The 144,179-nt window shown below is 38.5% G+C and overlaps 2 protein-coding genes across 3 annotated transcripts; one reads left to right on the top strand and one right to left on the bottom strand.

The window, feature by feature from the left end:
• Positions 1-11,035: 11,035 nt before the first annotated feature.
• gprc5c (G protein-coupled receptor, class C, group 5, member C) lies at positions 11,036-28,176 on the bottom strand. Its single transcript, XM_055229359.1, has 6 exons — positions 27,954-28,176; positions 19,628-20,646; positions 15,640-15,740; positions 14,321-14,461; positions 13,086-13,114; positions 11,036-12,975 (listed from the first exon to the last, which is right to left on the bottom strand). Exons 2-6 carry the CDS (start codon positions 20,613-20,615, stop codon positions 12,903-12,905), a joined length of 1,332 nt encoding a protein of 443 aa, XP_055085334.1. The 5' UTR covers positions 20,616-20,646; positions 27,954-28,176; the 3' UTR covers positions 11,036-12,902.
• Positions 28,177-36,463: 8,287 nt separating this feature from the next.
• LOC117387497 (cGMP-dependent protein kinase 1) lies at positions 36,464-136,805 on the top strand. Of its 2 annotated transcripts, XM_033985011.2 has the most exons (18): positions 36,464-36,780; positions 55,270-55,436; positions 85,336-85,449; positions 105,573-105,678; positions 107,170-107,233; positions 108,066-108,143; positions 109,410-109,504; positions 118,814-118,879; positions 120,081-120,155; positions 127,194-127,290; positions 132,254-132,393; positions 132,484-132,573; positions 133,009-133,150; positions 133,386-133,549; positions 133,657-133,779; positions 133,859-133,921; positions 134,047-134,113; positions 134,812-136,805. In XM_033985011.2, exons 1-18 carry the CDS (start codon positions 36,464-36,466, stop codon positions 134,908-134,910), a joined length of 2,067 nt encoding a protein of 688 aa, XP_033840902.2. In that variant the 3' UTR covers positions 134,911-136,805. The 2 variants fall into 2 exon arrangements, with proteins under 2 accessions (XP_033840902.2, XP_055085310.1); XM_055229335.1 differs by lacking the exons at positions 36,464-36,780; positions 55,270-55,436; positions 85,336-85,449; ... (4 more) ...; positions 118,814-118,879; positions 120,081-120,155 and adding an exon at positions 125,227-126,148.
• The last annotated feature ends 7,374 nt before the right edge of the window (positions 136,806-144,179 follow it).

The raw sequence follows: 144,179 nt of genomic DNA, 5'->3' as shown, positions 1-144,179 counted from the left end.
GAGGTAAACGGCCCCAATACCTTAGAATAGAACAGATTTATTTTTAGTAGTTTAGTCTAGGAATGGGGACATTATAGAGTGATGGCTCATGTTAATTTCAGGCCAACTCCTGGGACTAGACCAGGACTAAACCAAGACTAAAACAGGACTATGAACCTTAAAGTGTATTTTAAAGTTTAGCTGGAGTCCTGCTAAGTACCCTTGTTGTTGTAGTTTAGTTTAATCCTAAATTGAACCTGCATTAGTCCTGCTTTATCTGTGGTAGACCTATAGAATTTCACATAAGCCGTATTTACCCCAACTCCAAAGGTTTTTGGGTTTTTTTAAGACCCTTTAATCAGTGATCCTTTACCTCCTCTTTGACCCCTTCTGTTTTGCATGTTGTTGTCAGATAAATCGTCCCAAGTGTTCAGTGGGAGACAGTTGGTCCCCATAGATTTCAAAGTTTGCAAGCCGTGTCCATGGAAACGGACCGTGGAAACAACAGCAGCTGCTCAACCTGGCATGAGGTGAATCACGACAGGTGTGTGATGGGGCATGTCTCACCAGGGGACAGATGTACAGGGAGCATTTAAAACTCCATGGAGCAGTGGGACTCAAAATGCTGCAGATTCCGCTGATGTTGTGTTTTTTTAAAGGTTCACCATGTAAATTTTCTGATAGAGGTTCTGCCATTTTTTTTTGTCTCCATAGAGATATTTTAGATTTACCTAGAGCGTTCCACACTACTGCATTAAACTTCTTTATGACCATATAGAATTAAGTTAGAGGTCAGATGGGGCTGCAACAAATCAATTATTGAAGTAATCATCAACTAATTAGCTGAGATGGTAGAATGTTTGTCCACTGATAAGAAGGTTGGTGGTTCGAATCCCGCTCTCGACATAAACATCATTGGTAGAGCAGTCTGATCCACTGACACATGAGCTGGTGGTGCGATCACAGTTACCACAGATGAATGCCGTCATCGTGTCCTTGGGCAAGACACTTTAACCCACCCAGTGTCTGTGTTCACTGGTGTATAAATCTGTGTGTGAATGGGTGAGTGGTTCCTTGAAGGTGGAAAAGCGCTGTATAAAAATGTGTCCATTCAGCATAATCGAATAATCATGAACTGTTCTGTACACAGACTTCAAACTTGCCATGAAACCTGCTGGAAAAAAAAAAAAAGCTTTAATGACTCAGGAAGCAGGAATTAAATCAACATGACACAGGAAATGTACAAATGTAGTGTTTTTGTTGAAAACACTTTTGTCTCTAAAAATACTGGACCAGGATGTTCTCACGTAGCTTCCCTTCAGCTTCATCTGGGTTGGACTGGGTAAAACTCTGATATCCCCAGGCCTTTTACTGTCTAAAAAAATCAACAGTTTAATGAAAGAAATTTTCACTAGTGTCAACCATCGTTAGTTGCAGCTGTAAGATCAGATCTGTGAAGAGGCAAACCGCAGTGTATCCTTAATATTTTATACTGTTAAAAGATGTTACATTTGCTAAATTGCTCTATAATATTTCTCTGGACACTGTGATCCAATTTTTCTCTCTTATATTGTCTCCAAACATACTTAAAGGTGAAAATCTTAAAGGGCCAATATTACACTATTTTCTGATCTGTTCTACTGTTGTTTCCTCATCACAATCAGACCTGGAGTTGTTGTTTTGTTTCATTCATACATGTTTAACACACAAACCCTGCATATTTAGGCTGAGTTCTTCTCTTAAACTGAAACTCTCTGTTCCACCTTGTGATGTCATTTGGTGATACAGGAAGTACCACTGTGTTCTTAAATTCCACACACCTTCATTAGAATCATTTGGATAATTTCAAGCCTTGAAATTGCCAATATCCACTGAACTAAATGTAAAATGTAGCTGTTAACTTGAAAACTACCACTACATGACATCACAAAGTGGAACAGAGCATTTTGAGCGTTGGTGGAGAGAGGCTTAAGTCCACAGATGTGATGTAAACAGAGCATAATGGAAAACTTGAGTAAGTAGTTTTAATACAGTGATGCAGCAGATTCAATTGCCTGGTCTATTTTGAGGCGAGAGACTAAAATAGATTATGTACACAGTGATATAACAGTGTGGATGTCCGCTTCTAAAAACACAGCTTGAGACGCAGTGGGAGAGAAGTTTGCGTAGTTGCCACACAGCCAGAAGGTCCGTGGTTCGATTCCTGAACTATGGATGCCTCTCTTGAGTGGAGTTTGTATTGTTCTTGGGGAAGACACTTCACCCACCTTGTCTATGTATAAATAAGGAATTAGTTATACTGGAGTTGAGAGTGGCAGTTGGTGCAAACTGGCAGCCATTTTCCCTCATTCAGCCCCAGGGCAGCTCTGGCAACAGAAAGAATTTATCACCAGTTTCGATGAAAAGTTTTGTTGTAAAATTATATATATATATTCTTATTTATACTATTACCTTTTCAAGCTACACGTGCATTATGAAAGTTATTTTGTGATTGTCATTGATGTGACTGCTTTGCCTGGAATGTTCCCCAGTACTGCATTAAATGTTCTGCAGTTATTTTATTACAGGTGTTTTTATTGCTCAAAAGTACCTTGAAAAACATACTTTCGCACCTTTCCGTAAATCCGACTTGTGACTTGACCTGGGTGTATCAGCTGCTCGTGCGCCAGGTTAGTTTAATGTCATACTGTGGAACATTACAAGCAATACAAGTACAGTAATAACATCTCCATGGCGACGAGCAGATTGCACAGTGGACTTTTGAAGCATATGGCTAATTTGATGTGGGTTAAATGCATAGGACACATTTGCCAACTTTCTTACGTCCTAATAAGAAGTGATGTTTAATTAAAGCTGCATTGATTTTTTAAATTTTTTAAGCCAGATGCCCATCCACGCACCCTGCCTTTTTCATTTCTAGTCTATCACCACCACAAACACTATACAATCCTTGTTCAAAACTGGGTCACATGACGTCCCGTGCAGGTTGAGGGAATTTGGAGTAAGTATTTGAGGTATGTGAGCGCAGACAGACCCCTCCTCAGACCCAGCCCACCCCCCAAACACCACAGACCAGACCAGGCCGGATTACATTTCTGCCCAGTTTCTGACCTGAAAATCCTGGTCTTAAAACTCTAGTGGGGCCCTGGTTAGACTGAAGGAAAAGCACTCAATTACTTTCACATGGGATTACGGTTTATATTTAGAAAGGAGCAAATTCACATGACCTGAAGTTTAGATTCTGCAGAGTAGATGCGACGCAAATATCCAGACTAGTCCTAAAAACAATAAAGTATGATTATATTAAAATTTATTATAAAATGCTATATTGTTCATGTTATAGTTCCATTATAAACTTGATATATATATGTATTTTTATGTGAATTTTAAATATGAAGTAAGTGTTTTCGGAAGAAGGTTGCATTCTGGGAGGGCATCAGGAGTAAAAACAAGAGACTGAATTATACTGCACACACAGAGGAAGTATATTTGGCATAGTGAAAAAACATACATAAATTTAATTGCAAATATAACATCGCATCACAAAGTACATTTCAAACAGCTTGCAGTGGTACAAAGTTATTCCCCACTGACCTAATGCAGTCAGAGCATCCTAATGATTCACAGAGATGAGTTTATAAGCGCTTTTCACAACTTTCAGAGACCAGTTTTGTCATCACTGTAAAGCTAACAGCAACTAACATGCTAACATTGCACATCCTGATTATCGGACGACACAAATCTTTATAATTAGTTCAGTGCAGCACACACTGGACTTATTTTGACCAAGACACAATTACTCAAATACATATACAAATAATGTGGTACAAGGTCTTTAAATAGTGAGGCATCTGTCACTAGAATGGGACATTTGTGGCTATTATACGAGTGTTAATTTCTGACCACTGCTCCCATTCAACATAGCTTTTAAACATTTTCCCAATGTAAACTTTTTCAGATAGCCGACAGCTGAGCCAACACTGTGGTCAAACAGGCGAAGCTGAATGTGTTTCATAATTGAAAACTGAACCCGCTTTGATATCAGTGTCATTATTATATGTTTATACATGGGTATCTTTCCAGGAACAGCTCAAAGAGAAACAGACAGAGAGGTAAAAGGCAGAGGAGGGGGCAGATGGTGTATTTTTTTTACATATACAATGGAGATATGCCATTTTAATTTTATTTCCACTATTAGATACATTAAAAAAATGTAATGCAAATAATAAGTACATACAAAAAACTACAGATTAACAGATTAACTAGCTAAATAAATATATTTCTGTCAAATATTATGACATCACATATTGCTACATTTACATTTAGTATTAAAGACGCTGTACGTGATTTTTACTCTCTTTAAAATGTGAAAAACAGAAGTAGATCACCGTAAACAGTTTGCAGTGGTTCAAAGTTATTCCCCACTTACCTTATGCATTCAGAACATACTAATGATTCACCATGATGAGTTTATAAGTGATTCTCACAACTTTTTACTACTACGACAACTACTACTACTACTACTACTCCTACTACTCCATCATGCCACTGATACTATTACAATTAGTACATCAACTCCATCTACTACTTCTTCAACTAGCCTACTTTCACTGCTACCATTATGCTGCTGCTGCTGCTGCTACTACTACTACTACCATTACTACCACTAGTACCACCACTACTACCACTGCTACCACATCATAAGCACTGCTACTATTATAGCTACTACTGCACCTGCATCTACTAGGCCTACTTCTACTAGGTTACGTCCATTACGATGCTGCTACTACTATTACTACTACTACTACTACTACTACTGCTACCACTACTACCACCAGTGTACCCGTCTTTCCTTGTGTGCTAAACCCAATGTAATGTAGTGTATTTGTGCTCAGGTGCCCTTCCTCAAGGTCCTCCTCACAGCGGCTGCTTTGTCCTGGGACACAAAGAGCTTCTGTTCATGAGACGCAAAATGACGAGTCAGTGACACTGCCCCAAATGGGAACCACCGCAGTCCTCCAACATGTTTACGTGAGCCACAGAATCAGGAGACAGGAACAGGACTGAGAAAAGCCAAGGTAATGCAGAGAGGCCGGGGTTAGATTAAAGTAAATTGGTTACTACGCCCAATATAGTGCAAACGAGGTGAAACAACACTGTGTAATACTACATAGAAGAACTACTGCTGCTACTTTTTTGAGCGGCTACTGTTATGATTTTATAAGTGATTTAGATTTTTTCACCACTTTTTACTATTACTACTATTACTACTACGACTGCTACTACTCCATTATAAGCACAGTTACTACTATAATTACTACTGTACTACTGATGTAAAGCGTGACTCGAAGGTGGAAAAGCGATATATAAAAATGTGATTGTTTACCATTTATTATAACTGCATTGACTGATTGATTCTTTTGAATGAAAAAAATATTACTACCACTACTTCTTCAAGACAACTTCTAGGCTTACTATGATTCCTACTACTACTACTACTGCTACTATTACTAAAAAAGCACCAAAACATTCATGTACAGTATTTATGGTAAAATGGTTATGGTCACATTTTTATACAGCGTTTTTCCACTTTCAAGTCACTCAAAACGTTTTACATCAAGGAACCACTCACCCATTCACACACACATTCACACACCAGAGTACACAGACACTGAGGGCGAGGTGGGTTAAGTGTCTTGCCCAAGGACACAACAACATTCATCTGTGTTCGCTAGAATCGCACCACCAACCTGTGAATCCTTGGATCTGACCGCTCTACCGATGATGTTTATGTCGAGAGTGGGATCTGAACCGGCAACCTTCCGATCAGTGAACAAACACTCACATTTATGGGTTTTTAGCCTGCTGTTAATTCACAACCTTTTGAGTACTTTTCAGCATTCCAAAACACAATATATTCGGTTTTAAATTGTTATTCACTGTGGCAATTGTCCTACTTTTTCATCATTCTGAAATCCATGAATAGATACTCGTGATACTATTTATTTATTTCCATTTTTTTTTCATTTCTTTCTCTTTTTCCCAGAGTCATATCCGCAGACATGATTCCCCAAAAAAACAAAAGCAAAAGGAAATACCTAAAAAATTGTTCAGCTGGATTTTTGTCCCAGTTTTAAACTTAAAAACAACCAAAAACTTGATCTCCAGGGGCACGCAGTAGCAGGGGAGTCGATAAGAGGGGGGCAAAGGGGTCTGTTGTCCCGGGCCCCAGAGTCTTAGGGGCCCAGAAGTGGACCCTCTTCTTATTAATTTATATTAGAGGGGGGCTTTGTCAGGTTTCTTACCATAAATTTCTATCTGCCCACTAGTGTTCAGTTGGGGTAATGCAATTAGATTACGTTTGTTGTTCAAGTTCACCAAAGTCTGCTCCAAACACATGCTTTTACTGGAAGACGATTGGCTAACAATGTTTATTAGAAATGACATCTCAATTAAAATGTGATTAATTGCATAGCGCTAGCACCAAATATTTATACTGTAGTGTTCTGGTGTAAGGAAACACGTGGAATTTCTTCTGGTTGTTTATTTTCTGAACACAAGGGCTACTGTAGACCATAACTCACGCCAAAACAACAGCAGTCTCAACTCACTAGAGCCAGATACAATATAGAACAAAAGTCATATAGGATTTTAGTCTCGTGTTTTAAGATTAAAAACAACTAAGTATTTGACTTCATGAAAGCATCCCCTTGTGTTCAGTTGTGGTACTGCAATCAGATTCAGCCATTTAATGTGTGTCACTGTCTGTGCTCCAGACGGCTCCTCTGAGGATGAACAGGAAGATGAAGAGTCCACGTGGGACAGACTAATGAGAAACAAACAGGAGGGTTCCAGGTACGAGCGGGGTCCAGGTCTAATGGGACAGACCCAGGTCCTCCAGGGGCTAAAGGGCTTAGTCATAGTGCAAGAGAGTTGAGTCAGTGAATGTCTATATCACCTGTGTCAAACTCAAGGCCTGCGAGCCAAACGTGGCCCTCCACATCACTTCAAGTGGCCCTCGACAGGGTAAATTAAAAGGTATGATGGTCTTAAGATGTCGTTTTATCAGGAGACAGACAGTTACACAGCCATATTTTTACATCTTTGCTAACACATATGCAATATTTGTAACTTGAATAAATACAGAAACAGTTAATTAACAAGTTTAAAAAGTAGTTATATTCTGGCCCTTTGATGGCAGCCATTTTGCTGGTGTGGCCCTCAGTGAAAATGTGTTTGACACCCCTGGTCTATATGCAGTGGTGGAAAAAGTACTCAGTTTTGTTGAGTAAAAGTACAGATACAGAGGTAAAAAGTTACTCAAGTAGAAGTAAAAGTATCACGTGGTTTAAAAATGTACTTAAAGAGTTAAAAACTAAAAGTATTTCACACAGATTATGAGGTCTAATAAAGCTTCAAATTTGGTGATTTTGATAAAGATTTGAGCTGAATTTAGTTCAACAGAAACAATTCAATCAACTGTTTTTTTTTTAGCTGTTTTTATTTATTTATTTTTGTGAACATGCAAGTGTAGTGTAGTGTAGTGAAGTAAAAGTAAAAAATACCCTATGTAAAGTATAAAATTTTGACTTAGGTACAGTACTTTACTTTACTACTTTTACTTTGTTACGTTCCACCACTGTCTATATGTGACTTCTGGAGGATGTTATAGAAAAAGTAGGTTAGCTTTGCATTAAGCTTATTAAAGTGTGTTGGTCACCTCTTAGTGTAGTAATGTTTTACTACAGCTATCCACTACTACTACTACTACTACTACTATCAGTACTACTACTACTACTGCTACTACTCCTCAAAACACTAAGCATTTAATATCAACCTGTTTTCTCACTTGAGTTAGTTTCTGCTGTAAATTATTCTCTTCAAAGGTCACCTGGAGGTCAAAAACACTTTACTATACACATCAGTACATACCCGTCATGTGACCAAAGCATCGTCCAATCAGCTGCTGTTCTCACCCGGGCCCATAAACAACACTGAAGTTTAGCAGTGCAATGCAAAGCTGTTAATGGACCACTAAAACAAACACACTCTCGCTTTTAATATTGCGTCAGAGTGGAGTCTGTGAAAAGGCTCTTGTTTATGGAGAGTTTGGCTCTGAAGTGTGAAGTTAAAGCCAGGTGTAATTTTAACTGGTTTACATAAACACAGTGAGGGATGTTGATGTTTTGGGAGCAGAATCTTGCCCAAAATGCCATGTTTAATGATTGGAAACGGAATTTTGGTGGCCTTGTAGAGCTGATAGTTTGTATAATGTAGCTGTGTGTAATGTGTTCAGCGTATGTATTTAGTATGGAGTAGTCAAAGTTTTACTCAAGTAAGGTTACACTTTATAATACCTACACCTGAATTAGCCTAAGTATAGCATATAGCATAGCATTACGTCATAGATTCATAATAGACTAGTCTAACAGGTGGTGCATTTAAAACCCATCACTGTTCACACTATGGAAAAGTAGATTCGCCATCACTATCTGTCAGAAGAGAACAACACTGAATATAATGTATTATTAAGAGACTACGACGATAGACTGACTCAATATCTCACTTTTGCTGAACATTTAATACAAGCTCTCATGATTATCTGCGTCTAAAAACTGGCCACACTTGTCACAGTTCTGCCGGTTTCCTTGTTTATCCTCAGTCCTGCTTCATTTCCCAGCCTGTTCTGGTCCTTCGTTTGCTGCCTCCCTGTTTTCCCCGCTCCTGACGTTCATTATTAATCACGGGTGTAGCCTATATGTTCTCCCTGTGTTCAGTTTGTGTTGCTGGATTGTCGTTTAATTTCATTTGTTTATCTAGAAGACGCAGGCTCTGTATTTCAAATAAACCTGATGTATTCAGTGAGACAAGGAGTTTGGCTGTGTTCTTTGTGTTGCTCGTGAGTCCAGTTCCCAGGCTAGTTTTTTTGTTTTGTTTGTATTGTTCTGTACTTTAACACTGCTGATTCTTCTGCTGGTTTGGAGTTAACCAGTGTAAAAATGCATAAAAAATAGTAAGAAAAAGATTTTGTTCTTTTAAAACATGAAATCTGGTGCCAACAGTTCACAATAAGGAACCGTTCAAAAGAGCTAATCTCCTATTGACCCTACTTTTCTTGTAAAGCTGCACTATGTAACTTTTCTGGTAGTGTCAGGCACATGCCATAAAGATGTTGCTTTGCCTGGAATGTTCCATTGTATAGCATTATCCCCCATTATTTTCCCCAGACTCGACTACTGTAACTCCCTCCTCTCTGGCATTGATTATACTATTGATAATATAAACTGGCTTCATGTGCAGTTTGGAATTGATTTGAACATTTTACTGATCACTTTTAAAGCTTGTTTCGGTCTTGCATCAAGTTACGTTTCAGAACATTTAACCACTATGAGCCCTTCCACAGCAAAATAAATAAATAAAATTAAAAAATTAAAAATTAAATAATAATAATATGTATATATATGTGTGTTATATATATATATATATATATATATATATATAAATATATATATATATATATATATATATATATATATAAATATAAATATAAATATAAATATAAATATAAATATAAATATAAATATAAAAATATAAAAATAAAAATAAAAGCTCCACAGTCGGATGTTCCAAAGTCCTTTATAATGACCTGCCTGAGGACTTAAGGCAGAAAAGCCTCATATTACACCTTTACGTTCTTTTGTCTTTGTCTCTACTTACGCATCGAGTTTTATATCTCAAAAAAACAGATCCTCTCTTAAATCCAACTAATTCCCTTATTTACCTTGACATAATCGTAAACACCAAAACACAACAGAAGAGTGGGCTTGTATCCTTTTCACGCTGTTTCTTTCGTGAGTATTACAGGATGTAGGATAAACCCAGTGTGGTACAAAGACAAAGACCCTGTTGTGATGGAAACCTGTTCAGGGCCTAAAATAGCACCAAAAGACAACTGGAGGTTATCACGAGGCTGCAGTGAGAGGGAGGGGTATAAATCACTTTAAGACCTTTGACATAGGCTTTTTATTACAGAGAGAGTAATGTGAGCCGCAGGAGTGGACTAAAGAACTGCTAGAAATAGATAAGTCTATTTTAGTAATGTGATATTTTAAAGGGTAAATGGAGGGCAGGTGGTTTGGCTTGGTTTGGTTTGGGTTTTCCATTTTAGGGGAGTACTGTGGCAGAGTGGTTGACTTTTGGTTTTTCCAAACAGTGGTGGAACGTAACGAAGTAAAAGTAGTAAAGTACTGCACTCAAGTAAAAAATGTAAGTGTCTGTATTTAAGCACATTTTGAAGTACTTTTACGTCATTTGAGCATGTATTTGTACCATTGAACAGGACTGAAAAGTAAAAGTAAAGTTTTTTTTTTTTATTGTTTGAGACTTGCTGAAAAGGCTGAGGGTTTATTTTTAACACGTTTATAGTTTGAGCAAAAAATATGCAAACATATAAAACAGCTATTTTTATTCAATTCAGCACAAATATTTATCAAAATCACAGCATTTAAACCCTCACAAGACCTTTGCCTGGTCAACGACGTCTCTGCATTTTAACGTGATTGTCCAATCAGATCTGTTCTTTTTCAGTGACACATTTCAAACGAAGGAGCTCATTGGTCACTTATGATTTACAAATTTGTGGTTATATATCTAGTTCAGATGGGCCTGATTGAAACCAACAGGCGCCTCATTGGTCTGCTATTAATATTCATATCTTGATTTATAAATGAAATAGTGAAATAAAAACTACATGATCATGTAGAGTGGGTTAATACGAAATTTTAAGACCAAAATGATAAGTTTGACATCTGCAGTTACAAAGAGAGGAGTGGTACTTTTTCAATAGAAAGTGAATTAGAGCCAGAGTCGATGTAGCCGGAATCCCATACTCACTTCCTATTTGTAAAGCGGTGGCTAGCACGTTAGCTATGTCCATTTATATATACCGTCTGTGACTAAAACAGGACCAAACCAGGTCTACATCAGGACAAAACATGAGCCCCCCCCCCAAAAAAAAACAAAAAAACAAAAAACCACAAATGACATGACTAGTTTTGCAATTGACAATTGTTTATTGTCTTTATTTTTTTGCATTTTCTCAAGTGCAATCATAAAAAGCCTCCTCCAGACACCAGACCCTAAACCTTAAATACTAAAAGTTGGTCTAGTTTGATTGGTAGATAGTCAATAACAATGGTGTTTAAATACATGCATTCAGGAAATATTTACAAGACAGTTCTGAAAAATATGTACAAATAAAAATATGTCAGAGGCCCGGGTCTACAGGGGGGCAAGAGGGTCTACAGGGGGACAAAGAGAGTCGACGGGGGACAAAAAGGGTCTACATGGGACAAAACAGTGCATTACAACCTCAAATATAAAAGTTTGCCCCTCGTTTGATAAATAATGACATTTAATGGGACAGTATAGACATTGCATCCCTTTGAAACTCAAATACAGCCTCAGTTTGATCTGAACCCACCGCTCATGTGTGTTTTGTTGTTTCAGTCTCTTTACAGTCTGTGTGGAGGCAGTTCCTTCTTCACAACATAATCCCATTGTCGTTATAATTATAATTTTAGCTCATCTTAACTTTTCTTTCAATGTTCACTCTTAAAGTAATCAGAAGGCGACTATAACATTACAAACAAAACACTAATATTGGCACAATTAGAGCATTAGATTTAAAGGTGCACTATGTAACTTTTCTGAAGGTCTGCTATACCTGCTTGTCTCCATGGAGATGCTGTTGCTTGGCATTTTTTTCTTGCATTTTTTTCCAATGACATGTGTTTTTACTGCTGAAAAAAGTTCAAGCTTTCTTACTGTGATCCAAGTCTCCACAGATCTGACCTGTAACTTTGCCTAGTAGCGTCACCTGCTTGTCCATGTCGATAGATGTTTAATGCCCTACTGTGACACAATATAGTGCAACAGTAGCTCAGTTGGTAGTGTTTGTCCACTGATCAAAAGATCCCACAGATAAATGCTGTTGTTGTGTCCTTGGGCAAGACACTTCATCCACCTCACCCCCAGTGTCTGTGTACACGTGTGTATGAATGTGTGTGTGAAAGGGTGACTGGTTCATGGGTGTCAAGCGCTTTGAGTGTCTTGAAGACGGAAAAGCACTATATAGATGTTTGACCGATTCTTGTAAAGTAAGAACATCTCCATGGAAACCAGCAGGTAGCCTCCAACACAATATTTACATACCTTTAAAATACTTTTAATAATGTGATTAGGGAAAGTCCTGGTTACATTTTTCCCTGTTCCTTGTCATTCAAAGTTTTTCCTTGTGTGTTCACTGGTTTAATAATTTAACTTTATACAATTTTGCGAACTATACAATTGGTTATTTTTACATGTTAATGATAATACAAGAAGCAAAAATGCCCCTAGAGCAGGTCTGTCCAAACTATGGCCCAGGGGCCAAATGCGGCCCTCAGACTAATTTTTGTTGGCCCTCATGCCTCCCCCTACACTTGTCCAATTGATCAGGAAGTATTTTTTATTCCAAACTGAAGACATTCTACCTCTATAACCTGAATAACATCACATTGCATTATGACAGATGTAAAAATAATCTTCCTTAAGTCTCATTAAAAGTACAATGTCTCTGTAAAACCTGTGTTAAATGCAGCATTTGACTCCATGTATCAACACTTGTATGTGTCCCTCCGCTTCAAATATGTTTCAGTTTGGACACCCCTGCCCTAGAGGATGCATACATTGAGACCATTGAAATCGAATGTATTATTTGCTGTACAAAACTGTGGTCTGCATGTTTTTTTGAATTTGTGGGAGTAAATTAGACTACGAGGGGCCACCGTAGTCTCCTATATTACAATTATAACAAAACAAATATTGACTTCTCTTCATGTAACAACCGTTTTCTTCAGCGTCGTCAACTTTTCATTTGTCCATCATTTTACCAACTTTCCATGTGGGAATGAATAATAAGTCTTAGCAGTAGTTTCACCTTCAGAGCTTAGAATCCTGTTAACAACATAAATATGTTGTATTCGGGCTGTCAGTTGTCCCAAAAAATTTGAAATATATAAATACATAAGTAAAAGGTAAAATAGGGTTTTAAGGTTGATCTTTACCACTGGGTCGTCCTGTGTAGACCATTTCCCTGTAAGAAAAACAAGTACATGTTATTATTTCAGTACTTTTCAAGACTAATTCAAAATACACTGCCTGGAAACAAGAGATATCAAGACCCAAATGACCCAGAAGCAAGAAGATAAAACATTTTAGTTGAAATTAGCAGGAAAATAGTTAACTAAGACAGCCTGGAGAGAAAAGTTCATAATTAAACAGCAAGAAACACCCAGAAAGATCCAGCTACGGCATAATTGTGTTAATAATAGTGGACCAAGAGATGAAGAGTTTACCACATGACATCACAAGGTGGAACAGAGTGTTTTCTGTTTGAGAGAAGAAGTCAGCTTAAATATGCAGGGTTTGTGTGTTAAACATGTATGAATGACAAAACACAACTCCAGGTCTGTTTGTGATGAGGAAACTGCATTGTAACATAGATCCGAAAATAGCATAATATGGGCCCTTTAAGGTTAATAAAGGGCTATTGATATATTTTCAGTGATATAATTATGCGTCTGCACTGTATTCTATTGGTCCATTAGTATCGTCAAGACCAGTGCTTCTAAAACTGTACCATCAAGGACTGTGCCATTAAATTTGGTTAAACATGGCTCTTTGCACAGCAGCGCCAGCAACATCACTGTTAGCGTCACTACTTCCTGTCTGTTTTTTGCCGAGTCACGCTAAAATGAATAAACATTTAAGGATAAGTGACTGACAACATGTTAAAAACTACAAAAATAAAATGAATACTTAAACAGAGGAGACTTCTGTGTTTAGAAAGAAAGATGTTTATGTCTCAATGCTAACGCTAATGCTAATTTTAAGGAATAATAAATATTAAAACAATGCCACAAACTGAAGTATTCTACAAATACAAATAATTGGGTAATCTTTATTTAAATTAAGTAGAATGTTAGGTTGTTTATTTTAAGTTTTCCCAGTTTAATAAAAGTGACTGTTAGCTTTGAGACACAATGAGCTAGCTATCATGCTACTGTACACAGAGCCTATTGAAAATACAATGAATGACCTTTTGTTCAGTCATATAATTTCCAGATTACCTGTTGGCTCAAACACGGTTCATTATATAATAAAAACAAATGTGCTTGTTGTGCACACTTTGAGAATCACTGGTCTGGTTTGTGTAGCTCGAGGGCAGTGGAAAAAGTAGAAACCGTGAGGTAGAAGAGAGTTAGAGTTAGTTAGAGTTAGTTGATCTGCTGTGACATACACTGGTGCCATTGGTGTGTGTATGGGCTGTGGTGGTCCCGTTGATATCCGCCCGAGTGGAGGGAGTGCTCTGTGCGCTGCTGCCTGCAGAGGGCACTGTGGCTCGGGGAATAGCGGAGTCATAAGGAACCTCTTGGGGGCGCTGTATGGAGTTTGTGAATACATTTGGTCATTTGTCAAAGCGCTCATGGATATGTGATGGCTCATAATGTGCACAGTACTGTAAACATGCCCCTGATATAGCTTCACTATAAGGTCCTATGCTTTATTCAGACTTTGGAAACTATTTCGGATGTCTCTGCCTCGCTATTTTGAGACGTATAGTTTAAAGTCATTTAAAAACTGCAAAACTGCACTTTTTCACTACAAACTGTGTACACAGTGTTTTTTTTTTCCTCGCAACTTTAGTGCAAACTAGGTAAAATTCTGGTCATTACTTGTCTTTATCTAAGTTTGTGCCATATTCAGTGGCCAAGTAGTTGGTGACATCACTCCACCCTGATTACAGCCAGATGTTCTCCCCACTCTCTTTTATAATCCTCCAGATACTGCCCAGTTTAGCAGCTCTATTTGAAATTATTTGAAATGTGGTTTTAGGTGGGGTTTAGGCATTTAGTCCCACTTTAAATAAAAAAAAAAAAATGTAAAAAGTTTTTCTGAAATGATCAATCAAGTATGATTTTAAAAACATAGAGAAGTCTCAAGGATTTTAACGGACATATACCAGTGAGGGGATGTGTTTTTAATGAGCATACAACATTAAAACATGGTTAAAAGCTATAAAAAGTTAATGTTGCACACAGGACCTTGTACTTCAAATGTACTTCTGTTGTGCATGTTTTGGATATAGTTAGCTTCGATCACAATATTCTATAGGTCAATATTACTTAACACGGACAAGAGCAGCTAAAATTAATATACGTTAATGCAGATTTTTTGAGTTAATACAGTGAGTTCTTGGGTCTAGTCAATAATAGAAATGATCAAGTTCCCCATTTGTGCTTTTAAATTTCGGATATTTCATGGTAAAATACAATATTATCAATAGGAAATCTGGCTCTTGGCTCTTTATGATGATTATTCATGTTTTGATTTGTTTGTATTGTGATTTTAATGTCTTTCTAATTCTGTAATGCACTTTGAATTACTTTGTGTGAGCATTGTGCTATTCACATATACTTCCCTTGCCTAACTTACTTTGCACCTTTTCCCACTTTCCCAATCGTATTATTTGCCTGTTCATATGAGCTTGTGCGTTTCCTGCTGCAGGTATATTCAAATATCTGTGTGTGTTTAACCAGATCGTGTAGCTGGACTCACGTTTGCTGATGACTTGGCGATGAGGGCCAGTTCTGTTGGCTGGTAGACCGAAGCCCGCAGCTGTCCTGTGTAGCCACTGTAAGGAGACACCGGTTTGGGCGCTAAAAAGACAAGAAAATAATGAATTCAAATGACTGAATATGAAATACATATACTGCTTAGTCTGTTGTTGTTTTTCTCTTTTAGATTTATGCCGATCATAGACTGTGTAAACAAGTGGACTAAGTGAGTGTGACGTCACCCACAGCTCCAGTCAAATGAAGCTCATCGAGGCTAGAAGTTATAGGAGCCAATTTAGAGCTGACTTTCATATTTAGAATTCCGACCACGACCGTATCATAGCAACCAAAGAGCCAATCTGGAGTGAGACTGTCGAAGGTAACGTCACGAAAAGAAGGTGCCTGATTTGTCTGTTATTAATGTTCATATATTAATTTTTGAACACAATAGCCAAATAAAAACACCAGGATCATGTAGAACAGGTTAATACGAACATTTTAAGACCAAAATAACGAGTCTGACAAAAGCAGTTATGCAGAGAAGGGTGACAATTTTTCAATAGAAAGTGAATTGGAGTTGATGGAGCTGTGTGCTCATGCTGCTAGCAGGTTAGCCATGTCCATTTATCTATAGAGTCTGTGGTGCCAATTGGACAATGCACATAGAAAATACTAAGTCAACTTGGATTAGCCACATGTAAGCTAAAATAAATAAGTCTGCAGCAAAAAAAAACTTTGCTGCAGCCTCCCTGTTTGTCCCGTTGAATATGTTATTACTTAGTTATATGTTATTACCAATCACAGTAAAAATGTGGGATATTCCAGGTATAGCAATAACATGTCCATGGAGACAAATAAAACCAGAAAAGTTACATAGTTCACCTTTAATTAACAAATAATATGAGTGAGTTAATCATTTACTGTTTACTCTGATTGAGGTGGGTACAAAGAATGGTGCTTGGTTGTAATTTGGAAGGGCATCTGATATAATCCAAGGAGAAATTTGTACCTTAAAGCAAAGATTTACATGAGAAATTATTAAATATAAAATCATATTCAGTGAGTTTAGTTCTGATGTAGTCCTGTTTAGTCCTTTTATTATCAAACGCATATGCAAAAATGACTTTTGGATTTACCTAAGTGTATTATGGCTTTTGTTTTTGTTCCAATCAGTCAATATCATATCTCATGTTCATTTCAGGGGCCCACTTTACTAAAAATAGAAACGCATTATTGATCCAGGTGTAACTCGAAGTCTGTTGTTTAAATAAGACACTTTGAACAGCGCACTTAAGCCTAGCACTGAGGTCGGCTCTTAACGGAGTGGTTATGGGTAAACGGTTCGCTGGCAAGACAAGAATTTCTATATGTTGTGTAAAGAGGAATCAGCGTTGTGGTGTTACTGGGGCCACACAGACAAAGAGAAAAACATCGGGAATAGATTTTGAGTTTAGAGTTTCATCACACACATGTAGTAGCTCAGTTGGTAGAGTGTTTGTCCACTTATCTGAAGGCTGGTAGTTCAAATCTTGCAATTCCAGCTCCCACAGATGAATGCTGTCTTGGTGTCCTTGGGCAAGACACTTAACCCACCTCGCCCCCAGTGTCTGCGTACATCGATGTATGAATGTGTGTGTGAATGGGTGGGGTGGTTCCTTGATCTAAAGTGCTTTGAGTGCCTTGAAGATGGAGAAGTGCTATATAAAAATATGACCATGACCATTTACCATTTAACAAATTTGCCAGAACAAAATGTACTAGATTTTAAACATACGCATTTTCCAGAAACAAATAGCAGATTCCCTTGTTTTTAAATCTTGTGAATTTGCATGTTTTTCCGTACCATTTTTATTTATTTTTTCTTTTTATCTAGTGAATTTGCAACTTCTTCCAGCTGGCGTCCATATTTTTCTAGCCACTTCAAATGGACTAAAAGCTAATTGGTTGAGGTCCATTATTATATTAAAAAAATGATCAAAAACAAGTTCACTTCTCCTTAAATTCTATAAAAACTGTCTCATAATTAACACCGTAGTCCAGTGATGTTGCAGTACTTGAGGTTTACAGTCCCTCCCACGCCTCATGTCTCTGCTCCTCTCATAAGCGTTACAGAGCTAACGAGCACCAGGAGCATCACTCACAGCTCTGTTGTTTCATTTGTCTCTATAGCAACAGGTGTGGCCACAGTCCCCATAGAAACAGGGATGTAGTGGTTGAAGATGAAATGAAATAGGGTCATTAATCGAATGGAAGATAATCATTATTTCTTTAGTTTTTGTTGTTTTTATTTACATTTATCATTATATTTAGTTTTATATGGCTAAAGTTGTTGGTATTGGTTTGTATTGTATAGTTTCAATCATTTCAGTGGTTTAAAAGTCCTCAAAATGTCGCCTATATACAGGAAGCTGAAACCCACAAATAGTAATTTTAGTTATGGGAACATGGTCACGGTCACATTTTTATAATTTTTTCCCACCTTTGAGCCATTAAAAGTGCTTTACATCAAGAAATCACTCACCCATTCACACACACATTCATACATCAGTGTACACACACACTGGGGGCAATGTGGGTTAAGTGTCTTGCCCAAGAACGCAAAAACAGTATTCATCTGTGAGAGCTGGAATCACCCCATCAACATGTGGGTTAGTGGATCGGACCACTCAACTAATAATGTTTAAGATGAGAGCGGGATTTGAACCGCCAACCTTCAGATCAGTGGACAAACATTCAACTAACTACGCTACTGTCGTTAAACTTCCAATTATGTTTTTTATGTTTTTGTCCTATTAGTAAAACCTAAGAGTCCCTTGAATAACTTCCAACATCACTCGTTTAAACTGAAGTCATTGTAAACGTCTGTATTTTGCAAAAGCAGCAGTAAATTCTGTGAAGTCAACATTATTATTCCTGCCTCCAAAGACGCAGTGGCGGACATTTTGAGTCAGTTACAAACGCTGATGTGGCTTCAGTATCTAATTTCTTCATTATACGAGACGCCTTACATAACAGTCAGATCAATACTTTAACATGAGCAGAAAAACGGTGGAGAAAGCGGTTTCCTATAAGGTGCATATAGTTGTTCTTTGAGTGTATGATGCAAAACCCAAGGTAAAAAACATAATGGCGGTCCTGTCCTTATGGGGCTTTACCATATACAAAATGTACTAGTCTCTACAAACATGTTCTGAAATTAATGGGACATGTATAGGGCTGGGTACATTTAAAGTTTTGGGGTTAGAACTGGAACTTGAACAATACTTGTTTTTCTGTACCCATTGCTGTATCAGCCATTATATAGAATGACAAAACAGAGTAAGTAGTAAAAGCCAAAAGTAAAATCTGTCAACTGGACAAAAAGTTGTAGGAGTGAAGATGTTTCGCTGCTCATCCAAGCCGCTTCTTCAGTTCTGGTCAGATATCTGGTGGACACTGCCTTATATCTATCTGAAGGAAGGAGCTAACTTCACTGAAACTGAAAACAGCTTTTGTTTACAGTTTCTGTTAGTGAGCTACACTAAATGTGCACTGTACCTGAGTCATACTTTGAATATTCATTCAACTCTTAATGGATGCCTCCACACCTATTGGCACCATGGCTAGCTCTATTGTTCTCTTTGTTTCCTTTGTTCGCTTTGAGTCTGAGGATGGAGTTATAGATGGGGGAAAGATGGCGTCTAAGGCCCCCATTCCTGTTCCTGTTCAAAGAAGGATTGTCTTTCCTAACAAAAATTGCTTCTTTAACTCCCGTCTCAAATCATTTCTTTTCTCTGACTGATCTGTTCTTCACTATCTCGATAGTGAGGTACATGAGGAAATGAGGCACTATGGATTAGTTCTGGATGACGGAGGTACAGAATATAATTTTTTTTCCCGATTCTGTACCAAATAATTTTTGTTCCAGTAGTACCTTAGTAGTAACACTGGAATTTAGTCATTGTGAGACAAATAAAGTGCCTCCAGTTGCACCCACATGTGTCACATACCATGACTGGGTTCATCCATGGAGAAGGCCTTGTTCTCCAGAAACAGATTTTGAGAGCTCTGTTCCTTCAGGATGGTCTCGTAACCCACTGCTCTGCTCGGATACAGCTCCTGTCCGAATCCTTGCTCCTCCTCCTCTTCATCGCTATAACAGCAAATTTCAGGGACGGTGTGGACTATCAAAAATACCCACGCATTAGCCACCAGCGCTATGGCTAAAGTTGGATCGTCCCAAGTCGGTCCTCCAGTTCTTTCATTGCCAAAAACGTACATAACGATCCATGCAATCCAAATGAACACTGATAGCAGGGTTGCAATCAGGATACTCGCACCTTCCAGCTTCCATTGGTTATGTTTACCGCACATTATCACCAAACTTGCCACAAAAGACGCCAACATTAGCGTCATAACGTAGATCAATGCCATCACAAAATCTTCGTTCGCAATGTTGCATGGCGTTGCAGTCGCTAGCCCAATTTCTGTTCCGTTTAGCGCCGCCAACGGGCTACGAACAATTGTGATTATTAGCCATTCTGTGTTGATGATAGCTTCGACTAGCCATAGACCTAGCATACCTAAACACAGCACCCAAGATGGCGGACCCGAATTGCGTCGTACAAGAAAATTCAACCTCACGCCCTGCATTAGCAAACAAGCGAAACATCCAGCGAAAAAGACGCCAAATAGGAACCTCCTTGACGCACAAGTCGCAAAGTCTTTCCCGACGATGAAAGCAAAAGTTAGACCAAATAGTCCTAATGTTGCCACCAAAAAGAAGCCTTGGAGCACTATGGAGCTACGCCGGTTCTTGTCTTGGATGAAAGGGATGCTAGCAAGAAGGGAAATAAACAAAACAATGGAAACAACGATCCCGGCAGCAGAGAAAGCTTCGACGACTATGCCCCAGACTGCGTTCAGGTTGCACAGATTGTAGTAGAGAGAGTCCACGTTGGAGCCACAGCCCCGCGGGACAGTGGAGTTGGTCGACATGGTTCAGATGGATGGATGGATGGAGATAGACCTAGAGGAGGGAGAAACGAAAAGAAATAAGGTAAAGAATATATATTTACATTTTTGGGTTACAAACAATGTTCCCTCTAATTTTTCACGAGTCTGAGCAAACACACAAACTCCCTGAGCGTCCCATGGACCAGTGTGAGCGACATCAGACGTGTGCACATCCATCCAAGTTAAATGGTTTATTAAAGAATCAAATTACCGCATTTACATTTCTGTTATAAGACTTTTAATTAAGTGCTTTAGCCACTTATACAATGAAAATGACAAAAATCTTGCTCATGACCTGTGTAGTATGTTAATGCTATTGGAAGTATAAATATTTAATTTTAACTATGGCAAAACATGAGCTTCCAACCAAACCAAGACAACTGTAAACTCCAATGTTGAAAACACACTTAACATTTTTATTATAAAGCTCTGACTTGTATTATGAGTATAGGCCATTGTGTGAAGCTTTGTGCACTGAGTGAGATTGTCCTACTGTGTCTGGGAGACAGTCCGTTAACTCTTTTTCAGTATATGACACCATCATTTGATTTTTACAACTCATAAACTAGTGACAGTCAATGACCAACACACACTGAGAGGAATCTGTATCTGCACATCCAGATGCTCTATTACTGTACATTTACATAACATATCAAAAGACAATATATAATGTGTATTTGTATAAAAATATATTCAAAACGAGTGGTATGGGTCAAAATATATATTTACAAACCACACACTGCAAACAGTGAACAAACACACACTTCAAAATATAAACAAACACACACTGCAAACTAAAAATACACTGTACATGTGACAGTCATTCTGCTACAGTGGCTCAGTGGTTAGAGGTTGGAAGATCGAGTCCCGCTCGGACCAACTTCTGTCATTGTGTCCTTGGTTTAACTTGTACAAACATCCACAGTGTCCTCGGTCGCGCACTTCCTTTGTTTTGTCCGTTTCGTCATGTTTAGAACGCAAAACTGCTACAAAACAGTGCGTGAAATTACGCAATTACGTCCGGATGCACGGATCTTTGCCCGAGGGCGGGCCGTTGGAACGTTAAGGGGTTAAACACTTAGAATAATTAGCGAGTCTTCACTCCACGTCGGCCAAAACACTGGGAGCGGCGCATGAGGAGCCTGTCAATGACGTGGATAAACTGCGCAAATACGTATGTGAATCACATAATTGTCTGGAGCAGCTCGTCCCCGGTCACACTCACTGACTCACACTGAAAAATAGCGCAGAATGAATTGTTGTGTGTTTATTTTATTTTCAACTCCGGTTCGATTTTTTTGTGCGCAGCACAGATTTTCTGTGCGCGGAGACCGTGTCAGCAGTGCGCAAATGCGCACGCGCGCAGCTTAGAGGGAACAGTGGTTACAAATGACAGGAAAACATTTGGAACATTTTGGTAACTGCACTTATGCCTTAATAAACCATGAGCAAATACTTAAAAGGAACTCTATGTACCCTGTGTTCTCGCTATTACAATGATTGCAAATGAACGTGGGTTGCCAGAGGGTGCAGCAGCATTGATTAATGATTGTCTGCAGGTGCTGGGGTTTAGGTCATGGCAATTCAGACCAAAGAGAGGCATTTTAGGTTTAAACCAACTGGATTTCAACATTGAAACTGGCAACCCAAACGAGAAACTCATTCTGCTTTCTGATTGGATAATTGTCCTCAGAACCAAAACACCAAATCAATGTGACGTCAAGCCAAATGTTTTTGTAATTCAGAATAAATCAGCGTTAGAATTGTTACAAGTAAAACCATATTTGATTTGAACATGTTTACCTCGTATCTGGGGACACAGATCAGTCAAGTTTATAAAATTGGTTCCTGAAATTGGGTTATGAAATCGGTTCCTTTAATTTATAATGAACAAATAGTGTAATAATTCAGGCTTAGTAACTACTTAAGTCTTAGTCATGCTCAGTCAGGTTTGGTGTTCAAAGCAAGATTTGTGATTTAAAGATGTGATATTGACTCTTGTGAGCTTTAAGTGATATTATAATGTTGTTACGCTCTCAAAAACATACCTGGAGTTGTGTTTTGTTTCATTCACACATGTTTGAGTAACTCTTTATTATTAGTCTGTCTACATATCCAAAGCTCAAAATGCTCTGTTCCACCTTGTGATGTCATTTAGTGATCATTTTCAAGTTAACAGCTCCTTTTTCCTTTAGTTCAGTAAATATTGTTAATTCTAAATGATTCTAGCGAAGGTGTGTGGAGTTTAAAAACACAGTGGAGCACTTCCTGTATCACCACATGACATCACAAGGTGGAACAGAGTGTTTTCAGTTTGGGAGAGGAATGTAAATATGCAGGTTTGTGCGTTAAACATGTGAATGAAACAAAACACAACTTCAGATCTGTTTGTGATGAGGAAACAACATTAGAACATAGATCAGAAAACAGTGTAATATGGGCCCTTTATGTCCACTATATTATGTTACTTATTAAGTTTCTACCGATACAAAAATGGAAGGTGCCAAATTCTTAAATGTGTAAAATAACATTCATAGTTTCCATGACGAACCCAAGGCCCTTCAGACTGGATGAGTGTTTGCGGAGTGTCAAAGTAAAACGCCAATGTCAAACAAAGGTCTTCAATGAGATGTTTAAAATGGTAGAGTCTGAGGTAAGAAGATAAACACACTCCACACTGATAGGTTTGTCTGCGATGGGCTCGTTTGAGATTCTAATGGTTTAAACTGGCAATCAGCGCACACACTTATCTTGATACATGCATTAGGGAAGGTACTTACAGCGGACCTATTCTGCAAAATGGACTTTTCAAAGCGTTTAACCGTGTTATAGTTGTTTCCTTCTCATTTACCCTCTCGAAGTTGTATTTGGAGTGATTCACGTTTGAGCAATCTTTAATCGCTTATTTTCAAGAAGCCATATCGCCAATCAATCCCCGTTTTCACCTCCACCTGTACACGCCCACTGTCACGTACTTAGTTCTTTCTCCAATTTTAATTTCCTTATCGCTGATACATGTAGGACTCAGCAGCGTCAATATCTATCTCAATATCTATCTCATAAAAAAAAACTTCTGAGCTCAAACCCAAAGTTTTGAGAGAGTCGGGTGGATGTTTTTGTGCAGAACTGAAAAACATTAACTCAGAGTTTACTTATTACTAGGATTTGGGACATACATTGAGATGCCTGAGATGCCAGGGAACAGTGGATCAAGTCAAATATGTAACTATTTACTCTAATAACAGAACCTATGTATATATTGCTTTGTTTTCTCAATTTTGTTACTTAAGTAAAAGTACAGATACTGGTGCAAACAAAATACTCAAGTAAAAGTATCACATGTCTACAAATCTACTAAAAGTATTAAAGTATTTCATGCAGATGAGGTCTTATAAGGGTTTAAATGTAGTGATTTTGATAAAGATTTGAGTGGTATTCTGTTCAGTACAAACAATTGAATCAATTATTTTTTATTTGTATATTTTTGCTCAAACTGAAAAGTATCTTACTGAAAACTAAAGCAAAAATACTACTACTAATACTAATACCAGGTCTAAACCAGTTCTAAACCAGGACTAAACCAGTTCTAAACCAGGACTAAACCAGGACTAAACCAGGACTAAACCAGGACTAAACCAGTTCTAAACCGGGACTAAACCAGTTCTAAACCAGTTCTAAACCAGGACTAAACCAGTTCTAAACCAGGACTAAACCAGTTTTAAACCAGGACTAAACCAGTTCTAAACCAGGACTAAACAAGGACTAAACCAGTTCTAAACCAGGACTAAACCAGTTCTAAACCAGGACTAAACCAGGACTAAACCAGTTCTAAACCAGGACTAAACCAGTTCTTAACCAGTTCTAAACCAGGACTAAACCAGTTCTTAACCAGTTCTAAACCAGGACTAAACCAGTTCTTAACCAGTTCTAAACCAAGACTAAACCAAAGCGCTTTACGTCAAGGAACCATTCACCCATTCACACACACACATTCATACACCAGTGCACACAGTGTCTTGCCCAAGGACACAATGACAGCATTCATCTGTGGGAGCTGGAATCCTGGTCACCTGTGAGTCAGTGGATCGGACCGCTCTATCAATAATGTTTGTGTCAAGAGTAGGATTCAAACTGCCAACCTTCACATCAGTGGACAAACACTCTACCAACTGAGCTACTGTCCAAATGAAACTAAACTGTACCAGAACACAGTTACTCAAAAAACGCATTCAGAATCTACTTCTTACTTTACTGTTCCCTGACCCTGCCTTATATAAACCCATGACAGAATTCAAACGTAATGTGTTTACCAAAGGCCAGAACCAAACTATTTCTGTTCCTTATCGGTTGTGGTTAATATCTCCTCCCTTTTTTATTATTCATTCTTCTAATTAACGTTATGATTTCTGAGTCACATTTACTTTACTGGGAGTGGATGTACTTATTACACAGCATCACAGTATCTCACGCTGGTCACTCAGCTATGTAATAATTAAGCTGTGGTTTTGCAGTCATAATGTTTCCATGACAACAGCAAAACCAAGATATGAAATGAAATGACTAATATTTGATCAGAGAATCTCGTTCAGGTATTTCCAAGTATTATATCTCAATATCTCAAACTGATAAATGTATGTGTTATGTAGTTGTTAAAATGTGTTTATATCAGTGTTTCTACGGCAACACGATGAAACCGGGATATGAAATCACACATATTTGATCAGGACATCTTGTTCAGTGGGATATTTAACTGTCAACACAATAACACACACACACAACACACCTACAGGAGACTCTGGATGCAACGGATCTGAAGTGTCTTGCACAAAGGCTGTATATAAACTTTAATATATAGTGTTTATTCATAAAGAACATGGCGGACATGTATCAGACAATTTGCTAATTCTACGAACATGACACGCTTGAAATCATTAAAACAAAATGAAAAAAAAAAAGCTAAAAGGGGAAAAAATGTTTTATAATTGACATTTTGAGTCCATATGAAGTATATGTAGTATAAGTACAGCATTAGGGCAGGACAAACAGGTCTATGGGCGCTCAACTGCACGCTAGCTAGACCACTGCGTATCAAAGCTAACAGTAACTTTTATTAAAATTGGAAAATGTAAAATAAACAACCTCTAAAAAGTCAAATTAACTAAAATAAAGACTAAGCAATTATTTTAAAATGTAGAGTACTTTTCCTTTAGTTTGTGATGTTGTTTTAAGATTTATTATACTTCAAAATTAGCATTAGCGATAGCATTGAGACACAAACATGTCTATATCTAAACATAAAAGTGTCCTCTGATGATGTATTAATTTTATTTGTGTAGTTTTTAACATGTTGTCAGTAACATCCACCTGCATCTCCCTCTTTGCCTTATCTTTAAATATTTATTAATTTTATATAATTTATCTCTACTCGGCAAAAACCTCATAGAGATAAATTGGACAGGAAGTAGTGAATGTAATAGCAGCTGTAGAATTGTGCTTTACTTTACATTCAAATATAAGTTTAAGGACACCAGTTTTTACTAGTATCATGTTATTTTAGTGGTTTATTTGTACTACAACAACACAAAAATGTACTTTATTACGAAGTACCAGTGCAAATTGCGTGCCCTGCTCTCTCTACTAACAGATCTAACTGCCTTTGCTTTGCGTCAACCCCCCTGTATCAATAACACAGTCAAAGAGAACGTATCGATTGGTCCATTCAATGCAATTTAATACAAAAGAGAGACCAGTGCAATGTTTATTCATAAGTTTAACTGTTTCAGAGCCTTAGCAACTCTCTCATGTCCCATTGATTCAAAGTAACGCCACAGTACACAGCCAATATTTGTTCAGTGAATCATTAACCATAGGAAGGGTCCAATAGGAGACTGGATTGTAGGCTGGTTTTGCATAGGAAAATATATAGCGGCTAATGATATGATATAAATCAGCTTTACACCTGAAAGCCCCAGTATGTGGTTTATAACATTATTAAACTAGAGCCAATAGGAAAGGTTCAATAGGAGACTGGACTGTGGGCTGGTTTTGCATAGGAATATATATATAGCGGCTAATAATGATATAAATAAGCTTTATACCTAAAAGTCCCGGTATAACATTAATCATTTATAACATTCATTTTACGAGAGAGAGACACAAAAGCTCGAGATAATGAGATGACAGAACCTAAACTAGAATTGAAACTGGTAACTGGAACAATTATCGATAGAATGTTTTTTTTTTTTTTTAAATCTGTATCAGAACTAGAAGCACTAAATTTTATTACTTAACTAAAAGTACAGAGTGCAAAAATTACTCAAGTCAAACTAAAAGTATCATATGAAAATACACTGAAGTAAAAGTATTTAATAATGCACTTACAGAGTGAAAAGTAAGAGTATTTTGTGCATATTTTAACGATTCAATGTAGTGATTTTGATTTGAGCTGAATTTTGTTCAACAGAAACAACTGAATCAATAGTTTTTTTCTATCTGTTTTTATTAGTACATTTTTGTTTTGCTCTAATTATGAACATGTTAAAAATAAACCCTCAGCCTTTACAGCAGGTCTCAGACAATAATAAATACTTTTACTCTTCAGTCCTGTTCAAAAATGTAGTGCAATGGAAAGTACATATACTGCTCTCAAATGTAGTAAAATAATTAGCATAACTAGCATTATTTTGGGTTGAAGATTGCATTAATTACATTACAGTACATGATATTGCTGTTATCTTTAGGATAACAAAAAGTTTTACAAGCCAAGTTTGCAAACATGACATCATGACGCATCTACTTTGAAAACTTACGCCACAGGTGCAACCACGTGACTCAACAGGTAAGAATTCACCTGTCTGTGGTCTATTGTAATGGGAGTACAGTTTCACCACAATATCCTCAAATTTACATAAAGACAAAACATTAGCTGTCTACGCAGGCCACAGTTAGCAGATTAGCGTTATACGTAGTTTTTATTTATATTTTTTACCACCTCAACAGATTAGATATTCAATTGTAGGCTAATTGAAAATAACTTTTATTATTATTATTATTATTTTTTTCGTTTCTTTTTTTTTTTTTACCTTTCTTTTCTTTTCTTTTTTTTTTTTTTTTTTAGTTCGTATTGTATTCAGACAGTTGGGAACAGACCGTATTTTTGAGCATCCTCTCTCTTTATCAAAACAACAAGATGCGCAGAGCAGACAAAACAATAGACCAAACTGCGCATGATTCCAAAAAATAAATAAGAAAGGTTTATTTAAATGATAAACATGCGTAAAAGATAAAAACGTGTGCGTAAAACACTCCGTGCTTTCTTACCTCGAGGTTGTGGGGCTGTCGATGAATTCACCTGCTCCGGATCAAAACACCACCATCCGAGCGTAAAGAAGTTTAAAAATATTCAAATTAGCAGTAAACTCGACTTTGCCACTTTTAAACTGAGTGTATAAGACAATCACAACTAAATCCTGACCATGTTTTTCCCAAATTAGACTCGTGAGAGCCGTTTGCACTGCGCTCGTGTCCCTCACAGCTGACCCACTGAGACCTGCGTCTAAATCTGAACTCATCCAGGGGCGTAGCTACAGGGGAGCGCGCGCGGGCCCTACAGGGGAGTGTCCTACAGGGGAGTGTCCTACAGGGGAGTGCCCTACAGAGGAGTGCCCTACAGGGGAGCGCCCTACAGGGGAGCGCCCTACAGGGGAGCTAGCACAAGCCAGAGAGTGTGGGAGGAACCTGGTGGGATAAACACAAGTGGGCAGAGTAGGTAGTAGTAGTAGTAGTAGTAGTAGTAGTAGTAGTAGTAGTAGTAGTAGTAGTAGTAGTAGTAGTAGTAGTAGGAGAGGAAGAGAGTATATTATTATTATTAGTAGTAGTAGTGGTAGTGGTGGTAGACTGGTATTAGTAGCAGTGGTAGTAGTAGCCAAGTAGTAGTAGTAAGAAGAGAAGGTAGTAGTAATAATAGGTTAGTAGTAGTGGTATTAGTAGTCTAGAATTCATAGTAGCAGTGGTGATGGTGGTAGTAGTAGTAGACTAGTATTAGTAGGAGTGGTAGTAGTAATAGTAATACTAGTAGAAGTAGGCTTGTATTAGTAGTAGTAATAGGATGGTAGTATTAGCAAGTAGTAGTAGTAGTAATAGTTGCAGTTGTAGTAGGTTAGCAGTAGACATGGTGATAGGGGAAGTAGAAGTACAAGTTGTAGTAGTAGTTTGATCAGTATTATAGGTATTATTGGATTACATGTATTCAGGATCATCTAAGAGGAAGGTTAACAAAAACGTCAAAAAGTACTATAATAAACAGCTAATTTTAAGTATTTCTTCCTCAACATTTACTCTAGTATTTAGATAAAGTTAAAATGTACCACACTGACCGGTGGTTTCCCATTGAACTTCAGACTTGTACTTGGTCAATAGCGCCCTCAACTGGTAACTGTCAGTACAACCTCACTACAATTTTGAAAGCTGCTCAAAAGGAAAAATTCAATAGATATTCAAACATATACAGGCTGTGTACATTCATGGCACAGTCAGTTAGAGCAGATAGTAAATTTTAAATATTGTTGATTTTAATAAAGATAAATATATTTCTTCTCAATACTCCTGCAGTAAAATAGTATAAATAGGTTCTACCGATATCAATATATAAATAAACTATGCGTAAACTATTATATATATTTTTTTCTTCTCAGTTTTTATGACGCAAAGTATGATGCAATGGCACATCTTCGCCAACAGAGGGAGCCATACGACAACAACAATAAGAACAAAGTCTTCTTTTTGCCAAGGTGTGTATTTCATTAAGTGTTTTTGTCTTTTACGTTTGATTTTTAAAACATAACAGTAGGCCTATAAACTGCATCTACGTCTTCTCACCAAGCACCAATTAAATTTTTTATAGTTTAGTAGTTTAATGGTCACAAAATTAACTCTTGTGAGCTTTTAGTCATGTTATAATATTGTTACCTCATCAAAAACATACCTGGTCTGTTTGTGATGAGGAAACAACATAACACAGATCAGACAATAGTGTTAAATGGGCCCTTTAAATGGGGTTCCCTTTAAAGCAGGAACACATTGAAATTATGATTGTGTCTCCAGTACTAAAGCTATTATGTTTTTTTTTTTTCAGTTAGCAGTAGTGTCTGGTTATAATGTCTGTATCCTGCATGAAAGAACCCAGTTTTCCATCTCATTAGTGTGACATATTTTTGTTGTCATGTGCTTGTGTCTTGGGTTTCCCTGCTCTTACATCATCTTTGTGTGACTCAAAAGTGACGAAAGGTGATGCAGATTCCTCATCTAGTACAGCCTTTGGTGGGTTGGAATTTTACTATAGAAATAACAGATGTTCCGCCTTCAGAGCTGCTTCAGGCTGTTTCGAAGAAGACGGATGATGAGGTCCTCCACGTGGTGAGGAGCAGCTGAGGAAACGCCTCGGGATCCCTCTGGAGGCACTGGAGGAAGTGTCTTGGGTGGGGGGAAGTCTGGAAGTCCCTGCTTAGACTGCTGCCCCCGCGAGAGGTGGAGTACAAATGGAACTGCTACATACTTATTTAGTGATAGTACTGCAGTTACTACTAGTGCTACTTCTAATATAGTTTATGTCGCTACCACATGTGCTACTAGCTTCTGCCTGATTATAGACATACACTTATAACTTTCATTATCCACAAGAGAAATTACCTGGACACTGTACCTTCCAAATTAAAATATAACAAAGAGTGATGTAAATCTTAAAAGAATATACTTAAAGTGGGAAAAATAGCCAAAAATTTGTGTCAGTGAAGGTGCATATATACAGATTTGTAAAAGAACAAACGAAATCTCTATACAAAGGAATACAGAGCCAAGATGAAAACAGCAACTTTGATATAACATAAATAAAAAGTAGGGCTGAACTAAATTTGTCTGACAAGCATTGCGATTGTGATCAGACTTGTGATTCGTGTTTTAATGAGATTCTGTTAAAAGTTCACATTTTAAACACGTCCAGAATGATTGAAAAAAAAAAATTTAAATATGAACTGGAAAACAAAAACAAGAATCGCATTTCAGAGCATGTTTGTACTGGCGGGTTTAGCGGTTTTTATGCATAATAAGACACCAGGGAGACACATAGAGGGCATTTGACACACTGGGAGGGCATCTGACATACAGAGAGGGTCTCAGACACATAGAGAGGGAGGGCTTCTGATACACAGGGACATTTCAGAATGTGTTTGTACTGATCTAAACTACAGGGTTAGCAGTTATTTATGCAGAATAAGACCCCATGGAGACACAGGGAGGGCATGGAAGGATACATGGAAGGGAGGGCATCTGACACACTGGAAAGGAGGGCATCTGACACACTGGGAGGGCAACTGAACTACAGGGTTAGCAGTTTTCATGCAGATAGAAGTTGTTGAAGTGGAAAAAATGATAGTACTTAAAAACAACTGCAGCCTTTGTGATTTGCTAATAGCGTTTGTTCAAATGGCCATAAATAAAAAAAGGCAGAGGTGTCTTCCTACTTTGACTTTACAGAAAATCCATAAACGCCACATTATCCACATGTGTAATACTGGCTGTGGTCATTTAGGAAGGCCATAATGTAAATGGTCCATTGTGAGATGATGGGGCAGATTGCAGTAGCCTGTTTTCTGTGTCCTCCTCCCAAACCTACAGCTGCACTCATTAAAGTAATGAAGATTAGACCAGAGCTAACCCACTTCCTCTGGGTCTGTCGCATCGGACCACACCATCTCCTTGCCCTGCCTCCTAACTCCTACCTCCTAGCTCCTGTCTCCTACCGCCTGTGATGTCACCGTCAAGATTAGCCGTGAGGGCAGTTGTAAATCTTGTGTGTTGGGATGGAACCGTGATAATCGTGGCAACAAATTTGAATATCGTCCCATGTGTATTTAGGTGCGTGCAAACTTTTCCTGCGCACATCCAGCACATTTCCTGGGACGATATGAAAAAGTGGTATTTGGTTATGATCAAGTAACTTTAAAAATAGCTATAATTAGTATTGAAGGAGGCTATTTAAAGAAAGGAAGTGATTTAAATTTGAAATGAGAAGCTATAGGAAGGAGAGACGACCGCACCGCACCAATTTAACATTTATATACTGTAGAAGACATATTTTTAAGTTAAAAATGGGAAAGAATATACAACTCTTACATACTTTTACCGTGTATTGAACCATAACTACTAACATAAATGCTTTTTTCTGTATTTTAAGTAGGGCGCCCATGAAAAAGCGAGTCGTAAGTGTTCTCTTTAGGTCTCCCTGTATAAATAAATAACATGTGTATTAACCTTATGCAGGCTTATTTTGAAATTGTACTGAACCATTTCATCAGAAACACAAAAACTGGAGCTGTACTTTGCACGTCTATGGTTTATTCATTCACTCTCTCTGATCATCACATTCATACTGAAGCAAAGTGGGGGAAGTGTAAGTGTCTTGCCTAAGGACACTCCAGCAATAGGCTTTGAACCGTCAACGTTCTGTATATTAGATGAGGACTTTCGCGTGGTTAGGAGAGAATAGAACGGGGAGGGTGTATTGTTACAACGATCAGGCAAAATGAAAGTTCTGTGGGATTAAAAATATCCTCTGACTTGACAAATGAAAGAAGAAATGTTTATTGCTTCTCCACAAAAATCCGGAAAATGTGTAAAAATACCTTCACACAAGAGACACAGAGCGACTGGATTACCGACATGAAGGATGAGCGCAAAAATTGAAAGAGACAAAAAAAAGTGCTTCCCAGATTCAAAATTATGTTTGACGATAACTTTTCTTATTTCTATAGTTTGACTTGTTCGGTCGGAGTTAGTTCACTTGTTTGTTTCCATGGAGACGTTGCTGCCGGTGTGTTATTTGCGTTGAATGGCCGGTCTTCTATCTCCGTGTGGACAAATAGGTGGCACTGCTGGGCTACGTTACAGGTCAGATCTGTGGAGAAGCGACTCTGCTCATGTTTTTCAAAGTTTTTTTCCTCCAGCGATTAAAAACAACTGTATTTAAATGAACGCAAATGCAAGATACTAGGTTAAAGTTTACTGCCATAATGTGGAACAGTGCAGACAAAGAAGTCACATCTCCATGGAGACAAGCTGGTGACGGATCTACCACCGGAAAAGTTACACAGTGCACCTTTAACTCAAGAAGATAATTTGTTTTGCAGAGAACTCGCAACAAACTAATGTAGAAAAAAGATGGAATGTAAGCTACAAAAAAGTGCTTCTCCAGAAACGGCAAAATTATGTTTGACGAGAACTTTTTTTTTTTATTTCTATAGAGTTTGTGAGGATTTGGGTTTTTTTTCCTGTGTGTTCTCTGCTGTTTTCCCTCCTCCCTTTTGCGTTTGAGCCTGGAGCTGGGTGGAGATTCAGGTTCCTCCCACATGCACCTACAATCCATTAACAATCAAGCTGCACCTGTGAGGATGAAAGGACTGAGACCCCGACACTCAGGGCCAGATCGTCTTGTCATCTTCTGGTATTTCCACTAATCGTTCTTCATGTCACGCTCTGGTTTATTTGTTTGTGTATCCACTGTGATTCCGCTCCCTGGAACCACTCCGCACCTCGGTCTCCGACCCAGCTCTCCACGACCGATACGAACACCTCAGCCTCTGACCCTGCGACCCACGACCTGCTATGTATCTGTATCTTTGGTCCCTCTGACAGTCTTTACGACAGTTTGACTTGTTTGGTTGGAGTCAGCTGACCTTTTTGTTTCCATGGAGATGCTGTTGCCGGTCTGTTAATTGCGTAGAAGGCTTAGGTTTAATGCCATAATGTGGAACAGTGCAGACAAAGCAGTTACCTACATGTCCAAAGATGCCAAGCAGGTGACAGATCTACCACTGGAAAAGTTACACACTGCACCTTTTTAACTGAAGAAGATATTTTGTAACAAACTAAAATAGAAAAAAGACAGTATGTAGGCTACAAAAAAGTGTTATGGCAAATTTATGTTTGATGATGACTTTTCTTATTTCTATAGTTTGATTGGAGTTAGTTGACCTAGTTGTTTCCATGGCGATGGTGTTGCTGGTCTGTTAATTGCATAGAAGGCTAAAGTTTAATGCCATAATGTGGAACCATGCAGACAAAGCAATTACCTACATGTCCATAGAGACCAGCAGGTGACCAGGCTGTTGATCTACAACCAGGAAAAGCTACAGAGTGCACCTTTAACTCAAGAATATATTTTGTTTTGCAGAGAACAACTAAAGCAACAAACTAAAGTAGAAAAAAGACAAAAAAAATTCTTACGGCAAAATTACGTTAGACGATAACTTTTCTTTTGTCTATAGTTTGACTTGTTTGGTTGGCGTTAATTCACCTGTTTGTTTCCATGGAGATGCTATTGCTGGTCTGTTAATTGCATAATCTGGAGCAATGCAGACAAAGCAGTTGCATCTCCATAGAGACAAGCAGGTGACAGATCCACCAAAGTTACACAGTGCACCTTTAACTCAAGAAGATACTGTTTTGCAGAGAACTTGTAGCAAACTAAAATAGGAAAAAGACAGAATGTAGGGTACAAGAGGGGAAAAAAAACAAACAGAGGATGCATTGGATTGGGAGAAGGGAGAAGGAGGAAGATATTGGAAAACTGCTTCACCAGTGCCTTCACCATAGAGACACACCGCTCAGAAATATTGGTAACATCACAAGACAGAAGAATGCACTGAACCCTTCCCACGTTCTTCCCACGGCTACCTAATTCCTCGTCTTCTTCTTCTTCTTCTTCGTCTTCTTCTTCTTCTTCTTCTTCTTCTTCTCCTCTTCTACTGCTGCTGTTGCTGTTTCCTGCGTTTCTTCACCGATCGCTCCAAACTCACGGCGCACACGTGAGTCTCGTTTTTACGCTCGTTTGTCGCTCGCTTCCACGCGCTCGTACCCTCCTCCTCCCGCGGGTACACACACACACAGACACACACACACAATCACACCGACACACGCGCATGGGGAAGACTACCAACGCTCCCATCTGTACCGTGTTTTTCCCGGGGATTCGCGCACCAGAGGAACGCGTTTTGGACCCGTTTTTCCCCCACGCACTTTCTCCTCACTGCGCGGATTCAGTTTGGACGTGACGCGCTGCAGGTTTTCAACTATAGCGCAGTCGTTTTGATGCACGTAAAAACACAATCACGTCGTTTTTAGGTGATTTTTTTTGGCGAAACTGCTCCAAGGAACAAGATTTATGCGCGTTTGAGGATCGCAAATGAACTTTTCTACGCGTAAGGAACGATTTGAATGCGTCGCCCTCGCGTTTACGCTACTACACGTTTACGCGAACTTTCTTTAGAACTTATTTTCACTTATTTGCTTGTTTTGAACGTAGTATTTTGCTTGTTATGCACATCTGAGCTCATAAAGTTGTAGCTTCCACGTTTGGCTCAGTACTTTGACAATATTGGCTGCGCTTGGAAACGTTTACGCGATATTTGCACGACGTTTTTTATGTTTTAGCACTTGTTTGAGTTGTGCTTTTAGTTCAGTGCGTGCCGCTGGATAAGCAAGAGAAGAAAGAAGAAACTTTACTATAAGAAGCTCAAAGAGTGTATATTTCTACTGAACTACGAGCAAATTGGTCATTTTTCGCAATTTAAGGGTGACAGACAGTAGTTAATAAGCAAAATAGAAACGTACTAAGAGTTTTATAAAGATTTTTCTGCAAGGTAAGCTCTATTTCCTGCAATATTCATACCTAATTTGAAGTTTTTCAGTTTTCATTCTTATGGTAATGTCTCCAGTATAGGGGATTTTACGCACAGGTGCATGTATGACTGAACATCTCATCATTCAACGTGTAACATTGATGATACTGGCAAAATTTGTAAGTTTATGTGTTAGATTTGTATTTGAGAATTTCCAAAAAATTGTGAAGCAAGCAACAAAGGCACCTTATCATCTCTGCCCAAAACAGCTGCTTTTGATGTAGACCTGGCATTGATCAGTGAGAGAGATGATGCTTCTCCAAAATCTTAAAAAGGAGAGAAACTTTGAGTCTGTGATAAACCTGCAATTGTGTATTTCAGTCAGCAGTTTGCAAAAGTAAGCGTACCTGAATCGGGAATGGCATGAAACACAGTGAGCGTATTTGAAGTGGTCCAAAAATGTACTAATTTAGTCGTGAAATCCAATCCAAACATGTAGCAGACCGGATTATTTTTACTTTTAAACCAGTTCGCAAACCAAAAATACTGCGTTATATTAACTCAAATATACTAGTTAATCTCAATCTGCAATTATAAAGCCTTATGCATTATTAAAATCCCTCAACTTTTACCAAAACACATATTTAAAGTGTGTAATATATCACTTTAAGAGAAAAGTAGCATTTCACATTTAGCAAACTTTATTTTATCGACTTATCCAAACATGTATCTTTCCCAATCTGCCTAATGAACTGAGATAATTTGATAAAGGCCTTTTTTTATTCCAGATGCCCTTTTCACAACCCTCTTCAAAGAAATTTCTACTTTGGAAAACCACATTAAATGAACTAACGAGCTAACGCATTTACATAACACAAGTCCGAGTTATTTTGAGTAATGGACTCTCACCACAATCGTTAAATTTTGAGTCATTTTTTGTTGATTTGATAAAACTGTTATGAAATCCATTTGACAATTACGCTTCCTGATTTTTTTTTTTCAATTTCCATCTTTTTTGAACTGATTGTTTGGCAACTCTCTGAAGAGACCAAAAACTGCCATGTAATTTTATTTTTAATATGAAGACATCTCAGTGATTTTGAGATATTTGAGTGACTTTTACTAACTTTGAAATCATTTTACAATATTTTTGGGACAATGGGGACACTTCGAGACCTCCAGTACGCTTTGCAGGAGAAGATCGAGGAACTTCGCCAACGGGACGCTCTCATTGATGAACTTGAGCTGGAGTTGGACCAAAAAGATGAGTTGATCCAGAGACTACAGAACGAACTGGACAAGTACCGTTCGGTAATCCGCCCCGCCACAGCTCAGCAGGTTCAGCAGCACACACTGGTCCTGCCTGGGCCCGACCAGCACCGCAGCAAGAGGCAGGCGATCTCCGCTGAACCCACTGCCGTAGACTTCAGCGAACTCTGCCACACCACGCTGCCATTCTACCCCAAGAGCCCAGAGTGAGTCACAACTATTTATTTTTATATATTGTGTGGTTTAGATTGGGTTTAGTCTGGATTAAGATCTGATTTAGTCCTGGTTTTGTCCTTTGTCAAGACTTTAGTGAACTCTGCCACACCACGCTACCATTCTTCCCCCATTCTTCCGACTCCATTGACTTTTGGTCTTAAACTGTTTGTATTAACCCGCTCTACATGATCCTGGTTTTTATTTCACTATTGTGTCTGTAAATCAAGATATGAACATTAACAACAGACAAATCAGGCACCTTCTCTCTCATAGGTCGCTCTCACTAGCGCAACAGGTTTGATAAACAGTGTTGCTAAGCGCCCGCTCCCTGCTAAACCAGTGGTGTGGACGGGAAGGAGCGTTACCTTCAACAGCCTCGCTCCAAATTGGCTCTTTGGTTGCCATGATACTCGCGGTCGGAATTCCAAATATGGAACTTAGCTCCAAATTCACCTCTATAACTGCTCTAGCCTCGATGAGCTTCATTTGACTGGAGCTGAACGCTGTGGGTGACGTCACACTCACTTAGTCCACTTCTTTATACAGTCTATGATTCTGACACATCACCCTGCCCTACCCCTAGAGTAAGCGCACAACTATCTATGTTTAATATGTTCAATTTATATTGTCTACTACGTAGTTTGGATCTGGTTTATTTATAATATAGATCTAGTTTAATCTCGGTTAAGTTCTGGTTTAGTCTCTAGCATAGATTTCAACAAGCTTTGCCACGACACTCTGCCACTCTACCCCAAGAGCGAGAGCACAACTGTCTGTGTGTTTTAAGGTGTGGTTATTAAAATATGTTTTGATTTAGTCCTGGGTTAGTCCTGGTTTAGTCCTGGTTTAGTCTTGGTTTAGTGAGCTCTGCCACAACACTCTGCCCTAATATGCAATTCTTAAAATGTGTTTTGATTTAGACCTGGTTTAGTCCTGGTTTAGTCCTAGTTTAGTCCTGGTTTAGTTCTAGTTTGGTCCTGGTTTTGTCCTAGGTTAGTCCTGGTTTAATCCTGTTTTAGTCCTGGTTTAGTTCTAGTTTAATCCTGGTTGAGTCCTGGTTGAGTCCTGCTTTAGTCCTGCTTTAGTGCTGGTTTAGTTCTGATTTAGTCCTGATTTAATCCTAAATTAGTCGTGTTATAGTCCTGGTTTAGTCCTGGTTTAGTCCTGGTTCAGAACTGGTTTAGACCTGGTTTTGTTTTGGTGTACTCCTGGTTTAGTCCTAGGTTAGTCCTGGTTTAATCCTGTTTTAGTCCTGGTTTAGTTCTAGTTTAGTCCTGGTTGAGTCCTGCTTTAGTCCTGGTTTAGTCCTGGTTTAATCCTGTTTTAGTCCTGGTTTAGTTCTAGTTTAGTCCTGGTTGAGTCCTGCTTTAGTCCTGCTTTAGTCCTGGTTTAGCCCTGCTTTAGTCCTGGTTTAGACCTGGTTTAGTCCTGGTTTAGACCTGGTTTAGTCCTGGTTTAGACCTGGTTTAGTCCTGGTTTACACATCACTCTGCTCTAATATGCGGTTCTTAAAATGTGTTTTGATTTGGACCTGGTTTAGTCCTCATTTAGACTAAGTGATTATAAAATGCAATCTTGTCTTAAGTACCTCTTGCGCAGTTACATTAATTTGCAGTTTCAATTCAACTTGTTCATTTGCACATTCTTAGTAAACATATAATAATTCCTGGCATTGTATTTCCTTCTCCATGAGCATGTGCTGGTTTCCCATCTGCCAGTCTATCTCCTCCCCTGAGCCTGTCGCCTGTGGCCAGTGGCTACTATCCAACCACCCAAAAACACATCTACGTCTCCTCAGATCAGCTCATTTTCAGCTCCTTTTCGCTTCTTATTACTCAAAGTGTTCCCCAAGGCACAAAGTAAATGAACTATAATATTTAGAAACATGGAGGAAACACACTAAGTTCCTTAATTGGCGCTGATCCATCATTTTTACTGCAATATGTGACAATTTTGAACTATGCCAGATAAGATTAAACTTCTTTTCTCGTATTTATCAGTATATTGTTGTAGCAAAATGTCTTTCTAAAAAGTTGATCCATCATGGGGTGATCATGGGCGCATTTCCGGCTCCATCGACTCTGACTCCAATTCACTTTCTATTGAAAAACTATGGCTCCTCTCTCTGTAACTGCTGCTGTCAGACTCATCATTCTGACCTTAAAATGTTCGTATTAACCCGCTCTACATGATCCTGGTTTTTATTTCACTATTGTGTCCGTAAATCAAGATATGAACATTAATAACAGACAAATCAGGCGCCTTCTTTCCTCGAGGTTGCTCCCGTAGCGTTAGCAACAGGTTTGATTGACAGCGTTGCTAAGCGCCCGCTCCCTGCTAAATCAGCGGTGTGGACGGGAAGGGGCGTTACCTTCATTGGTCTCGCTCTGGATTGGTTCTTTTTTTGCTATGATACTCACGGTCGGATTAGTCCACTTCTTTAAACAGTCTGGACGTGTTTAAAATGTAAACTTTGACCAGAATCTGATTATTAAAACTTAAAAAGCAAATCTAATCGCAAAGATATTTCCTCAAAATTTTCAGCCCCACTTTACACTTATAACTGTCAGATTTGTCAAGTCAGTTATTGTCGAGTTAAATGTTTAAAATGTGGATATTCGTAACATTTAACTTCATTACACAAAGGTCGAGTACGTACGTGTCATGTTGAAAGCTCCTCTGGTCCCATTACTGTTGTTGAAATAAATACGATCTGTTTCTTGAGCCTTGGCGACTTTGGGCTTAGGAAATAAAAAGTGTTTTATTGCTCGCAGAGGCATGGCGGCCATTGTTCCAGTCGGAGAGCAGGAACCCTTCTGCAGGTCTATCCCAAAATGAGCCCACAACAGCGTTATAACATAGTGAATATGGGCGACGTGGGACAGTCTCGTTTGATCCTCTTTTAATACAGAAAAATGTTTTGCCATGTGCTTGTCTCCATGGCGATGTTATTGCATAGCCTAGAACGTTTCACAGGGTGGCACTATGGCATTGAAAGCGTCTATTTCTATTTCAAGGTATTCCTGAGCTTAAAAACAGAAAAAAATAAATGAAATGCTAGATGGATAGATTCAATGTCGTACTGAGGAACATTCTAGGTAAAAGTAATAAAAAGTCAGTGGTTTTGTCATTAAAAAAAAGTAAAGAAAATACCTGAAAAGAGTAGCTAAATCAGTGCCTTGTAAAAACATATGTACGTAGGTTCGAATCCCGCTCTCGACTTAAATATTATAGGTTAAGTGGTCAGATCCTCTAATCCACAGGTTGGCGGTGCGATCCTAGCTCCCACGGATGAATGCTGTTGTTGTGTCCTTGGGCAAGACACTTCACCCACCTCACCCCCAGTGTCTGCGTGCACTGGTGTATGAATGTGTGTGTGAATGGGTGAGTGTTTTCTTGATGTAAAGCGCTTTTAATGCCTCAAAGGTGGAAAAAAATAAATAAAAATGTGACTGTGACCATTTTCTCATAACTAAAATTACTATTTGTGGGTTTCCGCTTCCTGTATATAGGCGACATTTTGAGGACTTTTAACGATTGAAATGATTGAAACTATCTATTAATATACAACTACCTACTGCCTTTTAACAACTTTAGCCATTTAAAACTAAATATAATGATAATGTTTTATTCTTTGAGTGACTTGAATGTGGAAAAGCGCTATAAAAATATGTGACCATTTACCGTTCTTATTGTGAGCAGGATCGCTTCTCCACAGACTTGACCTGTAACTTTGCCAAGTGGTATCACCTAGCTTGTCTCCGTGGAAATACATATGCGTAATGCCATATTGTAGAACATTTTAGACAAAGCAATAACATCCCCATAAAGACAAAAAGGTGACGGACACAGTGGAACTTTAAACCCAAAACTACCAAAATTTCCGGCTTTCCTGTGACTTTTCTGGTGGAGGATCTGGTCCAGCATCTTTTTGTCTCCAAGGAGATGTTATTATTTTTCCTATTTCCCATCGGAAATGTTGCGTAGTGCCCCTTTAAACAAATACACTCAGTTATGTGAGGACATCTCCCCTCTAACTGTTGCATCACGGTCTATTTCCTCCGGCTCAGTGTATTATAACATGCTTTTGTCTTAGTCTGCAACAGCTCTGAAGTACCAGTGTTTTTAATCCCAGCCGCCCCCTCGTTCACACACAAGGATCTGACGCGGTTCCAGTTAGCGTTTTACAGATTAGCGCCGCCACATGCCCAAGTTTCACATTTCGAAGTTTCACATTCGGAGGCATTGTTAGTGTTATTTTTAAGGCGACATACGAGCGTGCGTGGGCTGGGCTCCCTCTGTGTCTGCGGCATAAGTCATTTCCAGACAAGTTAATGATCGACCGGGACCTCCGACCTGCTGTGCTTTTATTTCGAAAAATGTCCGTCATCTTTGCCATACCTCAAAAGTGAAAGTAAACATGGAATAATGAATAGGTGTATGTTTAAGAAAGTTTGACATTTTGACACTTTCAAAACTTTCGAACTATAGCCGTATGAGAAGAAAAACATTTGATGAACACGCACACGGCACCAGAAACTGACAGAGTTAAAGCTGGAAGAAGAATCGCTAATTTACAATGAAAGTTATTTATTTATTCATGCGATTTGTTAATTAAAAACACACGTGATTAAAACGTATGTGTAGTGCATTGTGGACATAATTGACACAAACATAAGGAAATAAGATCATACTTAATGTGAAATTGCAAGTTAATAATCATAAATTGCAAAAGCTTCAGATGTTATTTATTTATTTATTATTTATTTATTTATTTGATAGGGACAGCGCATATTAATGAACATCTGTAAACACAGTGTAAATATGCCAGATTATAGCAAAAAATACTAACTTCCATCTGTTGTCCCTAGGCAGGTACACAGACAACAAATACAACATAGACATTACAAAAATACAATAAAAGCAGCTAAAGGTGCTCAGGTTTTCCTTCAGCCACAGTTTAAGGTGCAGTTTAAAGTCCCTTTAACAGAGAGCACGGTTTGTCCAAATGTAGTGCGTCTGTGTGGTACATCACAATCTTCTCGAGATGTGGCCCTGGTTCCCATCCCAGTCACAGTCTTTAATTTGTTAAAGTCTTTCAGCGGAGGAGGAGCAAGTCCGTGTAGAACTTTAAATATTAAACAAGCATTTTTAAACTGTATAAAATTATCAAAATTCAACCAATTATATTTTTCTAAAGCAATACAATGGTATAAGGAGCTAGGTTTTTTGTCAAAGATTTTTATGGCTTTTTAAATAGGGATTCGATTGGTTTTTGTGTTGTGTTGTTTGTTGTTAAAGTGATAATATGGAACTTTTTGGGGGTGGATAATTAACTCCGTGATTCCATGGAAGTAGAAACATCATCCATGAAGATAGATGAGTTTTATGGCATTACTGTGGAAGATTATGGCCAAATTAGCAACATTTCCAGAGAAACAAGCCGGCGGAGGCCCTGAGACGGGGACGAGGCTTTTAGCTGTTTTGCTTCACAAAAATGGAACAATGCACTTCAAGGGAAAGTAAAACTGGATATGTTGGTGACACAATCGCAGTTTAATAATCTGCAATTCTGCACTCACACCTGCTCCTTTTTTAATGTTTTATATGGACTTGTATACGCGTGTGTTTTGTTTTTTCTGTTTATATTTTATTTTAAACGGTGCTCTCATTGGGTTAAGGAAGGAAGGAACTAAGAAAGGAAGGAAGTAATAAGAACTAAGGAAGAAAGGAAGGAAGGAGGAAGGAACTACAGAACTAAGGAAGGAAGGAACTAAGTAACTAAGGAACGAACTAAGGAAGGAAGGAAGGAAGTAATAAGAAAGGAACTAAGGAACTATGGAACTAAGGAAGGAAGGAAGGAACTACGGAACTAAGGAAGGAAGGAACTAAGTAACTAAGGAACGAACTAAGGAAGGAAGGAAGGAAGGAAGTAATAAGAAAGGAACTAAGGAACCATGGAACTAAGGAAGGAAGGAAGGAAGTACGGAACTAAGGAAGGAAGGAAGGAACTACGTAACTAAGGAAGGAAGGAATGATGGAACTAAGGATGGAAGGAATAAGAAAGGAACTAAGGAAGGAAGGAACTACGGAACCCAGGAAGGAAGGAACTAAGTAATGAAGGAAGGAAGGAACTAAGGAACTCCCTTAGACCAAATAAGAGTCAGGTTTGTGAAGATGCAAGCCCGCTCACAGTCAGAACGCATGTATTTATGTTATTCAGTGAAATAAACAAATCCATAATAAAAAAACAAAACATGATTTTATTCCATTTATGTATTTATTTGTACAAAAAAGAAGGTTACATACTAGGGCTTTAAGGTAGTTTAATTGAATTGACAAATAACCAAACAGTCCGTGACCATGGGGTCTTATTATAAACCTACAAACTCCACAAACGTGTTCTCAAATGGATTTAATTTTTGTATGTCATTAGCCTTTTTCCATAATCTCTCAGATATTCGCTGCGGGCAAATCAATATTTCAATTTCTCTGCAAAATGTTTGAGCTCTAATTGTTTCAAAACCAGTGCAAAACAAAACAAAACAAAACGGCAATTATGTAAAACAAAACATCACTGATAAATATAAATAGAAGGAATGAATCATATGATAAACTAAAGTGTGCGAGTGGCTTATTAAAGGTTAATTGTGTAACTTTATCTGTCTCCGTGGAGATGCTCTTGCTTTGCCTGAAATGTTCCACTCCATGACCTGAAAACCTGCCTCCATAGTGACATCAGGCCAAGTTACAGGTCAGATCTGTGGACTGGCGAGCCCACTTGCTGTAAGAATGCATGATTTTTAAGTTTTTTGTTGTTTTTTTCGTGATGAACACTTTGAGCAATTGAATAAGTCCAAGATAGATGAGTGTAATGCCATACCATGTAACATTTTAGGCAAAACAATAACTTCTCCATGGAGACAAGCAGACAGCAAATTCCACTACAAATTCCACAGAAAAGTAACTAAACTTTTAACAAACTCTTAACAAATCTGCTTTTCATTTACAGTTCATATCTGTGGATTTCAGAATGATGACAAGTTAGGACCATTGCCATAGCGATTAACAATTCTATTTCAGTTCATTTAAAAGCATATGTTAAAGCAGACCTATGGTGCTTGTGTCTATTCTATAGTTATAATCTGTGACACCCGTGGGTCATTTTGTTAGAATTTACACAGTTTAAATCACAATATTCATCTAAAACGACTTAATAAACGAAACAAGTCCACAGGTTTAAATTTTTTTTTTTTTCATTTGTACCAAAATGATGACGCGACGCTGTCGAATCATCTGTGTACCACCGATTAAGAAGTGCGTACGTCACAGTGGGCGTGTACCGGTGGAGGTGAAAACGGGGATTGATCGGCAAAATGGCGTCTTGAAAATAAACGATTAAACATTACACAAACATGAATCACTCCAAATACAACATCAAAGTATAAATGAGAACAACATTTTACCTAATAGGTCTGCTTTATACCTAAGACTTTTGTAACACCATCAGAAGCTGAAAATATGCACATCGTTTGAAGCTCTAGTCATGATTGGTCCCTGAGAAGCCTATTATAACGCTAATGTCTTTCACCGTGTTACATGAAGCCCCAGTGATCGTCCACTGCGCAATTTCAACGATGTTTTTACCAATTACTTCTTCTGCCTGTAGCTTTGTTGACTTGACTGGTCCAAAGCGGTGCCCTTGGTTGAAATAAACAGTATCAATATGATTTTGTGGCACTGAAGGAGCGGAGGTGGTGGTGGAACGCTCCGAGGAATGTTTTCAAATAAAGGATAACCATGTTTAATGATAAAGATGATGTGTCTCAAGGAATGACCAGTGTGGCAGGGCTGTATCTGTTACTCTACTGCTATTTTTACTTCAACTGGTGTTCTTTTTGCTGCTGTTACTGCTAATGCTAAGAGATTACCCTACTACTACTACTACTACTACAACTACTACTACTACTACTACTACTACTACAGTTAACACCACTATAACTTCTATACTATTATGTTTACCATTCTACTACTAGCTTGTTATTATCCACTCAACTACTAACTCTACTACTACTACTACCACTACTACTAATACCACTGCTACTACTACTACAACTACTATCAGTGATCGAACATAACGGAGTAAAAGTAGTAAAATACTAAACTTAAGTACAGATACCTAAATTTACTTAAGTACATTTTAAATTGGGTGCTTTTTATTCTGCTACAATTTTGAACAGGATTGAAAAATAAAACAATTATTATTTTCTGAGACCTGCAGAAAAGCCTGAGGGTTTATTTTTAACACGTTCGTAATTTGAGCAAACAAAAATATACAAAGAAAAATAACTAGAGAAAAAACGATTGATCCAATTGTTTCTGAAATTCAGCTCCAATCTTTATCAAAATCACTGCATTTGAAGCATTATTAGATCTCAAAATGTGCAAAATACTTTAACTTTTTACTCTTTAAGTGCATTTTTAAACAGATACTTTGATACTTGTACTTAAGTAGACTTTTTATACTTCTTGTACCACTAACAACTACTAGTACTGCTATCACTACTAATACTACTGCTGCTACTACTACAACTGTACTGTTACTAATATCAACAAACTTGGCTTTAAATTATCATTGTGTAAAAAAGTAAAGTCATTATTTAAAATACCTTTAGCTATTTGGAGACAAAAATATTACATTTCATAGTCTTTTTGACTGTTACATTGCTATGACTACTAATACTAATACTAGCTTGGTGGTTCAAATCCTGCTCTCGACATAAACATCATTGGTAGAGCGTTCAGATCCAGTGGCACACAGGTTGGCGGTGCGATTCTAGCTTCTACGGATGGATGGACAGATAGATGCTGTCATTGTGTCCTCGGGCAAGGCATGTAACCCGCCTCACCTCCAGTGTTTGTGTGCACTGGTGGATGAATGTGTGTGTGCACTTTTCCAGCTTCAAAGACACTCAAAGCACCATCATAGAACTACTCACCCACACACATTCATACACCACACTGAGGGTGAGGTGGGTAAAGTGTCTTGCCCAATGACACAACAACAGCATTCAACTGTGGGAGCTGGAATTGCACTGCCAACCTGTGGATTAATGGATCTGACCACTCAACCAATGATGTTTATGTCGAGAGCGGGATTTGAACCGCCAACCTTCAGATCAGACTATGAACTCTCTACCAACTTTGCTACTGTTTAAGCATAAAGTTATCACTTCTACCTCATGCACAAGCCCTTGGTAAAAAAAAAAAAATTAACCCAATTTCTGTCTTGCAACGCGATAATAAAAGAAATACGGCATGTTTTATTGAAAGTGTAATAACAGAGATAAAAGCCAATAAAAGAATAGAACTGAGTGCAGACGCTGACAGCAAAAACAAGGCAGCGAAATGACAAAAGCAACTGTACAGACAAGACCACGTAATTAAAGAAACGGGACGTCGAACGGAGTGATTGAAGTATTTCTGGCAACGAGAAATAATTTTACACCCGAGTGAAGGTAAAATAAAAATGGACCGATAAACAAGGAAATGTGTCAGATGCATTTTAAACTGTCGTCTGCTTCAGTAACGCAGTATAATGAGAAGATGCTTTAAATAGTTAATAATAGTTAAGATGGTAATCAATGGGCCCATGTTATGCTATTTTCTGAGCTATGTTATAATGTTGTTTCCTCATCACAAACATACCTGGAGTTGTGTTTTTTTCTTTTACACATGTTTAACACACTCTGTTCCACCTTGTGATGTCATGTGGTAAAACAGGAAGTGCTCCACTGTGTTTTTAAACTCCACACACCTTCATTAGAATCATTTGGATGATTTCAGTCATGGAATTACTAATCACTACTGAATAAAAAGGGAAATGTTGCTGTAAACTTGAAAACTATCACTTCATGACATCACAAGGTAGAACAGAGTGTTTTGAGCTTTGCAGATGTAGACAGACTAATAATAAAAAACTGATTTGTGTTCTTAGTTCAACAAGGCAGTTCAACAAATAGCAGATAGCAGTAAATCCATATCATCCCTTCTTTATAAATATTTGATAAAAAGTTTGCGTGTTTTCACTGTGTCGCAATGCGTTTCCTCTGGGCACGTTCGTTTTACCCCATCAACCTATACAACATTCAAAATACTCCAGCAAAGGTAGTCGTGACCTTCCCTGCAAATATAAATACAAAGACATGCAGTTTGGACATGTGTTTTTCCCCCTGAGATCAGATGGACGTGATTGACAGGTGGATTAGCCAATCAGGGACACTCAAACACAGCTGCTCGCAAAAATAACATGTTACTGTAAGGTGAAAAAAGGTTGATTTTGATTAGACAGCTTAGTCTGAGTTTGGCCTGAAAGATTGTTTTTGAATATACGAAGCTCCTGACGGGTTGCCCCAGAGACGTTAGTTAAAGGATGAGTCAAATGCAGAGGACAAATTTATTTTTAAGGTCAATAAAATGCACCTTAATTTAAACAACTGGGACTATGATCGTATAGGCCTGTCACAATAACACATTTTGAGGTTTGATATATCGCTAAAATGAATATAGACGATAAATGATAATATTGAAACTAATTTAGAGTAGATTTAAACCATAAAAACCATTCTGAATCTACAGTATTGTAAAAAATCATGAGCTGCAATAAATAAACAGCAGAATGAAACACTTCAGTCGTTAGATTGTATCTGTAATGAGCCATAAAAGTAATTAATTAAACCTTTGATGGCTTAAATCTTATCATAAATAACCACAAATTTCCCAAAAGTGCAAATAAAAAATAACTCGATATAGTGATTATCTTGACAGGCCTGAGGTCATATCACGAAATGTAAAAAATCAAATTTGAAACCAGACAAATGACCAACAGGTGCCGCTCTTAGCACTTTTGATCATAGCTGTAAGTTGTAAGAACATATGGTACTGTAATTGCATTTTTGGTGTTAGGACAAATTCACTCTTAAAAGCCTGAAACAAATACTTACAGTGTTTCAGGGCTGTAGTCAACTAAAATAATTCTTTGGGGAATATAGACATCCATGTACCTGTGTGGGCGAGCTTTAACAAACCCTCCAAAATCATTAAAATCTCAGAAAAATTCACTGTGCATACAAAGATATAGAGGTAACCATTAGCTGTGGTTATAAGCTCACCAAAATCATACTAATATCTGATTTCTAGACCTTGAAAATGACTTTAAAGAGCTGGGTAGCAATTCAATTTTTTTTTATCGTGACTAATTGCATGCTTGAATTGCCATTAATTACATGTTGTGACCGGTTTATACGATCATAGTCCCAATTGTTTATGTTAAGGTACATTTTATTAACCCTACAGATACATTTGTCCTCTGCATTTGACCCATCCTTCAACCAACATTTCTGGGGAACGCACCAAGAGCAGTGAGCGACTACAGCACAAAGCCTAGGGACCCATCTTCAGGTAGATCTCTGTGTACGTAGTGGATTTTGAGCGAGATTCGAATGACTTTGAAAGCTTTTGCTAACACCACGCCCGCACAGATGTCTCTAGTTGCCCAAGAATTTCTTTAGTTGACAACAGCCCTAAAAGACTTGTTTCATGCTTTTAAGAGTGAGTTCATTCTAACACACACAAAAAACGGTTACAATACAATATGCGTCTCAGATTTTTCCAGCTCGTCGCCGTTCACATCCACGTTGGTTTGTGCTAAGCTAAATCTCTGTTATTTCATGATCGGCGGCTTTATCGTTGAAGAGCAGCTGTGTCTTACATCCTTTTATCCAACTCCACCGAAGCATTCACCTTATTAAACCTCTTCACCTTATTAAACCTCCTGTTTTTAATAAATATATAGGGTGTTTTGCCTCCTAAATAGCTATGTATGTTACTTTTTAGGCTTAAATATAGTGTAGTGTTCACCCTGTGTTGTGCTGGTTTAACTTGGATATGATTTTTTTTTTCTTTGTATCTGGGACTAAGTTATTTAAAAATGTCCAAATAGAAGTCAAAATAAAATAAAAGGCTCAGTATTAGTCTATTTTATGATTTTATTTTATGATTGTCTACTATATAGGATTGGAATGTTGTTTAACCTTTTGAAGCTGAACCTGTTTTTCCCTGTGGTTTCCTGTGTGGTCTTTATTTAGTCCTCGTTTAGTCCTTGTTCAGTTCTGTTGCAATTGAGTTCAAATCAGCTCTCAGGTAACGAAACATGTGGGTTGTTATACACTGTCCGGACACAAAAAAAAAGCTGCCACCTGGATTCAACTAAGCAAACAGGTACGAGCCTCCTGCAGTTGGTCTGGTCTAGGATCAGCAACAGTCTGTGCTCAAAGAATGAGGTCAGCTGACACCTGGTGAATGACCAGGTTATTCCGTCGATCGATTTTTTTCTTCCCTGATGGCACGGGCATATTCCAAGATGACAATGCCAGGATTCATCAGGCTCAAATTGTGACAGAGTGGTTCAGGAGCATGAGACATTATTTTCACACATGGATTGTCCACCACAGAGTCCAGACCTTAACCCCATTGAGAATCTTTGGGATGTGCTGGAGAAGGCTTTGTGCAGAGTTCAGACTCGACCATCATCAAGGCGACATCTTGCTGAAAAATGAATGTAACACTGGATAGAAATAAATCTTGAGACATTGCAGAAGCGAAATCGAAACAATGCCCCAGCGAATACGTGCTGTAATCAAAGCTAAGGGCGGTCCAACGAAATATTAGAGTGTGACCTTTTTTTTTTTCTTGGTGGTGACTTTTTTTTTGGCCAGGCAGTGTATCTCTGTAGTTTTCAAAGTAAACATGATTGACACGTGCGGTACACTCCACACTCCACGCATTGCCGCTGATCGATCCCTAATCCTCCGCTCGCATATTGAACCATGTCACGTCACTCTCCGTTTGCAGACTTGAGCGTCCGTTTCTTCATAATCACTGACTCTTTTTGGATAGTTCAGACTCAGATGAAGCTCAAACTCGTCTCTGTCGCATTCCCTGTGTAACGGGGCCCACAGACACAGCGGAACCACCCCCTGATGTGTGTGTATGTGCTGAGCAGAGATAGAGAGAAAAAGGCAAAAGCACTGGCTCACGGACCGGAGAGGAGCTTTTTGATCCTGTGGTTTTGACTGTTACACGTGACCTGCGTTAATGCGGGACAAAATAATTAATCCCACTAAATGATTTTTTGAGTAAACGTGATAAAACGTGTGAACCTGCCCAGCCCTACTTTAAAGACGTGCACTGTTTTATGTGAATAACCGGAGGGACCATGATCACACAGAAATCAGATGTGCTTTGCTGTTCATATCTCACTTCAATAATATTTTAGATCCAAAAATACGATATTAAAAAACTGATTTTGCGTGTGCATGTAAACACCGCCACTGTCCTCATAAGTGAAAATGCAGATGTAAGTATTCTGCACGCTCGACACTCCAACTAACTAAGATGTCTGTGTAATTCCTAAGTTGCCCAATTCTACTCTGTCAACTGGACAAAAGTTTTAATGTGAAGATGTTTCGCTTCTCATACAAGCCGCTTCTTCAGCTCTGTTACAGTTTATGTTTGCTGGGTAGGTCCATTGTGTCATATTTTGCATAATCATTCTGGCCCTTAATGGATGCCCTCACATACCCTGATACCACATATTTTTCTTTTCATAGGAAACTTCTACAGGCCACTCGGCGGCTGTGCCATGGGCTCACCGGTCTCTCCTAGTATTTCTAACTTATATATGGAACAATTTGAACAGAATGCATTGGCCCAGTTTCCAGGCACTCCACCCACGCATTGGTGTCTCTGTGTGGATGACAACTGGACTAAAATCAAAATTCAGAATTTCTCTACTGCACATATTAATGCTGTGGACCCTAACATCAAAGAGAAAAAACTGGCTTTCTTAGATTGTGCAGTGATTACAGGAGAGGACCGGTGACTCCAGGTAGAAATCTTCAGGAAACCCGCACATACTGACCAATACCTGCTGTTTGATTCACACCATCCACTGCAGCACAAACTAGGAGTTAAGTGCAGAGGGAAAAGTGAAGGAGGAACATGTGGAGAAAGCCCTCTCTGCTTGTGGAGATCCAAAATGGGCCTTCAGTAGATCTAAGAGAGCTAAAAAACAGGACAACAGGGAATCTGAACCTAGAAGAAAAGGTGTAACTATTCCTTACACAGCGGGTGTGTCATTTTCAGACAGCATGAAATTCCGGTCTATTTCAAACCTACAAACAAACACTTAAAATCAGAACCTGGTTCACCCAAAGGACAAAACCCTGAGCCACAAACAAAGCAATGTGGTCTACTTCATTCAGTGAAGTGAAGAAACTAAACAGCCACTCCATAAGACACGCGGTCTGGGAAAATAAAGTTGTTTTTTTGTTGTTTATTATAGTTCTAAATTGGAAGATTATTGTGATATTGAAATATAAAAATAAAATAATATTTTATTATTTTTCATTGCTCAAAATAAGCGCCACACTCACGGAAGCCAGTAGTGGACTTAACGAGACTTTCCATCCCTGACACCTACATAGACATGAAGAAATGCATTTGGAGTCCTGGTGATCTTTGGATATTTCTTCATGTTTATGTAGGTGTCAAGGATAGAAAGTCACGATAAGTGCACGGCGTTTAGGCGCTTATACTGGGCAGCTCACGCCTCACAGACGACAGCTCACAGTCCTAAAGATGAAAGTGACTTTGTACAGCACAGATGTTCAGGAGCAGAAGTCCCATTAACCAGGTAAAATAAATATTTCTGCAGATACTTTGCAAATACTATAGTTGCTTATACAACACATAAAGGTAAAAAAAAACAAAAACAAAAAACAATATACACAGCATTATCTTCATTTTTTAAGTTAAAAAGTGTTTTCTTTTCCATGGAAACGAGGTCCAAATGAGAGAGCAGCTCGGGACTCCAATCTGCTGTCATCTCCATGTCAAAGCCACTAACCACAGATCTTAGCAAAAGAAAATAAATTGTTTGAGAGGGGAATTAAAGAGAGCCCCAATCAATAGAAGGTAAACAATAATGCTAGCCAGTATGCTAATAGACGTGAGAGCTCCCATTAGTGACCTGAAAGATTATGCAAAATAAGACTGAGGCACAGTTCACACAGGGTAGTTCAGTAGACCTAGCTAACAAACAGAAACCGTCAACAAGCAGGCGTCTTAGTTTCAGTGTAGTTAGTTCCTCCCCTCAGATAAATATAAGGCAGTGTCCACGGGCAATCTGACCAGAACTACAGAAGCAAGATGTCTTCACTGTTAAACTTTTGTCCAGTTGACAGAATAATTTTTTTCTGTTACGATCCAGCTAACTGACTTCATGCATTCTCCTTTCTGCTGTGGTCTATATAAATCCTTATAATAACATAATAAAAGATGCATTTGACCATCGACTGTGTAGTATAGTTGATCAAATGAGTACAGCCCTACCGCTTTTCTGATTTACCTGTTGGATTTTGATTTCTCTTCCCAGCATGGACTTTCTTCAACCTGAATAAAACTGGTACTACTTGGGCAACTTCTTGAATATCTTACTTGTTTGCTGAGCTTTGATACGGGAACTTTCAGTACAAGATCTCATGATTGTCTACGTCTAAAAACTGAAATGGCAAAAACAGCTGTTCGTTATTGTGCTTCCCAAAAATGGAATACATTTCAAGGCCAAGCAAAACTGAACAGATTGGTGCCACAAATGCACTTTAATAATCCGGTGATAAACATTTATAATCATACCTGTTTTAAATGTTTCAAATGGACCTGTTTTGTTTGTTTTTGTTTGCATTGTTCTATATTTTTACAGGTTTCTCATGAAAAAAGTCTTGTACTTTCATTACGCTCTCCCAAGTCAATAAATAATAAATAAAGCTGAATTTCTTGAGACCCTTTGGCTTTTTCAACAAGCCCTGAAGACATCCCCATACTGATCTGAAAGACTTTGTACTGCTGTGGAGGTCAACTTCACCAATAAAATGGATAAAATTGCAGTTTATATCTGTATTTTAGGTAAGAAATGGCATTGAAAACCTTATTTATTGACAGTTTCAGAGTGTTTTGGGACCCATTTGAAACATTTAGAGAGGCTTCTTTTTGATACAAGCCAAATTGAGTCTGACCTAACCAATTGGAGCAGGGAGCTGTTGACTTGGGCTTTCAATGCTTTTCTATGGGGAGGTCTTTATAGAGTCGACAGGAAGGAAAAACCTCTGGCTGCTGTAATCTCCTCCAGTATGTGAGTCACTTGAATTCAGCTGTGCCCCGGTCGTCCGTGGCTAACGCTAGCAGCTAAAAACAAAAATAAACAGATTTGAACATTTAGTCTAGATTGAAATGTGTTTAGTGAAAGAGCAGGTTGTCAAACAGTGTGCGGATTGCGAGTCGGCTGTTCCCCTTAAGGTGTTTTATTTTATTTTATTTTTTTGACTGGCCTGATGCAACTCTGCAGTAGTAGTTGAAGGGAATTTGCTGACAATTCAATATAAGTCCCTCTCAAACTTTCCACCCCAAGGAACTCTACCAACTCTATTTACGAATACAGTACGTCTCAAAATTGATTTATTTCAAAAGAAGCTTAAAGATACACTATGCAACTTTTCTTGTGAGAAGCCTGCAACCATAGAGGTGTTATTCCTTTACCTGAAATGTTCCACAGTATGGTGTTATTGTGTGTATTCGATTACAAGTGTTTACAGATAAATTGAAAAAACTTGCATTCTTTGTGTTAGTGGACGAGCCTCGATATGGATAAACGAGTTCAATGCCATACTGTGGATTATTCCTGGTGGAGCAGTAACATCTCCATGGAGACAAAGTGGGTAATGGTACATAGTGCATCTTTAAAGGTCCTATACCAATCTAACTTTTATGAGCTTTAAGTTGTGTTATAATGTTACCGTCTCAAAAACAGACCTGGAGTTGTGTTTTGTTTCATTCACATGTTTGAGTAACGCTTTATTATTAGTCTGTCTACATCTCCAAATGCTCTGTTCCACCTTGTGATGTCATGAAGTGGTAGTTTTCAAGATAACAGCTACATTTTTACCTTCAGTTCAGTAGAAATTGACAATTCCAGGGGCAAAATCATCCAAGTGATTCTAGTGAAGGTGTGTGGAGTTTAAAAACACAGTGGAGCACTTCCTGTATCACCACATGATGACATCACAAGGTGGAGTGTTTTCTGTTTGAGTCATGAACTCAGCCTAAATATGCAGGGTTTGTTGTGTGAAACAAAACACAACTCCAGGCATGTTTGTGATGAGGAAACATCATTATAACATAGATCAGAAAATAGTGTAATATGGCTCCTTTAATATATTTTGATATCTCTAACGCTCTAATCTCAAAAGACATGTTTTTCAAAGTAATTAAAGGTTAATTAAAACACCTGCATTTGAATAAGTCCAAGATGGATTAATGAAACTGAATGAATGTAGAACAATTCAGATAGAACAATAACATCTCCATGGACTCAAGCAGGTGACAAGCTCTCCAAAAGTTACATAGTCCATCTTTAAAAAGCTGACTCTTAGCCTTTAACTCTACCTTCATGACATATTTACTTTTTGTAAACAGAATTCTTTTCATGGGTCATAAAAGAGCATTCTGAAAGTTCTGCCGCTGCATGTTTTAACATTTACAAAGCTAAAAAGCACTCTTTGACATTTAACTTTGCACGTCGTTAGCCAAATATGTAGTTATTTTACTAAAAAAAGAGTCAGGTGATTAAAATTTAAAAAAGGACTGCCTTGAACTTTCAGGTGAACTCAATATAATTATAATTGTCCAAAAGAGCTGTGCAGGGTTACAAAGTACAACCAAAGCCAGAAGTGCAACTGCTTTGTAAATTTCTTTTGGTAGTAGTTGTTTAACTGCTACTACAGCAAACAGAAGCAGTAGCAGTTTTTTATTTAATTTAACTTTATTTTATTTTTGTATTTTTTAAATATATGTATTTATTTATTTATTTATTTATTTATTTTATTTTTTGTTATTATTATTATTATTATTATGATTATTTATATATATATAAATTAGTGTGTTCCTCCAGCATGTCTTGGGGAAGACCTAGGACACACTGGAGGGACTATGTCTTTTGGTGGCCTGGGAACGCCTTGGGGTCTCACCAGAGGAGGCGGTGTAAGTGTCTGGGGTGAGGGAAGTCTTGGAGTCCCGGCTTAGACTGCTGCCCCCTGCGACACGGCCCTGGATAAGAGAGATTTTATTTTATTTTTTTTAATCTAATGATGAGGGAACAGCATTATAACATGTTTTTTGCCTAATATATCTCCTTTAAAAGTCCACTAAGAGACATCTAAATTTCAAAGCTGCCAGCTATTGTGTTTAGCCTTATTTTTACTGCTTCACCATTGCGTGTATTTATTTCTTGCTTTTCACCTCAAACTCATTCACTATTTGATGTTGTCGTCACCATTTTGTAATATCCTCTCCTGTATTTCTAGGTCTAAGGATCTGATAAAGGACGCCATCTTGGACAACGACTTCATGAAGAACTTGGAGCTGTCTCAGATCCAGGAGATTGTGGACTGCATGTACCCGGTGGACTACGGGGAAGACGCCTGCATCATCAAAGAGGGAGATGTGGGCTCCCTGGTCTATGTCATGGAGGGTAAGTGGAAAAAAATGTTTTTGTTCCTTACCTTAAAGTAGAACTAAACACTAAATCAACTTTTTTGCTCCTAAATGATAACACAGCATTATCTACTGTTCCTAGTCCTTTTTTGTTAATTTCAGTGCAAACCATAAACTGTATATATAAATAGCTAACCTTCCAAATAATAAGTGAGCATGGGCATGTTTCCGACTCCATCAACTCTGGCTCCAGTTCATGTTCTATTGAAAATCTGTGGCCCCTCTCTCTGTAACTGCTACTGTCATGCTCATCATTTTGGTGTTAAAATGTTCATATTAACCCGCTCTACATGATCCTGGTGTTTTCATTTTGCTATTGTGTCCGACAAATCAGGCGGTGTCTTTCCCCGAGGTCACACCACCTACTCTTAGCAACAGGTTTGATTGACAGCGTTGCTCAGCGGGCATCCCTGCTAAACCAGCGGTGTGGGTGAGAAGGGGCGTTACCTTCAACAACCTCGCTCCGGATTGGCTCTTTGGTTGCTATGATACTTGTGGTCAGAATAACTGCTTTAGCCTCGATGAGCTTCATTTGACTGGATCTGAACGCTGTGGGTGACACTCGCTTACTCCACTTCTTTATACAGTTTATGATCTGAGAATCTCTAATCATAATGTGAAGATCTAATGAACCTAAGTTCAGTTCAGTTCAGTTCATAAAGAGTGGGTATTTTAGCGCTAACACATAACATATTTAGATCATCACGTTACCTTTTATTGTTTTCAAAATACTAAATTCACCAAAAACAACAGATTAACATGCTTAATAAGTTTCATTTTCACGTTCTGAGTCCCCACTCCCTTTGCTCCCCACGGCTCCCCCTTTTTGCTAATGGAACTACTGCACATCGCATCAGGTTTGTGAAGTTGTAGTGTATTGTTTTGCACTGTGCTTTTGTATATTTATGGAGAATTGTCGTGTGGGAGCATGCGTGACATAGGCTTGTGGGCGGAACTTTGGACAAATCTTACAGCCAACCGTAAGGAGGGTTCAAATAGGGCATGGGACAGATCGCTATATTACTCAAACATGCATGGATGACATCTAAAACCTTCAGGCAAGTTTTTAATGAGGGAACAGCGTTGTAACATGGTAGAAAGCTCCAAATACCCCATATTTAAGACTCTTTCTCTTTTTCATTTTTGTCTTTACTACATAATTTTGATCTTTTTTTTTTTTGTATAATTTCCACGTTAGGGTGAAAAATCAAAGAAATCACTAATGATACTGATTGGTGGTCATTTTCAAACTTAAAATTGTCCAAGCCAGATTTTTTTTTTTTGCTCCATCTGGCCTTAAAAAGTCTGCAAGGTTTTAATCTTCCTGAAGTTTTGACAAAGTTCCCTATAGACTTTTTTCAAACACTAAATCGAAGTACTTTTAACAGCCGCTGTGGGAGTATTTACTTATCAGCGCCTTATCCTCAAACTCACCATGATTTTAAAAAGTTTGTCGATGTGTTCTGTAAATATTGAATAAACGGTCATAAATATTTGAACAAAAACTGTGAAAAGGCTCAGAGTCCAAACATATTGAACTCTTGAGTAAACTGGTAAAGTCTAGTAGCTGTAGTCGGGATAGAGGGAGGTGAAAATAGACGTTTTATCAGCCTCATGTGTCAAACACAGGACAGATGGATTACTCAAACATGCATGAACCAATCACAGTACAACTTTAAAGCAAATCTGTTATGCAAATTTTACTTTTCAGAGCTTTTATCCATGTTATAGTTGTTTCCTTCTCATTTACCCTCTGAAGTTGTGTTTGGAGTGATTCGTGTTTGATCAGTCTTTAATCGCTTATTTTCAAGACGCCATTTTGCCGATCAACCCCCGTTTTCTCCTCCACTGATACACGCTCACTGTGACGTATGTACTTCGTTCTTCAATTTAATTTTCTTAATTGGTGATACACGTAGGATTTGGCAGAGTCATCTAGTCATTTTGGTACAAATGAAAAAAAAATCCACTACTTAGGGGGCGCCAACAGCTACACGGCTCTTTGTTTTAATGATGTTTATGGCGACGTCAGCTCCCACTGGGCACCACAGTTTTCTAACGTGGAACTCAACAGACTTGTTTCTTTTATTAAGTCGTTTTAGATGAATGTTACGATTTAAAATGTCCAAATTATAACATAATGATCCACAGGTGTCAGAGATTATAACTATAGAGCGACAAAAGCACAAAAAGCACACACAAACCTGCATATTTAGTTCTTCTCTCAAACTGAAAACACTCTGCCCCACTGTGTTTTTAAACTCCATACACCTTCACTAGAATCATTTGGATGATTTTAGCCATGGAAATGACAATCCCTAAAGGTAAAAGGAGCTGTTAACTACCACTTCATGACATCACTAAGTGGAACAGAGCATTTTGAGGTTTGGAGATGTAACAGACTAATAATAAAGTGTTACTCAAGCATGTGAATAAAACAAAACACAACTCCAGGTGTGTTTTTGAGGAGGTAACAACATTATAACATGATTCAACGCTCACAAGAGTCAGTTTTGTGTACTATAGGAGTAAGTAAAGCATGTGCATTTTTTTCAATTTAACTGAAGTTATTGTTCTAAAAAGTATATTAAAATATTATAATATCATTATCGTAATGCAAAACATATCATCAGCTCCTATCATGCAGCTGTAGTAGTAGTACAGCTCCTTTAAAGGTCCACTAAGACACTTATACATTTCTAAGCTAGTGACATGTGACATACCAAGACAAAATGAATAACAAAAAATGTAAAAATAAAAATATAAAATAAAATAATACAAGATTTAAATTTTTAGTAATTTTAATACAATATTTTCATAAATTGATAAAATGTTTTTATTTAATTATCTGAGCAGTATGTAACATGTTCTGAAAGGCTGAATTTTCTCCATTCTTTTATTGGTGAAGTTTTCTTGGCAGGATCCACATAGTATTTCAGTTTGAGTTGTCCTTAGGAATTTTTGAGAAAGCCAAGTTTATGTATAAATTATTGAAGTGTAAAAAGCTGCGGGCTCACCGGATTCTGGGATTCTCCTCTCAGTACCATGAGCCGTACGCTGAGCCGAAGTTTCAAAACGTCAAAACACTGAAGAGACAGAACAAATCTCCTTCGCTCTTTGCTTTTTGCTTCTTGAGTCTCTATAGGGAGCCATTCGAGTGTGCAGTGTTGGGATATCCATTTAGCCACGGCTTCATTGTATCAGATGCCCTTCCCTCCCTGTTACACTTAAAGTGAGAAGGAACAATGAATGTGATTTACTCTGTTGTAATGATTCTTGACAATAACAAAAAGGGAAAGTCAAATCCTCAATATTTTTCATTCTAATGGTTTAATAATCATGTCATACCAATAACAATTTTATTAAAAAATGAAAAAAAGATTAAAAAAAAAGAATATTAATAAAAATAAATGAAATAAAATAAATAAAACATAATAATAAAATAAAAATAAATTGAATAAAAATAAGTACAATAAAAAAAAATAAAAAATAAACATAAAATAAATAAAATACATAAAATAAAATAAAATAAATTTAAATAAATAAAACTTTGATCTTTTTTGTTCTTTTGTTGGGAGACATTTAATTTACAACATTACTTCTAAAATTACGAATATCCTTCTCCAATAAAATGAAATATTGTGAAATTTGTCATAATCATTATAATTGGCTGATATATTTGTAAAGCACTTTGAAATAACAAAGTTTAAAACTGATTGACAACAACAAACCAAATATTGATTGAATGTTTGAATTTTTATTTACGCAAAACTGCTCTGTAGATCTTTGAGAGAAAATTAACATTTACACAACAAGTTTCAATCAGTTTTGTTTTACTTTATTTTTGTTTAAAGGAAATAAATGCTGTTTTCAGTCTCTGCCCTGGTATGGGTTGATATCGGCAAATACTAGCTATAGCATCAGAATCGGTATCGGTTCTGAAAAAGCCGGATCGATGCCTCTTTATCTTCACCCTCTTCATGTGCAAATAGCTAAACTGTGAAAAAATACCTTGTTAAAATGTAAAAAAACAAAAACAAACTAAAAAAAAAACAAAAAACAAAACAGCTTGAGACTTACTCAACACTCAACATGCTTTTTTCTGTCTAGATTATAAGAATTTAAGAATTGAGAATTATAAGAATTTTTTGGAGGTGTTGTTATTCCTTTACCTGAAATGTTCCACAGTATTGCATCATCATCATCATCATCATCATCATCATCATTATTATTATTATTATTATTATTATTATTATTATTATTATTATTATTATTATTATTATTATTATTATTATTATTATTATTATTATTATTACCATCATATTGCTATTTTTACTACAGGTAAAATTGCAAAGAAAAAAAAACAATCCAACTCTGTCACCTGTTTACCTCTATGCAATTTATCTATGCCATATGGTGGAACATTCTACACAACACAAGAACAATAACTACCCCGAAAAGCAACATAGTGCAGCTTTAATCTCTCCAAACACAAACTTTTAATCACATGACAGTTGCATTTTCTCCTTAGCCCGTTTTTGTTCCCTTTGTTTAATTACATAAGGGCTCTTACAACACCTGACCTGGAATCAGCATTCAAATGAGGCTGTGATGTTTAAATTTAGCCCATTTCGACCTTTGAGAGCAGCACAGTCAGGAGTCTGTTACGCCTCTAGCTTTAGCGTGCTACACATGTTATCTGGGATGGTGAGTTTTCGGGCATGAATGAACCGAATGATGAAACATGGACCTGGGATGTATTTTTAGCTCAAGAAAAAAGACAGGAGCTCCTTTGAGTAACTGTGAAAATGCTGTTTTATTTTGTTGTGTGTCTTATTGTTAAAGCGCTGATATTACACTATTTTCTGATCTGTGTTATAATGTTGTTTCCTCATCAAAAACATACCTGGAGTTGTGTTTTATTTCATTCACACTTAGTCTGCAACATCTCCAAAGCTCAAAACGCTCTGTTCCACCTTGTGATGTCATGAAGTGGTAGTTTTCAAGTTAACATCTACTTTTTATGTTTTATTTCAGTAGAGATTGGCAATTCCAGGGCTGAAATGATCCAAATGATTCTAGTGAAGGTGTGTGGAGTTTAAAAACACAGTGGAGCACTTCCTGTATTACCACATGATGACATCACAAGGTGGAACAGAGTGTTTTCAGTTTGAGAGAAGAAACAAAACACAACTCAAGGTCTGTTTGTGATGAGAAAACATAACATAGATCAGAAAACAGCGTAATATGGGCCCTTTAACGATGCTCTTTTGTCTTTTAGCTTCTATCCAACAAAAGCCTATTCGAAGTTAATTGGGGGAATCCATTTTACTCCGAGTGTGATTTGATTCAGAAAACTCCGCACTCTCCTCATTCTCACACAAACTCCTACTGGGAAAATTACATTGATTAGACAGTGTAACCTCTTTAATCGGCACAAGCTAAAGTTTCATCGTGAGTGGGCGAAACAGGAGCTAGAATGCAAAATACATGGCATTTTAATGTCTCACAAATTGGATTACTATGGGAACTGATGCGTGAGGCTAAAAATACTCTACGTGTACACTGTAAAAAGGAATATCTCCATCAGGACTTGTATTCAGATTCTATTCATACTGTTTTGTTTTTCATCTGAATATGTCCAAGCTTTTTGGGCCAATTCTTCTGTCTCTGTTATGTTTTATATCGGACTGGTGCTCGCATCGGTATCGGCGAGCACATCAAGGGCAAGTATCGGTATCAGGGAAAAAACGGTTTTAGAACTACACTACTTTAAAACATCTTTGTAGCCCGTATATAGAAAGTTTTTGCTGTCAAGCTCGGCGGCCCCATGTCTCCATAGATTTTTGGAGTTTTTGACCTGCAAACTAAGTAAATGTATATATTTATAATAAGATTTTCAATCAATTTTTAGAGATATCTTTTTATTTGTCGCTCTTGTGCTGTAACAAAAGTGAGTAGCTTTAGTCTACTGCTTCACACTATGTAGTATCCGGCTGGTATCTGTAAATAAATTTTAAAACATCGGAACAACACCTTTTTAAAATGTCTCTGTAGTTTGTATAGAACTGGTTTGCTGTCAAGATCGGCAGCCCCGTGCAAAATTATACAAGCTGAATTGTGATGGCGGCATTCATGGTAATTTCCGGAATAAGGTCAATAGGCTGTTCAATAATCTGTCAACTGGACAAAAAGTTGTAGGAGTGAAGATGTTTTGCTGCTCGTCCAAGCTGCTTCTTCAGTTCTGGTCAGATTACTGCTGGACACTGGCTTATATCTGTCTGAAACTCAAAACACCTGTTGTTTCCTCCATCTATAACTCCACCCTCAGACCCAAAGCAAATCAAAGCAAAACAAATAAGCAATGGGGCTAGGCAGGAATTTGTCAACTGGGAAAAAAGTTGTAGAAGTGAAGACGTTTTGCTGCTCATCGAAGCCGCTTCATCAGTAATGGGGGCTTTAGACATAATCTATCCCTCATCTATACCTCCATCCCCAGACCCAAAGCAAACAAAGGAAACAAAGAAATCAATAGAGCTAGCCAGGATGCTAATAGGTGTAAAATCACTCATTAGTGGCTTGAATGACTATGCTAAGAAGGACTCAGGCACAGTCCACACTTAGGGTAACACAATAGACCTACAAACAGAAACAGTAAACAGTAGGTGTTTCAGTTTCAGTGTAGTTAGCTCCTCCCTTCAGACAGATATAAGACGGTGTCCAGCAGTAATCTGAACAGAACTGAAGAGGCGGCTTGGACGAGCAGCGAAACGTCTTCACTTCTACAACTTTTTGTCCAGTTGACAGATTTTATTTTTCTTCGCTATGGGCCAAACCTGGACGACTGAGGGATTACACAAATATAGGCGACTCAACAGTAAAAAAAACAACTATAAGACAATAATAAAACCACGATAGAAGCTTGAATTGAAATGTATTTAGTTGTTTTGCAGTGTGCAGAGCTTAATGGGGTCTGTTTCAATGGTGTGCTGTGTCTTTGTTGTATTTATAGCAGGTTACATAAGGAGCCGCTCTGTTTAAAACACAGGTCGTTGTGCTGTTCATGTGTTTAAGTCACACACCAGCTCTAATTTGACTGTTTGTGGAGTGAATGATACTACGGATGGAGGGAGAGGGAGGGCAGGGAGAGGAGAGAAGAGAGAGGGGGAGAAAAGAGAGGGGGGATGCAGAGGAGGGAGAGGGAGGGGACATAGAGATGAAAGAGGGGAGAGAGGGAAGGGTAAGGGAGGGAGGCAGAAGGGGAGGGAGAGTAGAGAGAGTAAGTGCACAATGAGAGAGGAGGAGGGGGATGAGAGGGAGAGGAAAGAGGGGAAGGAGAGAGGGGGGGATAGGGGAGATGGAGGGGAAAAAGAGGGGAAAGGGGGAGAGGTGAGGGAGGGAGGCAGAGTGATGGGATGGGAGGGGGAGGAGAGAGAGGAAGAAGGAGAGGACATAGAGATGAAAGAGGGGAGAGAGGGAGGGGTGAGGGAAAGAAGGGAGGGAGAGAGTGAGGCGATCAGGTAGAGAGAGTGGGTGGGCAATGAGAGGGGAGGGAGAGGAGAGAGGGGAAGAAGAGAAAGGGGGATGGAAGAGAGGGAGAGGAAGGGAACTAAGATGAAAGAGGGGAGAGAGGGTGAAAAGGAGAGGTGAGGGAGGAAAGGAGGCAGAGGGGGAGAGAGAGTAGGTGAGCAATGAGGGGGGATGGAGGAAAGGGAAAGGAAGGGGACAAAGATGAAAGAAGGGAGAGAGCGAGAAAGAGAGAGGTGAGGGAGGGAGGCAGAGAGGGAGAGAGTAGGTGGGCGAGGAGGGGGGAGGGGGAGGAGAGGGAGAGGAAAGAGGGGGAGGAGAGAGAGGGGGGATGGAGGAGAGGGAGGGAGGCAGAAGGGGAGAGAAAGTAGATGGGCAATGAGAGGGGAGGAGAGGGTGTAGGGGAGGAAGAGGGAGAGGAAGGGGAGAGAGAATGTGGAGTAGAGGGAGAGGGAGGGGACACAGAGATGAAAGAGGGGAGAATCTGAGAGGAGGAGAGCAGGGGAGGAGAGAGAGTGGGGATGAAGGGTAAGGAGAGGGATGGGACATAGACATGAAAGAGGGGAGAACCAGAGAAGGAGGGACAGGGAGGGAGGGGAGGGAGAGGGAGAAAGTGGGGACATAAAGATGAAAGAAGGGAGAAAGAGAGATGGAGAGTGAGGGAGGGTGATAGGGGAGAGAGGAGAGGGGTAGAGAGAATAGGTGGGCAGGGAGGTGAGAAAGGGAGAAAAGGGGGAGGGAGGGAAAGAGAAAGTTGGAGGGAGAGAGGAGAGAGGGAGGGTAAGGGAGGTTACAGTGAGATGAAAGATGGAGGGAGGAGAGGGGGAGAGAGAGAAAGAGTGAGAGAGATGATGGAGGAAGAGGGAGAGAGACTGGCGCATAGAGATGAAAGAGTGACAAAGAGAGACAGAGAGAGATGGAGGGTAAAATATAGAGGGAGAGAGATGAGAAAGGCGGAAGGGATAGAGGAATGAGAGATAGAGAGAGAAATAGGCTTTATTTGCTTTCCCTGCATTGTTCCATAGTATGGCACGTTACAGGTCAGATCTGTGGAAAGGTGAGACCGGTCACAGTAAATGTAATAAATGCAAGATACACAGGTTAAATGCCACTCTATGGAACATTTCTAGCAAAGCGATAAACTGCACCCCACATCCCCACAGTCATAATAATAGTGATAATAATAATTAATTGGATTTATTGTGCGTTTCAAGACACACAAAGCGCTTTATATTGCGTTCTCCATTCACTCCATACTCTGTGGTGATGAGTTCCTATTGTAGCCAGAGCTGCCCTGGGACAGATGGAAGTGAGGCTGTCAATCTGTGACATTTGCTCCTCCAACTGTATTTGTATAGTACTTTTCAAAACTAGCTAAGTGCGTCACAACATGTAAATACTTAATAGACAGAAACACTAAAACAATAAAACAATACTTAACCACTTAGCAGCAATAACACAATGGTCTTGCTTAAGGACATAACAACAGTTTCCACAAAAGCCACCGCTGCTCCTTTGTGGCATGTAGTATTCCCAACGGTCTCACATCCGAGTCCTAACCAGGCCCGGCATGGCTTAGCTTCCCGAGATCAGGCATTGACGAGCAGGTCTGGCGTGGAAGTGCACCTTTAAAGGGCTCGAATTACACTATTTCTGACCTATTTAGGATGTTGTTTCCTCATCACAAACAGACCTGGAGTTGTGTTTTGTTTCATTCACACATGTTTAACACACAAATCCTGCACATTTACGCTGTGTTCAAACTGAAAACACTCCACCGTGTGATGTCATGTGGTAATACAGGAAGTGCTCCACTGTGTTTTTAAACTCCACCCACCTTCACTAGAATAACTTAGATAATTATTACAGTTATTCCTCACTTACCTTATGCATTCAGAGCATCCTAATGACTCACCATGATGAGTTTATAAGTGCTTTTCACAACTTTCAGAGACCAGAGCGGAGTTTTGTCATCACGCTAAAGCTAACAACAACTAGCATGCTAACACACATGTCCTGCTTCCTTCTGACAATAAAACGCTTTATAATTAGATGCAGACAGCACACAGTGGTCTCATTTTGACCCTAAGACCTGCTTTTACTTCTTCTCTCAAACTGAAAACGCTCTGTTCCACCTTGTGATGTCATGTAGTGATACAGGAAGTGCTCCACTGTGTTTTTAAACTCCACACACCTTCACTAGAATCATTTGGATGATTTCAGCCCTGGAATTGCCAATCTCTTCTGAACAAAAGGTAAAATGTAGCTTTTAACTTGAAAACTGCCACTTCATGACATCACAAGGTGCAACAGAGCATTTTGAACTTTGGAGATGTAGACAGACTAATAATAAAGTGTTACTCAAACATGTGTGAATGAAACAAAACAACTCCAGGTCTGTTTTTGAGGAGGTAACAACATTATAACGTGGCTTAAACTCACAAGAATCCATTTTGTGTTTTGAGTTCTGTGCAGGTGACACTAAGTGGGTCGGTTCATAGTTTCACCTGGACTTTTTGTGGAATAAGCTGTTTTTCTGTTTGCTGATGCTACAAATGTCTCTAAATAGTTTGGGACATTCCAGGTGTATTTTTTAGGACGGCTGCAATAATAACACTTGATTTCAAACTAAACTCTTTCACATCTATAAAACATAGACTTAGCATAAACGATGCTCGTGTGTGCGCATATGGAAGAGGGAAAATAATGGTTAATCCACATATCAGCGAGGAGCAGAGATGTTACCTGGGGCTATGTGCATTGTTTTAGTCTTTCATTTTAAACAGAAATGAATATGTAAATATGTGGTTGTCATGGATCTTATGTTGTCTTTACAATGCAACGAATCAAAAATGACAACCAGGAAGTCTAATTTTAGTTTGTGTTAAAAGATTCATGAAATACTGAAGAAACCGCATATTAAAATCATGATTACCAGACAGTGAAGAAGGCTGAGAAAATAAATATAGTAAAGCACTGTTCATACGTGTACATTTTAGGTATTTGTATTTTATGTAAGTACATTTTTACAGTGGATACGTTTTACTTTTACTTCACTACATTTGAGAGCGGTATCTGTACTTTCTACTCCACTTCACTTTTGAACATGACTGAAAAGTAAAAGTATTTCTTATTATTGTTTGAGACCTGCTGAAAAGACTGAGGGTTTATTTTTAACACGTCCGTAGTTTGAGGAAACACAAATATAGAAATAAAAATAGCTGGAAAAACAATGATTTAATTGTTTCTATTGAACTAAATCAGCTCAAATCTTTATTAGATCTCAAAATACTTTTACTTTTTACTCTTTAAGTACATTTTTAAACAGGTACTTGAATACTTTTCCTTTTTTATATGATACTTTTACTTTTTTGCTTTTACTTTAGTAACACAATTGCGTACTTCTTCCACTACTGCTAGCATATGATTTGATAAAGATGAACAGCTGCTTTAAAACATACAAAAATTAAATGTTGCACAGTATGGCACCTTACCTTATCTATTTCTTAGAGACAAGCATATAGACCTACATGGCCAGGTTACAGATCATTTCTGTGGATATGCAAGCCCACTCACATGTATGTTATTCAGTGTTTTGAGCACTAAAACATCTGTTATTGGCTACAAGCTAGATAGATATGTTGAATGCTATACTGTGGAACATTCCAAGCAAGCACATCTCCATGGAGGCAAACAGATAGCATACCCATCCCTTAGAAAAGTTACGCAGTGCACCTTTAAAGCTCAGTTAAGCCCATTTAGCATAACCCGGGTCCTTAAACTCATTGTATTTTTCCATTAGCTTGTTTAGTTTTCTCTTCTCTGTAGGTTCTGAGCTCTATTTAAATCTTACCCAGGTCTTTATTTAATCCATCTGCTGTAAGCTTATCCCATATTTGTATCTGAAAACAATCCAACGTCAACTCCAAATATGGGACTTCCTCTGCGTTTCCATGGAGACAGCATCCACCAGCGTTCCGCCTGTGTATTTCATAATGAGCTCCGAGCGGCTGCATCTGCTCCTGTCTGCCCAACAAGCTCTCACAAACACACAATACGCCGTGCACTGTAAAATATTATAACTTTCACATCTACATTTAATATTTGTGTTAAAATTTTAAATATTTATCTTGTTCAGTTTAGTTTTATTTATTTAGAGGCGCAGCGGCTCAGTGGTTATAACTACAGAGTATGTTCAGTGAATATATAATGTAACGCAGGGTATTGCATTAGGACATTTTTCATGTTGAAGCTTTGACTGATTTAGATGTATTTAAAGCTACAGTATGTAACTTTCTGGGGGTCACCTGCATAGCTTCATGGACAAAGAAAGTTAAAACCATACTTCGGAACATTTTCCATGGGGATAGATGTGTTTGTTTTATATATAGACTGGACTGTATAAGACAGTGGACTAAGTGAGTGTGACGTCACCCGTAGCGCTTGGCTTCAGTCAAATGAATCTCATCGAGGCCGTGAGTATCATAGCAACCAAAGAGCCAATCCAGGCGAGGCTGTTGAAGGTAACACCCCTTCCCACCTGCACTGCTGGTTTAGAAGGAAGCAGGCACTTGAAACCTGTTCCTAATGCTAGGAGGAGCGACCTTGGGAAAAAAAGGCACCTGATTTGTCTGTTATTAATGTTTTCTATTTTGATTTATGGACACAATAGAAAAATAAAAATACCAGCATCATGTAGAGCAGGTTAATACGAACATTTTGAGACCAAAATTACGAGTCTGACAGCAGCAGTTACAGAGAGAGGGGACACAGTTTTGTAATGTGAAGTGAATTGGAGCCAGAGTCGATGGAGCCGGAAGCTCATGCTCACTTCCTTTTTGAAACACTACATCTAGTGGGTTAGCTATGTCCATTTATATATATAGTCTATGGTTTTGTGCCATACTGTGGAAGATTATAGCCAAAGAAACAACATTTCCATGGAAACAAGCAGGATAAGGACATCCTTCAGACCAATTAAGAGTCAGTCTTGTGGAAATGCGAGCTCACTCAGAAGGACACGTTTTACAATGTAATAAACAAAATAAAAACAAAACAAAAAAACAACAAAAAAAACAACAATGTGCTTTTATTTTAGCTTCATATTTTGGCTAGAAAGTTACATACTGTTGCTTTAAATAGCACTTGTATACATTTTTAAAAGATAAATATTTGTTTTGGATATTTTGATCTGAGTAGTTTCATTATACTGTGTTCAATGCTATAATTGGCAGTCAACTCTTAACATCTGCACTGGCAGACAGTTTAGACCCATTCAAGAATTCAGCCAAGATTCTCCAACTTTTTACATGAAATACCAGAAAATAATTGGCTTCCCGAGCACCGCCAGATCAAAAACAGGTCTGAAACTGGACTATTTCAAGTTAGACCTTCTTGGAACATCCCACTGTATGGCATTAAACTGAACTTCATGAAGATGAAGAAGCAAGTGACACCAGGCCAAGTAACAGGTAAGATCTGTGGAGAGACGCGGCTTTTTTGGGAGTAGAAATGTCTGTAAATGAATAAATGCGAGAGTGATGTGTTAAATGTCAGACTGTGGAACATTCAGTGGTGGAAGAAGTACTCAATTTTGTTACTTAAGTAAAAGTACAGATACTGGAGCATGAAAATATTTACCTTTATAGAGGCAACACAACTTACAGTAAGAATGCATGTTAATATCTGTAAATGAATAAATGCAAAATAGATAATTTAATGCCATACTGTGGAACATTACCGTTACATACTCAGTGGACCTTTAGAGAGAGGGTAGTACACCAAATAGATTTTTTTTTCTTTTTTTTTTAGCTTTCTACCATATTATAACCCTTTTCCCTCATCAAAAACATGGCTGAAGAGGTTTTAGATGTAATCGATGTGTGTTTGAGTAATTTAGCGATCTCTATTTGGGGGAATTTGGAGCTGAGTTTTGACCATGAGGATCATAGCAACCAAATAACCAATCCAGAGTGAGGCTGATGAGGAGAAAAGGGCACCTAATTTGTCCGTTATTGATGTTCATACCTTAATTTATGGACAAAATGGTAAAATAAAATACAACTGTCACGTAGAGCGGGTTAATATGAACATTTTAAGACCAAAATGACGAGTCTGACAGCAGCAGTTACAGAGAGAGGGGACACAATTTTTCAATGTAAAGTGAAATGGAGCCAGATTTGATGGTCCATGGTCACTTCCTGTGTGGAACTCGGCAGCTAGCAGGTTAGCTATGTCCACTTTTTGTGAAAATGATGAAATATGACCGCAACCCGGCCCCGGATAAGCGGAAGAAAATGGATGTATGAAATATGACTACTAGACTGTTGTTTCTGGCAAATATAGCATTTTCAAAACAATAAAAGGTAACATGGTGATCTAAATAAGTTATGTATTAGCCGTTACTACCCCATAGAAGTAAAATACCTCCTCTCATTTTTAACAGAGTATTTATTGTTTTTTCTGCAGTGCATGTCACGGCCTGTTTTTGGGACCTCTTCCTGTGTTATTTTTATCCCCATCTGGGCTCTAACAGAACCCTCACAACCCCATATAAAAAGGCTTTGTTTCTCTGTTCTGCCACAGTTTAAACACAACCGTTTCAAAGTTTCTCTCTTTTCTTTCCCTCTTTTTCTTTCCTCTCTTTTTTCTTTCTAAAAACAGATTGTGCACTGAAATGTTTTAGACACAGATGCTTCCCGATGCTGTGATCTGCCACATTAGTTGCACACAGGCAGACGCTGAGCTGTGATTGGCTACAGCCCGGAGGCGGTAGTAAAAAGAACCAATCAGGAGTCTCACAGATGCTCGGTTAAAACGTTATGGCCTATTAAATTGATAGATTAATCTTTAAATAAACTACTTTTGGTTGGCTGATCTTGTTTCTTGGATTCTGCATCTTCTCCTCTCAGTGCAACTACCTTCTTGTCCTCTTTCATTACATTCATAAATCTCCTCTTAATAAAGCTGCACTGTGTAACTTTTCTTCTACTTGTTTGTCTCTATGAGAACGTTATTGCTGTACCTTGAATGTTCCACAATATGGCATTTAACGTATCTATTCACATGTGTTTTATTACTCAAAAATACCTTGAAAAACATGGCTTCTTATTGTGAGTGGAGGGTCGATTCTCCACAGATGTGACCTGTAACTTGGCCCAGTGGTGACAAGTTTAATGCAATACTGTGGAACATACCAGGCAAAGCAATAACTTCTCCAATGAGACAATAGACTGTATATATATATAAATGGACATAGCTAACCTGCTAGCCGCCGTGTTCCAAACAGGAAGTGAGCATGGGCTGCATCGTGTCTCGCTCCAATTCACTTTCTATTGAAAAAACGTTTCCACTCTCTCGGTAATTGCTGCTGTCAGGCTTGTCATTTTGGTCTTAAAATGTTCGTATTAACCCACTATTTTGTTATTGTGTCCGTAAATCAAGATAAGAATATTTTAACAGACAAATCAGGTGCCTTTTGAGGTTTGATTGACAGCGTTTCTAAGAGGCGTTACCTTCAACAGCCTCGCTCCGGATTGGCTCTTTGGTTGCTATGATACGCACGGTCAGAATCCCAAATATTGTGAACTCGACTCCAAATTGTCCTCTATAACTTTTAGCCTCGATGAGCTTCATTTGACTGGAGCCGAACGCTGTGTATGGCTGACGTCACACTCACTTAGTCCACTTCTTTATACAGCCTGTGGGCAAGAAACATTTTGCTCAAATAATTGGAAAAAATCGCCTACAGGCCCTTTAGGTGTATAACTATAAATATGAGCAATTAAAATGAAGCAGCCATGTGTCTTGTTGAAACCCTTCTGTCTAAAGTGAGGAGACAGGGGAGTCGGGGCTGTGGACCTGGGGATTAGATCATCTTCTGGTTTGACACAATCCCATGTACCTGTCAGAGAGATGACACAAACATGACGTGGAAGAAGCTGTTTGGATGTTTGATTGACAGGGCATTTTAAGACAGGGGAAATCAACTGGACTCTCTTTTAAGATACAACCCCAGTCTACAGTTAACCATAGCGCACTGCAAACAACTGGACGACTCTGATGACGGGTGTGTCACGATAATTGCTATATCGAATTATCATTAAAAGCTGGAACAATATTTTTCCGTGTCCATATTTATCATATGTACATTTTCTTTGCACTTCTGGGAAATGTTATTTTTTGGGTAGCTAATGAGATTGAATTTGAATATTGTAGATTTTAGTTTTTGTGTCAGTGGCATAAATGAGTTTCAGTATTATCGTTTATCGTCTATATTTTCTTCAGCGATATATCGAACTTCAAAATAGGATTCCGTGACAGGCCTACTCTGACATGTCGTTTTAAATATTGAAATATCTCTAGCTGATAAAATATCCCATGGTATTCGAGGTAGACACCTTCATCAGAGTCATTGTGGTCATTTTAGCGTTATAATAGCTGCTAAAAATGGGTTGTGATGTCACATCGCAAAGCATTATGGGATATTCCCCTAGACAAACAAGCAAAATAACTTAATGTCCAGTTTAAATTTTCTGTAATATTAATTTTTTTTTTTTCACATATCATCTAGTTTACAGTGTTTAAATGTAAACTGCCATGTTTTAAAGTGACCTATTGTCTCCACTATCTTGCTAATAAACGTCAATTCTTGCAGCTATTGTGTTAAACCTAATTTAAACTGCTTCCCTCCCTCGAATCCTTAGGTTATTAACTGCTAACACATAACATATTTAGATCACCGTGTTACCTTTTATTGTTTTGAAATTGCTATATTTACTGAGAACAACATATTAAGTGTTTTATAAGTTTGCTCTCTGCGCTAAGACACTTCCCCTTCAGAGTGCTATAGCAACACAATCAGCGTATCGGGTTTGTGAAGTTGTTGGTCACAGTTTTGTATCATGTTTTTGTATATTTATGGAGGATTGCTGTTTGGGAGCGTGGGTGACGTAGGCTTGTGGGCGGAGCTTTGTACAGAATCTTACAGCTAATCGTAAGAAAGGTTCAACTAGGGCCTGGGAGAGATCACTAGATTACTGAAACATGCTTGGATGCTATCGAAAACCTCTTCAGGCATGTTTTTGATGAGGGAACAGCTCTAAAAAAATCGATTTTGAGTAATACCTCCCCTTTAAACACTGGAGATTTGTTTTACAGATTAAAAAAAATATTATCCGCACATTACAGAAAAGATATGATGGTCAGTTCACAACGTTGTGCATATATAGAGGGATAGAACGCTTGGCTGTAGACATGCAGATGAGCTCCCACTCGTTGGTCCAGTCCCACGCTGCCTTCACTGATACTGCTTTAAAACCGTTTTTTTCCAACTCTCTTGAGGTTGAAAAGGTGTTTGCTAAAAAGCCTGTCACGTCTTCACTCACCAGTCAGCGTGTGTCTTTTGGCTCTTTTGGCTTCCTGTCATAATTGTGTCAAAACCCCAGCTGCTAAAATGACTTTGAACGCATCATAAGTACAAATACAAGAGAGGATAGGGGACATTATCTAAAATGTGTTTTTACGGATACAAACCAGTGGAGGAGGTGTCTTTGTTCCTACATAACACATACACAAATAAATGAATGTTGATTAGGTTTCATAACATGATTGTGTTTTCTTAGGTAGGAAGTAATTAAATAAATAAAATGTAATCTGGGCTGTATAGATTTTTACTGTCTAAAAATGTGAAAAACAGAACTAGTTAATTTTAAACAGTTTGCAGTGGTTCAGAGTTATTCCTCATTTACCTTATGCATTCAGAGCATCCAAATGATTAACCATGATGAGTTTATAAGTGCTTTTCACAACTTTCAGAGACCAGAGCAGAGTTTTGTCATCACGCTAAAGCTAATAACAACTAGCATGCTAACACACACATCCTGATTCCTTCTGACAATAAAACACTTTTTAATTAGATGCGGACAGCACACAGTGGTCTCATTTTGACCCTAAGACCTGCTTTTACTTTATTAAAGGGCTCATATTAAGCTATTTTCAGATCTATTTATAATGTCCCGACTACTAGATCTGCAATTTAAAGGGGATGTGCATTATTTAAAGGTCCTATATTATGCAAAATTGATGTTCTAATGTTATTTCCTCATCACAAACAGACCTGGAGTTGTGTTTTGTTTCATGCACATGTTTCACACAGAAACCCTGAATATTTTGTCTGAGTTCTTCACTCTAACGAAAAACACTCTGTTCCACCTTGTGATGTCATGTGCTAATACAGGAAGTGCTCCACTGTGTTTTTTATCTCCTTACATCTTCAGTAGAATCATTTGGATAATTTCAGCCCTGGAATTGCCAATCTCTACTGAACTAAAGGTAAAACGTAGCTGTTAACTGGAGAGCTACCACTTTATGACATCACAAGGTGGAACAGAGCATTTTGAACCTTGGAGATGTAAACAGACTAATAAACCAGGGTTACTCAAACATGTGTGGATGAAATAAAACGCATATAGGACCTTTAAATGATGAACATCCCCTTTAAATTGCAGATGTAATAGTCGGGATTGTAATAAAATTTCAGCCATCATCTTATCTTTTTTATAATTTTTGTCCCCAATCAAAAATCATCTCCGCATTTAAGAAGCAACGATTTCCCGCGGCCTAAATCTGGGGTTTAATTGAGTTGTGTGTATTTTGTGAGACATTAAACTAATGATGATTACAGCACGAGATTATCAAACTTGTTTATCTCTCTGGCATCTGTTTGTGCTCATCACCATGGATCTGTGTCTGAACCAAAAACAAAACCCACAGCAAACACAACAGAAATGGCACAAGAGCTCATGCCATTTTAATTCATGAACATATGGCCGTATTGTAAATATGATTTTATAAGAATGATATCACATAAACAGCTACAATTCAAACCATAGTCACACCACATCAAAATTAGGACTAAAATGGGATTAAAACAGGACTTGAACAGGAGCAAGCCAAGTCTACATCAGGACTAAACTGGGATCAAACCATTCAGTCAGTCGCTGTATCAAATCTTTACTGTCTTAAAAACGTGAAAAACTCAACTATTTCATTTTAAACAGTTTGCAGTGGTCCAAAGTTATTCCTCACTTACCTTATGCATTCAGAACATCCTAATTATTCACCATGATGAGTTTATAAGCACTTTTCACAACTCTCAGAGACCAAAGCGGACTTTTGTCATGATAGTAAAGCTAACAACAACTAGCATGCTAACACACACTTCCTGATTCACGGACAATAAAATGTTTTCTTATTAGATCTAGGCAGCTGACAGCAGACTTATTTTGACCTCAAGAGCTCCTTATACAATGTAGCTGTAATGGGGTAAGACACATTTAGCTAAAATATATGATGTATGTTTTAGCAAAAATATATATATGATGAAAATATATGTTTTATAGAACATATAAACCTGCTCTACATGGTCCTGGTGTTTTTATTTCACTATTGTGTCCATAAATCAAGATATACATTAATAACAGACAAATCAAGCGCCTTCTTTCCCCAAAGTCCCTCCTGCTAACGTTAGCAACAGGCTTGATTGACAGCATTGCTAAGTGCCTCCTCCCTGTTAAATCAGCGGTGTTGGGCTCACTACCTTCAACAGCCTCGCTCCGGATTGGCTCTTTGGTTGCGATGATACTCACTGTTAGAAATCCAAATATGGGGACTTCCGGGTCAGCACCGAAAGAGATGGCAGCCTAATTCTGTTCTCTTGCCAGTACATAGCAAATTACACCCCCTCAGCAACTAAGACAACTGAATTCAACAAATAAATTGCGGAATGGGTGGGGGAAACAAACTAGAAGGACGTCGTACTAAAAGTGTCCGAAACAAAGCATTGGAACAAGATGTTGAAAGAGAAGAAAACGTGGTGTGCGCCGAAGCTAACATACGAGCGGCTAACGCACCAACGTGGCAGGAGATGCTACCAGGCCTGGTAACAATACTGGAAGATTTAAAGCAGGAAATAAAAAACAGATTTGCGTTGTTTAAAGAAGAAGTGAAGGCTGATATCAGGAACGAATTTGATGCATTTAGAGCTGAAATAAACAAGAAACTTTCTGACAATGAGAAGGCGTTACAGGAGCAGAAAGCAGCTATGAAGGACGCGCAAACACGCGTTAATGAAGCCGAAGAGTGGAATCTAGAAGTTAAAGAAATTTTGCTAATGCTTCTTAAGGAACAAAAGATGTTAAAAGACAAACTAACGGATTTGGAGGGAAGGTCAAGGCGAAGAAGGAGTTTCGGAGATGAAACATAAGAGATTGATGGGAGGTAACTGCTAATAGGAAAACAAATAAATACATTTAGATATTAAAGAATAAATAAAAAGTTTACCTATGTAAACACTACTAAAATAGACAAGCATGGGGAAATCTGGCAGTACGCTTCTTTAAAAAAAAAAAAAAAAAAAAAAAAAAAAAAAGGCCCATGAAAAATAATGATACTGGCAAGAGGGTATTGAAAGTAGTTGGACATAGTAGAATGGAAGTTAGACTTTTTGAGTCAACACTTACATCTACAGAGGGGCCCTTCTTTTGTGGGAGGCGTAACCTCTCCCCTACCAACAGGACACTAGGGTCACCCATAGGCCCAGACTTTTACCAGGGGGTACTGTTCTTTAATATTTTAGTTAGGGTTCATAATGTTCACTGGGTTGTTACGGTCATGCTGTCAATATTTTTTTCCTTGGTTAAAGATGTGTACCAGTAAAGTGAAGATTGTCTCTCTGAACGTGAATGGCATAAATAATCCAATTAAAAGGGGCAAGGTTCTTAAAAAGTTAAAGAAGGAAAAGGCAGAGATCATTTACCTACAAGAAACTCACCTGTCTGATACGGAACATGAAAAAATAAGTAAGCTAGGTTATAGAAATGTATTTTATAGTTCATTTAAAGGAGGTAGTAAACGTGGAGTAGCAATCTTAATACATAACAATATAGAATTAGGGGGCCTGAAAGAAATTAAAGACAGGGAAGGTAGATATATATTAGTTGAGGAGAAACTAGAAGAATATGTGGTTACACTGTTGAATGTTTATGCTCCACCTGAATCTGACAAGTCCTTTTATAAATCTGTATTTGACATAGTGGCTATGGAAACAGAAGGAACATTAATATGCTGTGGAGATTGGAACATTGTCTTGAATCATACTTTAGACTCAAGTAATATTAAGAAAAACAGTAGAACATATTTGTCACGATACATCAATACAACATTAAATGAATTGGGGATTATAGATGTCTGGTGAGAATGTCATCTATTAGAGAGGGACTACACATTCTACTCGGCACCACACTCAACTTATACAAGAATAGACTACATTTTCATGAACAAAGAAGACAGGTTTAGAATATTAGAATGTAAGATAAGAGCAGCTGATCTGTCAGATCACTGTGCATTGAGTCTAACACTGGACCTTAGTAGAAAAATTAATTAACTGGAGAGTCAATGTTGGAATGCTTAACAATAAACAATTAAAGGAAAGGTAAAAACTGAAATCAATAACTATAAAAAAAGAAAACTGTAATAGAGAAACAGATCCCACAGTGGTATGGGATGCTATGACGGCAGTAATCAGAGGCAAACTATAATCACATGCAGCATATATTAAAAAAAGAAAAACGTTAGACTATCAGACTGCCACAGAGGAATTAGAAAAACTAGAAAAACTACATAAGAAATATAACAATCCAGAGATACTTGATACGATTAAAGAAACAAGGGGAAAAATTTATAAGATATTAACAGAAGAAGTGGAAAAAAATATTAGGTTTCTGAAACAAACATATTATGAAGGAGGATCAAAATTAACAAAATCACTTCCTAGACGTTTGAGAAATAAACAACAATCTAACACGATCTACAAAATAAGAGAGTCTATAATGGAAAACCTAGCTTACAAACCAGAAGAAAAGGAAAAAAAACATTTGAAAAATATTATTCTAAACTTTATTCCCAACCAAAATCAGCAGATGATGAGACAATTAGAGCTTTTTTAAACTCAATATAGGAGTGTCCCAAAATTCAATACTATGTTCGCCTATCACAGAAAAAGAACTAGAAAGTACAATAAAACAAATGAAGTCCAACAAGACCCCTGGAAGAAGAGTTGAACCCATTGTTATTATCATCGTTTAACCACACTCTGAAAAATGGATTTTTACCTCCCTCGTGGAGAGAAGCAATAATTATGATTATCCATAAAGAGGGCAAGAACAAAGAATATTGTGAAAATTATAGACCAATATCAATATTAAACTGTGACTACAAAATATATACGTCAATTATATCTAATAGATTCCAAACATTTCTTTCCGATATGATAGATGAGGATCAGGCAGGTTTTATTAGAGGACGACAAACCCAAGACAATATAAGGAGGACTTTACATATAATCGAACAAGCACAAAAAACAAACGAAAACACACTTCTTTTGAGTCTGGATGCCGAAAAGGCTTTTGACTGCGTTAGCTGGAGATTTTTGTATTGCTGTTTGGAAAGATTTGGCCTTAATACACAGTCAATCAATTGTGTCAAAACATCATACCAAGACCCAAAATAAAGACTAAAGATAAATGGTAGTCTCACAAACTGGTTTACCCTAGAAAGATCTGCGAGACAGGGGTGCAGCTTGTCACCAACTCTCTTTGCAATATTTATTGAACCATTGGCACAAGCCATAAGGCAGAAAGAGGGAATAATAGGAGTAAAAATTAAGCACACAGAGCACAAGGTGGGGCTATTTGCTGATGATGTCTTAATTTATTTAAAACAACCAGATGTATGTTTACCTAAATTAATGGACTTACTAAATTATTTTGGTTATCTATCGGGTTATAAACTGAATATTGAGAAAACGCAGGTTCTCCTCTTAAACTGTAATTCTGCATTAAAAATATCGCAGCAATATAATTTCAAGTGGAATAAAAAATCAATAGATCAATAGACTTACACATAATTTTAACACATTATATGAGACCAAGTATAAACCCTTGAACCAACAAATATACAAAGACATGGAAAGATGGGAGGTTTTATTGTTAGATCTACATGCTGGAATTGAGACAATTAAGGTGAATGTCCTGCCGAGAATTTTGTATCTTTTCCAGTCCCTGTCAGTGTCAATACCACCTAATCAATTTGTGGAGTGGAACAAAAAAATCTCAAGATTCATATTGAATGGAGCCAAACCAAGAATAAAATTTTCAACACTTCAATTACCAAAAAATGAGGGTGGATTGGCCGTGCCAAGTTTAGAAGAGTATTACTATGCAGCCCAGCTCAAATCTTTGATTTCTGAATGCACGGCCAAGTGGAAACAAATTGAGTTGAATAATGTTTGCCATGTACGAGCAATGATTGCAAACAAAAGATTGTTTAAGGAAAATGTCACAAAGTTAGACTGTATAGTCAAGTTCACGATGTCTGGTTCAGAATTGTAAAAAGATTGAAAATAGAGAAAGAGATTAAACTTTTAAATTGGCTAGCATATGATACAAATTTTAAACCAGGAATTATGAATACCAAATTTAAAGAGTGGGCAAATAAAGGATTGAACATTATAGGAACATTCATTAAGGAAGGGGAGTTGGCAAACTTTCAAAATATAAAGCACAGATTTGATTTAGAACATCAGGAATTCTATATGTACCTTCAAGTGAGAGACTATTACCAAAGAGAAATCAGACCGGACCTCCCGAGTGAACTGAATATAATCACTGTGACACTTTGGGATACATATAAGAACAAGAGTGCAAAAATTATATCTAAATGGTATAAAGGTTTGGGGGCTAACAGGAAAAATACGTCGTTATACATTAGGGATAAATGGATGAAAGAAATTAAAGAAGAAATAAGTGATGATAACTGGTATAAAATTTGGCAAAATCAGATAACCTCAACTAATTCAACAAATTGGAGAATCTTTAGCTGGAAGAACATCATCAGATTTTTCATCACACCAAAGATTAAAAAAGCATCTCTATCAGTGGATTAACCATGTTGGAGACATTGTGGGGAGTATAATGTGGGACATGCACATGTGTTTTGGCAGTGCAGCAAGGTGTCACAATTTTGGGAAACTTTGGGCAAAGAAATGGAGAAAATATTGGGGTACACACTATCAAGGACATGCGTAACGATGTATTTTGGGCGGACTACTGACGCGCATATCCCAAAAAAGGACTACTACTTAATCAAGATATTACTGGCAGCATCAAAAAAAGCCATTACACGCAAATGGCACAAGGAAGACCCCCCTACGCTTGGCAACTGGAGGGACATTGTGGAAGAAATTGACCACGCCATGGAGAGACTCACATATATTTTAAGGTTACAAAAGGAAAAATATAAAGAAAACTGGGATAAATGTTTTTTTGTATTTAAAATGACGGCTGACCGAATGTTCACTGTTCTATTCTTACATCTTTGAAAATAATAAAATATAAGTTACAAAAAAAATGTAATCCAAATATGGAACTGGGCTCCTTCACCCCTATAACTGCTTTAGCCTCGACAAGCTTCATTTAACTGGAGCCGAACGCTGTGGGCGACGTCACACTCCCTTAGTCCATCTCTAGTCTATGTTCTCCCCCATGTTAGTACGTCTTTTTATGTCACTTGAACTAGCAGTAAAAGTGTACTTACAGTTTATTGAGTGTAGAAAGTAAGGACATTTTACAACTCATTAAAACTGTAAAAAAAAACATTTGTCTAACACGGTGGTTCCATCATTTCACACCAAGTGCCACCAGATCTAACCCTGGACTTTATGAGGGCTAGGACTAAACCAGGGATAAGGAATCTACATAATGTTTAACCCAAAAGACGATAAAAAACACATACCACAATTTGAGAAACGCTGGTCTAAACCACCTCACATCTGCAGTCTGGATTCATATGCCAATTTAATTTATTACATTTGATTTCTGTGTCTAATTTGCGTTTATTTTCTGGTCTTTTTCCTCACATTCTCGTCGACGGCGGTTGTTTTGTTCGGTCTACCTCATGTTCATCTCTATTAGTCACAAATGTCACATCTCGTCTCACATTTGCTCTAATAGTTTATTGAGTGCTTTTATTTTGAAAAATGCTTCCTGATGTGAGCCACTGCGAGGCCAATTGGATTATAATGACCATAATGGCATATTCATGGGTTTCAGCGTCCTGTTATATGCAACATTTCGAGGACTTTTCACATTCAAAAGATAAAATATTCTGTTTTAAATTGTTAGTAGCTATGGCAACGATCCTCTTTTTTAATCATTTTTTGAAACCCATGGATACTACTGTGTTAAATGGTCTTGATCACATTTTTATTTAGCACTTTTCCACCTTCAAGACACTCAAAGCGCTTTACATCAAGGAAACACTCACTCATTCATGTTTATACACCAGTGTCTTGCCCAAGGACACAACAACAGCATTCATCAGTTTTCTAATATAAAGTGAATTGGAGCCAGATTCAATGGACCTGGAAGTGCGCTCGTGATCACTTCTTACTTGGAACGTAGCGACTAGCAGGTTAGCTATGTCCATTTATATTTACAGTCTGTGAATTCGATACGATTTGAGCTGTAGAGTAAGTTTAAGATGGTCTGAAAACTCAAGAAAAAAATACAAAATGGATTTAAACAACGTGTTTTCAGGAGACTTGCTGTTTACCAGTTTTTTTTTCACAATTTGTTTATTTGGCTTATATAGAAATTGTACAATGTACATTCACATATCACAGATAGTGAGAAAGTAAAAAGATATTCTGCACAATCTCCTTTTATAACACAATGATACACACACAAAAACAAAAACACCACGCTAACATTCTCCATCCAAATGACAAAAAAGAAAAAATGCAGTTACCCGTCCTGACCATGCATATACATACATACACACGTAGATACACGTACATATGCATATACATAATATACATACTGAAGTGAGAACCCACGAGCCTGGATGACATAGGAGATGAGGAATTATATAAATAGCTAGATAAATTTGGGGAAAGAAAGAAAGGACCTCCAGAACAAAAGTGTTAATCAGGACTAGAAGGGAAGTTAATTTGTTGTACTATTTGGAACAGTGGATGCCATATTTGTGCAAACCTATCAGAGGAGCCGTGAAGTGTCAATCTTATCTTCTCAAGTTTAAGAAAATAGAGTATATCCCTGAGCCACTGTATAAATGATGGAGGCTGTGGGGACTTCCATTTCAATCCTGTTGCAGTCTTTCAATGAAACTATTTAAAAATGGTTTACTGGGATTATCTTGCATGATTTAAATCTTAATTAGTGGCATAATGTCGCTTCAATATTATCGTTAATCGCAATATTTCTCTGTAGCCATATTTTGCGTTTCAAAATGTGTAATCGTGACAGGTCTACTTATTACCGCTGGGCCTTGTTACCATTTTAGTCTGAAAAATTAAATATTTTCAAATCCCCTGGACATATTTCTCAACCTTCAAGTTTTCATAGTTAGTTATGGTTAGACTCCAATAGAGAAATGATAAGTGAATAGTTTTACAGCCTTTTGAAGTTGCAGTGGTCGTACCGTTATTTGCTTGTGGCGTTGCAGCAGGTGTAATTCTCACGTTTCTGTGTGGGTGTGTTCTGGTTCAGATCCTGGAAATAGATTTCGAAGAGAATTCTGGTCAGTGTTATCTTGACCTTTGACCCTCAAGTCCAACACTTGGAAATAGAGTGATTTAACAGACAGCAGGAGGCGAAGAACTGTTCCCACTCACCATTATAAAAACTGTGTATGAGGAACCGCGCAATAGTGAAGTTACGAGTACTGTATGTCCACATGATTTTATGGGTAAAATAAAAATGACAAAACAGTATTGGAGAGTTGTATTAGAGCTGTGTCGTATTTCACCACCGTATTGTTACCATACAGGAAAACAAAACAACATAATAAGTCTGAGTTTGACATGCAGTTCTTGTCCTTTGTGCGTAATATAATACTAATACATTGATACTTTTTAGCGATGCTGGGGGTGTTGTACATATGTGTCTATAGTAGAATGTTCATCTGTTACCATGGTGACACAATGCACACGTCAGCAACAACTGCCAAAAAAAAAAGTTAACGATGGTCTGAAAACCCAAGAAAAAATACAAAATGGATTTAAATAGTACTTTTTCAGGAGCCTGCGATCAATACGAGCGTTTGTGGGTTTTGTTTAGGTGATTTTCAACAAAAAGGTGACTGACTAACTTAAAAACTGTTGGCTAAAGATGGTGACGGTGGTGTAGATGCGGTTTGGTTTGTTGAGTTGTTGAAAGTAAAAACTGCCTCGGGCTCACTTTACATGGGGGCTAAAGTTGCTCTTTGCTACGTTTACAGACTGACAATGCTGATTGCCAACAAAGAACACGTCCAGCTGCTTAAAAATAAAACTCCTGCATACAGAGGAAACACCTGTCTGTCCATTACAGACGTGACCCCAACGTGACGAGCGGTTTGGTCACACACTAATGCATCGCTGCGTTTGATACTGGGCATGAAGTTAGTCACAGTCAGGTAGCGCATACATTTACACATTGCTCGTATTTACACACTGACAACAAGTGACACGAGCTGCACATATCCTGCAGCAGATGTAAATGTAACTGTACTAAAGCCATATATTCCACTCACATAACTAGAACAATGATACCACCGTAATGCAAATAAAAGTTATGTGATCAATAACAACCTCGCCAGATCTGCATCGCCCTCGCTCCTTCTCTTCCCTTGGGCTCTTTCCTCAAACGCCTTCCCCAGATCGATTCATGTGTGAGCTCTGGCCCTGTCGCAGTCACATTTTCTTTTCCTTGCGTCCTCGGACAAAGGCTTCCTGTGTGTTTTAGCTGATTGTGTCACGGCTGACACCTCACAAATAAAAACTGGACATTTATTCTTGTAGTGAACTGTGGACAGCGCCGGCGTGAGGTGTGTCGCTAAGCTCTGTTACCTGTGTGTGTGGCATGTGTGGTGTTTGTGGTGCGTATAATGTGTATAAAGTGTATAGTGTGTGTGGTGAAAACCGTGGGTCGGTGAAAACCAAGTTGCATGTCTGTTTTTTCTGCTCAGAGACAGCTGGGGGAGTCAGCATGTCTTTCAAACAGCATAAGTTAAAATGTTACTTAGTTCTGCTTTAAGACAAACCGCTTCCCCCATACTATTGCTTTGTCAGGAAGGTTACCCTGTGGCATTAAACTTATCTCCATAGATACAAGAAGGTGGTGGACCAGTTGAGAAGTTACATATTACACCTCAAACTAATTTATTTCTTTTTGCAGATTTTGCAGGATAGTTTCATTAAATGGCAAATGGTTTGATTTTCCACCTTCAAGGCACTCACTTTACACCAAGGAACCACTCACCCATTTACACACACGTACACAAGGTGGCTTAAGTGTCTTGCCCAGGGACACAATGACTATTCATCTGTGGGAGCTAGAGTCACACCCCCAACCTGTGGGTGAGTGGATCTGACCACTTTACCAATGCTGTTTATGCCGAGAGCGGTTTTCAAACCGAATCAGAAGACAAACACTACCAACTAAGCTACTGTCGCCCTTACCCTGAATAATCTTACACTGTGAAACATTTCAAACAGTGCAATAACATCTCCATGGAGACAAGAAGGTGGCAGACCCTACAGCAGAAAAGTTACAAAGTGAACCTTTAACATACCCTTGCAAATGGTATGATACAACACTATCTCTTTATTAATCTTTACAAAAGCAGAATAGATCCTCCAGTTGCTCTGTTTCATAATGATTTGTTTTGAAAATGTAACCACTGAATCCTCTGTTTCCCTGAATAATAAACTGGTGTAATAATCCCTAATTCCCTTTCACGCGCTGCACCTGCTGTAGTGGTGTCATGTTTCATCTTTTCACTGTCATAAAATAACGAAGCCCATTTGTGAGAGCCTATTCATATCTGCTCCACAGGACACTCACTTTCAGCGCAGTCCGGCCGCTGTACAAACAAAAAGGCCGTATCTTTCACACCACAGTACTATCTGGACATACAGGCCTGGGGATAAATCTGCCCACTCAAAGACACAGAGCACATAAAGTGTATAATGAGGGACATCAGGACCTTAACAGCTGTGAGTGTTTGGATAGTTCATAATACAACATCATCCTGTGCTATATAATGGTGTAATTGAGGTGGAGGACAGGGAAAGCGGGTGGTGTTGACATATAGATTTTGCGATATGCTCAGACAGGATTGCACTGCTCGTTAATGCTTTGCCGGGAATGTTCCACAGTACACTATGGCATTAACCATATCTATCATTTATTCAAGTACAAGTGTTTTTATTGCTAAAAAAATCATCCATGACTGAAAAACATGTGTTCTTATTGTGAGCAGGGTCGTGTCTCCACAGATCTAACCTGTCACTTGACCTGATGGACTCACCTGCTCGTCTCCATGAAGGTAGATATGTTAAATGCTGTACTGTGGAACATTCCAAGCAAAGCATAAACATCTCCATGGCGACAAGCAGGTAGCAGACCCTCCAACATTTATAAAAGTGTGCGTCAGTTGGATTGTGAACCACTTGTTATCGTTTGCCTGGAATGTTCCATAGTATGGCATTAAACTTGCCTTTATGGCTAAAAAGAATACATGAATGAAAAACATGCATTCTTACTGTGAGCGGGGCCGCCTCTCCACAGATCTAACCTGTAGCTTGGCCTGGTATTGCTATGCCATGCTATGGAACATTCCCGGCAATGGAACATTCCCGGCAAAGCATTAACATCTCCATGGAGACAAGCAGGTGGCAGACCCTCCAATGGTTACAGAACTCTACATCAGTTGGATTGTAAACAACTTGATTGTGTCTATGGAGATGTTATTGCTATACCTGGAATGTCCCACAGTATGGCATTAAACATATCTATCATTTATTCAAGTACAAGTGTTTTTATTTCTAAAAAATAACACATGATGAAATGAATGAGCAGGGGCCACCTCTCCATAGATCTAACCTGTAGCTTGTGTCCATGGACATGTTATTGCTTGACCTGGAATGTTCCACAATATGGCATTATTGTCTTTATTGCAAAAAATAATACATTTATGAAAAACATGTATTCTTACTGTGAGCGGGGGCTGCCTCTCCACAGATCTAACCTGTAGCTTGGCCTTGTATTTCTATCTGCTCGTCTCTATGCAGTTAAATCAGTTTGATGCCATGCTGTGGAACATTTCAGGCAAAGCATAAACATCTCCATGGAGACAAGCAGGTGGCAGACCCTACAATGGTTATAACAAGTCTACCTCAGTTGGATTGAGAGTCTCTTTGCTCATCTGCTGCTCGTTTTGTGTTGCAGAGGGAAAGGTGGAGGTGACAAAGGAGGAGATGAAGCTCTGCACTATGGGCCCCGGGCGAGTGTTTGGGGAGCTCGCCATTCTCTACAACTGCACCAGGACCGCCACAGTCCGCAGTGAGTCAAACAATTAACCTAGATGCCCTGCCAATCAACACCAACACAGTCACTAAACCAGTCACACAAAACAAAAGTGACGAGTGACATGTCTTGTCTTATCCTGTGTTCCCGTTGTCCTTGGCAGTTGGATTTTCCGAGTTCTGACTTGTAAATTCAAACTGGAATACCCTTCTATCTCGGAATTCCTACTTGGAAACACATTTCAGAATCCAAGTTGGACCTGAGTTAGAAAATCCAACATGGCTGCACTCTGTGTTTGGATAAACTTTGATATCTGTTAAAATATTAAAATATTCCTTCCTCGAAATCGTGAAATGACTCTGAGAAAATCATGATCTAAATATTTTGGTATATCTCCCAACCCTAACTACAATTCATTTAAATCAGATGCCCTGCCGTTTAACGCTGACTGATAGTGAATGTCTCTCAAATATTATTATTAAGATATCTGCCAAGTATAGTTAAAGGTGCACAGTGTAACTTTTCTGGTGAAGGGTCTCTATGGAGATGTTATTGCTCTGTCTAGAATGTGCAACACTAGGCCAAGTTACAGGTCAGATCTGTGGAGAGGCAAGCAGGTATGTTTTTCATTGTATTTTGAGCATTAAAAACAGAGATAATGAAATAAATGCTCCATGGAGACGAGCAGGAGGCACAACCTCCATTAGAAAAGTTACACAGTGCACCTTTAAACTAGTCTAAAGAGTTCAAATTGCTAAGATATATATTCAAATTCATTTTAATACATGTGGACAATATTTTAGCAGTGTGGGTGTTAGGGTTTTTTTCTGCATCCAAATTTTCACTGCTAATGGAAGGATTTCAGAAAGTGCTTTGTGAACTGCCTACATCTTGGTTTTTAAATATTATATCAGTTCAAAATAGGGTTGTCAAAAGAAAAGTATTCAAAACTAGACACTCATTTGAGAAGGTATCGATACTACAAAAGTCACATTCACACGACATATAATATCTTTAGAATGATCTTGAGCTGTATCAGAACAAGTATAAGACACATAGAGTAGTATACACCCATGGACCACTATGAACCTACTGGACGACTGAGGGATTACACAGATATAAGGCCACATGGGAATAGAAATGAAAGTACTCCCATTTAAATCAGACCTATTCTGCAACTGGGCTTATCAGAGCATTTAACTATGTCATAGTTGTTTCCATCTCATTTACTCTCTCCAAGTTGTATTTGGCGTAATCTTTAATTGCTTATTTTCAAGACATCATTTTATCGATCAATCCCATTTTCCCGTTTTCATCTCCACCGGGACACGCCCTCTGTGACGTACTTACTTTGTTCTTCAGTTTTATTTTCTTAATTGATGACAGGCGTAGGACTCGGCAGCGTCGCGTAGTCATTTTGGTATCATTTTTGGTATAATCCATAGGGGGCGTCGACAGCTACACGGCTCTTTGTTGCGATGACGTTTACAGCGACGTCAGCTCCCGTTGAGCACCTCAGTTTTCTAACGTAGAATTCAGCGGACTTGTTTCTTTTAGTAAGTCGTTTTAGATGAACATTGTGATTTAAAATGTGCAAATTATAACGTAATGATCCATGAGTGTCATAGATTATAACTAGATAGCAGATACAAGCACAATAGGTCTGCTTTAATGTTGAAAATCACGTTCAATTGTCTAAATAGAAAGTGTTTTTGCGTAGACTGTGTACAGCAAAAGGCAAAGCTAAATCAGTCAACTGGACAAATCGTTGGAGTGAAGACGTTTCGCTGCTCATCCAAGCCGCTTCTACACTTCTGCTAGACTGTATATATAAACGGACAGTGAAATAGGAAGTGTTCATGGGCTGCGCTTCCGGCTCCATCGGCTCCAAATAACTTTGCGTTAGAAAACCGTCGCCCCTCTTTCTGTAACTGCTGCTGTCAGACTCATCATTTATGGCTATGGCTTTGACACTATGGCTTAGTCCACTTCTTTACACAGTCTGTTTTTTATTATCATTGTTGTATCTTAATCAGTATCAAGTGTCAAATCTATTCCTCAGTGTTGAAATTCAGTTTGAAATGCTGGTATCATGACAACACAAGTCCAAAATCTACTTCCCGTATCAGATTAGAAGAGAAACCTCTATCTGTTAATGCAAGATTTCCACCAGTTTATTTTTACTAATCTCATTTTTTTGCAGTGTGGGAGTTAGGTCTCTGTCACTGTCCAAAGTCGCTCCAACTTTTTCCTGTTTGTTCTTCACCGCGCTCCGTTACCAGGCAACAGCGTTTCCTGGCAACAGCTTTGGGTCCGAAGACTCCCAGCCTCCTCTCTCCATATTGTTTTTATAAATCGCTTCACGGGCCATATTGATTGTTTAATTAAATTTTACAGTTTAAAACAAATGGACAGATGGACATTTCAAAAGGGAGATATGGAAAAATACATTTGCTCTGGCGTCATAAAAGCGTTTTATTTGCAGGGACGCAGTCACGATTTTAATGAGGAAGTAGCAGAAAAATAGGGGGTTAAATAGTTCTCCATGGAAACCTGAATAATTTACAAAGCTGCAGACAGCGTTTGTCAACAGTTTAAACTCTGGTAGTTGGGTTTAATTGGCGGCATATATTCAACTGTATAAAAGTCAAGTATTTAAAAGTTGTAGTTCAAAAATACTGCAGCTAACTTTGGCAGTAAAGTCGGTAAAAGTAGATTAGTAGTTGTAGTAGTGAAGCAGTTGGAGCTTAGAAGTAGTTATAGTACTAGATAAAGGTTTGCGTAGTTGTAGTAGTAGTAGTGGTGGAAGTGGTCAATAGTAGTAGTAGGCTAGTAGTAGTAGTAGTGGTTTTGGTGATAGTAGTAGTAGTAATAGGGGTAATAATATTCTAGTTTACTTTCTTTGTAACTTCAAAAATACTGAGGCTAACTTTGGCAGTAAAGCCGGTAAAAGTAGACTAGTAGTTCTAGTATTGAAGTAGTTAGAGGTTAGAAGTAATTATACTAGTAGCTAAAGGTTTGCGTAGTTTTAGTAGTAGCAAGTGGTCAATAGTAGTAGTAGGCTAGTAGTAGTAGTTAGTAGTAGTTGTTGAAGTAGTGTTTGTAGTAGTAGTGGTTTTGGTGGAAGTAGTTGTAATAATAGTGGTAATAGTATTTTAGTTTACTTTCTTTGTAACTTCAAAAACACTGCAGCTAACTTTAGCAGTAAAGTTGATAAAAGTAGCCTAGTAGTCGTAGTAGTGAAGTAGTTAGAGCTTAAAAGTAATTATAGTAGTAGCTAAGGTTTGCGTAGTACTTATAGCTGTAGTTAGTAGTATTGTTGGTAGTAGTCGTGGTATGGTATAGTATAGTATGATATAGTAGTAGCTAAACGTTTGCGTTCATTGTGTGTGTTGTTGTTGTAGTAGCAGTTAGTAGTAGTGGTGGTAGTGGTTAATTGTAGTAGTAGTAGCAGCAGTTGGCTAGTAGAGCATTTGGCTAGTAGTAGTAGTAGTATTTAGTATCAGTGGTGGTAGTAGTAGGCAAGTAGTGGTAGTACTTATTAGTATTAGTAGTGATGGTTAGTAGTATTCTAGTTTACTTTCTTTATAACTTCAAAAACACTGCATCTAACTTTTGCAGTAAAGTAGCCTAATGCTTGTAGTCGTTTTGGAAGTAATTGTTTGTAGTAGGGTGGTAGTTGTTGCTATAATAGTAGTAGCAGTAGTAGCAGTAGCAGTAGTAGTTAGTGGCAGTCGTGATAGTTAGTAAAGTATTGAAGAAGTGTGTATTCTGAATCCCAGGCTGATTAATGTCATACTGTCGTCCATTCCCGGCAAAACCATAACATAAAGAAGAAAAGTTACACAGTGGACCTTTAAACCATTTCCACTTTAATCTTGTGGCAGAAACGACACAGCCTGGGAGTTTGTGACCTTTGAGTAAAAGTCCAACATGGAGTCGTGATGGAACCTGAGGCGTTTACAGTTGGTTTTGACACTGGAGTGAACTGTCAGAGCTCGAGCTGCTAAGACCCTGCAGGTATTTCTGTCTCTGCTCTCCTCCCAGACACGGGATTAACTCAGCAAATTACACTCAAGAGTCTATATAGAGCAGAGCGATATATGGTCTGGAAGATAGTGTTGAAATGAACGTTTTAAAAGATAGACGAAAAAGAAAAGAAACTCAAATTGGTACTTCTACATGGCCAGTGGAAATCAGATAGCTAGCTCAAGCAGATTAGCCAATAATTTGATCTGATTTTGGTGTGGGTTGCATGAACTAGAGAAATGTGATCAGCAAAAACACCCGAGGACACGTTTTTAATTTTCGCTTTCTGATTTCTGGAAATTTATATTACACTATTTTCTGATCTGTGTTTTAATTTTGTTTCCTCACCACAAACAGACCTGGAGTTGTGTTTTGTTACATTCACACATGTTTAACACACAAACTCTGCATATTTAGGCTGAGTTCTTCTCTCAAACGGAAAACACTCTGTTGCACCTTGTGATGTCATCATGTGGTAATACAGGAAGTGCTCCACTGTGCTTTTAAACTCCACACACCTTTACGAGAATCATTTGGATGATTTCAGACCTGGAATTGCCCATCTCTACTGAATTACAGGGAAAAGGAGCTGTTAACTTTAAATCTACCACTTCATGACATCACAAGGTGGAACAGAGCATTTTGAGCTTTGGAGATGGAGACAGACTACTAATAAAGTGTTACTCAAACGTGTGAATGAAACAAAACAACTCCAGGTTTTTTGAGCAGGTCACAACATAACATTGCAACATTGATTGTGATATTTAAGCATAATATAAGATGTAAATGACATGAAAAACACAAGATCTGATGTGATTTATTAGCGGGCCCATTATATCAAAGAAAACATATGATTTTGTTGTTTACATGTCATTTTAATACACTTTTTAACTCCATAAATTTGGTAATATTCAGATGTTTAACGGCAGCCCCTGTTTTTCATAATAGCCCTTGTTAACTTACACAGGTGTGATAATCAGAAGGAAATCAGATTACCCTCATCAAATGGAACTATTACTGTGCACATGGCATTTCAGTAATCTGATAACTCTAGAAATCAGATCATGATCAGATTTTTGGAGTGTGTGCAACAGCCGGTGTAATCATCCAAGTGGTATTTCTGCTGGACTTTTGAGGTTAATTTCAGAACTGTTTCACATTCAGCAGGTTAATTGAATCACCGTGAAGACATTTATACGCACATCATATTTAGATAAAAGAAATATTATCTGGCGAATACCCAAAAAAAGATTCATTTTTAGGGTTTTTGGTGAAGACTTGTCATGATAGCTGTAGATTTAAAAGTAATACACATTGTAGAAATAGTAGTAGAGTTGATGACAGTAGCTAGTTGGTAGATTGTTTGTGCACTGATCTGAAGGTTGGCGGTTCGAATCCCGCTCTCAACATAAACATCATTGGAAGAACGGTCAGATCCACATACCCACAGGTTGGTGGTGTGATTCCAGCTCCCACAGATGAATGCTGTTGTTGTGTCCTTGGCCAAGACACTTAACCCACCTCACCCCCAGTCCAAATAGGGAGTGACCGTGGGTGTGCTTCTGGCTCCAATTGACTTTACATTAGAAAACTTGTAACGACTGACAGGAGGGACCAAGCAGACAGAACTCGGGGAAAAGTTTAACAAGGTTTATTGACAGTTTAAAGTGTGCAAATGAAGGTAGATCGATTGCGGAGTTGAGAGCGGGGTGTTTGCCGTGGTCCAGGAGTGGAGTGTGAGCAGCGGAGTCAGAGACGAGGTGAGCAGTGCCGGTGGAGGTGAGCTGGGTCAGAGGTTCGTACCGGTCGTGGAGAGCTGGGTTAGAGACAGAGGAGCTGAGCGGGTCCGGGGAGCGGGATCTGATGAGGAGCAAAAATATCCAACTTAGAATGAGTCACAAAGAGCAAAAACATGAAACTGAGCCAAGCAGAGTTGTACCACAATGGATACGTGGACGATCTGGTCCTGGCTCCTTTTTGTCTTCCCCAGGCGGAGCTTGATTGCTGATTAGTTGCAGGTGTGCGCGGGAGGAGCCCAAATCTCCGCCAAGCTCCAGGCTCAGATACAGAAGGGAGGGGAAAAACAGTGCAAAAGGCAGACTGGGATCATGACGGTAACTGCTGCTGTCAGACTCGTCATTTTGGTCTTAAACTGCTCGTATTAACCTGCTCTACATGATCCTGTTATTTTTATTTTGCTGTTGTGTCCGTAACTCAAGATATGAACATTAATAAGAGATAAATCAGCTGCCTTCTTTCCCTTCCTCAAACTACCATTAGCAACAGGTTTAATCGACAGTGTTGCTTAGTCCACTTCTTTAATACAGGGTTTATAAATGTGTGTGCGAATGGGTGAGTTTTTCCTTGATGTAATGTGCTGTGGGTGCCTTCAAGGTGGGAAAGTGCTATATAAAAAAGTGACCGTTTAGTAAATAAACCTTTTAATTGGGCAGTACTGCAAATCTTACCTGTGTTTTTAAAAATAACTTTTATCAGTGTAATATTGTCGGTCCTTTTCCAGCTTGGTTTCTCTTGTATATTAACACTGACAGTATCTTACATAAGCCACTTCAGAAAATTGCACATAATTAAGATGAAAACGCTTGTTCTAAAAATACTTCTGTCATTTATTGTGCGCTCAAACCAACCCAGAAAACTTCGAAACGTACTTAATTTCACTTCCTGTCTTTCTTGTTCCAATTTGTGATTTATTTAGGAACAGTCATTTGCCAGAAACACTGAGGGGACATATTCTGATTAGCATCTTAACGATCAACCAGGGAACCAGCAAAACAATTTACACTCATCATTTTAATTTAAAATTCTGTTACTTTTCTTAAATTTCCTCAAACTCGTTCCTTCCCAAATCAGTTCTACTAATTAGTCTCGAGATGTATATCGTGTCAAACTAACTCTACAAGGAGATCACTGCTGCCAATGCTGGATGCTAGTTTTATTGAGCCATCTGATGCTTCTGTGACCTTCGAACTTTAAAATTACATATTCGAATGCAGCCGCTAGTCACTGGCAAAGGAAACATGGAGGAGTATTACTTCAGTGTGACAGAACTGGCTAAAACATGAGTCCACTCCTACACATTCCTCAAAAATGTGTTGTTATTATAAGAAACTATGCAACCACAAGAGAGAGTTAGACTGTTAAAGTTCATCAGAGTACTTTGGTTTAAGTAGAAGTAGTAGTAGTAAGTAGTAGTAATCTCTCCAGTCAAATGAAGCTCATCGAGGCTAGCAGTTATAGCGGCGAATTTGGAGAAGTTCCATATTAGGAATTACGACTGTGTGTACCATAGCAACTAGAGAGGCTATTGAAGGTAACGCCCCTTAGCAACACTGTCAATCAGATTGCTAATGCTAGTGGGAGCAACCCTGAGGAAAGAAGGCGCTTCATTGGTCTGTTAATAATTTTCATATCTTGATTCACGGACAAAATATTGAAATAAAAACACCAGGATTAATATCAATATTTTAAGACCAAAGTGACGAGTCTGACAGCAGCAGTTACAGAGAGAAGGGCCACAGTTTTTCAATAGAAAGTGAATTGGAGCCAGAGTTGATGGAGCTGGTGGCGCCCATGTTCACTTCCTATTTGGAAAGCAGCGGCTAGCGGGTTAACCATGTCCATTTATATATACAGTCAAATAATTTTTTTCCCCAATGCAACCCATTCCACTTTCATATGTGGAAATAAATGTCATTCAAATCTGATCTTTCGCAAAGTGACTGAACACACAAGTCACATTTATCTGACTTTTACAGCAAAAAGAGTTTTCTACCATGTTATAACGTGGTTGCCTCATCAAAAACATGCCTGAAGAGGTTTTAGATGTCATCCATGCATGTTTCAGTAATTTAGTGATCTCCTCTGGGCCCTATTTGTACCCTCCTTATGGTTAGCTGTAAGATTCTGTCCAAAGCTCCGCCCACAAGCCTACGTCACCCACACTCCCACATGACAGTTCTGCATAAATATACAAAAACATGATGCAAAACTGTACACAGCAACTCGACAAACAAGATGTGCAGTAGTTTCATTAGCAGGATGCACGCAGATTTTGTTGTGATATCGCTCTGAAGGGGGAGACTTAGCACAAAGAGCAAAGAAATGTAAATACGTTATTTTTTGGAGAATATATAGGTAATTTTCAAAACATTAAAAGGAAAAATGGTGATCTAAATATGTTGTGTTAGCAGTTAACAGCCCATAGAAGTAAAATACCCCTTCTTACCAATTCAAACAGCAGTGAAGATAAAAATAAAATGACATTTTGGAAACAAAAGTGAGTCAAACATAAAATAACAACTTGCTAAGAGATAAAAAAAACAAAGACTAATTATATATTAGCTGTATTGTTGTATATCTGTATCATAATGTGACAACAACACCACTAACACCACACTATATAACTCAATTTTTGGTTTTGAGTCTTAATTTATTTGCAGTGTGAATAGCCTCTCCAAAAAAACCCCACACAAACAAAACAAAAAAAACCATCCCAAACAACCCAAAAACATCAAAATTGGGGAAAAAAAAAAAAAAAAAATTAAGCCTTGGATCACTTGTCTGGCGAGCGCATCAGAAAACTGTCCAATTTTGGTACAGCAAAGCATGAAATCTCCATGGAGACTGGACCCCCATCCATAAACACACACACACACACACACACACAAACAGGAAAAGTGACATAGTTTAGCTTTATTTCTGTGGTCTTTCCTGTTCCATATTATACAATGTCTCTGAGTCTTTTGCCGAGTCACATTAAAATCAATAAATACTGACAGATAATGGAGTGGACACTTTACAAAGGTTAGCTCCAGATAGTGATCACAGCGCTCTGGTTGCCACGGAAATATGTTAGCTTCTGTTGCTATGGGCTAAACGCTGTGACACTTTTATGTTTTATTTTATGGTGTAAGTTGAGATAAGGCTGTAGACGACGCATTTGTTTGTCAAAGTTACAGCTTGACATATTAACTAAAGCCGTATTTGCACTGGATTAGTTTTACATAGGGACCTGTTGTAAATTTCAGTGATTATGAACATCACCTGTGTTCCTAGTCCATGTCTGTAAAAACGTCTGTACAAATGTCAATAAATTTTACCTAATGTAACTTTTAAGAGCTGTTTCATCTGTTATTAATGTTCATATCTTGAGTTACAGACACAATAGCGAAATAAAAACACCAGTATGACCATAGAGCGGGTTAATATGAACATTTTAAGACCCAAATGACGAGCCTGACTGCAGAGAGAGGGGGTGACAGTTTTGTAATGTAAAGTGAATTGGAGCCAGAAGCACAGCTCATGCTCACTTTCTATTTGGAACGCGGCGGATAGCAGGTTAGCTATGTCCATTTATTTAAACAGTCTATGGTCTCAACCAGGTCTTAACCACACAAATTGCCCATTTGCCCAATGAAGACCTAGTTTCTAAAATGTTCCTGCTCCATTGTACATAAAACTCACTTTTTGCAAAATGGACAGAGTGTGGGAGTTTTTCTATTTTTGACCTACTGTAATTCTGCAAACTTAGAGCTCTTCAGGTGATTCTAGTCCCATTTCGTTGTTTTCCTAACCCTAACCTTAACCATTTTACATTTACCTTAACATAATCTTGTTCCTAAACTTAACCAAACCATAGACTCTATATATAAATGGACATACCTAACCTGCTAGCTGCCATGTTTCAAATAGGAAGTGATGATGGGCGCACTTCCAGCTCCATTAACTCTGGCTCCACTTCGCTTTACATTGAAAAATTATCGCCCTTCTCTCTGTAACTGCTGCTGTCAAACTTGTCATTTTGGTCTTAAAAATGTTCGTATTAACCCACTCTACATAATCCCGGTGTTTTTATTTCGCTATTGTGTCTGTAAATCAAGATATGAACATTAACAACAGACAAATCAGGCGCCTTCTTTCCTCGAAGTTGCTCCCAATAGCGTTAGCAACAGGTTTGATTGACAGCGTTGCTAAGCGCCCGCTCCCTGCTAAACCAGTGGTGCGGGCAAGAAGAGGCATTACCTTCATCAGCCTCGCTCTGGATTGGCTCTTTGGTTGCTACGGTACTCAGTCATAATTTCAAATATGGCACTCGACTCCAAATTGTCCGCTATAACTGCTCTGGCCTTGATGAGCTTCATTTGACTGGAGCCGAATGCCATGGGTGAAGTCACACTCACTTAGTCCACTTCTTTATACAGTCTCTGAACCAAACCTTAACCATAAAAATAACTTTGTTCCTAAACTTCATCACTTTTAACAATCACAGGAGACCATTACAGTTACACTGGATTATTTTCCATTTGAATAAAACTTGAGCTGCTGTTTTCCTCCGTCTCAGTCGTAACAACCACTGGTCTGACAAACAATAACAAAAAAAGTTTCGACACATTTTCCCCATCTAAACAAACTTCCTGAAGTCTGTTCGTCTCCACGGCAACGCGCTGGCTGTCTCCACGGTAACCGTCTCACTGTTGGGGACGTCTCTAGGCTCAAGGCGCTCACTTTAATTGTATTTACTCTGACGAAGTTAACAAAATTAGACTGACAGTTTCAAATCTCTCTGTTATTGTTAATTTACTTTAAAACTACTGAATGTTTTTAACAATAACTAGAACTAATTGTAGTAGGGTAAGTAAACATTTTAAGACAAGTCAGTCAAAGAATATTAATTTTTGTTATAATAGTAATTAGAACAAAAAAAAAAGATAACATTTAATTAAAAGATGTTAAAGATGCAGTATGCAACTTTTCTGGTGGAGGGTCTGCCACCTGTTTGTCTTCATATTGATAAAGACAAGCTGTTGGCACCACCTGGACAAATACAGGTCAGATCTGTGGAGTGGTGATATGCCCATGGGGATGTAATAGTGTGATGAGTAATAAAACACATGCTCACAAACTGCAGAAACTTTTCTACAGAAACTTAAGTTACAATGATTCTTTCCCAAAGTCCTCTCTCTCTCTCTCTCTCTCTCTCTCTCGCTTTGTCTGCTTCCCTCCCTCTCTGTCTCTCGCTCTTTTCCCTCTCTCCTCTCACTCTCTCTCCCCCTCCACTCTCCCTCCCTTCTCTTTTCTCTCTTTCCCTCTTATTTTCTCTCCCTCCACCCCTCTCTTCTCTCTCTTCCTCTCTGTTTTCTCTCTTTTCTTCTCTCCTCACCCTCTCTCCATTTCTCCCTCTCTCTCTTTCCTTCTCTTTTTTCTTCCTTTTTCTCTCCCCCTCTCTCCTTGTCTCCCTCCCTCCTTTTCTCTCTCTCTTTCCTTCAATCTCTCCCTCTTTCTCCCCTTTTCTGTCTCTCTCCCATCTTCTCTTCTCTCTCTTTTCCTCCCTCTTTCTCCCTCCCTCTTTCCCTCTCTCTCCTTCCCTCTCTCCCTCCCTCCTTCTGTCCCTCTCTCACTTTCCCTTTTTTCTCTCTGTCTTTCACTCTCTCCCTCTTTGTCTCCCTCCAGCTTTCTCTCCCCCCTTCTCTCTCCCCCTTCTCCTATATTTTCTTTTCTCTCTCTTTTCCTCCCTCTTTCTCCCACCCTCCCTCCCTCTCTCTTTTCCCCCTCCCTCCCTCTTTTCCCTTTTCCTCCCTCTTTCTCTCTCTCTCTCCCCCCCTCTCTCTCTTTGCTTCCCTCCTTCTCTCCTGGTTTCGTTTGTGATATCAGTTACACAAAAGGTCCTCCTTCCCTCTTTTTTCCCTCTCTCTTCCTCCTTCTCTCTTTTCCCCCTCGCTCCCTCCCTCCCTCTCTCCCTCCTTCTCTCCCTCTCTCCCTCCTTCTCTCCTGGCATCGTTCGTGGTATCAGTTACACAAAAGGTCACATGACTCGGATGAATCGTGATCCGGCCTCAGTCAATAGGAGCTTATTAACAAACAGCACATTATAAAGTCCATCACATGAAACAGCAACAAAACAACCATTTCTCTTCATAAAAAACTGTGAATGACACGTCCACGATCACACCGTTTACATCTGTCACACCGTTTACATCAATCCCACGTTTACATCAATCACACCGTTTGCATCAGTCTCTTTATATCACTGTTCTCATAAGAATTCATTTGCATTATGACATTACATAATAGATCATATGTGGGTTACACTGATGGTGCGTTTAAATTTGTCAAATCACTATGCAGCTGGTTAACAGCCGCATGCCGTATAAGATAAAAAAAAAAAAAAAAAAACATGCTCAAAAACATGTATATACTTCATTCACTTCAAAAATATCAAACAGGTAAAAAAACAACAACATATTTTCGACAAAAGCAAAGCGTCTTTATTTTCGACAAAGGTAGTTGTTGTGTTGTGCTTGGATTATTTGGGTGTTTTTCACTAGCCTGGCTCTTGCGTCTGTACAGAGGGCTACATCATTTGGGACGGCTCTCGCTGAAACTAATGATCAGAGCGTTCAAACAAATACTGCACACCGATTGGTCGAAACGTCACAACAGCAGAACAAGCTGAAAAATCAAACTTTAGTTCAAATCAGCACAAAGCTCTTCCCTCTGCTCGTTTTTGTATTTGTATTATTTTGCGTGTATTTCCGCTAAAATAGGCAAAAATACAGAGGATATCTGTTGGCGTCTGTTGGTGTCTGTTGGCGTCTGTTGGCGTCTGTTGGTGTCTGTTGGCGTCTGTTGGTGTCTGTTGGCGTCTGTTAGCGTCTGTTGGTGTCTGTTGGCGTCGCTATGTTCGTTGTGGTTTGTTTGGTGCTGGCTCTGCCCAAACCACTGTGCTGCCCTGTGATTGGTCAGTTTCTGTGTCATCAGTGTCATGTGTTCAACTGAGTCAGAGCTGGAGAAATCATGAGAGCTCACGGTGCTGGCAAGTCTTTCAACCAAACTTTCAGAAAAAATGTTGTTATGCATCATGTAAAAAGGTCATTTTTTCTTGTAGTATTAGTTATTGACCAATTTTGCATGGCTTGACCAAAATAGTTTTTGTTAATTGAAATTCACTGAAGAAAATCCAAAATTGACTTTTCATTAAAATAAAAGAATTAGACAGAAAATAATGACATATATTTACTTCTCTTCCTCACTCCCTCCTTCCCTCATCTCTCTCTTTTCCTCCCTCCTTCTCTATCTTCCTCTCTCCCTACCTCTCTTCTCTCTCTCACTCTCTTCTCTATCTCCCTCTCTTTTCTTCCCTTTTTCCTCCCATTCCTTCTTTTTATCCTTCTCTCTCCTTCCCTCTCTCCCTCTTTGTCTCCCTCCCTCTCCCCCTTTGTCTCCCTCCCTTTTTCTCTCTCCCTCCTTCTCTCTCTCCCCCCTCTCTCTCCTGCTGTCCCTCTTTCTTTCCCTCCCTCTTTCCCTCTTTCTCTCCCTCTTGCTCCCTCTCTCTCTCACTCCTTCCTTCTTTCCCTCCTTGTCTCGCTCTCTCTTCCTCCCCCTTCTCTCTCTCTCTTTGTCTCCCTCCCTCTTTCTCTCCCTTTCCCTCTCTCTCTCCCTTCCTCCTTTTCTCTCTCTTCCTCTCCTCCTTTGTCTCCCTCCCTCTTTTGCCTTCTCTCCCTCTCCCTCTTTATCTCCCTCTCTCACTCTCCCTCTTTCACTCTTTCTTTCTCTCTCCCTCTGTCTCACTCTCCCTCTTTCACTCTTTCTTTCTCTCTCCCTCTGTCTCACTCTCCCTCTTTCACTCTTTCTTTCTCTCTCCCTCTGTCTCACTCTCCTTTCTTTCCCTCTCTTTCTCTCTCCCCCCCTTTAGACAGATAATAATGATTATAAACTTTAACTTATAAACTTTAATCAGCCTTAATTGATAAAGATTGTTTTAAGAGTGATGATAATAATAATAATAATAATAATGATAATAATAATAATAATAATAATAATAATAATAATAATAATAATAATAATAATAATAATAATAATAATAATAATTATTATTATTATTATTATTATTATTATTATAACTCCTGACTCACTTCAGTTTACATGTTTACTAAACCTGAATTCTTCTTAATCACTGTTAATAAACCACTTGTTCATTATGATTTAAGTCTTTGTTCATGAAGTTGTCATTATAAAGTGGCACCAGCTCTTTTCTTCTTCTTCTTCTTGGAGTGATACCAGAACTTTGTTAACAAGGCTCCACCTGCGCACACTTGTTTCTGGGGGAGTATTTTCTGTAGCGGATTTGAACATGAAGTGAGGCTTTTCCGGAGCTTAGAAAAGTGAAATCTCTGTGAGAAAAATGACTTAGATTTGAACAACAAGCCTCGCTCTGTCAGTGCAGCTAATTTCCCAACGGAACCCAAAAAAGTCACTGGGAAAGACATCACTAGCCTGTCCTCGCTCTACACAGTCGGCTCTCTGACGTCAGTAGGGATTTTTATTATTATTTTGATTAAAGTATAACCAAAATATCTAATGTCCAAATGTTTTTATTTTTATTCTACTTATCCTAGCGTTCTATTAGATTTAAAGGGCCCGTATTACACTATTTTCAGATCTTTGTTATAATGTTGTTTCCTCATCACAAACGTGTGAATGAAACAAAACACAACTCCAGGTCTGTTTAACACACAAATCCTGTATATTTAAGCTCTGTTCCACCTTGTGATGTCATCATGTGGTGATACAGGAAGTGCTCCTCTGTGTTTTTAAACTCCACACATCTTCACTAGAATCATTTGGATCATTTCAGCTCTGTAAATTGCAAATCTCTACTGAACTAAAGCTAAAATGTAGATGTTAACTTGAAAACTACCACTTCATGACATCACAAGGTGGAACAGAGCATTTTGAGGTTTGGAGATGTTCCAGACTAATAATAAAGGGAATAATAAAGGGTTACTCAAACATGTGTAAATGAAACAAAACACAACTCCAGGTATGATTTTGAGGAGATATCCACATTATAACATGGCTTAATCTCACAAAAGTCAGTTTTGCGTAATATAGGACCTTTAACAAGTTACGTATGTTTGTTTAACACTTACATTTTTACCCTATGGTTCAGCATTAGCCATAGTGTTTAAGTATATATATGTATAATTTAGTTGGAGCGCTTTAACGTTGGAACTCTCAATGTTCAGCTGGGAAATATCTGCCCTCCCAGTCGCTTGGAACACAGCGTTAGTCCTTACTCTTAAAGCAGACCTATTGTGCTTGTGTCGCTCTATAGTTATAATCTCTGACACCCGTGGACCTTTATGTTATAATTTGCACATTTTAAATCACAGTATTCATCTAAAACAACTTAATAAAAGAAACGAGTCCGCTAACTTCTTCGTTAGACAACTGTGGCGCGCAGTGGGAGCTGATGTCGCCGTAAAATGTCATTACAGCAAAGAGTCGTGTGGCAGTCGGCGCCCCCTATGGATAGCTGCATATCACATTAGCGAGCAGTGGATTTTTTTTTTTTCCATTTATACCAAAATGAATATGCGACGCTGCTGAATCCTACACTATCATCGATTAAACAAATAAAATTGATGGGCGTGTACAGGTGGACGTGAAAACAAGGATAAATCTGCAAAATGGCGTCTTGAAAATAAACGATTAAAGATTATTCAAACGTGAATCACTTCAAATACAACTTCAAGAGGGTCAATGAGAAGCTATAAGATGGTTAAAAGCTTTGAAAAGTCAATTTTGCAGAATAGTCAGCTTTAACACTAATAAAAGAACGTATTAACTGAAAATAAATCGACAATAATATGACATTTCATTGTATTTTAAAACCCCATTCTGAATTCGTTTAACCTGTTTTATGTGGCGTTTTCTCATGTTTTCTCCTTACAACTTTCAGGCTGATGTTGCTAATTTTCGTACTTTCCGAACTCGTCTCCATTACCTCTGCGCTATAACTTTTATCTCCCCTCTCTGGGCGCCAGTTTAAACTCCAGCACAAGTCTTTAACCATCGAATTATTAAACCTGTTTCCAGGCAACAGTTTTACCTTTGTGGTTTTATTTTATTACTAACCCGATGCTAATGTGCAACGGTGGTCTCCGCTTAAATCTCAAAACGTAATATGATTTAAAAAAAGAAGGGATACAGATTGGAAATGAGAGAGAGAGAGAGAGAGAAAGAGAGACAGACATCAGGTATCCATCCGCTGTTGCCATGGCGACGCTAACTGTACTCGTCGGGATACTGTCTTCAGATGGTCCTCTCCCACGTAATGTTAACAGTTATAGCCCCAACAGACCTCATCATTTCCTGGTTCATGATTGTAAGGGTGCTGCAGTGGATCATTTTTGGTCTAGAAATTATTGTTATTTTTTTTTTTTACGACTTTAATAATGATAAGATACACAAAAAGTCATAGCCCGTACTTATATTGCATCAGTTAAACTTTTTGTTTTCATTTGTTGTTATGTAAAGATATTGGGTCTTTGCATAGTAACGCCCGGCAACCGCACTGTTAGCATCACTACTTCCTGTCCAGTTTTAGCTCTTTCTAAAATTATAATATATTTTTTTATTACGCCATATCTAAATGTTTTATAAGGCAAGGCAAGGCAAGTTTATTTGTATAGCACAATTCGTACACAAGGTAATTCAAACTGCTTTACAGATTAAGAAAGACATTAAAATCACACAAATCAAAACATAAATAATCACCCAATCTGCAACTCTCTCACCCACTCGTTTGCACCCTTTAAAAACTCTCTCTCGCACTCTTTAAACACTGTCTTGCTCAGTTTAAGAACTTTCCCATTACTTTACAAAAAACTTTCCTGTCACTTCTCAAATACTTTCCTGTCACTTTACTATGTCTAATAAAAGTCCATCAGTCCATGTTTCTTTTGTCATCATAAAATTACCATTAAAGGAGAAGAGTGCAGAATAAAAACCTTTCAATCGTATGCACAGCTAAACAGAACCGTTTTGAGCCTGGATTTAAATATTGTCAAAGTAAAGGCCTGTCTCACATCTTCAGGAAGACTGTTCCAAGTTTTAGCTGCATAAAACTTAAACAGTCCTGACTCTGGGCACCAGCAGGAGGCCGGTCCCTGAAGTCCTCAAATTGTGAGATGGTTCATGTGGCACTAACATGTCGGAGATGTACTTTGGACCTAGGCCATGGAGAGACTTATACACAAGCAGAGCTGCTTTAAAGTCTATTCTTTGAGCTACAGGAAGCCAGTGCAGAGACCTGAGCACAGGACTTATGTGCTCATACTTCCTGGTTCTAGTCAGGACCCGAGCAGCAGTGTTCTGGATGTACTGCAGCTGTGTTAAGGCTCGTTTGGAGAGGCCAGTGAACAGGCCGTTACAGTCGTCTAACCTACTGGAGACAAATGCATGGATAAGTCTCTCCAAGTCTGGTTTTGACAGTATACCTTTGATTTTTGCAATGTTTTTTAGGTGGTAAAAAGCTGCAGATGTTATTGATTTGATGTGGCTGTTAAAGTTCAAGTCTGAGTCCATTATTACCCCTAGATTTCTAGCCTGATTTGAAGGTTTTAGAGAGAGACTGGAGGTGACTGCTGACACTTTCTCTATGTTTCTGTGGGCCAAAGATGATGACTTCAGTCTTGTCTGAGTTTAGCAGAAGAAAGTTGTTTTGCCTCCACACACTGATCTGTTGGATGCAGTGGCAGAGTCAATCCACTGGTCCATATTCACCTGCTGCCAGTGAGACATAGATCTGAGTGTCATCTGCATAGTTGTGGTAAGACACATTATTGCTGCGTATTAACTGGCCTAACGACAGCATGTAGAGATTGAACAGCAGGGGTCCCAGGATTGACCCCTGGGGCACCCCACAGGTCAGGGACATTTTATCTGATATACATTTTCCAATTTCAACAAAGTACTCCCTGTTTTCTAAATAGGACTTGAACCAGTTTAGTGCCGTACCAGAGATGCCCTCCCAGTCCTCCAGTCTCTGTAAGAGGATCCCATGATCCACAGTGTCAAAAGCAGCACTCAGATCTAACAGGATCAAGACTGAGACTTTGCCTGCATCGGTGTTCAGGCGGATGTCATTTGTCACCTTGATAAGAGCAGTCTCAGTGCTGTGGTGGGGTCTAAAACCTGATTGGAAGATATCAAAGGAGTTGTTCATTTCGAGGAAGTTAATAAGTTGTTGGTAAACAACTTTTTCGAGGACTTTGCCTAAAAATGGCAGATTTGAGATTGGTCGGTAATTGTTCAATATTGTGGCATCAATACTGCTCTTCTTTAGGAGAGGCTTGATAACCGCAGTTTTCAAAGCACTTGGGAATGTTCCAGATTGAAGTGCCATAATAACTATGTGTGTGAGTGGTGATAGCAAACTGTTGAGCACAGACTTTAGAAATTTAGTGGGTAACACATCGAGGCAGCATGTAGATGAACTCAGACTGGTGACAATCTCTTGGACAGTTTTATCAGTTACAGGTGTAAAGTGAGTCAGCTCTAAGTGTCTAGGTGGGTGCTGGGTTGTTATTTGCGTTGTGGAATTTATGGCATTTTCAATGCCCTGAACCTTGTCATTAAAGAACACTGCAAACTCATTGCACTTAGATGTGGAAATTAGTTCTAACGGCAGTGGAGCTGGGGGGTTTGTTATTAATCTGTTTACCGTTGCAAACAGGATACGAGAGTTGTTACTACAACTTCCAATAATGTCAGAAAAATACCTTTGCCTTGTTCTACATAAACTGTGGTTGTACATGTGCATCTTTTCTCTGTAAATCTCATAATGAACCTGGAGCTTTGACTTGCATCATTCCCGCTCGGCCCTCCAGCACTCCCGTGTGGTCTTCAAAAATTCAATAAACTACTCAAACTAACAATCTGATTTCAAGCCTTTTTAAAATTACACCATGTAACTTTTCTAGTTGAGAGTCAGAGCTGGAGAAGTCATGAGAGCTCATGGTGTTGGCAAGTTTTTCAACCAAACTTCAGAAAAAAATGCTGTTATACATCAGGAAAAAATGTAAATTCTTCTTGTAGTGTTTGTTATTGGCCAATTTTGCATGACTTGACTTTTCATTAAAATAAAAGAATTAGACAGAAAATAATGACATCAGATATTTACTTCCCTCTCTCCCTCTCTCATCTCTCTCTTTTCCTCCCTCTTTCTCTCCCTCGCTCCCTACCTCTCTTCTCTCTCACACTTTCTTCTTTATCTCCCTCTCTCTTTTCTTCCCTTTTTCCTCTCCCTTCTTCTTTCTCTCCCTTCCTCTCTCCCCCTTTGTCTCTATCCCCCTTTCTCGCTCTCCCTCTTTGTCTCCCTCCATCTTTCTCTCCCTCTCTTCCTCTGTCTCCCTCTCTCTCCTCCCTCCCTCCTCTCTCCCTCTTTGTCCTCCTCCCTCTTTATCTCCCATCTCTCTCCCTACCTCCTTCTCTCACTCTCTCCCTTCCTCCCTCTTTCTCCCTCCCTCTCTCTCTCTTTCCTTTTGCCCCTCTTTGTCTCCCTCTCTCTTTCTCTCCCTCTCTCTCTGTCTCTCTCGCTCCCCTTCCCTCCTTCTCTCCCTCTCTATTTCACTCCTGCTGTCTCCCTCCCTCCTTCTCTCTCCCTCCCTCTCCCTCTTTCTTTCCCTCTTTCTATATCTAAATGTTTCATAATTGTGTGGTCTTCAAAAATTCAAAAAAACTACTCAAAATACCAATCTGCTTTCAAGCCTTTTTAAAATATACACCATGTATCTTTCCTAGCGGAGCGTCCGTCACTTACTTGTCTCCATGGCGATGTATTGCTTTGGAATGTCCCACAGTATGACATTGAACGTGTATGTATTTATATATCGCCACGGAAACAAGAGAATAACACCACCAAGCTAAATCTGTAGAGAGGCAACGGTAAGAATGGATGTTTGTCAAGGTTTTTAGAGAAATGCCAGATAGATATGTTTAATGCCATACTGCAGAACGTTCCAGGCAAAGCGAATACATCACCACGAGCAGGTAGCGGATCCACCACCGGGGAAAAAAATGTTACGCAGTGCTCCTTTAAGTTATTACTGCATTAGAAAGATATAAGATAGCATTATATTGAGTTGTTTTTTTCCTTCTTTCCGCTCTGCACAAAATGGACTTACTCCCTGTGAAACCTAGCATTAAATATGTACAAGCCGCTGTTATCTAATTAGCATCATTATAAACTTGAAGCGCGGAGAGTGCTAATGTTTTCTGTGTAAAGTCCTGTGGTGCCTCATGAGATATTGATGTGTCTTTTGCAGCTCTGACACATGTGAAGCTATGGGCCATTGACCGTCAGTGCTTCCAAACCATAATGATGAGAACTGGCCTCATCAAACATAACGAGTACATGGACTTCCTCAAGAGGTACCCGCCACAATAAGAGCCCCTTTTATACAGGCTACTAATATGAAAGAGCATCAGAAAGAGGGTGAAGTGTGTTCCCCTTCAAGTGTTAAGGAGGACCAACCAGGCTAAGCTTGGGCTGGTCCTGTTATAGTCCTGGTTTAGTCCTGGTCGAGTCTAGGTTTAGTTCCAGGTTTAGTCCAGGTTGACTTAATGAGTACATGACTTCTTCAAATGGTACCCGCCACAATAAAAGCTTGTTTTAAAGTTACACGCCATTCAAGCACTTAGCAGAACCAACTGGGCTAATCTTGCGTTGGTACTGTTCTAGTCCTGGTTTAGTCCTGGTCTAGTCTAGGTTTAGTTCCAGGTTTAGTCCTGTTTTTCACAATGAGTACATGGACTTGCTCAAGAGGTACCCGCCACAATAAAAGTCCCTGTTTAAAGATGCACGTCATTAATTTGAAAGGGCATTAGATAGAGGATGGAGCGTGTTTTCAGTGGTCTCCCATTCAAGTACTAAGCAGGACCAACCAGGCTAAGCTTGGGTTGGACCTGTTCTAGTCCTGGTTTAGTCCTGGTCTAGTCTAGTTTTAGCTCCAGTTTCCTGTTTCCCATAACAGGTACAGGGACTTGCTCAAGAGGCACCTGGCATAATAAAAGCCCCCATTTAAAGATACATACCATTGATCTGAAAGGGCATCAGGCTTGTTGGGTATTCCCAGTGGTTTCCCATCCAAGTACTAACCAGGACAAACCCTGCTTAGCTTCTGAGATCAGACGAGACTGTGGTACGGAAAGATGCAGATAATCATGATCTATACAAACCTATACTTTAGCTTCCAGTCTTTATAACACAGAAGCATTCACACTTGTCCTGGTTTGGGCCTAGTTTAGTCCCGATATTGGCTTGTGTTGGTCCTGTTCTAGTCCTGGTGTAGTCTAATTTTAGTTTCAGGTTTAGTCCTGGTTTAGTCCTGGTCTAGTTTAGGTTTAGCTCCAGATTTATTCCTGTTTCCCATAACGCGGACATGGACCTGCTCAAGAGGTACCCGCCACAATAAAAGCCCCCGTTTAAAGTTACATGTCATTAATCTGAATCTGCATCAGGCATATTGGGTGTTCATAGTCCTGTTTTGGTCCTGGTCTAGTCTAGGCTTAGTCCCGTTTCCTATATCGAGTACATGAACATCCACATTGTTACCCGCCACAATAAAAGCCTGTTTTTAAAGATGCTCATTATTAAAATGAAAGGGCATCAGACCAAAACACTGCAGTTAAAAGGAGGTCTTTGTAACTACTTCCCCTAACATTAAACTGCAAAATAATAATAATATAAAAGACAAATCACTTTGAAAATATTCCACCAAGATGAAGCAAACCACGTCATATGTCACAGTTTGTAGACAGATGTGGAATACCAGCTAAAGCCCTCAAATATCAACTCCGTATGTCATAATTATCCATTTTGCACAATCTATGAATTTTTAATACTTTTATTTTTGCCTGCAGCGTTCCCACTTTCCAGAGCCTTACCGAGGAAACGCTCAGCAAACTGGCCGACGTCATGGAGGAGGTGAGACGGACATTTAAGGTTGTCGAAAGTATTTCAAATCAGAAGCCATATTTAAGGTCCCATATTACACTGTTTTCTGATCTATGTTATAATGTTGTTTCCTTACCTCAAACAGACCTGGAGTTGTGTTTTGTTTCATTCACATGTTTAACACACAAACCCTGCATATTTAGGCTCTTCCCTCAAACAGAAAACACTCTGTTCCACCTTGTGATGTCATGTGGTACTGATTGGTAATGAAATTAGGATTTTTAATATGTATTGGCCATAAACTGTATAAAGAAGTGGACTAAGTGAGTGTGACGTCACCCATAGCGTTCGGCTCCACTCAAATGAAGCTCATCGAGGCTAAAGCAGTTATAGGAGTACGAACATTTTGAGATCAAAATGACGAGAGCGGGGCGACAGCTTTTCAATAGAATGCGAACTGGAACCAGAGTCAATGGCGCCGGAAGAGTGCACATGGTCACTTCCTGTTTGGAACATGGAGGCTAGCAGGTTAGCTATGTCCATTTGTATATACAGTCTATGACACTGATCTGCCCAGGGACTACAGATGGAAAGTAGCAGCTGCTAAATCTGGTACAAATCATCTTTTGTTTTGAATTATTAATGCATTTGTACATGGTCGCTGACAAATTGAAATACCAGATGAATACAAATATAAATGAATTAATTGCTTACCAATATAAAAAATGCACAGACTTTATGTTCGCAACTGGGAAAAACAAATATTGACAAAGCAACCTTTTAAAATGTTTTTCAGAAATGAAATCAATGGATGTATATTGATTCAGTTATAGAGAATAAATTGTGTTTTTCTCTGTTTTAGACTCATTACGATGACGGGGAGTTCATAATTCGACAGGGGGCCCGAGGAGACACCTTCTTCATAATCAGTAAAGGAATGGTAACTATCACACAGCTGCTTCAGGCCTGCTTCAATATAGATACTCTATTTATATGTGGAAGACGCTTGAGAAATGAACACTGGGGGCGAGGTGGGTTAAGTTTCTTTGCCAAGGACACAACAACGTTTGTGGGAGTGGGATTCAAACAACCTACCTTCAGATCAATGGACAAACGCTCTACCAACAGAGCTACTGTCGCCCTTATCTTTACCTTTTGTCCTTGCTCAAAACAAGCCCAAAGCCTCATGTTTGTTCCCTCAGTTTAACCTTGACAAATGAACCGCTAGGTACACATGAGTAATACTATTAGGCCTATCTGCTACCAGTAGTTTATTATATTTTTGTGTCATTTATGTCACGTTTCTAATACTTAAGGAGCAAAAATGTAAGAAATTGATTCGTATTGCGACTCTTGAGCAAAATCTGTATCATTTTTTAAATCAGTATCACTATATTTAACACTTTAACCACTAGAAGGAAATACTTTAACTTTTTACTCTAAATGTAAATTTTTAAGCAGGTACTTAAATACTTTTACTTAAGTAGATTTTTTCATATGATATTTGATTACTTTTTACTTTTTACTCTGTATCTGTACTTTTCTTTGAGTAACAAAATTGAGTACTTCATCCATCACTGAGTTTAAAGTTCAGTTGTTTTTTTAATGACCATTTAAGGAGGTGGAGGAGAAGCAGCCAAACTAGTAAAGCTGCAACTACTGGGGCAAATTTGGACTAAATGGATATTAAAATAATTGATATGAAATCAAATGGCAAGAACATAATGTATATAAATAATATATATACAGTATATAAAAACAGTTTGCAAAATTTACATCCAGAGGAAAGAGTCATAGTAGTAGTGGTAGTAGGTGTAGTAGTGGTAGTAGTAGTATTAGTAGTATTAGTAGTATTAGTAATTTTAGTATTAGTATTATGTTAGTAGTTAATTTGGATTTGTATTAAGTGTGAGTAGGTATTGATGTGATGTGTGGGTGGTGTGTTGAGTGGGATGCCCGACTTCTTTGGGTTTGTCATAAAAAAAAAAAAAAATTCACACATACACACATATAGGGTCAAAATTATATTAATGCTTATACTGATAATTGCTCTGTTGTCAAATACTACAATGATTATACGCAACAGCCCTTAAATATCATGTATACAACTGTTTGTTTTGTTTTTTGTTGGTTGTTGCTGAAATACTTTAAACTTGAATAAATGCTATTTGTTTTTCACTTTTGGATCTTTGCTCTTTCTTTTCAGGTGAATGTGACACAGACCGACCCGTCCAGTCAGGAGCCAGTGCTGCTGCGAGAGCTCAGCCGTGGAGACTGGTTTGGGGAGCGAGCGCTGCAGGGGTGAGACTATGTTATCAAAAGATAACAGTTACTTTTATTAAAAGTGAAAAACATGAAATAAACAACCTATTAAAATTCAAATTACTTAAAATAAAACTGCCCAACTGCAATAGCATTGGGACACAAACATGTCTCTTTCTAAACACAAAAGTGTCCTCTGGTGAAGTCTTTTTTATTTGTGTAGTGTTAAACATGTTGTCAGTGACATCCACACGCTGCTCCCTTTCCACTGCCTCATCTTTAAATATTTATTCATTATGAGTGACTCGACAATTGGACAGGAAGTAGTGATGCTAACAGTGAGGTTGCCAGGCGCTACTGTGTCTGTTTTGTGAAGATACAGGCCAATAATCTGTAAGGGCATTGATCAAATCCCTTCAGAATTAGTTGGAATAGGCTCTGGAACAGGCACAATCGCGCTCGGCAACCTCACTGTTAGCGTCGCTACTTCCTGTTCAGTTGTATCTCTATGAGGTTTTTGCTGAGTCACGCTAAAATGAGTCAACATTTAAAGATAAGGCAGTGAATATTTAGATAACTACACAAACAAAATGAATACTTCACTGGGGAACTGTTCTGTGGTTAGAAAGAGGGATGTTTGTGTCTCACTGCTAACGCTAATGCTAATTTTGAGGCATAATAAATATTAAATTCCACATATAAAGATAATTGGCTAGTCTTTATTTTAATGAATTTGAATTTTAAGAGGTTGCCTATTTTACATTTTTCAATTTTAATAAAAGTGATTGTTAGCTTTGGGACACTTTGAGCTAGCTAATGTGTTCAGTGCACAGAGCCTATAAAAATTAAACATATATTGACAGGTTGCTCTGATTGGCTGTGGTAAAGTTGATGGGAAGCGGCAATTGTAAACATCCAACAACACTTTTGATTTGATGTTTTGGAGCTGTGGCCCAACAAAAACCTGTACTTGGATCACACCTCCCCTTTCGGACAATGGGCTGTGTCCGAATGTCCCCCTCAGCCCCAACTACGGTGCCCTAACCCCTCATTCCCTACACAGTATGAAGTGATTAACACAAACATTTTAACATTTTATGACCAAAATGACAAGGCTCACTGCCGTTACAGAGAGAGGGATGACAGTTTTTCAAGGTAAAGTGAATTGGAGCCGATGGAGCCGGGCGTGCGCCCATGATCACCTCCTATTAGCAGGTTAGCTTTGTCCATTTATATACACAGTCTATGAGTCGAACATGTTTTGGCACTGTCTTCCTTCCTGTAGTATTACCAAACCAAAACTCTGATCTGTTTAAGGGTCGATAAGTTCAAATATAACAACACCAACTCACCATGCTAAAACACAAAACATCCAAAATAATCCAAAGCAAAGCAGACCACATATCAAACTTGTAATAAGCCTCCATCTGTCCCTCGTGACCTCATTTCCTGTCAGCCTGTGGTGCGTTCAGGGAAAATCAGTTTTATTAAGATTATCTGCAGTGTGACCTTTGACCCCTTATCACCAGGATGTAGGTACACAGCCCGCCTCTCTCTTTCAGACATTATTGAGTTGTGATGAAGGCTGAGGGTGCACTGATCCTTGAACTGTAGCTTATGAACACTTACGTTTGTTTGTTTTTTTTAAATAAATGTCATTTTTGATTTTTTTTCTACAGATGAAATAGGTTTAAATGTCACCGTAGCGATCGGCTGGAGTGACTCACTGTATTGAAGTGTGCAGTGTGGCTCAAATTTAGAGGCGTTTTCAGATTTTAAAGACACAATACATAGAGATGCTAGTGTTTTTGCTTTGCTTTTGCGAATGTTCCACAATATGGCATTACAGTGGTCCCTCGCTATACCGCGGTTCACCCTTTGTGGTCTTGCAGTTTCGTGTATTTTTCCAGTGCAATTCTACTTCTACAGAGGAACTATGGAATACACAAATCACTATTAATTAATTAAACAAGACATTATGTGAGAAAATGTTAATGCCTGTCTGAGAAAAGTGTATAAAGTATTATTATAAACTTTTATAATAATTGTAAAAGATAAAGCTGACTATTTCGCGGATTTCGCCTATTGCGGGTTATTTTTGGAACGTTACGTTCTCCCCCACGATAAACAAGGGTCCACTGTGCTGGGCTTACCAACTTATTTATATCCATGGAGACAGGCGGATGACAAAACTGAAAAAAGGCTTGAAACCATAGACTGTATACATAAATTGACATAACTAATCTGCTAGCCGCCACGTTCCAAATAGGAACTTATCATGGGCGCACTTCTGGCTCCTCCGACTCAACTCGGCTCGTCATTTTGGTCTTAAAATGTTCATATTGACCCGCTCTACATGAACATTAATAAGAGACAGATCAGCTGCCTTCTTTCCCCGAGGTCACTCCCACTGACGTTAGCAACAGGTTTGATTGACAGTGTTGCTAAGTTCCCACCCCTTACCAAACCAGCAGTGCAGTCACTCCAAATTGGCTCTTTTGGTTGCTATGATACTCGGGGTCGTAATTCCTAACATTACTAATAACTCGGCTCCAAATTCGCCCCTATAACTTTTAGCCTCGATGAGCCTCATTTGACTGAGCCGAACGCTATAGGTGACGTCACACTCACTTAGTCCACTTCTTTACACAGTCTATGCTTGGAACTGAATAAATTAAAGATAAAATGAGTTGAATTCTGTACTGTGGAACATTCCAGGCAATCCAATAAGAATCCAAAAAGTTTCATTGTGCACCTTTGGTCTTTTGGCAAAAATGTTCCTTATTTGCATAGGAATTAAAATTTCTCTCTTGCAACTTGACGATCTGATTGAATCTATGTAGTTTTGTTTTGTTAGTTCAGTTTAGATTTATTTAGACAGAAGAATGAGTTTAACACAATGAAATTCAAAAATGTCTTGCTTTAGAATTTAATGATAATCTCGGATGGTGGACAAGGGCCTATCATGCTGGAGGTGTTCTGCATGTGTATCTGTGGTGGAATATTCAGCTGTTGCCATGGTGACACAATGCAAACATTAGCAAACACTGTCAAAAAAGTTAAGTTAAAGTAAAAAGTTAAGAAAAACACAAAATGGATTAATCAACTAATTTTTAGGAGTCTGATTAATCCGAGCGTTTATGGTCCTGTTTAGGATTTTGATTTTCAACAAAAACAGTGAGAGTGACTAACGGGAAAACTTTGGCTAATGCGAGCTAGCTTGTTACTGTAATTTTGTGTGAGAGACTTTTTAAGAGCACAAATCATCTTACCAGTTGTAGTTCCAACTAAACCAGCTTGTTTTGGTCAGATTGTGTTAAAATAAAGCTCTGATTAAAGTCTAACAAGCCTCAGACACAACAGTGCTTACAGTTAGCATCACACCACCGTCAGCTGCAAAGTATCAGTACAACTCTATGGGAGATTTACTGTGTTGGAAGGAAATAAGCAAAACAGAAATCCACAAACATTGAACCTCATCGGTATTTGTGTGGGATTGGCACCACAATCTTTCAGTATGAATCTCATGTCTTTAAAGTCTTTTCAACTGACAACAATCATGTCTTCAGCGTTGAATAATGGCACCACTTTCTGAGGCTATTGTGAATAAAAATGATTCACTTTTGTTTATTTATAATGACAGAACAGACTTTGAATTTTGTGCCGGTTTTGTTTCATGTGGATAGGCCCAGTAAACACAGAGATATCAACAATAAACCAGGTCAACTGTATATATAAATGGACATAGCTAACCTGCTAGCTGCTACGTTTCGAATAGGAAGTGATCGTGGGTGCACTTCTGGCTCCAATTCACTTTCTATTGAAAAACTGTCACCGCTCTCTCTGTAACTGCTGCTGTCAGACTTGTCATTTTGGTCTTAAAATGTTCATATTAACCCGCTCTTCATGATCCTGGTGTTTTTATTTCGCTATTGTGTCCGTAAAGCAAAATATGAACATTAATAACGCTCTGACCTGTCCTCCAGCTCAGTTTTAAACTATGGGGCTCCTTTATACTCAGGACTAACCACGATCACAGCCCGTAAGTGAAGTATCCGTGCTTCATTTATCAAAGAGGTGGGAACCATGTCTTCACTGAAGCCTGTGTGAACTCCAGCTGCTGAAGTGTTTTGTGTCGTTGCTTCATACGTGATCACACATCAAGGCGAAAATGTCCCGTAAACTCACCCCAGAGACACAGGGTCGATTTAAAACCCTAACAGAGCATGCTTAGACCAGGAGACACACTGCTAAAAGCTATACTGTCTATAAGTGGTGTGTGAAAGGTCTACAGAGAGAACCAAAGAGTGTCTGAAAGAGATGAGGGACAGTGAACAAGTCTTTATGGTCTTTAGCTGCTTGTTATAGGTGATATTTTGAGGAGTTTTCACCATTCAACTTGAATTTCCTATGGGATTAGTGAAGTTATGCTTAAAAATAAAATAGTCCTAGAGGTAGATATATACAAAAACATCAGAACAACAGTGCAAACATGGCTTATTAAGGTGACAGGTATTATAAAGTGACCAGTTTAGTACAGATATTCTAACGCGTCAATTGGTACAGATATTATAAAGCTCAAAATGCTCTCTTCCACCTTGTTTTGTCATGAAGCGGTAGTTTTCAAGTGAAGGGCTACCTTTGACCTTTTACTTAACAGAAATGGGCAATTCCAGGGCTGAAATTACCCAAATGATTCTAGTAAAGATGAATGGAGTTTAAAAACACAGTGGAGCACTTCCTGTATTACCACATGATGACATCACAAGGTGGAATAGAGTGTTTTCAGTTTGAGGGAAGAACTCAGCCTAGATAAGCAGGGTTTGTGTGTTAAACATGTGTGAGTGAAACAAAACGCAACTCCAGGTCTGTTTGTGATGAGGAAACCGCATTATAACAAAAGTCTGAGTCCTATTTGTTTATTCTTCTTAGACTTGGTTTGATCCTGGTCTAGTCCTGGTTTAGTTCTGAGTGTAGTCCCATGATGCTGTATTGTGTGTCCAAGTGGGATCGCACACAATGATGTAATAGTTCAGTGATAAACAAAAGGCGGCCAGGGGTCCAAATCAGGCCCCCCACAGCTGCCATCTGGACCCAAAACTTCACTGAAACTTAAACATTATCTCTTGAATTAATAAGAAATCCTTACAGGAGCAGAGGGGAGCCATTTGAATGGATGGAAAAAAAATGAAATTACTATACAATTTTATCAGCTTTTGTAATGCTGTTACCTCATCAAAAACGTACCTGGGGTTGTGTTTTGTTTCATTCACACATTTTTGACTAATCCCGCATTATCCCTCTACATCTACAAACCATAAAACGCTCTGTTCCACCTTGTGATGTCATGAAGTGGTAGTTTTCGAGTTAACAGCTCCTTTCACCTTTAGTTCAGTAGAGATTGGCAGGTCTGAAATCATCCAAATGATTCTAGTGAAGGTGTGTGGAGTTTCAAAACGCAACAGAGCACTTCCTGTATTACCACATGATGACATCACGAGGTGGAACAGAGTGTTTTCTGTTTGAGAGAAAAACTGTGATGAGGAAACGACATTATAAAATAGATGAGACAATAGTGTAATATGAGTTTATTGAACATTTAGACACAATGTAAATATGACAGATTATGGATTTGTGCTAATGTCCATCTGCAGATCCTCTGGTAGTTTGGTGCTTCAAAAAATAAAACAAACACACACTATTTACACAGACTATGAAGAGTTAGACAGTTATTGGGAACGCGATTTCGATACTAAGGAATAGACTTGATATTTGATACTGATTCCGATACCACGATGTTAACAAAAAACACTCAATACTTGTTCAAATGAGTATTCTAAGTTTTATTATCGATAAGTGTCTGATTTTCTTTTGCCAACCCTATTCGTAGATGTGTGTTTAATTGTCACAAGTCACAGCTCCTCTATCACAGTGATGGATTTGGAGTGGTTTAACTCGTCCCTCTTCTCCTCCTCTGGCTCTTTGTGTTGGGAGGAGTGACATGTGAAGGTGCCCAGAGTAAGAACGCGTCCCCAGAGACCAGCTGCTGTCTGTTACATCCCCCATATATATAAAAAAAAGTACTCGTCTGGCCCCATATAAAGCCAGGCGAGGATTCACACCCATTGATTTTCTATGGAGCCTCAGAGAATCACAGGTACAGACTTTTACAACGGACAGACGTGTTTTGTTATAGAATGATTTGTTTTCAAGTTCAGAATTGTAACTTAAAGGGCTTATATTACACAAAATTGACTCTTGTGAGGTTGAAGCTGTGTTATAATGTTGTAACCTCCTCAAAAACCTACCTGGAGTTGTGTTTTGTTTCATTCACACATGTTTGAGTAACACTTTATTATTAGTCTGTAACATCTCCAAAGCTCAAAATGCTCTGTTCCACTTTGTGATGTCATCAAGTGGTAGTTTTCAAGTTAGTATGTACCCCTTTACCTTTTGTGCAGTAGAGACTGGCAATTTCAGAGCTGAAATCGTGATGAGGAAACAACATTATAACATAGGTCAGAAAAATCAGATATATGAAGCAAGCTGTATGGAATTATGTAGCAAAGGAAAAAAATATGCTTTATATTTTAGATTCCTCAAAGATTCCTCCACCCTTTGTTTGTCGATATCTCTGCAAAGCGTTGGCCTTCTCGCAACGACCTTCACGATGGCGTCTTCTGAAATGGTTTTCCCTTCATATCTGTGCCTTGTCCGAGTTCATTCGTGGAACGCCAGCAGTGTGGAAATCAGTGATCAAAGCAATGTGTGGCCATTTTGAAAAACTTGTTTATTATATTTACTAAAAGTGTTGTCTGTGTGTCCAAAGCGTGTCCAAACTTTTGACAGGTCATGTCTTTGGAGCGGTCTTTGTTTCATGTGTGAGTCATTGCACGGGAATGAATGCGGGTTTTTTTTCCATTCACAGATTTAAGATTCAAAGATCGCCATCGTCTGCTCCAGTTAAAACTCACTGTTGTTGGTTTAACGGCTCAAATTCACCTCTGACCCATGTTCTAATGTTGTTCCTTCATCACAAACAGACCTGGAGTTGTGTTTTGTTTCATTTACACGTTTAACACACAAACCCTGCATATTTAGACTTAGTTTTTCTCTCAAACAGAAAACACTCTGTTCCACCTTGTGATGTCATCATGTGGTAATACAGGAAGTGCTCCACTGTGCTTTTAAACTCCACACACCTTCACTAGAATCATTTGGATGATTTGAGCCCTGGAGTTGCCAATCTCTACTGAACAGATGGCAAAGGCGAGCTGTACATTTGAAAACTACCACTTCATGACATCACAAGGTGGAAGAGAGCATTTAGAACATTGGAGATGTAGACAGACTAAAATAAAGTGTTACTCAAGCATGTGAATGAAACAAAACACAAGTCCAGGTATATTTTTGAGGAGGTAACAGCATTATAACACGGCTTAAAGCTCATACATTTTGCTTAGTAAAACTCAAAATGAATCCTCACCAGAGCATAAAAATGGTATATGTTTTTAAGCTTACAAATAAAAAGTTTTTAAATGATATTTTCAAAACTGCTTCTGAGTTCTTGGCCTGTTTTTCCATCTCGCTGGCATCATCTCCCTGCTTTGTAAGGATAAAGTATAACCCATCACGTCCAACGAGCACCCAACTGTTTGTACTGTTTTATGTCCAAAGACCCATGTCACGCCCCCTGCTGGTTCTTGTTAGCATCTTTTTCATGTCGTTTTACAAGGGATTTCATGGATAGCACTGCATTTCTTTACCTGTGGGATTTTGTCTTTTAAGTGTGTGAGGAGTTGACAACATTTGAAAGTGCTTTTCCCAACACTCAAGGCGCTGTACCTGATTCTCACTGTCTTAAAAGCGTGAAAAACAAAACTAGTTCATTTTAAAGTGTTTGCAGTGGTCCAAAGTTATTCCTCACTTATTTTATGCATTCAGAACATTCTAATTATTCACCATGATGAGTTTATAAGGGTTTTTCCACAACTTTCAGAGACCAGAGTGGAGTTTTGCCGTCGTGATAAAGCTAACAGCAACTAACATGGTAACATGCACTTCCTGATTATTGGACAAAAAATTGTTTTCTAATAAGAGCCATGTTATAATGCAGTTACCTCATCAAAAACATACCTGGAGTTGTGTTCTCTTCCTGTATTACCAATGACATCACAAGGTGGAACAAGTGTTTTCTGTTTGAGAGAAGAACTCAGCCTAAATACGCAGGATTTGTGTGTTAAACATGTGTGAATTAAATAAAACACAACTCCAGGCGTGTTTGTGATGAGGAAACAACATTATTACATAGATCATAGAATAGAGTAATGTGGACCCTTTAACCTCAAGAGCTGCTTATATAATACATCTGTACTGGGGCAAGACACATTTTGCTCAAATACATGGAGAAGGCAGCTGAGTGCGTTCATTCACTCAGCCGCCCAGGGGGAGAATGACTCAAGACCTACTCACAAACACTCACATGTAAACATTTATCTGTAAACAGCAACGTCTGCCCTCGCTTCCTGTCAAGACGATCAAAAAATGTAGATTTAAGACTTAGGTGCTCTAAATATCTTTTCTGATGGACGGTCTGCTGCCCGCTTGTCTTTATGGAGATGTTATTGCTTTGCCTGAAATGTTCCAAAGTACGTCATTAACTGTGTGTCATCTTCATGGAGACGAGCAGCAATAAAACACAATAATAGAGTAAATGCAAAATACTTGGCAAGATACCCGCCCTCTTCGAAGTCCGCTCTGGTTTCGGAAGTGAATTTTACATTAATTTTCCCAAAGACTTTTCAGAAAATTTAAATATCAAGTTTGAAGGTACGGCAGAGGCTAATGAAAGAGGCAAACCTGTTTATGTTCAAAAAACACATTTAAAATAAGATTCCATTATGAACACGATTCCAGACTCTATTATGAACTAAATTCCGTACTTCATTATGTACAAGAATTCCAGACAAATGTGTGTTCATGGAAAAGTTACATAATACATCTTTATTTAAATATTCCAAACCACATTGTAAAAAAAAAAAAAAAAGCAATACAAATAAGACAAAAATGATCAAAACGAAACCATCAAAATAAAGTTTAGTTCAGTCTAAGCTGCAACAACACCGGGCTGTCTCCTCTGTGGATAATAAGACAGTTGTGTTGACAGTTTCAAGGATATAGTTTCTAAATCCAGAATGCCTGTCTGTCCTCCTCCCCCTCTTCCTCCTCTTCCCCCGCTTTCTCCTCTTCCCCCTCCTCCTCCTCCTCCTCTTCCTCCTCTTCTGTGCTGGGACAGGTTCAGATGGCAACACTTACATTTTATTTTTGTTTTGTTTTTTTTCCCCACAGTGAAGACGTCAGAACAGCCAACGTTGTCGCAGTGGACTCTGTCACCTGTCTGGTCATCGATAGAGAGTAAGAAACATTTATTTATTTATTTGTTTGTTTAACCATTTTTAAAACACAAAAATTACATTGAGGTTCTGTGGGTGGAGCGGCCAAAAATAATACGTAAAGGTGCTGTACCAGATTTTTACTGTCTTTACCTCCTCAAAAACAGACCTAGAGTGGTGTTTTGTTTCATAAATCTCAAAATGCTCTGTTTCACCTTGTGATGTCATGAAGTGGTAGTTTTCAAGTTAACAGCTCCTTTTTACCTTTTATTCAGTAGAGATTGGAAATTCCAGGGCTGAAATTATCCAAATGATTCTAGGGAAGCTGTATGGAGTTTAAAAACACAGTGGAGCACTTCCTGTATTACCATATGACATCACAAGGTGGAACAGAGTGTTTTCAGTTTGGGAGAAGAGCTCAGCCTAAATGTGCAGGGTTTGTGTGTTAAACATGTGTAAATGAAACAGAACACAACTGCTTACCTTAGATCAGAAAATATAACGTAACATAACGTATATTAAACAGTTTTAACACAACAGACGTCAAAAAATTAACTTTGTGCCTAATTATACACCCAAAATGATTGTCATGGGGAATGTTTGTTATCCCATTGTGCAGTTTTATCCCTGATCTGTGTGAAAAAATGTGAAATTGTGAATATTTTACTTTGTACAATGATAAAACTCTAAAAATAAATCTACATTTTAACCCAGCAAACAGTGTAACAGTGACTAGTCAGCAGTTTCCCAGACAACAGACTGATCTATGGCGCCATATCAGGATGTTTGCTGCCATCTATTGGTCAAATCTGGTATTGCAAGTAAATGATGTCTGAGTAGATGCCATTCAAAATATAATGTAATACGAAAGACATTGTAATCTTAATGCCCCATATTTTAATTATTAAGCATTTTTGTACATGTTTTCTTTTCATTTTGTCGGTACATCTGTATTTATCTATATTTCACCACAGATAAAAAAATATATATTTAATTCTGAAAAACTCTATTGCTATATTTGAAACTGTTTAAGACTGTACTTCCAGTCTCCAGGGTCAACATTTGTGACTTTACCTCTCAAATATTTCAAAGGAAAGTACAGTGAAAGCAAGAGGGAAATATAGCTCTTGCGCCCCCATCTGGGAGTATGACATTATTACATTTTAAAATCTGAAAACCACCTGTTATTAAATTTTACGTTTTTTTTTTTTTTTCTTTTTCAGCTCATTCAAACATCTGATTGGAGGACTGGAAGACGTCTCCAATAAAGGCTATGAAGACGCTGAACTGAAGGCTAAGTATGTTAACAAGTTTTCATGTGGGAACAACAAAACAGTCCACTCTACATCTTAAAGATGTTTTAATATTTAATTGATTCAACCTGCATCCATAGAGTCATAATGAACATTGTAACTTCAAAGGACATTTTCTCAAAATGCATTTTTCCATAAGGATCAGCCCTTAAAACACCACATACACACACACCAACGTGTCTTGTACTCAACATGATTTTGATGAAATGTACAGACTGATTTCTTGATACCTATTTCAAAGTCTGATTTATTCAAGGTTTACCTCCAAAAATGAGATGAAATTAGAATTTTTAGGCAAATTTTCAGTCTGATCTAGTTTACTCAAAAAGCTAAGTAAAATCCAAAATCCTCTCTCAAGATTTTTTGTATCTAATATGTCAACGAAAAAAGGAAGAAATTTTAACCTGGCTGTTTTCATGTTTCTGCTTTGAATGTCCCAAAAATAGTTGATTTTGGCTGTTTTTCCACATAAAATCCCTTATGTTTATATAAAACCATTATCCGATGAAACTCTTGTAATACATTTTTTTCTTAGATTTATGTGAGTAAATTACAGCAGAAGTTTCAAAACAATATCTCTAAGTTTAAGATTTTTTCCTATTCAGCTGCAGCGTCTCACCTTAACAACAGTACTTTCATTTTTATTTTTACATGGCTAGTAGATAGATAGATCCCTTTAATGAGTGGGTGGGGAAAACACATATAAAATAATACTTCTGTTGGTATTTCCAGCACATAAAGTCTATTGACATTTAACAGTGTTGGTTTAGTGCTGGTCCCCATCATGGCTGGTGTTTACAGCAGAATCGGACTCCTTCTTGCGTAACAGTTTGTAATACGAGTGCAAAGGACGACACACCTCCGCTCGCTGGTCATGCGACTTTTAAAGGAGAAACTATTATTACATTTGCATCTGTCAAAACAAACAAGTATATTCACACCCAAGGGCAAAACCATAGACTGTATATTTAAATGGACAGAGCTAACCTGCTAGCCATTGTGCACCAAACAGGAAGTGAGCATGGACACATCCGGCTCCATCGATTCTGGCTTTAATTCACCAGTGATGTGACGTTCGTGAGTTCCTGAACGTGAATCTCAGTTTTTAAATGAACCGAACATTTTTCTTTCTCAATTTAATGCAATTTTACACAGGTTAAGACTGAACCGACACAAGAATCAGCACAGAACATAGATTGTATATGCTTTTTATACTGTCTGTGGCACAGAAGCAGAGCAGGCGACATGAGTGAGAGCTTTCAGCACAAAAAAAATCATAATAGCAGTTTTATTATTATTTAGTAGTAGTAGTTTTATAGTGCAAGCATGATTTCAAAGGATAAACACACTCTCTGTGATTAGTTTGTTGATAAAATGAGCTCCCACAGTGGCGTCTTGCATATGAAAAAGAGCCAGTCTTTTGAACAGCTCTCTGAATGAAAAGAATCCAACAGATTTGTATCCCATAAAAGAGCCGAAAGTCCCATCATTACAATACAATGTCTACTGAAAATCCGTTGCCCCTCTCTCTGTAACTGCTGCTGTCAGACTTGTCTTTTTGGTTTTAAAATTTTCATATTAACCCGCTCTACATGATCCTAGCGTTTTTATTTTGCTAATTGTCTGTAACTCAAGATATGAACATTAATAACAGACAAATCAGGCGCCTTCTCTCCCTGAGGTCACTCCTGCTGGCGACAGGTTTAATTGACATCATTGCTGCGCACCTGCTCTGTGCTAAACCATCAGTGTGGGCGGGATGGGGCATTACCGTCAACAGCCCCACTCCAGATTGGCTCTTTGGTTGCTATGATACTCGCAGTCGGAATTCCAAATATGGAAATTGGCTCCAAATTCACCTCTATAACCGCTAGCCTCGATGAGCTTCATTTGACTGGAACTGAACGCTGCAGGTGACGTCACACTCACTTAGTCCACTTCTTTATACAGTCTATGGCTCATGTTAATAGAGACGCTGACTCTGCTAAAGCGGTTGCACGTGTCATGTTGAAATACACTGATGTTATAGAGCCAAATATACCACAGTTATTCACATGTCAATGAAATGGAGATCACCAGTATTTGAAACAGTAGCTTGTGTTAGCACGAAACAGCTCTGAATCACCCTGAGAATAGCATCATTATCGTAAATAGATTAACTGCACGGAAGCTAAAACAGGTGCTATCTACCACAACCACTGCTTTTAACGAGCGTGGAGAGTACAAATAAACTTTATTTTAATTATTTTTGCATCTGGACCTGCTATAGCCCATTACTTGGTACTTAGACAACTATTCAGTTTGTGGGTTTATCAAGTTTTGAGTTCATTTTATCCGCTTTTTTTGTGGAGTTTTGGGTGATTATTTGTGTAGAACTGCAGTGGAAATGGTGTAATCCACTTTTAGACCTTGGGATGCACCAATCCAGCGTTTTCTGATCCGTTCACGATGCCGTCTGGTTAAAAAATATATCTAAATGTGTTTTATAACTGTTATTTATCATTTAAAGTAACTATAGAACAACTTTAAAACATATTATTAAGTATTTAGGCCAGTGTATCGTTTTATTACACCAATTTATAGATCAAAATGGGATATAAACTCAACCAGTATCGTATTGGTGCATTCCTGGTTTAGGCCTAAAATAGACCTGGAATTGTCCTGTCATAGACCTGGTTTATATTTGGTTGTACTTGGAAAGCCAAATCTTTTCTTTGGTGGTACTTGCTAACCATATGTTTGGCTTCGTGCTTCAGTTGTGTGTCACAGATATGAAAATTGTTCACTTTATTGTCTCAAACAGTCACCATAAACATGTACAACAGGTATAATTGCTCCAGCTAAGTCATGACCAAGTCTAGAAGAATGGGTCAAATGCACAGGCCCGATTTTAAACTATAACAAATATTTAAACCTGGTACTATCTCACTATAAGTAATAAATATAAAAACCTGTCATGTGCATTTTAAAGGGCCCATATTACGCTGTTTTCTGATCTGTTATAATGTTGTTTTCTCATCACAAACAGACCTGGAGTTGTGTTTTGTTTCATTCACACATGTTGAACACAGAAACCCTGCAGATTTAGTTCTTCTCTCAAACTGAAAACACTCTGTTCCACTTTGTGAGGTCATCATGTGGTAATAGAGCAAGTGCTCCACTGTGTTTTTAAACTCCACACACCTTCACTAGAATCATTTGGAAAATTTCTGCCATGGGTTTGCCAATCTCTACTGGACAAAAGGCAAAATGTAGCTGTAAACTTGAAAACTACCACTTCATGACATCACAAGGTGGAACAGAGCATTTTGAGCTTTGGAGATGTAAACAGACTAATAATAAAGTGTTACTCAAACGTGTGAATGAAACAAAACACAACTCCAGGTCTGTTTTTGAGGAGATAACGATATTCTAACATGGCTTAAACCTCACTAGAGTCAATTTTGCATAATTTAGGATCTTTAAATAACATTAGCATCATATCAATTGCCTGTATAACACATATAGACATATCAGGACACGGGTCAGTGCTTGTATACCATAAGAGGTGTTTCGACTGGACACTCCCTGGAGTATTTGGTTACATCGGTCACTGTCTAACTCGTGCACATACATCACCCACGACACAAAGCTATATATAATCTGACCCAATGGTAAGGCCTATGTCACTGCAGCATCATGTGGTCTGGCCCCATACAGTCTAACACAGCACAGGGCCGTGCACAAGAGGAGGGGTGAAGCAACTTATGAACTTGAACTGTCAAATACATCGGCAGCTTTAAAGCGCCCATATTACACTGTTTTCTGATCTGATATAATGTTGTTTCCTCATCACAAACAGACTTGCAGTTGTGTTTTGTTTCATTCACACATGTTTAACACACAAATCCTGCACATTTACGCTGAGTTCTACTCTCAAACTGAAAACACTCAGTTCCACCTTGTGATGTCATGTGGTAATACAGGAAGTGCTATGCTGTGTTTTTAAACTCCTGAAACTACTCTATTCAGCCCTTAATGACCCTGCTATTGTTCTCATTGTTCTGGGCCTGAGGATGGAGTTGTAGACGGGGGAGAGATTATGTCTCAGGCCCCATTCCTGTTTAAGGAAGGATTCTCTTTCCTAACAAAAATATCTTCTTTAACTCCTCTCTCAAACCATTTCTTTTCTCTGGCTAAGATCTGAATTTCACTGTCTTCAAAGGAGTGGTTAGTGGCTTTGAGATGGAGATGTACAGCAGACGGGGGTCCAGAGCAGCTCTCACGCCGGTGTTGGTACATCCTCATATGCCAGTTTCTCCAGTGTAACACTTTGTTTGTGGCTTGGGGTTTTGTCCTTGGGGTGAACCAGTTTTTGTCTCAAAGTGTTGAAAAAGTGGTGAAAAAGACATGAATCTCAAACTGTCGGAAAATTCTCTGAGGTTTTTCAAGCACACCCTCTGTGTAAGGAATGGTAACACTTTTCTTTCTAGGTTCAGATTCCCTTTTGTCGTGGCAACATTACAGGTCAGATCTCTGGAGAGGCGACCCTGCTCACATTAAGAATTCATCGTGTTACAGTATGATTCAACAATGAAAAAAAGCAATAGTTGAATAAAGGCAAGTAAGATGAAGTTTAATTACAAGATGGGTACGTTTAATGTTTTATTGTGAAACATTCCAGACAAAGCAAGGACCCCTTCACCAGAAAATTTGCACAGTTCACTTTTGAGAAACAGATCAGATTACTACTGCTGGGGCTACTGCTTCTACTACTGTACTTACTAGGTACTGTTACACCATTAACATTAACTACTACCACAGTACTACTACTACTATTACCTCCACTAACTACTACTACTACTACTACTACTACTACTAACATCCTACCTCCGCCCATAACCAAACCAGTCTTAAACATCGATCAGATTCTCATCCAAATGAAGTTATCCAGATCTCAGATGTCAAGAACCGCCTTTTACTGGGTTAACCTTTCAGCTATGTTTCCAACGCCTAAAAATACCCCCCACTGTCCCACCAAGCCTGCCCCGGTCCAGTTTGCCATTACCCCATCAGTATCGCAAGCAGAGAGGACATCGCTAAGACTTAGACGCAGTTTCGTACATCGTAATTTCATTATTTTTTTTTTCATAAATCCATTCTTAAATCGCTCTTGAGCTGTGGATTTTATTTCAAACTTGATGCTCACACAGCTGGAGGATCTGGCAAATTTGGATCTTACCTTGCGCCACCATCGCCGTAGTAACCATTGGCCAGATAGCGGCAAATTTCATCATGTAGACTGGAAATTCACCTCTTCTTTTGAAACAGCCTTGTTGCAAACGTTGTGTCGGACATTTTCTTGAAGATTTATACTTTTTTTTTTTTTTGTTTGCACTGGATCAGGAAGAGACCAAGATAACCGCATTTAAAGCTGTAGATTATTTTAATATTTCTCTTTCCAAGTTGTTTTGCAAAATTTTACATTCCCCATTTATATAAGTACTATTGCTTTTGTTTTTTTCCTTTAGAAATTACCTCATGAAATTTTAAGATTAGTAACTTTCTCATTAAAAATCAGCTTTTGTTTTTAAGTTTAGTGGGTTTAAACCAGAAATACTCAAAATCTCTTATATTTGAACTGTTTTTTTCTTCTTATTCTGCAAAATTTGAAGACAACTCATCTCAGATACTGAAGAACTTTTGTGTCAGTACAATCTGGTGTACGTATCTGAACGTATCTGAAGAATCGTGTTTTTTTGGGTTTAAACTCATTTTTTTGGACTGAAACATTGGCATTTTGGTTCCTTGGCCTTATACCCCGCAGTGATGAGAGAGTTGTTCCCTATCCCGGCTGTGAGGAGGCAGAGGGACCGCCTGACCAGCCTCCCTGCCCCCCTGCCCCCTCACCCACTGCCCTCTCACCCCCTCCCCATCGTGTCCTACTCCATCCACACCTCCAAGAAGTTCCCATTCTTCCATGTCGTCAAATGCTCCAGGTTTGAGCCATTAAATCGTAACAATATGCTGTAATGTGTCTTTAAATACGGGAAAAGTGGGGTTGGTATTTGTGCAAGACGTTTTTCCAAATTAACGGTGCACCGTGTAACTTTTCTGGTGGAGGGTCTGCCATCGGATTGTCTCTATGGCGATGTTATGGTTTTGCTTAGAGTGTTCCACAGTATGAGTTTAAACGTCTTACATGTATTCTATTGCATGTGTTTTTTACTGCTAGAAATACATTGAAAAACATGCATTCTTAACGGGGGTCGCCTCTCCACAGACCTGACCTGTAACTAACTTGCACACCTTTAAAGGGCCCATATTACGTTATTTTCTGATCTATGTTCTAATGTTGTTTCCTCATCACAAACAGACCAGAGTTGTGTTTTGTTTCATTCGCACAAACCCTGCATATTTAGACACTCTGTTCCACCTTGTGATGTCATCATGTGGTAATACAGGAAGTGCTCCACTGTGTTTTTAAACTCCACACACCTACACGAGAATCATTTGGATGATTGCAGCCCTGGGGTTGCAAATCTGTACTGGACTAAAGGTAAAAAGTAGCTGCTAACTACCATTTCGTGACATCACAAGGTGGAACAGAGCATTTTGAGCTTTGGAGATGTAGACAGACTAATAATAAAGTGTGACTCAAACATGTGTGAATGAAACAACACAAGTCCAGGTATGTTTTTGAGGAGGTAACATGATTATAAAGCTCACAAGAGTCAATTTTGTGTAATGAAGGACCTTTAACCTTTATAGTTCTTTGGGGAGCAATTAGTACCATTACTGAAAAAAGTGTAAAATTTATAGTTTATATACAGTTTTACGGAGTCTTGGTCAAAATCAGAGCTCAGATGAAACTGCATGGTAATAAGAAACGCATATTATTTTGAGTTGAAAATTCCAAAATTCCATTCTATTGTCAATAATGAGTCTTGTACTGTGGTATCCAAAGCATCATTTCTGGAGCATTAAAATCAAGTTTAAAGTAAAATATCGTATATATATTTATTCTGTCTCATTGTTTTGTAGATACGAAGCAGAAAACGCCTTCTTCTCCAGCCTGAAGCTCACAGACTTCAACATCATTGACACTTTGGGAGTCGGAGGATTTGGACGAGTTGAACTGGTAAAAGTCAAACGCGTCACATGACACAACGCTGTACACGTTTTGAAGTTTGATTTTTTTTTTAAGAATAATAACTACTTTGTAATATCTAACACTGCTGTACCTGATTTTTACTGTCTTAAAAACTTGAAAAACAAAAGTAGTTCATTTTACACGATTTGTAGCAGTCCAGACTTATTCCTTGTAGTAGTAGTTGTAGCAGTAGTAGTAATAGTTGTAGTAGTTGTTGAAGTATGCCCAGTAGTTTTTTTGAGTACATATTACATCTTTGGTAATAAAAAACATTTACTTACTTGACCTTTTGGTCCTATTTAATACAATAGTTGGCCTTGTAGTAGTAGTAATAGTAGAAGTAGTAGCAGTTGTAGTATCCTTCAGTTGCCTGGTATTTGAGTTCGTATATATTTTAAAACTACAGTGCCGTAGTCAGCCTTCTAAAAGTACTAGAAGAAGCAGGAGTAGTAATTGTAGTAATAGTAGTAGCAGTACTATCCTCAGATATCCTCCACTTAACTAGTTTTTTAGTACATATTAAACCTTTGGTGATAAGAACAGTGTACACTTGATCTTATAGTCCCATTTAAGGCAATAATTAGACTTGCAGAAGTACTAGCAGTAGTAGTAGTAATGGTAGTAGTTGTAGTAGTAGTAGTAGTAGTAGTAGTAGTAGTAGTATCCTCCAGTTGCCTAGTTTTTTTAGTACATATTAAACCTTTGGAAATAAGAAAAGTGCATACTTAATCTTTTAGTCCTATTTAAGCCAGTATTTGGCCTTGTAGAAGTACTAGTAGTAGTAACAGTAGTAGCAGTAGTACTATAGAAAATATAGCGGTGGTAGTGGTAGTATCCTCCAGTTGCCTAGTTTTTAGTACATATTAAACCTTAAAAATACAACAACATTTACTTACTTGATGTCATAGTCCTATTTAATACAGTATTCGGCCTTGTAAATGTACCAGTAGTAGCAGTAGTATGGCCTTGTAGGAGTACTAGTAGTAATGGCAGTAGTAGTTGTAGCAGTTGTGGTACCTTTCCGTAACCTACTTTCTGAGTACATATTATGACACTGGTAGTAAAAACGTGTATACTTGATCTTATAACCTAATTTCTGAATCTAAATGTGCCCGTTTGAACGTCCTGTCCTATGGTGTGTGTGTCTGGGAGCTATTTGGAGTAAGTTTCCAGTGAAGTCTCGGCTCGGGAACTTGAAACCGGTTCTGATCCTGTGATCTTGGTCTAGAGGGACCTGCACTGACCAGGACAGGCGTTTCCATAGGGGACAACTGGACTAATGCCTAAATCCCTCCTCTAATATTACACGGGGACCTTTACAAGTAGTTTGTTACTTTAAAGGGCCCATATCATGCTATTTTCTCATCTGTGTTATAATGTTGTTTCCTCATCACAAACGGACCTGGAGTTGTGTTTTGTTTTCTTTCACACGTTTAACACACAAACCCTGCACATTTAGGAGTTTTTCTCTCAAGCTGAAAACGCTCTGTTCCACTTTGTGATGTCATGTAGTAATACAGGAAGTGCTCTACTCCATACAGTTTCACAGTCATTTGGATCGTTTCAGCCCTGGAATTGCCTGGAATCTCCACCAATTGAATCTCTAATAAACTAAACGTAAATGTAGCTGTTAACTTGAAAACTACCACTTCATGACATCACAAGGTGGAACAGAGCATTTTGAGCTTTGGAGCTTTGATGTAGACAGACTAATAAAGGGTTACTCAAACATGCAAATTAATATGTTTTTGAGGAGGTAACAACATTATAACATGACTAAAACCTCACAGAATCCATTTTGTGTGGTATTAGACCTTCCACATCATTAGACATTCCACTGTCTACGCCAGATGCCCTTTCTGTTGCTACCATAGTGTCTTGCCCAAGGACACAACAACAGCATAGACCCGGATATTACAAGAGCAGTTATTCTTGAAACAAATAAGTGGAGATAAAACATTTTTACAAGTAATGTAAAGCAGTTTTATTTTCTGTTTAAATTTTAAAATGATGAAAAAAACAGATAAATTACAGTTATACAGTATGAGTCTCACAATTAAGCTGTATTATGTAACTTCTCTGGCGGAGAGTCTGCATTAACCTATCTATCTCCATGGAGACAAGCTAGCAACATCATGAAGCCAAGGCATAAGACAGATCTGTAGAGATGTGCAGTAAGAATCTATATTTCTCAAGGTATTCAGTACAATAAAAACACCTGCAATCGAATAAATGCAAGATAGCTCAGTTTAATGCCATACTATGGGACATTCCAGGCAAAGCAATAACATCTCCACGTATTACAGGCGTCGTAGACTTTTCAAAAGACGTAATATTTAGTTTTGACTTGTTGGTTGCTATGGTAACGTTGCAAATTTTCATCACTGTAAAACCCACAGATCCCTAGACGTGTTAGCTTGGCGCATTGCGGTTTGGCTAGCTAGCGCTCGGGTTTCGTTGCTGCAGAGGCGGGACACGGTGGTTCACTAAAGGCCACTGGAGAAGCCCTCGAAGGGTTTGCCCAAAAACAGGAAGGAATCCCCGCTCAGGATCTCCCATCATGCCTTGGGGCTATTTATAACCGGTGACTCACTGAAGCTTCACCTCTAAGGAAAGAGCTGACCTTCGACCTCTCAGATATGCTCATACATAACCAGCAGTGTGTAGAGGGAACAGGATACTTTTGCTCCAGTAGGCTGCTCTAGGACTTTATATCACGAGTATTTTTATCATTATTATTTAGTATTAAGTAACTGTGTGCTCTGAAATATTTCAAATCGTTAATCATCAGCTTTTTAAGGGAGAGGTGTAGAGCCAGGCCTCTGTCGGGAGAAGTATGTGGTTTAGAGAAGAGTTCAAACTTTGGAGGAAGAACTTTGACTATTTTGTGTGTTAAATGGCACTGATTAAAAATGTTTATTGTTTATGTTCAGAACGTCCAAGGTCGATGGATTTTAATAAAAGTCTGAATGATCTTAAGTAAGGAGTCAAATATGATAATAGGAAAATGTTTAGTACAAAGAAAAAAACACTATATTTACTTAAATACTACTACTACTACTACTACTACTACTACTACTACTACTACTACTACTACTACTACTACTACTACTACTACTGCTGCTGCTGCTGCTGCTGCTGCTGCTGCTGCTGCTGCAACTCCTACTACTGCCACTAGTACTCCTACTTCTACTACCACTGCTACTACTCCTGACTCCTCCTCCTCCTACTACTACTACTACTACTACTACTACTACTACCACTGCTACTCAACAATTACTATTGCCACTACTACTCCTATTACTCTTACTACTCCTCCTCCTACTACTACTACCACTACTACCACTAGTCCTATACTATTGCTACTACTATAACAACAACTACTACTACTCCTACTATAATAACTACTATTACTACTACTATAGGGGGCACAGTACAGACTATACACTGTAGAAGGAAAGGCTACACAACAGGGCTGATGAAGCTGTGATCACAACATTTTACAATCCCTATAGTTTAAAACTGTATCATAGCAACCAAGCGCTTAGCAACGCTGTCAATCAAACCTGTTGCTAACGCTAGTGGGAGCGTCCTCTGGGAAAGAAGGCGCCTGATTTGTCTGTTATTAATGTTCATATCTTGATTTATGGACACAATAGCGAAATAAAAACACCAGGAACATGTAGAGCGGGTTAATATGAATATTTCGAATTTGCTGTTTAACTGTCAAACTGCAGATCTGTTGATGTTTTTGATAAAAGTTTGACCTGTCCTCCAGCTCCGTTTTAAACCATAGAGACTGTAGAACATGAGCGGAGCCAATCACACAGTCCAACTCACACACCTGACCAGCTCCTCCTCCTGTCACTACTCGCACACCCCAAAAACGTACACAGGAATCGAGTATCAGTGTCTCAAGTTGTAAACATCTATATATAAAGTGTTTACAGCACGTTTGGATCCGATGTGTTATTTACGATACCTTAAGAAAGTGTTTAAGGGATGACTTTTACTCTACCCCTGATCGACAGCTGTGTTTGGGAACGTACATGTTATTTTGAACACATGGCAAAAGGGCTAGCATAACAGTTAGCCTAGCAAGCTTTAGCATAACCAATATTTACCATTCCTCTAAAGCTACGCTCTGTAACATCTCTAATAGAGCATCTGCCACCTGCTATCTCTGTGCAAATGCTATGACTTTGGAATGGTCCACAGTGTAGCATTAAACTTTATTTTATTTATCGCCATGGAGACAGGCAGTTGACTCCACCAGGTCGAGTTACAAGTTAGATCTGAGCAAGGATGCGTGTTTTTTAAGGTATTTTAAAGCAATAAAAACATCTGTAATTGATAAATGAAGACTGATAGGTTTAATGCCATACTGCGGAACATTCAAGGTGAAGCATTAACAAATCCATCGAGACCAGCATTGGTAAAGTCCGAGCAGAAAAGTTACGAAGTGCGCATTTAAAAGTATTTATTTTAGAAAGTGTTAATTTTATGGCGTTAACTGCAGAAGATATTTGAGGTAAAGTTTTTATTAAATGCATAGATTTTTCTGTAAAATTGAATTATGATATTTACGGACACATTTCTTATGCTGTGTGATATACTTCTTAAAGCAGATCTTTTATGCAAAATCAACTTTTCAGAGCTTTTAAACATGTTATAGTTGTGTCCTTCTCATAGGGGGCGCCACGTCTCTTTGTTGTGATAACGATTATGGCGACGTCAGCTCTCATTGGGCACCGTGGAAGTCAGCGGGCTTGTTTCTTTTACTAAGTTGTTCTAGATGAATATTGTGATTTAAAATGTGCAAATTATAACATAATGATCCATAGTGTCATAGATTATTACTATAGAGCAGACACTTAATTAACCCTGTACATTCAAACTTCCTCAGTTTTTTATTGTCTTCATTAAACAGCAAAAATTTCATCTTTTTCAGGTTCAACTCAAAAATGAAGAGGCCAAGACCTTCGCCATGAAAATCCTGAAGAAACGCCACATTGTCGACACCAGACAACAGGAGCACATCCGGGCGGAGAAACAGATCATGGCCGACGCCCACTGCGACTTCGTGGTCAGGTGAGAAGTCAGAGGACATTTATAATATAGGACCTTTAAATTCATCTGTTGAACTTGAAGTACTGAGCGGTGTTTTTGTGTTGCCATCAGGTTGTATCGGACTTTTAAAGACAGCAAATACTTGTACATGTTGATGGAGGCCTGCCTCGGGGGAGAGCTCTGGACTATTCTCAGAGACAGGTGAGTTAACTTTAAGATTTAGGAGTTTTGGCTAAAGAGGTGACCCTTTTATTATTATTTTAGTTTTGACCCAGTTTTAATCTAGTTTAGTCCTCACCAGTCTGGATTTTTCAGTGTAGTATGTTTATATAAACTTTTACATAGAAAAACATTTTTCAAGTGGTTTGGCCCTAGATTAAACCTGGGATAGTCCTATTATAGACCTGGAATAGTTCTGTTATAGACAAGGTTCAGCCCTGGATTAGACCTGGAATAGTTCTGTTATAGACCTGGTTTAAACCCTAGATTAGACCTGGAATAGTCCTATTATAGACCTGGAATAGTTCTGTTATAGACCAGGTTCAGCCCTGGATTAGACCTGGAATAGTCCTGTTGTAGACCTGGTTTAGATCTGGTTGCACTTGAGTGAACTCCCTCCATGTGTTTTTCTTTCAGAGGTTCGTTTGACGATACAACGACCAGGTTCTACACTGGCTGCGTGGTTGAAGCGTTCGCTTATCTCCACGCTAAAGGCATAATCTACAGAGACCTGAAGCCCGAAAACCTGCTGCTGGACCGAAGGGGATACGCCAAACTTGTATGTGCATTTTACCACATTTGATCAGACAATATTCAAAGCAAGTCTGTACTCTTAGGCAAAATCTTTGTATAGATCTTTGCTGTTAAGTTGAAAAAAAAAGCCATTCAGGGATATTTTATATATTTGATGAACTCTCCCGAAAAGTTACATAGTGCATCTTTAAATCATAAAATTGTTAAATACTGTATATGTCTCTAAAGAAAATGAGTAATTGTTTTGGTTTTGTCTGAAGGTGGACTTTGGATTTGCGAAGAAAATCGGTTACTGTAAAAAGACGTGGACGTTCTGCGGTACTCCGGAGTATGTGGCTCCAGAAATCATCTTAAACAAAGGCCACGATGTGTCCGCAGACTACTGGTCCCTGGGAATCCTGATGTACGAGCTGCTGACTGGAAGGTAAACACACATATATCCTGTAAATACGATTATTGTTGTGTTTTGTCTTGAACTGTGTGAATTATTATTATTACTATTATTATTATTAACACGTTTTCTCTCTTCAGTCCTCCATTCACAGGCCCAGACCCAATGAAAACTTACAATGTGATTCTGAGGGGCATCGATATGATTGAGTTTCCAAAGAAGGTCACCAAGAACGCAGGCAACCTCATCAAAAAGCTCTGCAGGTAGGGGGCGCTAATGAACCAGCGGTCTAATATGAATCAAAAAGATGAACTAAATTACGATTACAATCTTTTTTCACAGAGACAATCCTATAGAAAGACTTGGGAACCTGAAAAATGGTGTTAAGGACATTCAAAAGCACAAGTAAGAAATAGACCTGAAACGAAATAACAGCATGACTCAAAACGTTATTTTTACAGGGTTTTTTTTTTATTGTACATTTTAAATATTTGTATTGTAAATTTTAAATATATTTTTGTGTTTTGAAGGTGGTTTGAAGGTTTTAACTGGGAAGGTCTCAAGAAGCAAACTCTGACTCCTCCCATACAACCAAATGTAAGTGCACACAACCTTGGATGTCTATCTCAACAGTGCCCCCTACTGGAAAGAACAAGTATATTAATATTGTAGTTTGTATTGTTGTAAAACCAAAACTAAACAAAAAAAGTTTAACTTGGAATAAGGAAAAAAAAATCCTAAAATAGATTTCAATATTTCTTAAAAAACATTGTTAATAAAGTATATCGTAATAAGGTACAAAGAAAAATCCTAAAAAAAAAAAAAATCTACAAAATAAGAGAAAAATCTACAAAATAAAACAGATTAAATTATTTCTTAAAAAACATTATCAATAAATTATGTCATAATAAAGAACAAAAAAATAAAAAATCTACAAAATAAAATAGATTTAAATGTTTCTGTATAAAAAAGCATTACTAATAAACTATATAATAATAAGGAACAAAAAAAATCCTAAAAATAAAATATATTTGAATATTCCTTAAAATATAACTCATACGTTCTATTTTCTCCAAATTTTGCATGTATTTTTCATGTATAGATGGTACGTTTTGCATTATGTAGACACTGAATAATTGTATTTATTTAATATTCTTTCCCTTTTCATTAAATCAGATGGCCTATTTAAATGAACGATGTGAGACTCAACACTCAGCTCAAAATTAATTCATAAATGTATATAATAAATACTTTCTTGCGATTAAAATGTGACTGAAATATTTTCGTTTTTGCAGGTTTCGTCTCCAACTGACACCAGTAACTTTGACAGTTTTCCTGAAGACACTGACGACCCCCCACCAGACGATAACTCCGGCTGGGATTATGATTTTTAATGGGGTTTTTTTTTCAATATAGATTCAACAAAAACACAAGTATTTTTCATCAATCTAAAGCACCTTGAAAAAACATGATTTCAAGTGGTCTTCATAGGTTAAAAGGCCTGTACCTGATTTTTCCCATGTATTTGAGCAAAACTTGTCTTTCCCCAGTACAGATATATTGTATAAGCAGCTCTTGATGTCAAAATATGTCAGCTGTGAACTGCCTGCATCTAATTATAAATTGTTTTATTGTCTGATCATAAGGAAGTGTGCAGTTAGCATGCTAGTTGTTGTTGTTAGCTTTACCGTGACTGCAAAACTCCACTCTGGTCTCTGAAAGTTGTGAAAAGCACTTATAAAATCATCCTGGTGAATATTTAAGATGCTCTAAATGCGTAAGGTGAACTTAGCTCTGTTTTTCATGTTTTTAAGACGGTAAAAATCAGGTACAGCGACTTTAAATTGGTATTTTTGACTTTTAAGCTCTTCAAGATCTTCCAATCTTTTAACTTCCAGTCCAGATAATATTTTTGAATAATGTCTAAACGTGTACAAAGCCCTTATCAAAAGCTGCAACACCATAGTACACTTTTAGTATAATTTAATTTTAACACGAAGCAAAAAAAAACAATAGCATAATTACAATATTTGAAGCGATTATAAGCTAGGAGGTGACCATAGACTGTATATATAAATGGACATAGCTAACGTGCTCGCAGCAGCAGTAGGAAGTGAACATGGACGCTTCCGGCTCCATCGACTCTGGCTTCAATTCACTTTCTATTGAAAAACTATGGCCCTTCTCTCTGTCACTGCTGCTGTCGACTGTTCGTATTAACCTGCTCTACATGATCCTGGTGTTTTTATTTTGCTATTGTGTCCGTAACTAAAAGATATGAACATTAATAACAGACAAATCAGGCCTTAGTCCACTTCTTTATACAGTCTATGGAGGTGACGTGGTTTCAAGATTAAACTTTTAATGCTACCGTAAGTTATGTCTAAAAAGTAGAGAGAGATTTAGCATTTAAAAACTACAACATAAGCTCTGACTTTGTAATGAGGCCGTGTAAGGGCATTTCTGCTGGTACTCATAAGCTATTTCCAGCTCGAGTTTTGGTTTAAATGAGTTTAGCTTAACGGAGATCGATCCAGTAGTCAAATGTAGACCCCATCTTACTTAAGTCTTGGTTTAGTCCTCGTTTAGACCAGTTTAAAGCAGTTAAAAATGCTTGAGAAGATGCTATGGTGAGGCATTACTTTAGACCTGGTTTGGACTTGAAAAAACCTGGTTTAGTCCTGGTTCTTGTTAGGATCTTTATAGTCCTGATATAGTCCTTGTTGAACTGACCAACAGGTAGCTTTTTGAGACTTTGATGATGTCATGAATTCAAATATAGGGTCTATATAACTCTATGGGAGACTCACTGCTTTTGGTAGATCCTTCATGTTTGAATAATGGTATCACTTTTTTAAGCTTTTGCGGTGACGGAGAAGACTTTGTGAACTTTGTGCCAGTTTTTGTTTCATGTAGATCGGCCCAATAGCTACAGAGAAATTAAAGGGCCCATATTACTCTATTGTCTGATATGTTATAATGTAGTTTCCTCATCACAAACAGACCTGGAGTTGTGTTTTGCTTCATTCACACCACTCCAGATATGTTTTTGAGGAGGTAACAACATTATAACATGAGTTAAAGCTCACAAGAGTCAGTTTTGTGTAATGTAGGACTGGCGTGATTGGAGGAACTGTGGCCTATATCAGATCATCAAACCTGATCAATTACATCATCTTTTTGATCATTTTAGTTCAAGAAATATCACTACTTCTTACAGGAACCCAGAATCCAGGGTCACCTCACTGCCTTGTCCAAGCCTCTATTAAGCTTTAACCCAAAAAACAAACTTCTTTAAAGGTTCACTATGTAACTTTTCTGGTGGAGCGCACAACAGCTGCTTGTCTCCATGGAGATGTTATTGCTTTGCCTGGAATGTTCCACAATATGGCGATCAACTTATCTTTAAACATTTACAGGTTTTCGATTGATTAGAAAACACCTCGGAAAGCACGCATTCTTGCTATGAATGAGCTTGCCTCTCCACAGACCTGACCTCTGACTTGTCTCCATGGAGATGTTATTACTTTGCCTGGAATGTCCCACAGTATGACATTCAACGATCTTATTTCACTTTTCACATTTACAAGTTGGTTTACTGCTTATGAAATACTTTGGAAATCATGCCTATTAACTTACTATGAGCGGGCTTGCCTCTCCACAGACCTGACCCGACCGTTATTTGTCTCCACGGATAGAGAAAAGTCAAACGCCAAAACGGAGAAATAACCCAGGCAAAGCACCTCAACAACATGGAGGAACGCAGGTTTTCTGAGCCTCCACCGGAAAAGTTCCAGAGTGAGTCTTTAGTATTATTCGAGACGTTGTGAAGCTTTTACCAGAACTTTTGTATATACTTCCACAACCTATAGACATATCACTTATAACTTTGCACACACGGACACCGATACACGTGCATGAGTTTTGTACGACTGCTGCATTTTTCAAAACGTTTTATTGTGAAATTGTGCCAAATTGATGCGTTTTAAATGACCATGTTGTAACTTTTGTGGATTTTTTTGTATTGACGCCCAAACTGCTGCTTTCAAGTGACTTACGGTGTTCCATATTTTTGAATCAGTGGAGATACACGGTGTTTTTCTGCATGAATTGACAACTTGTATATTTTTGCAATTGTGTGAAGGTAATATTTGTATATAATTGAGGTATAGTGAGTGTTTTGTAGTTTTATTTTACGTCTATGATATGATGATTTTAAAGTGGCTTCCAGTAGCTAAAGAGATTCCAGTTCAAAATAGCTTTATCGGCATGACTGTTAATAAAACTCTCCTGCCACAACTCGCCGTCTTGTTTATTCAATAATTCAGTTTTATGTTTATAGCACATTTAAAATACAACTTAAGCTGGACAAAATGCTTCACATAAACAACAACTAATAAAAACGGACATACACAAAATAAGACACAGGCAAAGAACAAGAAAACAAGTGGTGGACCTTGGTAACGGAGTAAAAGTCATAAAGTACTGTGCTTAAGTCCGTTTTTAAGGTATTTGTACTATACTTAAGTACATTTACAGTGGGTACGTTTTACTTTTACTTCACTACATTTGCGAGCAGTGTCTAGTTTCTACTCTACAAAACTAACATAAAGACAGTGGCTCCCTCTTTTCTGCATCACTCGAGCAAAAACTAAAACACAACTCAGGATGCACGCTGACTGTTGTGAAAGCACAGGTGGAGTGACTTAGCACAGAGAGCAAAGACACAGGAGACTCAGATTCAAAAACAAAAGTGAATCTTTAGTACTTTAGTAGCTTTAGTACTACATTTTTTAACAGGACTGCAAAGTAAAAAGTACTGATCATATGATTTGAGGGGTTATTTTTACCATGTTCGTTGCAACATCCTGATTAAAGTTTTTGAGTTCAAGCTTCGGCTTTGAGGAAAACAAAAATAAACACACAAAATTCTTAAGAAAAATTAAGAAATCGAATTATATTGTTTCTGTTGACCAAAATATGTCTCATTTTAATCAACATCAGTACATTTAACACTTTGACAAATTAACAACACTTAACAACAAATACTTTTTACGCTTAAAGTACATTTTTAACAAATACTTTTACTTAAGTCGATTTTTTTCATGTAATACTTTTACTTGAGTAACTTTTTACCTCTGTATCTGTACTTTTACTTAAATAACAGAATTGAGTACTTCATCCACTACAGACTGAGAGAATCTGACAGACAGAGGGAGGCTTATTTTAAAACACTAGATTAGAAAAGTGTCATGGACACTGTTCCCTCCAAACTGCGCGCGTGCGCCATTGCGCACTGCTGACACAGTCTCCGCGCACAAAAAATCTGTGCTGCGCACAAAAAATTGAACCGGAGTTGAAAATAAAATAAACACACAACAATTCATCCTGCGCTATTTTTCAATGTGAGTCAGTGGCTGTGTCTCAATTCGCCCACCTGGCCTTAGAATCACCATTGGAAGGGCGGTTCGAAGGGCAGTGACGTGATTTCCGGCGCGACAAGGGCTGTCCCATTTCAACCCACCCTACTGAATGCGCCCGACAAACCTGCCCTTCCCTTTGCACCGTTTCCATGGAGATCGGACGTAACCGAAGCCTGCATCCGTGCACACTTCACGCACTTCTATATCCCGTCATGCACCGCGGCTACGCAAAAAAAAGAAGAAAATGGAGTCCGTTGCGCAATACACGTTCAAATGTTCGTACTGGTTTACCTCATCTACAACAGAGCGATATGAAACTGTTAAATCTGAATAAAGATCTGTACAGTGTGTTTGATGATTAAAAAGGAGGAGAGTTACATGGAATAAACGAATGTGGAGTTATTGCTAGACAATAAGAGACATTATTATCATTAAAAATTATTACTGCAATAAGAATAATGTAAGAATCTTCGTTTCTATTGTAAGCGTCAAAGACCAAGAGACTGAAACATAAAGTCAGAAGAGTTTAATGATCCACACAGGTAATGTGAACAATGAAGCAACGGACTCTGAGGAAAGGCCAGAACAGAGTCCTGAGACGTGCACAAAATCTTCATGAGTTCCGGTACATTCCATAGGTCTGCGCCCCTCGTGGGCACGTGTCATTTACCTTCGTGTTAGTAAATCAAGACACTAGCTTGATGTAGCGCTGCACTGCTAGAAAATACCTTATAATAATCAGATGAAAAGAACTGGCACGGCATAGAAGGGAAACAGCGCCCTCTACTGTATTAAAGTGGTGTAGCCACTGGCCAAAATACCGAACCATTAAACTGGAATATCCCACTATATGTACAACTAATCAGTGTCTCTGGTTTATAGACTATGAATGTCAAAATGATATTGTTACCTCTGTCTCTGTTATTACGTTTTCACAAGGTTTATTTTGTTAAAGTTATGAAGTAGCTACAATTGAGTAAAAAAATCACCTCGAACGTTATATTTGCCTATTGATATTCAATCTAAACAGAAAGAAACGGCTGTGACGACGACATCTTGACTTTTTTCTATTAAATAATAAATCATTAAAAATAACGTACGTAATGTACGTATCGTACGTTCAAAGACAGCGGTGGAAGTGCGGTCCGTGGTGTGGGCCTGTCCCACTTCAGCAAGATGGCGGCTACACTGAGGAGGGCAGATTCTCGACCGGAACCTTGAAACTACACTTTTGAAGAGTACTTCGTAAGGACCCTTGAAGGGTGCATTTGGCGAATTGAGACACAGCCAGTGAGTGTGACCGGGGACGAGCTGCTCCAGACAATTATGTGATTCACGTACGTATTTGCGCAACGTCATTGACAGGCTCCTCATGGGCCGCTATCTGTTTTAGCCGACGTGGCCGACGTGGAGTGAAAACTCGCTAATGATTCTAAGTGTTTAACCCCTTAACGCTCCGACGGCCCGCCCTCGGGCGTAAAATTATGCGCGAGTAATTGCGCAATTTTACGCACTGTTTTGCAGCAGTTTTGCGTTTTAAACATGAAGAACAAAACAAAGGAAGTACGCGACCGAGGACACTGTGGATGTTTGTACAAGTTAAACTAGAGGCATCTCGGGCCCGGAGCGGTTCGTGGAACCGAGTGAAGATCTCATGATGGACTCAGGAGCAGAGGACCTTATGTTTTGATGGACTGGATGCTGTTCCTGATCTGTAAGTGTGGTTTATTCTGCTATTGACTTAATTATGGGTCAAATATATCATGTGTAATCATAGAATAGAAATAGCTAATGCCAATCTCACATTTTATACTGTGTTTTGATATGATATATAAATGTACAGTAATAGAGCAGCTGTGTGTGCAGATACAGATTCCTCTGTGTGAGTTTTCAGTAGAGCCTCACTGATGTCTGTGGGTTGAAACATTCAAAAGTTACTGAATTTCTTCCACACGTTCTCCAAATGTCTTCATTTGGAGAACGTTTGGAGAGGCCTGGACTTACTAATGATAAAATGAGTGTAAAACTCTCATTTTTATAAGTATTGACCTCAAATTTGAAATGTAAGTGGTCAACAAGATTTTCAGTTGAGATATAGTGTATTTTTGGCCCCAGCTCCCTACTGCAGCTTTCTACACCTTCATTTTCACAAAAACATTTAGTTGAGGATGAGAAAAAATATTTTTTATGTGTGTTCCAAAGTGTATAAATACTCAGCAGACAAACTCACAGTGATTCTGACACCTGTGGATAAAACTATAGGGTGTGACCTTTACAAAGACCCCAAAGATGACCTTTTATTTGTTCTATTTTCTTTCCAATAACGCCTTTATAATATGTATAATACTATAAAACTGTGATGCAGAATGGAATACCAAGAACAGCCATTGTATCAGATGGAATTCTACATATTAATGAGTTGTAAATAATCCCACTGAAAATATACAATACAATGTTGATGGTTATTTTTTTTTTATAATAAAATGTATTACTCAATGAGAACGGAGCAAAATGAGGGTGTGTAGTAGATAATAACACATTTCCTTTAAAACTGCCTTCAAAACCAAGGACACTGTCCAAGACAACAAGTAAAATATTAAAACCACTGAATAAAAGCCAAATACAAATCTTTTTTTTTTTTTTTGTAAGTTTTATTTTTGTTTTTTGTGGAATGGATTGAAGAAAGCTGCTGCCGACTCTTATCTAAATTGTTTTGTTTGGATTTGGGAGTAGATTTTGTTTTGCCAGACTCCTGGCTCCTGATCCCAGTACAGCTCGTAAATCTGTTAAAGGTCCACACTCTGTACTCTCAGGTTAATCTACATTTCAATTAGATAATCTCTCCCAGTACTCAAGTTCTAGTAGTCAAGGCAGCTTGACTACTGGACTACTGGACTACTGGGGGGGTGGGGGGGTCAAGGTTACACACAAAATATTTAGATTTTGTGTGTGTATGTGCACGTGTATGTGCATGTGTCTGTGTGTGTGTCTGTGTGTTTACTGAAGTTTGGCTGTGAGCTTCTGATAGGCAGCGTAGCACTTCTCGATGGCGACCTTGAAAACTGCTCGCTCGTCTTCAAGTCTCCTCTCGAGCTCTTTGACCTTTGTCGCTCTGTTGTTATTGTCACTTCGCTGCTGGGTCAACTCAGATCTCACTTTTGCCAGCGACGTCTCCAGTGATTTCTTCTCGACCAGGAGTTTACGGGACTTTTCTTGAGCCTGTTGGACCTCGTCCTGGAGTCCTTTTACGTCATTTGATGGACGCATTTCTACTTTGCGGATATAATCTTTAAGATCATTATTTTCCTCAATGTCGTTGTTTATGGTGGCCGTAGAATTGTTCACTTCGTGGACATTTTGAACCAGGCGTCTCTTATAATAGTCCTTCTCCTCCTGTAAGTGCTTTAGCTGGTCCTGGAGCTCTTTCACTGAATCCAAGGTCTTCTCACACTGTCCACACTGCTCCACTTTCTCCTTCTTGATTAGAGGGACTCCTTCAGGGTCGGAAATGTGGCCCTCCAAGTCCTCAACCTGTTTCTTTAGGTCTTGGTTGGTGCAGATCAATATGTTATTTGTCCTTTGCAATTTTTTAATCTCCTCTTTCGCCTTGTTAAAATCGTTAAGGACAATATCATATTTCTGTCGATCCTTCTTGGCCTGATCCTGGCGAGAAGTATTTGTGATGGTCTGCTGCTCCTGCCGACTGACCCTGGAGGTTTCTTTAAGCTTCCTGTTCTCCAGGTTAAGTTTAATGATCTCCTCTCGCATTTGTTTCACCAAAACTTCTGAGTCCTTCTTGGACTCATTGAGGAGCCGTTGAAGCCTTCTCACTTCGGTAGGAGAGCTCTCCTCTGAATCTTGACGTGTCAAAGCGTCGCTGTTGGTCGGTCGAGCTTGAGGCCTTTGCTGCTCCTTCCGGGTGGTCCTGGTCATACTCAGAGACTCATTCTGATCTTCCAGAGTCCTTATATGATGTTTCGCCTGATTGTAGGACCTGATCTGATCATTTAGGCGCAATTTCAGCCTCTCATTCTCAGACCTCAACATGTCTGAGAGGTTTCTACAAGCCGCGCTCTCTCGCTTCTTTTCTATCAGCTCTTCCTTCTTGTTGATATGACCTTTTATCAGCGCCTCAAGCTCTTCCTTCACTGTGGCGTTTTCCTCCTCGAGCTTGGCCATTTTGTCCAAAGCAGCCTTTAGTGCTTTCTCCATATGGCCCATTTTTGTTTTCTGTACTTTTGCCATTTTGCCTAAAAATGTCAAACTCTACTCTTTCACTCTCTGCTCTCTGCTCCCTACTACCTCTTACAGGACAGACTCAAAGCACAAAGCACAAAGCACAAAGCTTTACAACATCACCAATGTGGTTGCCATGACGACAGATCTTTTTGTTAGTTTTCAAATTATAGAATGTGATGATGTCATACTCCCAGATGGACAACATGAGCCACATTTCCCTATTGATTTTATTTTACATTGTTATTTGACATTAAATATCCAAAAGGTAAATCTACAAATGTTGACTCTGATATTTTCAGTTACTGCCTAGACCCAAGAACTCACTGTTTTACAACATAATTTAGCATTTGAGCAATGTCAATTTTAGCTGCCCCCCATCTGTATTAACCCCTTAACGTCCCGACGGCCCACCCTCGGCCCGTCGCCTTATGTTACAACTTTACAGCAATGTACGTATATTTCTGTGTCACCCACACAAACAGTCTACACATCAAATGAAAGCTACGGCTCTCCTCTTTCTGAATATGTAAACTATTTACACCTGTAATCACCACAGTGCTGACAGGAAAGACGTTTTTACAGAGAAGTCAGAAATGTGGATTTGGACTTCACTTACCTTTGAGCGCTCTGGTTCTGTCAAACATCAACATATTCACACAAAGTTGGTCTCATTCGTTCCGTAAAGGTCCAAAGAATATAATCCAGTCAAGAAATTATGTCCACAAAAGAAGTTAGACCCTCCATGTCCAATCTGCTGCAGGTCACTTTTTTGCATTTCTTTTGTCGATTTCAAGCATAATAAACTTCTGACAGCGCCGACTTTGTTCCTCAGTGCAAAACAAACTTGTTAGCTTGTGATTGACACCAAAGTTGGCCAATAAGGTGGGGGCTGTGGGTTAGTGGAGCAATGAATGAGTGACTACAGATGACTGAAAGAGTACGCCCCACTCTCCCACTTGTAGAATCAGTTACATTATACACATTTAGTGATGTTTTCCCCT

This window comes from Periophthalmus magnuspinnatus, chromosome 19, assembly GCF_009829125.3.
Source record: "Periophthalmus magnuspinnatus isolate fPerMag1 chromosome 19, fPerMag1.2.pri, whole genome shotgun sequence".
Taxonomy (NCBI): domain Eukaryota; kingdom Metazoa; phylum Chordata; class Actinopteri; order Gobiiformes; family Gobiidae; genus Periophthalmus; species Periophthalmus magnuspinnatus.
The sequence above is the reverse complement of the archived record's forward strand: the minus strand, read 5'-3'. Positions and strand labels throughout refer to the sequence as shown.

Coding starts and splice junctions, on each gene's coding strand:
- gprc5c (XM_055229359.1), bottom strand. CDS start 20,615: ATGTCGACCAACTCCACTGTCCCGCGGGGCTGTGGCTCCAACGTGGAC. Junction 15,741..19,627: donor CATGGATGAACCCAGTCATG/GTATGTGACACA, acceptor TTGTCTTTTTAG/CGCCCAAACCGGTGTCTCCT. Junction 12,976..13,085: donor CTACACAGGACGACCCAGTG/GTAAAGATCAAC, acceptor TGTTGTTAACAG/GATTCTAAGCTCTGAAGGTG.
- LOC117387497 (XM_033985011.2), top strand. CDS start 36,464: ATGGGGACACTTCGAGACCTCCAGTACGCTTTGCAGGAGAAGATCGAG. Junction 133,550..133,656: donor TACGAGCTGCTGACTGGAAG/GTAAACACACAT, acceptor TTCTCTCTTCAG/TCCTCCATTCACAGGCCCAG. Junction 133,780..133,858: donor CTCATCAAAAAGCTCTGCAG/GTAGGGGGCGCT, acceptor CTTTTTTCACAG/AGACAATCCTATAGAAAGAC.